This window comes from Loxodonta africana, chromosome 4 (assembly GCF_030014295.1).
Source record: "Loxodonta africana isolate mLoxAfr1 chromosome 4, mLoxAfr1.hap2, whole genome shotgun sequence".
Taxonomy (NCBI): domain Eukaryota; kingdom Metazoa; phylum Chordata; class Mammalia; order Proboscidea; family Elephantidae; genus Loxodonta; species Loxodonta africana.
In genome coordinates, this window is record NC_087345.1 from 140,564,691 (window position 1) to 140,708,869 (window position 144,179).

The following is a 144,179-nucleotide window of genomic DNA, read 5'->3' on the forward strand; positions in this document are numbered from 1 at the left end:
TTATTAATAACCTGCAATATGCAGATGACACAACCTTGCTTGCTGAAAGTGAAGAGGATTTGAAGCACTTACGGATGAAGATCAAAGACTTCAGCCTTCAGTGTGGATTAGACCTCAACATAAAGAAAACAAAAATCCTCACAACTGGACCAATAAGCCACATCATGCTAAAAGGAGAAAAGATTGAAGTTATCAAGGGTTTCTTTTTACTTGGATCCACAGTGAACACCCATGGAAGCAGCAGTCAAGAAATCAAAAGACACATTGCATTGGGAAAATCTGCTGCTAAAGACCTCTTTAAAGTGTTGAAAAGCAAAGATGTCACCTTGAAGACTAAGGGGTACCTGACCTAAGCCATTGTGTTTTTAATTGCCTCATATGCTTGGAAAGCTGAAAGATGAATAAGGAAGACCAAAGAAAAATTGATGCCTTTGAATTGTGGTGTTGGCAAAGAATATTGACTATACCATGGACTGCTAAAAGGACAAATCTGTCCTGGAAGAAGTACAACCAGAATACTCCTTAGAATCAAGGATGCCAAGACTAGGTCTCACATACTTTGGACATGTTATCAGGAGGGATCAGTCAGTGGAGAAGGACAAGATGCTTGGTAGAGGGCCATCGAAAAAGAGGAAGACCCTCAACAAGATGGATTTACACAGTGGCTGCAACAATGGGCTCAAGCATAACAAAGATTGTGAGGATGGCACATGACTGACTTGGTAGTGTTTCATTCTGTTGTACATAGGATTGCTATGAGTTGGAACTGATTCAACAACAAATAACAACAACAACATCACTACATGACAAACCACCTTGAAACTTAGTGGCTTAAAACAACAACAATCATTTCTTTAGTTCCTGAATTCGCTATTTGGGCAGAGTCCAGCAGAGAAAGTCATCTCCATTCCATGCAGTGACAGCTGGGGCAGCTTAATGGGAGCTGGAGGATCCATTTCAAAGACGGATTACTCACATGGCTGGCACGTTAGAGTTGGCTGTTGGCCAGGAGCTCAGCTGGGACTAAGGGTTAGGGGACTCAGTATTTGAGTCTTGTGCTGCTTGGTCTTCCTCACAGACTGGTGACTAGGCTCCAAAATTTAGCATCCCAAGAGGACAAGTTGGGAGTTGTATTGCCTTTTATAATCTAGATTTGTAAATTACATAGCATCACTTTAGCTATATTCTATTGCTTAGCCAGTCTTCAAGTTTGACCCAGGTTCAAAGGGAGGAAACAAGTATTTGCAGACTTGTTTTGAAACTGCTATAGTGATGGTAGTAGATTGGGGATAGGTGAGGAGAGAAAGGAGCAGTAAGGGAGATTAAAAAAAGATTAAGTAGGGGAAATATTAGATCATATCTAGATTATGAAAGGGTTGTATTAATTCTTTCTAAAGTCTAATTTAAATCTTACCTGTTGCAGCTTCAGGTTGATTGGAAAGCAATGATTTATGAGAGTGGCAGAACACAGAGATGGGGGGTGGGAAGGAAGAGAAAAAGAACAGAAACAAATATCTGAACTAAGTTTAACATCTGAATTACGCTCCTTTGTGCACGGACCATGAACTCACATTTTTGCCCATTGCTCAGTGAGTACTGGTCAATGGTAATGACCCCAAGTGTGTATATTTTTGTCTGCTCTCCTGCTTTTTCCTGTTTCCCCTCCTGCTCTTTCTCCTTTTTCTGGTGCCCTCAGCCTGCCCTTTCCTCTTTCCCTGCTCTCTTCTTCTACCCTTTCCCCTTCACTTGGTTCCTTTCCTGCCCTACACACACCCCTTGATTTATATTGCTTGACAACTGTCCACATGCACTTGGTTCACTACCCAGTGAGCTCCCCAGGGGCTAGACAGGATCTTACTCATCTCTGGGCTCTCCCTACCTGAGTGACAGAAAGACAGATAAATGGGAAAAAATCAGGGATCCAGGGCTGGTTCTGCATCAGAGTTGAACAAGTCAGTATTTTTCACTGTCGCATGTCAATTGCTCCTTCATTTATTCCACAAGCTTTCATAAACTCAGCTATATTCAGGGCACTATGCCCAGCTGCAATTTCCCTGATCATGGGGATGGTGCAGGACCAGGCAGCATTTCATTCCATTGTGCAGGGGGCTGCCATGAGTAAGGGGCCGACTGGATGACCGCTAACAACAAACTGCTTCTTTCCCTTGACTTGGAGTATGGTAACAGTTCAGCTACTGCTAAGCCCTGAGTTACTGCATTATCCCTGTGTTTCCCCTACATCCATGCCTTGTAAATAAGCTTTCCTAGAATTATTCTGTTATACGTGTTCCACCTATTTCCTGCTGGGCCCCTGACTGATAGCAGTTCGCCCTGCCTCCACCCCACTTCCTTCAATCTATTCTTATCACAGCAACCAGAGGAGTCCTGTTAAAATGTTTAAGTCAGACAATGTCACCACTCTGCTCAGATGTTCCAGTGGCTGCCCATCGCTTTCAGAGTAATCCTTGTAAAGGCCCACAAGGCTTTACCCAGCTGGACCTGCCAGCTTACATTCCCCTCTGCAGCTCTGCCGGCTGTGTTTCCTTTGCATGGCTGGCTCCCTCTTTTCCGTCAGTCTCTGCCAGGCAGAGTCCCTGGCAGGAAAAGATGGCACACTTGAATTGGACAGCTTGAGAAGAGTTTTTTTGTAGAGGTGTGGACAGGGCATGGATAAACCACAAGGGATAGTACAGTATGCTGGGGCTGGAAGCTGTTGGGACTCAACCCCAAGGTCTGAAGGGATAATGGGAATGGAACATCACTGGAACCTGAGGAAAGAATGAGCCGTGTGGAGTGGACCCTCTGACGGGAGCTATGGCCCTAGACCAAGGGTACGACCAGCCCACAGAGACCTCACAGGGAGGACACTGGAGAAATAAATACCCCCACTTTTTCTCCTCCTCCCTTCTGATCACCTGTGGGTGCTCCCCATTAGTTAAACCCAACTGGAAGACTGAGGGCAAGGAGCCCATGGGTGGAGCCCACCCAGCGAGAACTCCAGGGCAGACAGCTGGATGGAGAAGGGCCCAGGACGCATGGAGAGAACAAAATGGAAGTGATCCAGCAGGAGGTCTTTACCCCCAAAGTCATCCCGTATGACAAAATGTTCTGGAATTAGATAGTAGAGTTGATGTACAAGCTTGTGAATATACGAAAAACCACTGAATAGTACACTTTAACATGGTGGATTTAATGGTGTGTAAATTACATCTTAATTAAAAACAAATGTTTGCAATTTATATTATTGCTTATTTATAAATAGTATCTGAAGAAATCTAAAACACTTTCTTGTTCCATAGTATTAAATAAATGAATTATTCTAAAAGCATTGCACTTTTTAGTTTATATAGGCACTGATATATTTTAGCAACTCAGTATGCTAAACAGAGGACCATAATTCAGTCATTAGAAAAAAATTTAGATTGTGGTAAATTATTGGATTTTATAAAACTTACTGGATTATTGTTGCATATCAAGCCTAGCATGTTTCCTTTTTATTTTTGAGGTTTTTTTTAAATGTACTTATATGAAGGTTTACAGGTTTAAGGTTTAAGTCACCTTAAAAAAGTCATCTTTTTAATGCATGAAGCCTTCCCTGACCACATGATCTAAAATTTCCCCCATCCCCAACATTTCATATCCCTCTTCCTAGTGTCTTTTTCATCCTTAGCAGTGGTCACCACCAAACATGCCGCATACAGCATTTTATTGACTTACTGAGTTCATTTCCCATCTTCTCCACTAGAGTGTAACCTCTGTGAGGGCAGGGGATCGTGGTCTGTTTTGTTTCCTGCTGTATTCCCAGCACCTGTTAGAACAGTGTCAGCACAAGTAGATAAATACTTGTAGAATGAGTGAGCAGCTGAAAGTGGAGTTACTCTAGTTGGAGTTACTCTGGTAGGGGGCTTAGGCCAAATTCTGCCTGTTCATCCTACCACCCTCCACAGGGCCTTTGAACAGGTCCTTCGGAGCCACCAGGGCTTCACGCTCAGTGTGGAAACCACTGAAATAGACATGCAAAGGCATTTGTTTTCCCTTCATTGCACAAACAAAGCCTCAGGTGTCTTGGGTGACTCATTTCATCTTCAAATGACACAGGAAATCACAAAGGGCATCCAAAGCTGGCCTGGGTAGAACCAGGACTTTGGACTCCCTACTCTGTCTCCCAGAGGTTGCTTCCCATTTTTTAAAACATCCAGTGCTACAAAATACTAGTTCTGGCTGGATTCTAGAGCTTTGAAAGGGAGGGTAAATTTTCAGATTCCGAAGGCCTTCAATCATGGCTCAGCCTATTTTTACTTTTAACAAGAGAGAAAGAAGGGAGAAAAAAGGCCCTTGAACAAATAACGCGGTCTCAACCTTGATGTGTGCCTTCTTCAACTCCAAACACACACTGTTTCCACCTCACAAAGAGCCGTCTTGTGGATTCAGGTGATAAACAGGAGCATCAGCCCAGATTTGGTGACGCTTCCACCTTGGGGCATCAGGCCTCCGAATTGTCCCTTCTGCCTGGAGGGTCTGAGGAACATGAAAGACCCTGGAGGAAGGACACCAATTTGGTTAGAGGCTGCAGGTTGCACATAGAGGCTGTCTGCCAAGGAGAGGCTCCCTCGGGGCCTGCTGCATCTATAAATACCTTAAAGGTAATTTGTTGGAGGAAATGTGTGTGTGTGTGTGTTTGAGTGGGGAGCTGGGACACAACAGGGAGGGGGAAGGAAGCTGAGAAAGTCTGAGGCAGGAAGAAGCTCAAAGAGGAGGGCTCTGAGGGGATTTTAGGAGCTAGGGGAGAGGACTTGGTGGTAAAAAGGAGTTCTGGTGAATTCCGCAGCTCTCTGTGTTTCCCTCAGTTCGCAGCCCAGGAAGAATGGGGAGAAGCCTCAGGGGAGGCTCAGAGGACACTCTTTGAGAGGGAAGACCACAGTGAGCACTGAGAGACAGCAGCCGATAAACCAGGAATCCCCTCATTTCACCAATACGTGAGGGTTTGCCAGGTGCCAGGATCATGTGCTGGAAGCTCTGACATGTCCCTGAGTGGCCCAGGACCCCACTTACAGACAGAGAAACAGAGGCAGTGCGGCACTGTGACGTTACTCCGTGCCAGAGCCCAACCACCATCCAAATAGATAGCACCTTCGCTGTGGACATATAGACAAGGACTACCGAGACTCCGTCATCAAACCCACATCCAAGTCCTGATACTAATCACCTGTGCAACCTTTTACTTCTTAGTTTCGATATCTCCATAAAGAGTTGGGTGAGAAAATCATATAAGATGACGGATGTGGGACTGTGATTTTCTACAGATATAGAGACATGTGAATCCATTTTGGACGAAGCAAGATGCCAATCTCAGGAGTGTAGCAGGCTTAGCAGTTATGGGGGAGAGGCAGTAAACACACACACACACACACACACATACACGCACAGGTATACACATACAGAGAAACAAACACAGTAGCAATTCAACCACATGTATGCAGCTCCCACAGGTGAATTCAAATTCCATACACATAACAATACAGTTAAACTGTCTATCAGGATGAGCCCTGGACTAGAAATAAACCCACACATCTGTGGTCAACTGATTTTTGACAGTGGTGCTAAGTCCATTCAATGGGGAAAGAAGAGTCTATTCAACAAATGTTGGGAAAATTGGATTTGCAAGTACAGAAAAATGAAACAGGATCTATGCCTCACACCACACACAAAAACAAATTCAAAATGGATTAAGAACCTAAATGTGCAAACTAAAACCGTAAAATTCTTAGAAGAACAAGTAGGGGTGGTATTGTCAGGCCTTGCTTTCAACAATGGATTATCTGATATAATAACAAAAGTACAAACAACAAAAGACAAAATAAATAAATGGGACCTTATAAAAATTAAAAAATTTTGTTTATCAAAAAACTTTACCAAAAAAATGAAAAGACAAGGCACTGACTGGGAGAATATCTTCAGAAACCATATGTCCAACAAGAATTTAATAAATAAAATATGTATAAACCTTCAACAACTTAACAACAAAAAGACAAACAACCCAGTCATAAAATGGACAAAGGACTGGAGTAGACATTTCATTGAATAGATGTCCCATTGCCACCAAAGAAGGCATTCATATGGTCACCAAACACATGAAAATATGCTCAGCATCATTAGCCATCAGAGAGAAGCAAATCAAAACCACAAGATACCATTTCACTCCCATTGGGATGGTTAAGATTAAGACAAAAAAAAAAAAAAAAGGAAATAACAAATGTGGAGAGGATGCGGGGAAATCAGAGCCCTTATCCATTGCTCGTGGGAATGCAAAATGGTACACCCATTGTGGAAAAGAGTGTGGCGATTCCTCAGAAAAGTAAAAACAGAATTTTCATATGGTCCATAAATTCCAAGCCTAGGAGTATATCCAAAAGACTTGAAAGCAGAGACTCAAAAGGAGGCTTGTACACCAATTTTTATTGCAGCACTATTCATAAAAGCAAAAGGTGGAAATAACCTAAAAGCCCATCAACAGATGAATGGATAAACAAAATGTGGCACAGACATACAATGGAATACTACTCAGCCAGTAGGAGAAATGAAGTCTTGATACATGCTACAGTACGGATGAAGCTTGAAGTCATTAACCCATTGCCATCAAGTCAATTCCGACTCATAGCGACCCTATAGGACAGAGTAGAACTGCCCCATAGAGTTTACAAGGACAGCCTGATGGATTCCAACTGCAGACCTGTTGGTTAGCATTCATAGTTCTTAATCACTACACGAGCACGGTTTCCTTGAAGACATTATGCTACGTAATGTAAGCTAATTACAAAAGGACAAATATTGTACGAGTTCACTTATATAAAAAGACAAGAAAAGGCAAAAGTACAGAGCCCAAAGCTTATTAGTGGTTACCAGGGTCAGGAGGGAGGGTGAATATAGGGGTTAACAGTGATGGAAAAATCACATTGGTTAAGCGTAGGATTGCACAGTCAATTATTGTAATTGCTGTCAGTAAGTTGTACATCTGTAAAAAGTAGAATTGACAAAAGTTGTGTGACAGATATATTTACTACAATGACAAACAAACAAAAGAGTAGCTGCTGAGGCTGCTTATGTACATAAAACCAAACACCTCGTGGGATTTGGTTCCCTGGTTTAGAGGTTTAGGGTCATGGTTTCAAGAGACATCTCAGTTAATTGACCTAATAATGTGTTTGGTGCTTCCGTTCTGCTTCCTAGTTCATTGTGTAGTGCCTGGGGTTTTAAAGCTTACAAGTGACCATCTAAGGCACAATTGGTGTCTATTCACTTGTGGTAAAAGGAAAGTCAGGAATAGGAGGAGGATGTGGACTGTGTGGCTAATTGCCTCCATGAACAACCGCCTCCTTTGCCATGAGAGCAGAAGAAGTAGATGGTGCCTGGCTACCATTACTGAATATTTTGATCAAAGATTCCATAGAAGAATCTTGATCAAACGGGGGGAAATGCAGCACAGAATTTCAAATTCTCATAGATTCTTGACTTTCTGGAGCCATGGAGGATGGATGAACCTCTGAAACTATTGCCCTGAGATAACCTTCAAACCTTAAACCAAAAATATCCCCTGAAGTCATTTTAAAATAGAACAATACTTTAAAAGCTTAACTAGTAAAAAATGTCTGCCTTGAGCATTACGCTCTTTTAAGAACTACCTATATATATATATATTTTTATATGGGATCAAAGTGACAACAACTCGAAAGATTAGATGGGAACCTTAGGGGGCAGTGAGTTTATGTTAATAGGGGAGGAACAACTCAGAAAAGGAGGGTGAAAATGGTTACTTAACTCGAAGAATGTAATCAATGTCACTAAATGTTACATGTAGAAATTGTTGAATTGGTGTATGTTTTGCTGTGTATATTTCCAACAACAATAAAATTTAGAAAGAAAAAAGATGGGCCCTGGGGATGCATAGTGTAAAAGGCTTATCGAAGGAGATAAGGGATGAAGGATAAGGGTTGGGAGCTGAGGTCAATTGGTTGACAGCGAAATGGTCTCACGGATTCCCATCACAGCAGGCTAAGAGGCAGAATTCCCAGGGATCCCTCTCCATATAGAAAAGTGTAAACTGTGTCGGTTTCCCTTGAATAATACCTCATTGTCCTGTGAAGGTGACTCCCTCCAGTAGGACCATGTCTCTAGAAAGATTGGCCTCCATGTCACTTCCATTTATAGTATTTCCAGCCCTTTTGGGCCAAGACGAGGGGCTGTAACTGGGCAGCAAGGCTGGGCTGAGGAGGAAAAGGGAGAGAGCAAAAGGAGAGGCCTCTGGGTGCCCCCAGCAGGGCAGGATGGAGGGGAAAGGAATCCTGGGAGAGTCCCTTGGAAATCAGAATTCCCAATGGCCTTCCTTTTGATTCCTACTTATACCGTAAGCCTGTACCACAGTGGTCAGGAAAGTTCAGCTACAAGCCCTGAAGCCGTCAGGTGTCCAATCCCCATCATGAGTGTTAGAATGAGTACCTGGCCAGGCAGCCAAGATTGGAATGGAAATAAACCCCGCAGGCCACACCACTGCCTGTGTCGGAAAATTACATGAGTTTAAATTTAGAATGGTTCAGCTATAACCTGGCAGTGTGGTTCTCAAAACATACTCGGCCCTGTCGTTAAAAATACCTGGGCCCATGCCAGCTAGAGCAAGGTGTTGGAAACAGGTGCTGAAACATAGCAATGTAATGCTACTGGCCCCCAGTAATAAGCCTCGGAGCCTGCAGCAGGCTGGAGGAGTGGAACCAAGAGCAATTAGGACTTGGAGAGGGGCTGCCCTGGCAGGAAATGGAATGTTTCCTTGGAAAACCAGGCCAGGTTCTGTGAAGTCTACCTAGTCCAGGCTGGCAGTTTGTTCAGAAATTGCTGCTCTGAGCTTCCCAAAGACAACATTCCAGATAGGCCAGAAAGGGCCTGTGGAATGCCTATGGGTGGATAACATCCAGGGTCAACATTATCCAGGGCAAAACAAACTGAGGAGCCCAGCTAGGAACCCAGGTGGGCTTTGCAGGGCTTCATTGAAGCAACCTGCAAGAAAACATTACCTTACAAAGTGCACTGATGCTGTGACTCAAATGAATCCCATGGAACTTAAGAAGATCTCATTTACCACATCCTGAGGACAAAAATACATGAGTAGTGCAAAAGCTCATCAATGCACTTTAGTAATGAAATTGAGTTAGATATCAACATTTTGTGAATAGTATCTTTGTGGCCCTGCCCTCATTAATGAACACTCACCCCATTGGCTGGTCAGCTCTCAGTGGGCCAGTTCCACGTCTTGCCTTGTTTGAGCTAATGTTGCAATTCACAAAGTCCTTGGGTACACCTTGAAGCATTGGGAGGGTGTACGTGGGGTGGGCGGGACTGGAGCGGGATCTTATCTCTATCTTGGGGAAACAAAGACACAGAATGTCAAGTGGCAAATGGGACTTAGATTCACCCAATGATAGAGTTTGAAGATGCTTCTGGAAACATCTGAATCCAACCCCTCATGTTTTCAGATAATAGAACTGAGGGCTGGAAGGAAGTGACTTCCTCGGTGTCACACCTCCATTAATGAAAGAGCCAAGACCAGGCCCCATTCTTTCTGTGCTCACGTGAGTAATACTTAGTGGGGTGATATGTTTCAATTCCTCAAACATTTGTGGACCCCTCTCTGTGTCAGGCACTGTGGGGGAGACAGAGGCGGGGATTGGGGTCCTTACCCTCAAAGGTAAGATGGGGATAAAATCAACATGCAAACAATAATAGTCAGGGAAGAATGAGAGAAGGACTCACAGACAATTTCAGAATACAATGGAAATCAGAAAAGAATACTTCTAGTTTCATAAGGATACTTTTAGCTTCATAAGGGATTAGAAGAAAGGGCTCAGGAAGGATTTTTAAAGAAGTTGCACTAAGGGGATGGCATCTGAGTTTGCAAGATGAGGAATTAGTGGTGATTAAACTTCCAACAAGGACCCCTGGTGCAGCAATGGTTAAACTAATCGAAAGGTTGGAAAGGTTGACAGTTCAAACCCACCCAGAAGCTCCACAGGAGAAAAGACCTAGTGATCTGCTCCCATGAAGATTACAGCAGTTCTATTTTGTCGAATAGGGTTGCCATGAGTCAGAATCGACTGGACAACACACAACAAACTTCCAACACAGACATTGGTGATTCAGTGGTAGAATTCTGGCCTACCATGTGCGAGACGCAGGTTTCATTCTTGCCCAAGGCACCTCATGCACAGCCACTACCTGTCAGTCAGCAGAGGTTTATGCGTTGCTGTGATGCCGAACAAGTTTCAGCAGAGCTTCCAGATGAAGGCAGACTAGGAAGAAAGGCCTGGCAATATACATCCAGGGTCACAGCAGTCCAATCCATGACTGATCATGAGGATGGCACAGGATCAGGCAGTGTTTCATTCTGTTGTACATGCGGGCGTCATGGGTCAGGGACTCCCTTAACAGCAACTAGCAATAACAACAAGCTGCCAACACAGTGCCAACAAGGAGATGCAGGGGCCAAGTGAAAGAATCTTGAGGTTAGGTCCTGCCATTTATAAAGGGTATGATCTTGGGCAAATTACCAAACTCTCAATTTCACTTCAATAGAGTGAAGAGCAATAATACCAACCCTGCAGGCATTGGGAGGCTGTGTGATGATGTGTGCTATATTCTTGTCACACTGCCTGGAATATGGTGAGCACTCAGTAAATGCTATGGCCATCGCGGTTGTCACTATCCTGGTCGTCATACTTATCCCCGTGGCCACAGTCCATGGATCAGTCGGCCATGATACAGGAAGCCGGATCTCTCTGGAGGAGGCTGTCTACAGCAGCATCCCTAGAGGTGGGGGTGGGTGACATCTGTGCAGTCTTTTAAACTCTTCTTGCATCAGCAACTATTCTGGAGGAGCAAAACAAGTGGTGTAGGTAAGGAAACAAAAAGTCATGCATTGGTTCTGATGAATCCCCAAAGGATTTTTGGAAACTGCAGCTAGAACTAAACTCAGCTAGAGGTTCATGCCTCCAAGCCTAAGTCATGTCCTCGTTTCTCTTCCTTACAAGGAGAAAGAGAGAGAAGGAAAAAGAGACGTGGCAGAGAGGAGGAAGGGAACCAGGAGAATAGAAGGCATACTGATAATTATCTGTTTGCTCAAAGGCTCACTTGTCCATGATCACTGGCCTCTGGGTCCCTTGGGGCCTTCATTCTTTCTGTTTCACAGCCTTGGTTTATCCCTTTAGTAGGGTCTCCATTGTCCGTATAGAGGTGACACACTCCACGTGCCTCTGTAAACTGTCTTCTGGAACACCCACTCCTCAGTTTTTCCCACTTCCCTAATCCTGTTCACTTCTCAGATCCTCTCCTCTTCTATCATTTCCTTCTTTGTCTCCCCACTTTTGCCTCTCCTCTTTTCTTATTTCTCAATTTCTTTTCAGCCACCACTCAACAAACCTTTGTTGAGCACGTACTGTGCCCCTGGCACTGTGCAGGGCCCTGAGAATTAACAGCTGCATAGGATGATGGGTTTTCTCTTGCCCTGGGAGAGCTCACAGTTCACTAAGGAGGCAGACACAAAATAAAATTCCAGCCCAAGAGGTATGGGGGGCCCACAGAGGGAGAAGCCAATTCTTTCTAGGTCTTTAAAATTCTTTCTAGGTTTTTGCTCCACATAAATTGTTTTACGCCCTTGTGAAGCCAGATTAAGTCTGACAGTAAGCCAGGCACATCCTGAACATCCAGTGGTCCTAGGAGTAGAGAAGAGAATCTGCCTAGCTCCTATCTCAGGAGTCATCAGAAGCCGTTCTAAATATGCCAAGGGTAATGGGGGTAGGGAAACCCTGATGGAGTAGTGGTTGAGAGCTATGGCTGCTAACCAGAAAGTCAGCAGTTCGAATCCACCAGGCACTCCTTGAAAACTCTGTAGGGCAGTTCTACCCTGTCCTATAAGGTCGCCATGAGTCGGAATCAACTTGATGGCAGTGGGTTTGGCTTTTTTTAATGGGGCTAGACTGGATATCAGTTAATGCTTTTGGCTGAAATGAACAGAAATCGACTACTCAACTAACTTAAGCAATAAGAACAATTCAATATCTCATATAAGAATCCCAGAGGCAGATGGTTCCAGGGTTGGTTAATGTAGCTCCTCAAGGATGTCATCAATGATCCAGGTTCCTTTAATCTTTCTGGGCTGCCATCCTCAGCATTTTAGATTGTTCTTAAGCTAGCTTCCCTCAGTATCACAATATGGCTGCCATTGTTCCAGATATTACACCCAAATGCAATAATATCTCCAGAGAGAAGAGGGACTGATTCTACCTATGCATCTCTTATTGCGTTAGTGAGAAAAATCTACTGCAGAAACCACCCAGTAGACTTCCTCTCACTTTTCCACAGCCAGTCTGTATGCCATGCCCATGAATAAATCAGTCATCAGCAAGGGCATAACCTTAGTGAGACTTTTCCCGTGACCATATAAAAAAATCACATAATCCCCTTTGGCACCTACTTTTTCTCATCCCTGCTTAATTTCATCTCCCTAACTTCTACACGAAACCCTGGTGGTGTAGTGGTTAAGCACTATGGCTTCTAACCAAAAGGCCAGCAGTTCAAGTCCACCAGGCGCTCCTTGGAATCTCTATGGGGCAGTTCTACTCTCCCCTGTAGGTCGCTATGAGTCAGAGTCAACTGCATGGCAATGAGTTTAACTTCTACATATTTTACTTGTCTACCATGCTTATTATCCATCTTCCTCTCCTTGAGGGTAGTCTTTTTTTTTTTTTTTTACTACTATTCCCAGAGCCTAGATCAGTACCCAGCACACATTAAGTGCTCACTAAATATTTATTAGGTAAATGAAACCTGGTTGCATACCAGAATCACCTGGGCAGTTTGTGGGATAGGTATAGTCCTAGGCCTCATCGCCCCCATGCGTCTGTCAGTTTGTCATACTGTGGGGGCTTGCGTGTTGCTGTGATGCTGGAAGCTATGCTACCAGTTTTCAAATACCAGCCGGGTCACCCATGGTGGACAGGTTTCAGCTGAGCTTCCAGACTAAGACAGACTAGGAAGAAGGACCCAGTGGTCTACTTCCAAAAAGAATTAGCCAGTGAAAACCTTATGAGTAGCAGCGGAGCATTGTCTGATATAGTGCCAGAAGACAAGCCCCCCAGGTAGGAAGGCACTCAAAGTATGACTGGGGAAGAGCTGCCTCCTCAAAGTAGAGCTGACCTTAAGGATGTGGATGGAGTCAAGTTTTCGGGACCTTCATTTGCTGTCGTGGCACATCTCAAAATGAGAAGAAACAGCTGCAAACAGCCATTTATAATCAGAATGTGGAATGTATGAAGTATGAATCTAGGAAAATTGGAAATCACCAAATACGAAATGGATTGGCATAAACATTGATATCCTAGGCATTAGTGAACAGAAACAGACTGGTATTGGCCATTTTGAATCAGACAGTCATATGATCTACTATGCCGGGAATGAAAACTTGAAGAGGAATGATGTTGCATTCATCGCCAAAAAGAACGTTTCAAGATCTATGCTGTAGTACAATGCTGTCAGTGATAGGATAATATCCATACGCCTACAAGGAAGACCAGTTAATAAGACTATTATTCAAATTTACGCACCAACCACTAAGGCAAAAGATGAAGAAACTGAAGATATTTACAAACTTCTGCAGTCTGAAATTGATCAAACATGTAATCAGGATGCATTGATAATTACTAGCGATTAGTTGGAAATAAAGAAGGATCAGTAGTTGGAAAATATGGCCTTGGTGTTAGAAACGATGCCAGAGATGGCATGATAGAATTTTGCAAGACCAATGACTTTTCATTGCAAATACCCTTTTTCACCAACATAAACACCGACTATATTCATGGACCTCACCAGATGGAATGCATAGGAATCAAATTGACTACATCTGTGGAAAGAAACAATGGAAAAGTTCAATATCATCAGTCAGAACAAGCCTGGGGCGGACTGCAGAACAGGCTACCAACTGCTCATATATGCAAGTTCAAGTTGAAACGGAAGAAAATTAGAATAAGTCCAAGAGAGCCAAAGTATGACCTTGAGTATATTCCACCTGAATTTAGAGACCATGTCAAGAATAGATTTGACCCATTGAACACTAATGACCCAAGACAAGATGAGTTGTGGAATGACATCAAGGACATCGTACATGAAGAAAGAGGTGATTATAAAGACAGAAAAGAAAGAAAAGTCCAAAATGGATGTCAGAAGAGACTCTAAAACTTGTTCTTGAATGTTGAGTAGCTAAAGCAAAAGGGAGAAATGAAGTAAAAGAGCTGAACAGAAGATTCCAAAGGGGGCTCGAGAAGACAAAGTGAAGTATTGTAATGACATGTGCAAGGATCTGGAGATAGAAAACCAAAGAGGAAGAACATATTTGACATTTCTCAAGCTGAAAGAACTGAAGAAAAAATTCAAGCCTCAAGTTTCAATATTGAAGGATTCTATGAGAAAAATATTAAATGACACAGGAAGCATCCAAAGAAGATGGAAGGAATACACACAGTCACTATATCAAAAAGAATTGGTGGACCTTCAACCATTTCAGGACATAGCATATGATCAGGAACTAACAATATTGAAGGAAGAAGTCCAAGCTGCACTGAAGACATTGGCGAAAAACAAAGCTCCAGGAATTGACAGAATGCCAATTGAGATGTTTCAACAAATGGATGCGGCACTGGAAGTGCCCACTTGTCTATGCCAAGAAATTTGGAAGACAGCTTCCTGGCCAACTGACTTGAAGAGATCCATATTTACGCCTGTTCTGAAGAAAGGTGATTTCACCAAATGCAGAAATTACCAAACAATATCATTAATATCACATGCTAGTAAAACATTGCTGAAGATCATTCAAAAATGGGTGCAGCAGTATATCAACAGGGAACTGCCAGAAGTTCAAGCCAGATTCAAACGAGGACATGGGACCAGGGATATCATTGCTAAAGTCAGATGTATCCTGGCTGAAAGCAGAGAATACCAGAAAGATGTTTACCTGTGTTTTATTGACTATGAGAACGCATTCAACTGTGTGGATCATAAAAAATTATGGATAACATTGCGAAGAATGAAAATTCTAGAACATTTAATTGTGCTCATGAGGAACCTGTACATGGATCAAGAGGCTGTCATTTGAACAGAACAAGGGGATACTGGGTGGTATGGAGTCAGGAATGGCATGCATCAGGGTTGTATCATTTCACCATACCTGTTCAATCTGTGTGCTAAGCAAATAATTCAACATGCTGGACTATATGAAGAAGAACGGAGCATCAGGATTGGAAGAAGACTCATTAACAACCTTCATTATACAGACAACACAACCTTGGAAAGTGAAGAGGACTTGAAGTACTTGCTGATGAAGATCAAAGACCACAGCCTTCAGTATGGATTATACCTCAACATAAAGAAAACAAAAATCTTCAGAACTGGACCAGTGAGCAACATCATGATAAAGAGAGAAAAGTTTGACATTATCAAGGATTTCATTTTACTTGGATCCACAATCAACAGCCATGGAAGCAGCAGTCAAGAAATCAAAAGATGCCTTGGATTAGGCAAATCTGCTGTAAAGGACTTCTGTAAAGTGTTGAAAAGCAAAGCTGTCACCTTGAAGACTAAGATGCGCCTGACCCAAGCCATGGTATTTTCAATTGCATCATATGCATGTGAAAGCTGGACAATGAATAAGGAAGATCGAAGAAGAATTGATGCCTTTGAATTGTGGTGTTGGCGAAGAATATTGAAAATACCATGGACTGCCAAAAGAACGAACTAATCTGTCTTGGAAAAAGGACAACCAGAATGCTCCTTAGAAGCAAGGATGGCAAGGCTATGCCTCATGTACTTTGGACATGTTATCAGGAGGAGTCAGTCCCTGGAAAAGGACATCATGCTTGTTAAAGCAGATGGTTAGCGAAAAAGAGGAAGACCCTCAACAAAATGGATGGACACAGTGGCTGCAACAATGGGCTCAAGCATAACACCAATTGTGAAGATGGCACAGGACCGGGCAGTGTTTTCTTTTGTTTTGTCAGAACAAACTTGAAGGCATCTAACAACAACTACAGGCCTCATCGCAGACCTACTGAATCCAGACCTCTGAGATATGGGGCTCCAAGTCTCCTCAGGTGAGCCCAGTGCACGGAGCACCGTTTGGGAGCCATTCCTCTTGGTTTTCCTGTGTAGATACAAGAACGTTTAGTCGTTTAGTCTCAAGGTGGAGATAATTCAGAGAAACACAAGGAAGGGTTGAAGAGTAACACATCCTGGAGTTAGTGAGGTGTGAGGAGACTGGGCTTCTGTACAAACCATTGGATGTTATCAAGTTTAAGGATAAAAGGCTTTTTTTAAAAAAAAGTTGTTGGTTTTCTGGATTGAGGAGAGCCTTCCCATGTCCAGCAATGCAATACAAGGTTAACAAAGGGTTAGTGAAAATGTAATACAAGATAACACGGTAATGCAATACAAGGTAATACAGTACTTCCTGAAAAAAGAAATAGAATAGATTTGTAACACAATACCCCTGATGTAAATTAAAAATACATGCCCAGGGCTAGACAAAGATTACTTAAAATACCAAAAGCACTAACCGTAAGAGAAGCAATTTATAATAGGGGCTTCATTAAAATTAAGAACATTTGTGATCCAAAGACACCAACCAGTAAGAGATTGAAAAGGCCAGTCACAGACTGAAAGAAAGTATTGCTCTCTATATCCAGTAAATAACTCATATGAGAATATATAAAGAACTCACACAAATCAATATGGAAACGCAGATAACTCATTAAAAAAATGGGCAAAAACTTGAACAGGCATTTCACACAAGAGCATATACAAATAGCCAATATAAACATACAGTGTCATGGATTGAACTATGTCCCCCACAAAAACGTGTGTGTGTAGCAGCTTGGTTAGGCCATGATTCCCAGTATTCTGTTGTTGTCCTCCATTTTGTGATTATAATTTTATGTTAAAGAGGATTAGGATGGGATTGTAACACCCTTATCAGGTCACATCACTGATCCAATGTAAAGGGAGTGGGGTGTGGCCTGCACCATCTTTTATCTCTAAAGAGGTAAATGGAAAGGAAAGCAAGCAGAGAGTTGGGGACCTCATACCACCAAGAAAGCAGTACTGGGAGCAGAGCGCATCCTTTGGACCTCAGGTTCCTAAGCTGAGATGCTCCCAGACTAAGAGAAAAGTGGTGACAAGGACCTTCCTCCAGAGTTGACATAGAGAAGAAAGCCCTCCCCTGGAGCTGACTCCCTAATGGACTGGTAGCCTACTGAACTGTGAGAGAATAAAATTCTCTTTGTTAAAGCCATCTACTTGTAGTATTTCTATTATAGCACCACTAGATGACCAAGACACACAGCATATGTGTGCAACAACCCTCATTAACAGGAAAATGCACACTAAAACCAGAATGCCTCAAAACAAAAGACTGCCAGTACCTTGCAAGGATGTGGATCAATTGGAACTTGCATACATTGCTGGAGGAAGTGTAAAATGGCACAACATGAAGCATGTTAGAGAGGGAAAAATGTTGCCATTCCATAAGCCATAGCTCTGTTTTGGGGTATTTAAAAAAAAAAAAAAGAAATTTTTTCTTTTTTTTATCTAAAAGAAATAAGCTCATATGCCCACTGACAGACATGTACAGGATGTTCATAGAAGTTTTATTCATAACAGTAAAAAAATTGGAAACAACTCAAGGTCCATCAACAGGTCCAACTATTCAGAGGTTCATATACCTGAATACTATATAGCAATGAAAAAGAATGAACATAATGATGAGCAAAAAAATCCAGACAAAAAGACCATAAAGACTATATAGCTCCACTTATATGAAATTTGAGAAAGTAATTTATGATGATAGGAATCAGAATACTGGCCATCTCTGGGGGTTGGTCTTGACTGGGAAGGGCCATGAAAGGCCTTCTGGAGTGTTGGAATGTTCTATATCTTGATCTGGGGGGAGGGGGGCAGTTTAATACACACTGACATACACATATATAGTTATATATAAAACTCATTGAGTTGTACACTTAAGATTTCATATAGTTTACTGTGTGTATGTTATACATCAATAAAACTTAAAATCATGTACACAAAACAATACACATTTTGTAAGAACACATACAAACAAAAAGGAACACATTGAATGCAATGGAATGGTTGTGGGGGGTTGTTGGGAGGGAAGGCACTGGGAGTGGGGTATGGACCTGAAAAGAAGGAAGTAAATAAAATAACAAAGGGCCTTGTCCAAATCAACCAATGATGAAGATTTGAATAAACTAAGAAGTATGGTTTATTCAAATTTTTTGTGTCTGCTCAAGGGAGAGAAAGAGACAGAGAATGAAAACAAAAGAGCAACGGCAGCATATATCGGAGGCAGAAAGTATAAGGCTTTAGAAACTTGAACTAAATAAACACCGAGAGAATTCGTGGGGTTCCGCAGGAAGCACAGTGCTCTCTTTCTAGGCACATTGCCAAGAGCAGGTCACCCTGGTCTGAACAATGTCAGGAATGGAATCTGAGGCCATGACAAAAGAAAACAGGATTTAGTTCCTACCTTTAGCCACACAGGGTTAGTTTCCTATCCTTAATGAAGAACTACAAGTTAAACTAGACTAAACCCAAGCTGTGCATTTATCACTTGGTACATACACCTTGTGATGGGTAAGGTTGTGTGTCAACTTGACTGAGCAATGATTCTCAGTGGTTTAACAGTTATGTAATGATGTAATCTGGCAGTAATGTAATGGTGCAGTTATCCTCCATTTTGTGATATAATCTAATCACCTCCATGATGTGATCTGATGTGATCAGCTCATCAGTTGTAAGGGGAGTTTCCTCCCTGGTGTGGCCTGCATCCAATATATAGGGACATTTTGGCAAAGCTCGTTGGCTTTTGCTTGCTCTGGAGCCTGCATCCAGCTCATCATCATCTGACCTCAGCTCTTGGGATGCTTTACTGGTTTTGCTTCTCTAGAGAACCCAGCCTAAGACATACATCCAAGTCCTGTTCATCAAAGAAACTCACGCATAGCTAACGTAGAGTGGCATTGGGTTTTCCAGCTAAGAAACTCTAGTCCCTGGCCATTGGATCACAATCTTGGTGTCTGAACAACAGCATTTATTATGTGAGTCACTCAAGCCATCAGTAATACAGTCCTTAGTGGGACAACTGTTAGTCCAGGAGGGATCTGCGATTTGTGGAATTCCAGTAACATAGTCTAACACAGATACTGAAGTACCTTCCTTCATGAAGTACCTTCTTACTAACCCCCCCCATCAACCCAACACACACTAATGGGAGAGAAAACAAAGGGTGGTTTCCCCACAGCTGATTGCCCCTACGGGCAATGACTTCTGCTGAAGTGTACTTTCAGGAGTGGATTTTCAGTGAAGAGAAGGAGTGCAAGAGGAGGGGTTTTGGGTGGGGCTGTGTGAAGTGAGGTGAAGGGCCCTGCCTGCCTCTCTCTGACTGCAGAACATCTACCTGGGCACCTCTGGTTGGAATCAAACTACAAGGACAAGGCTTAGGGATGCTTGGGATGGTGTCTTAGTTACCTAGGGCTGCCATAACAAAATACCTCAAGGTGGATGGCATTGAAGAACATAAATTTATTTTATACAGTTCTGAAGTTAGAAGTCAAATTAGAGGCACCGGCAGAGCTGTGCTCTTTCTCTGTTAGCTCTAGGGGAAGATCCATCCTTGTCTCTAGCCCTGGGCATTTCTTGGCTTTTCTTGGCTTGTAGACAGATCCTCACATGGTGTCTTCCCCTGTGCACGACTCTGTCTCTGTGTCTATTTTCCCTTTTTATGTAACAGAAGGGATTAGGATCAGAACCCACCGCACTCTGGTATGCCCTCATTTAATTTAACTGAAAACAAAACAAAAACCCTATTTCAAAACAAGGTCACATTCACAGGTACAGATGCTAAGACTTCAATTAATCTTTTGGGGAGAAAAATTCAATACATAATAGATGGTATCTTAGTCATCTAGTGCTGCTGAAACAGAAATACCACAAGCGGATGGCTTCAACAAATAGAAGTTTATTCTGTCACAGTCTAGCAGGCTAGAAGTTCAAATTCAGGGCATCGGCTCGGGGGGAAGGCTTTCTCTGTAGGCTCTGGAGGAAGGTCCTTGTCATCAATCTTCCCCTGGACTAGGAGCTTCTCCAGACAGGAACCCCAGGTCCAAAAGACACGCTCTGCTCCCGGTGCTTCTTTCTTGGTGGTATGAGGTTCCTAGCTCTCTGTTCCCTTCTGTTTTCTTTTATCTCTTGTAAGAGAAAAGGTGGTACAGGCCACACCCCAGGGAAATTCCCTTTAGATTGGATCAAGGATGTGACCTTAGTAAGGGTGTTACAACTCCACCCTAATCCTCTAATCTTGCCTCATTAGCCACAGGTAGAGGTTAGGATTTGTAACACATAGGAAAAGTACAATCAAAATGGAGGACAACCAAACAATACGGGGAATCTTGGCCTAACCAAGTTGACACATATTTTTGGGGACACATTTCAATCCATGACAGATGGTGTTAGCAGGGGTTTATTATAAAAGATGCTAGGAGGCAGCTGGACATGGGTTGGGGTGTGTGTGTGTGTGTACTCACACGCATGTGCAGGTGTCTACTTGTGTTCTGAAAAGACCAGGAAGTCCAAGAAAAAAAAAAAAAAAAGACAAAACAGGAGAGGCACACAACAGGGAAACTAGTTCTTTAATGAATCTCCCACCACCCCACCCCCCATACGCTTCCTTCCTTGCCTCCTGGGCTTGCTATGAACCTTCCTTAATTAGTGCCTGTAAAATGCTTTCAGATGCTGGAAGGAGAAGCTGCAGCTTTATAAATAAACACATACTTCTAAAGGTTGACTAATGTCTAAGTCCTTTAGGGGGTAGGAGGGAGCTGTGCTGTGTTGGGGGAAGGGACAACCTGAGTCAAAGAAGGCAGCTACAGACCAAGGTTTTAGTTGTAGTTCCGCCATTAACCAGTTCCATATCCTTGGCAGGTCAAAACTCCTCTCTGGGCCTCTTTCTTCATTTGTAAAAGTGAAAGGGTTAGATCTTTTCCTATGTTCACATTTTATAATTCAGGGACTTGGGCCAAAGCCAGAGAAAACTGTCAAGCTGAGCACAAAAGGTCATTTAAGAGCAGCAGGCAGGGACAAGCTGGCTGCTCCTCACAAGGAGACAACTTTCATGGACTGCGCTGTTGATGGAGCACCAGTGCTGGGTTCTGTAGGGAAGGCTTAGAAAGGTAAGCGACTTGTCCAAAGCCTTTGTTGTTGTTGTTGTTGTTAGCTGCCATGGGGTAGAGCCCCAACTCATGGAGACCCTGCGCAGAACAGAACAAAATGCTGCCGTGTCCTGTGCTGTGCCCACAACTGGGATTGGACTGTTGTGATCCACTGGTTTTCATTGGCTGATTTTCAGAAGTAGATCGCCAGGCCTTTCTTCCTAGTCCATATTAGTCTTGAAGCTCCACTGAGACCTGCTCAACATCATAACCACACGCAAGCCTCCACTGACAGATGGGTGGTGGCTGCACACATGAAGTACATTGCCTGCGGAATCAAACCTGGGTCTTCCACATGGAAGGCAAGAATTCTATAACTGAACCACCACAGCCCTCTGCCCCAAAGTCTTAGATCTAGAAAATGGCAGAGCCAAAATGTGCCTTCAAGCCATTACACCATACTGCATTCCTATCCTGTAAGGGGGCAGAAGGAGCCTGTCTCCAGTGGTAATGGAGACAGAGACAGTTGTGGTCACTTTACACTCAGGACTGGTGGCCACCTTAGGCAGTGATGTCCCCTGAACTTACATCTTAACTCCCTAGGTGGAAGGGAGCTGAATGTTGAGACTGGAAGAAACCACATCTAGTTCAAACCCTTCATTTGACAGGATAAACGGTGGCTCAGAGTATTTACATTACCTGCCTTGAGTCACACACAGCAAATTAATGACAGAGCCGGGCCCAGAACTCCCTCTTCGGACTTTAGAGGAAGCTGCTTGTCTGCAGTCTGATTTCTTTCAGGCTTGGTGTAAGAACAAGGGACTCCCTGGGGCTGGATGCTTGGTGGGATATGTACAGTGATATGTACGGTGACCATTTGTCCTTGTTTGCGTAGGGTAGTCCCAGTTTGTGCATATGTCTGGTGTAATTATTAATAGCTCATGCTCAGAAGGATCTTAATTTAGATGATGAATTATATGGCCACCTATTGATGGGCAAATGGCTGGCACTCAACAAGAGGACTTGAATTTTTGGAACCCTTAATCTTTAGAGCCGAAAGGACCTCTATTCACTGCAAAATCCCCCCAAAACTGTTCTGCAGGCTTCAGCTGAAGTCCTGCTATAGCATGATCATTCCTTACTTTTCCCCCATTAGGGTGAGGTATGGTGGAAGGAGGGAAGATACCCCAGTATCTGAGTTAGAGAAGGTTCCTCGAAATCCCTCAAATCAGGCGCAGCCCCCACTGGACTAACAGTCACCTATGGCCTTTATCCATAAAATGGCCACAGAGATACCTAGTTCTGACACCGCGAAGAGCTCCATAAATATGAGGCTTTTTATTTTTGTAAAAAATTTGTGGCAAATATATATGTAACAAAACATTTGCCATTTCAACATTTTATTACTTGTAAGATTAACCAGGTACATCTTGTTGTCCAGCCATCACCGCTATCCGATTCTAAATTTTCCTATCACCTCCACAGAAGCTCAGTGTCCCCTAAGCAATGAGCAGCCCTTTCCCTCTCCTTCCTGCCCTTGGTAACCACGAATAAACTTAGGCCTCTATACACTTGTCTATGTGAGTCATTGTTTTTATCATCAAGCACAACCACATTATAATAGAGAAACTGACTTCCACGGAGAGAAAGAGGCTTACACAGAAGGTTAATGGCAAAGCATGAGCAAGCCCTGGCCTCCTAGGCCTTGCTGTTTTCCTGCAGGAGGCTGCCTCAATGCACTCTGGCTATTCACATTCAGACAGGGAGGGTGCCTACCGGCAGCCTGGCCAGGTGCAGGGAAAAGTTGAAGCAGTCCCCGGCTCCTAGCTCTCCAGCTCTCCATAGCATTTCAGTCTATTCAAACAAGTGTCTGCAGGTCCCAATGTCAAGTGGCTGCTGTCTCCCCAAGAAGAACCTGAAGGAGTGAGAGCTGGAGTGGGTGGAGTGGCTCCCAGGACTCACTGAGCTGCCTGCCTGGGAAACACTGGAAGAGATACAGCCCTCATCCACTCAAGGAGGTGGTATGCTTTCAGGAGAAGCTTTGCTGCAAGCCACAAACCATGAGGGGCTATGGGGCCCTTCACTGGCACCCAGGGCCACAGCAAGGCCACATGCTCACAGAATGTCAGGGTCAGACCCTGGGATGTTCTCTCTCTGGGTCAGTGGATCCCCCTCATTCTCATGACACTTGGATCAGACAGCTCCAGGGGAGAGACAAGATTTGGGGAAATCCATGCTGTGGGTTCTGGTTTCAAGCACCTCTTTCCCCAAGTCTCTGCTGGCCTGCAAACATGGATGTCTGCCTCCTGTTTCCTGTCCTAGTGCTCAGCTTGGGCCAGTTGGAAAGAACTATCTGTCTCTGAAATGGTGTAATTAAAAAGGAATTAGATTCTTTGAATTTTGGCTTCCTCAGCTATAAAATGGAACGAATAGTATACCTTGCAGGGCTTCAGTGACGGACACATGAAATAATGTATTAAGTGTCTATAACAGTACCTGGCACATGTTGTTGTTGTGTGCAGTCTGGTTGATTCCAACTCATAGCAACCCAATAGGACAGAGTAGGACTGCCCCACAGTGTTTCCTAGGCTGTAAATCTTTTATAGGAGCAGATATGGTGGAATGACTGGTGGGTTCGAGCAGCCAACTTTTCAGTTAGCAGCCAAGCACTTAACCATTGCTATATATGTTGTTGTTATTATTATTATTATCCCTAACCAGCATTTCCTTATTTAATCTCACTATTATTAACCTCCCCCACGTGTCTGTCAGTTTGTCATACCGTGGGGGCTTTCATGTTGCCGTGATGCTGGAAGCTCTGGCAACTGGTATTCACATACCAGCAGAGTCACCCATGGCAGACAGGTTTCAGCTGAGCTTCCAGACTAAGACAGACTAGGAAGAAGGACCCAGCAGTCTACTTCTGAAAAGAATTAGCCAGTGAAAACCTTATGAATAGCAGCGGAACATTGTCTGATATAGTGCCAGAAGATGGGAACCCCCAGGTTCGAAGGCACTCAAAAGATGAATGGGGAAGGGCAGCCTCCTCAAAGTAGAGTTGACCTTAATGGTGTGGATGAAGTAAAGCTTTTGGGACCTTCATTTGCTGATGTGGCACGACTCAAAATGAGAAGAAACACCTGCAAACATTCATTAATAATCGGAACCTGGAATGTATGAGGTATGAATCTAGGAAGTAGAAAATCATCAAAAAAATGAAATGGAATGTATAAACATTGATATTCTAGTTGTGAGCTGAAATGGACTGGTATTGGCCATTTTGAACAGGACAATCATATAGTCTACTATGCCGGGAACGACAACTTGAAGAGGAATGGTGTTGCAGTCATTGTCAAAAAGAACATTTGGAGATCTATCCTGAAGTACAATGCTGTCACTGATAGGATAATATCCATATGTCCACAAGGAAGACCAGTTAATACAACTACTATTCAAATTTACACAGCAACCACTAAGGCAAAAGATGAAGAAGTTGAAGATTTTTATCAGCTTCTGCAGTCTGAAATTGATCAAACATGTAATCAGGATGCACTGATAATTACTGGTGATTGGAATGCAAAAGTTAGAAACAAAATAGAAGGATCGGTAGTTGGAAAATATGGCCTTGGTGATAGAAACAATGCCAGAGATTGAATGACAGAATTTTGCAAGACCAACGACTTCTTCACTGCAAATACCTTTCTTCACCAGCATAAACAGCGACTATACACATGGACCTTGCCAGATGGAATACACAGGAATCAAATCGACTACATGTGTGGAAAGAGATGATGGAAAAGCTCAATATCATCAGTCAGAAAAAGGCCAGAGGCTGACTGGGAACAGACCATCAATTGCTTATATGCAAGTTCAAGTTGAAACAATAAAATCAGAGCAAGTCCATGAGAGTCAAAAATATACGACCTTGAGTATATCCCGCCTGAATTTAGAGACCATCTCAAGAATAGATTTGACGCATTGAACACTAGTGGCCAAAGACCAGGCGAGTTGTGGAATGACATCAAGGACATCATACATGAAGAAAGTAAGAGGTCATTGAAAAGACAGGAAAGAAAGAAAAGACCAAGATGGATGTCAGAGGAGACTCTGAAAATTGCTCTTGAACGTCAAGAAGCTAAAGCAAAAGGAAGAAATGATGAAGTAAAAGAACTGAACAGAAGATTTCAAAGGGCGGCTCCAGAAGACAAAGTAAAGTATAATAATGACATGTGCAAAGACCTGGAAGATAGAAAACCAAAAGGGAAGAACACGCTCGGCATTTCTCAAGCTGAAAGAACTGAAGAAAAAATTCATACCTCGAGTTGCAATAGTGAAGGATTCTATGTGGAAAACATTAAACGACACAGGATGCATCAAAAGAAGGTGGAAGGAATACACAGAGTCATTATACCAAAAAGAATTAGTCGATGTTCCACCATTTCAGGAGGTAGCATATGATCAGGAACCGATGGTACTGAAGGAAGAAGCCCAAGCTGCTCTGAAGGCATTGCCGAAAAACAAGGCTCCAGGAATTGAGGGATATCAGTTGAGATGTTTCAACAAACAAATGCAGCACTGGAGGTGCTCACTCGTCTGTGCCAAGAAATTTGGAAAACAGCTACCTGGCCAACCGACTGGAAGAGATCCATATTTATGCCTATTCCCAACAAAGGTGATGCAGCTGAATGCAGAAATTATGGAACAATATCATTAATATCATATGCAAGCAAAATTTTGCTGAAGATCATTCAAAAGCAGCTGCAGCAGTATATCAACAGGGAACTGCCAGAAATTCAGGCTGGATTCAGAAGAGGATGTGGTACCAGTGATACCATTGGTGATGTCAGATGGATCCTGGCTGAAAGCAGAGAATACCAGAAAGATGTTTACCTGTGTTTTATTGACTATGCAAAGGCATACAACTGTGTGATCATAACAAATTATGGATAACGTTGGGAAGAATGAGAATTCCAGAACACTTAATTGTGCTCATGAGGAACCTGTACATAGATCAAGAGGCAGTTGTTCGGACAGAACAAGCGGATGCTGAGTAGTTTAAAGCCAGGAAAGGTGCGTGTCAGGGTTATATCCTTTCACCATACCTGTTCAATCTGTATGCTGAGCAAATAATCCAAGAAACTGGATTATATGAAGAAGAACGGGCATCAGGATTGGAGGAAGACTCATTAAGAACCTACCTTATGCAGATGACACAACCTTGCTTGCTGAAAGTGAAAAGGACTTGAAGCACTTACTGATGAGGATCAAAGACCGCAGCCTTCAGTGTAGATTACACCTCAGCATAAAGAAAACGAAAACTCTCACAACTGGACCAATAACCCACATCATGATAAACAGAGAAAAGACTGAAGCTGTCAAGGATTTCATTTTACTTGGATCCACAATCAACAGCCATGGAAGCAGCAGTCAAGAAATCAAAAGATGTGTTGCATTGGGCAAATCTGCTACAAAGGACCTCTTTAAAGCGTTGAGAATCAAAGATGCCACCTTGCAGACTAAGGTGTGCCTGACCTAAGCCATGGTATTTTCAACCACATCATATGCATGTAGAAGCTGGACAATGAATAAGGAAGACCAAAGAGTTGATGCGTTTGAATCGTGGTGTTGGCAAAGAATATTGAACATACCATGGACTGCCAAAAGAATGAACAAATCTGTCTTAGAAGTATGACCAGAACGCTCCTTAGAAGCAAGGATGGTGAGACTGCATCTTACATGCTTTGGACATGTTGTGAGGAAGGATTAGTCCCTGGAGAAGGACATCATGCTTGGTAAAGTACAGGGTCAGTGCAAAAGAGGAAGCCCCTCAATGAGATGGACTGACACAGTGGCTGCAAAATGGGCTGAAGCATAACAACGATTGTAATGATGGCGCAGGACCGAGCAGTGTTTCCTTTTGTGGTACATAGGGTTGCTATGAGTTGGAACCGACTCAACGGCACTTAACAATAACAAAAACATCATTAACCTAGTCAACCAAGCTAGAAATCTTGACTTCTCTTTTACTATCCATACATGATCAATAACTAAGTCTTACTGATTTTGCTTCCTACATATTTCTTAAATCTGTCCCTTCTTTTTTTTTTTTCCCCCTCAACTACCATTGCTTTGGAACATGGGCCACTGGGACCACTGCACCAGCTCCCCAGTGGTGTCCCCATTGCCTCTCTCATCTCTCATATTCCCTACTCTACTCAGCTGCCAGAGATAGATTGAAAATGAGGATCTGACCATGTCTCTTCCTGCTTGGATCCATCTATGACTCACCATTGTCTAGAGTCTGGACTGTGATTCCCCCAACTGCATCTCCTGCTACCCACTATCTCTCAATTCAAGTTCCAGCAACATTGATTGACTTAAGTTGCACCTTTCCCACTCTGACTCCCCTCCCCCCCCCCACACACATCCCGTGCTGCTTCTTGCCTTGGTATCTTGGCTTACACTGTCCTTTTTTGCCATGAATACCTGTTTCCTAAGAACCAGCTTACCTTCCTCTTCCTGAAACCCTCCTCTAGGTGTCCTATGAGCTTTAGGTACTCCATAATATACTATGCATATCAGTTATTGCTTTTACCATGTAGTCTTATAATCAGTCTCCCTTCAACCTGGACTGAGGCCCTTGGGGCGGAGACCAGGTCTTATGCATCTTTGCATCTCCAGTGTCATTTGCAGCCCACAGAGGGCTCAATGAATGCTCAAGCAATGCATGAATGAAGTAGCCTCTGACTTGTGGTGTGGTAAAGTTTGAGGAAGAGCAGCTCATTTCCCAATAGATGGGAGAGATGGATACATTCTCTGGATTCCTGAAATAGAATACAGCAGGTTCCTCTGACGCCTCCCAGGGAAAGAAGACTAAGAAGGCAGGAAAAACCCTGAGGAGGGTGAGTGTTTTCCACAGTTAGGAGCAGCTGTCTCTTAGCTGATGTAACTGAGTTTGGACTAGGTAACACAGAGGCGTCTGATGGGGAATGGACATTCCCACGTAGACTGGGCATTTTACCACAGAGCAGAGCCCCATGTCCTCTCAGGGATCGGTTAGTTATGGATTTTCTGTCAAGCCACAGTTTCTCAGCCTCTGGGCACACTGGGGAAACGACTCTTGACACAGGTGGGGAATAAAAGTTAAGTAACTCCTGACCTGGAGAAGTGGTAAGGACTGAAAATACAAATGCATCCAAAAGAATTCTGGACAGATTTATGACAGAACCATAAATGACAACGCTGACAGGAGGGAAGAGCTGCTGTCCAACAGCGAGCACCCTGGCCTCTGATCCAAAGTGACAATTTCCATGCTCCTACAATAAATGCTACAGAAAAATAGTTTTTTCCCTTGATACTCACTTGGTTGGAGACAGAGTCAGGTGGTGGTGGGATTAGAATCCAGATCTTTTTGACTCCAAGTCCAGTGTTCTTGGCGCAGGGATAAGGAGCTCATAGCAGTTGAGATCTTTGGACAGCCATCTTGGTCTTTTGAACCCTTACCATGTTTAGGCACTACTGTGCCGAGAAAAGACACACCCAGAGTTATATACCCATGGGTGGTAGGAAGTGAGAGTGAACCTCTTAGAGGAGGCAGAGCTTCCTTCACTCCCAGTTGCTGTTGAGTTGATTCCAACACATGGCGATCTTATGTGTGTCAGAGTAGAAAGGCTCCACAGGGTTTTCGATGGCTGATTTTTTTGAAGCAGATTGCCAGACCTTTCTTTCGAGGCACCTTTGGGGGGAGTAAACCTCCAGCCTTTCACTTAGCAGCCGAGCACGTTAACCATTTGCACTACCCAGGGATTCCTTCCTTTGGCTAGATTATGTCTTTCATAGAGTTACCTATATACATAGCTGGACGGGACTTGCGGCTTTCATCACGGGGCCACTGATAGTATCTAGTCTTCTAGACAGGTGGCCTTGCTTGTCACTCAGCATCTGTAAGTGGGAACTCCCACCACCTCCCTCCCACCACTGTCTGACCCAGTGTGACGTTCTACCTTGACTATTCCCTAAATAATTAGTGCCCTTTGTCTTTTAGGAAATTCTTATATTTTGGCTTACAACTGTAGGGTCTTTTACCCTTGCTCTTGCCTACTCAGCAACATTCTTTACTTTCCTGCCTCTCGTGGCCTTAGCTCACTTGTTTAAGGTTTCCATTTCTTCTCCCTCCTTCAGAAACTCGGGGCTCCACGGCGTTGGCTGTGCTAGCTGGCTCAGAGCCACAGTGCCTGTCTGCACTGCCCAGGCCCTGGAGGACATTACCAACAGTGCTCCACTTTCAACCTCCCCACCACCCCAATGTTTTCAGACCACAATATGCACACGCAGTTTTTATTTGTGTACTTTTCTCCAGGCTCTAAGCTGTTGGAAGGCATTACTCATAACTCAATTTGGTGAAAATCTATCTCGATACCCAAGGTTGAGTTAAATATATCAAGTATTTATACCCGCCTCTCTCTCCTCTAATCGTATAAAGGAGGGGGGCGCAGAGCATTTGAAACCTGAAAATCAAGCATTCAGCAAAATGTTGGGGAGGCCCACCAATCTAGGCAGCCAAGCAACTTCACATAATGAAGTGTTGCTACAACCTGCTGGCTGCAAACGATAAATTTAACCTTAAAGATGGCTCAACGTTCCAAAGCCTGAGAAGCAAGCTGGTTTCTTTAAAAAGAGAGGAAGTACATGTCTAAATGGAGCAGGCACTGATTAAAAAAAAAAAAAAGAAGAAGAAGGCTTCTTTATAGCTAGGAGTGAGCAGCCAACTTGTCCATATAGTCTGGAGGCCTTACTCCTAAAACTGTAACACCTGTCCTTCCAACCCATCCCCCATGGTCACTTCCAAGATACTCCCCTTCCTTGCACATACACTGACATATAGCTCAACCAAGTGGAGGGGTGTGCACAGTACAGGTCTTTGATGTGATGCCCCGTCCTCAGTATTATACACCTCAGGGAGATAGGCCTTAACACGTGTGAACAGTTGGTTTTCTTTTTAACCCAAGAAGGAAGAGGGGCTCTTACTCTATAGTTGGAATTACTCTAGAAGGAAAGGCAATTTCTTGTCTGATTTTTACCTTTCTCATTTAAACGGAAGAAGGCAAAATCATATCTGACATGGGAACTTCGGAAAAGCAGTTGGACCAATTGTTTGAGGGGAGAATAAACCCACCAGATGCAAGCAATTTGTACCTTCACAGGAGACCGTCCAGCCTGAGAATCTTTTGGCCCCGGCTTTACCTTCCAAAACGGCTAGAAGAAGTCAGTTGTGAGTAAATAGGTATTAGTAGGGCTGGTTACCATATACCAGGCAGTCCTTGGAGATTCCAACAAAGGTGTCTCTCATCCTGCTATTACCACTATGCCTGGTCTTCTAACTAGGAAGATTGAGCAGTATGTGTCTTTGAAGAAGAATGTTCATGGTCTAGGAAAACCAGTTGCCATTGAGTTGATTCCAACTCATGGTCACCTCATGTGCATCAGAGTAGAACTATGCTGCATAGGGTTTTCAATGGCTGGTTTTTTGGAATTAGATAACCAGGCCTTTCTTCTGAGGCACCTCTGGGTGAACTTGAACCTCTAACCTTTCAGTTAACTGCTGGGCACATTAACCATATGCACCACCTAGGGACTCTTCATGGATTATAAATCTTATTAAATAGCACTGCTTTAGCTTTACAGTTAAAATGGTGCTTCACCTGTGAATAGCAGTAACAACAATACTATTTTTGGGATACACTGACATCTTTGTCTCAAGAACTCATGACACTTCCTTTAAAGGAAGGGACAAGTACTAGTGTTGTTATTGTATCGATGAAGAATTGAAGAGGGCTGTAGTGTAGTGACCACAGACAATAAATGCCAGTATCAGACTTGGCGCTCAAGTCAGGAAGGATAGCAAATGAAGTCCCCTTCAGCAGCTGTAGGCCTTGTCTTGATGGCTAGAGTACTGGGACCTAACATACAATGCAGAGGGGGCAGGAAGAAACAGTTTTCTTGAATACATAGTATGGGGCAGCCATCTTACATATGTTGTTCCTTTTTAAGAACGCTGTGAGGTAGTGTCTTAGGCTGAGTTCTCTAGAGAAGGAAAACCAGTGAAGAGAGAGAGAGAGAAATTTATACCAAGGAAATGGCTCATGCATTTGTAGAGACTGGAAAGTCCTAAGTTTGTAGGTCAGGCTGGAGGCTTCTCCTGATTCACGTAGCTGCGGGGGCCACTGAACCCAAGATCAGCAGATCGGACAGTAGGCCCCTGGCTCACAGGCTGCAGAGACTGACAAATCCCAAGATCAGTAGGTAAGCTGCTAGCTCGAGTCCCAAGAACTGTAGGTCAGATGACGAGCCAGATGCAGAATTCAGAGCAAGTAAAAGCCAAAGAAGATTTGCTAGAAAGTCCACATATATTAGATGTAGGCCACGTCCCCTAGGAAACTTCCTTTCAACTGATTGGCTGCTCATAACAGATCTCATCATGGAGGTGATTATATTATATCAAATCTCATTATGGAGGTGATTACATTATTACATAGCTGCCAAACTACATCATAACTGCCAAACCACTGAGAATCATGGCCCAGCCAAGTTGACACACAACCTTACCCATCATAGTGGGTATTACAAATGAGGGACAGTGTCTCAGGGAGGTTCACTCATCCGGGGATTGTAGGAAGATCAATCTGTTTCCAAAGGCTATATGCTCTGCCTTCTATACTAGGCAGCTTTTAATTCTATCACTTCTACAAGGTTGCAATCCATTGCATTGGACAATGTGGTCTTTAGGATCAAATGTCTCAGGGTTCCATTTGAAATTGAATTAGCTTAAACTGTTGCTTGGGAGCCAGTAGTCCCAAGAGCAACAGCCCTGATAATCTCAGGATTTGGGGTGAGAACAGGAAGAAGAAAGTTTTACATACAAAAATTTAACTTTGAGTGCCTCAAATAACCCCTTTAATCTAGTTCTTGAACTCTCTAGAGAACACTCTTGGTGTACAAAGAAGCTCTCATCTAGTTTGCTATATATAAGAAATAAGCATTCCATCACCAACTGCCCTTTAAAAAGGTGACTTAGTCTTTGGTCTAAATGAATTGGGTTTGCCACTTTTAAAGTGATTCATTTCAGCAAAGGCTGGAGAATTTATTATTTTTCAAAACAGATCACTGTGGTGTTGACCTAAAAAGGCCCAGTGAAGCCTGCAGTGTAGGTCTGTCCGCGCTTGGCTTGGATTCCTTCCACCATCATCTAGAGCACATGGACATCTTTTCACATTAGGGGCTACAATGGGTACTTGTTTTTGTTTTATTTATTCAACGCTGAAGTGACAAAAGTATTTCATGAAAATTTGCCATTTGCTACAGCAAATATATTAGAAAACTTAAAAATTGAATGCATCGCTCCCTAGATAGAGAAGCAACATAAACATGTAATTAAGAGCTAAGAGATTAAAAAAAAATACTGGGCTGGGCCAGCAACTGAGCGTATCATTGATACTGGAACAATAGATTTACGTGTGTCTCTCTCCTTGCCCCATTCTCCTTGTAAGAACATTATGAAATGTTGTATATGCAACTGTTAATTTCAAGTATTTTGTTGGAACTTCATATGGGCTTATCGGTGTGTTACATGTTGTAGGAAATATCAAAGAAACAAAAGAAATGGCCTTTTCCTAAACGTAGGAGGGTAACATGATAGACTCCTCAGCCTGGGAACAGCACAGAAAGAGGGTTCAGTAAAAGTCAATTCCCTTTCCGCCCACCTCTTCTCCTTAGAAGAAAAAGTACACTTCTGGGGGAGGGTGTGGGAGATAGTGTCCTGATAAGCAACTTTCTTCATAGTGTGGCCGAAATAAAGGTCTAAAGCTTTAAGTCCATGTCTAGGCACCAGAAACTGTAAGAAAACAGATTATCCTCCATGCCTCCATTTTATCACCTATAAAATGAGAATAAAACCCATCTGCTCTGCAGTCATCTAAAGATGTTTTGATGATCCAAGAATAAAAAGGGCTATGGAAATGCAAAGCTTTATTGATTACTAATACTCAAGAGGGACTTATTCCCATACATACTCTTTAGGCTTTAACAACCTGGCAAGGGTTCTTCCGACTCCTTCCAAGATTAAGTTCCTCATCCCTGTGAACATAAATATCAATCTGCTACACAGCTTGAAGAATGCTCATTATGCCCCTGAAACCATCCACTACCTATTCTTAGAGGCAAGGAAAAGGCTTTACAATCCTCTGTGACCTCTCTCTCAGCATATTTTGCTAAAAATGATAGAATATTCATTTGGAAGCATAGCCAGGCGTATCCAGCTGCTCAGGTCCAAAAGAAATAACATGAGCTGGTATAAATGAAGTGTTGCTGGAAACCTGGGCCATTTGTGGACTCCTGCAACAACCGTCCGATAGGAACTAGCTATAAATACCTTTAGAAATAATTTCCCTTCAAAAAAAAAAAAAAAAAAAGGCCTAGGTAAAACATGCCAAGTGGATTTTTACAAACAAAAGGTTTACTTTGGTGAAAGAAAACCATCATTACTTTCAAGGGCTCATTAAGGGCTCCGTAGGTTAATTTGTGGGACGACACTGCCACCTGGTGGCCTATGCACTGTGACACACAAGGCTCAGCAACAGGGTAATTAATGGCATGGAAACACACTCTCCATGTTCAACGCATAAGCAGAACTGCTAAGAAAAAAAAAAAAAAAGGAACTGAACTCCGGAGGAGAAGCTAATTCTTTTAGAAATGGCCTCATACATGTAAGGAAAAAAAATTTTTCAGCTTGGTATTTACTATGTGACCTGAGCAAAAGACTTAGTACCAAGTGTACTGAAGGATGTGATTAAAAAAAAAAAAAAAAAAAGCTTGACTAGACAAAAAAAGTCTAAAACATTTTATTTCATATTATACATAATTATTTAAAAAAAAATTTAAGGTAACACCACTTGACATTGAAGAACCTTAGGCTGAGTTCCTGAAGGACCTCGAAAATCACTTAAAAGTGTTTTGCTTTCACATAGTCTTTTTCATGGCTGCTTGTGTCATGCTGAAGAGATAAGCTTCATAGATTATGTTTAAGAAGTTGTCATCGTTCTGGAAAACAAAACCAAAAGATGCAAGGAAATGTCAACCGGTTTGCAGAAATAAAAGGCTTCCTTCATCCTGGAGCTGAACTGGCACTTTGATATTAAGACGCTAATCTCTACCTGCTGGCTCTAACAGCTGGTAGTTTTTAATTCCGTATGTGAATGTTAAGCAGAGCTGAAAGCGAGGCTGGGCAGTCAGCTGCTGGTGTTCCATGGTCAGTGTGCAAAGGAGCAAGTGCTCACTACATTCAGCACAGATGGGACCCCAGCCATGTGGCAGTATAAAGCTAGGTTCACTCACGAAAAGCCTGAGTCTGCTGCAGATGGATGGACTGAGAGAAATGACCCAGGGTGGTGGTTCTCATAGTTTGGTTAAGAGATTGTAGGTAGTTCTTAAGGTCCTCCACTTATGCCACGATGTTTATACGTTTTTTGTATAAATCAATAATTTACTTGCAATATGCTTCGTTGGCATCTTACCAAAGCCAGTATGATTCTTCCCACCAGTTATGGAAAGTTTTTTGGCTTTGCCACATGGACAGCTGTTAGACTGGTAGTCTCTGGGCTCTTCTGCCTGGCTAAGGGGGAAGAGAGAACCACTGGCCTAATCAGTGGATGTCATGGTTTGTAATTCTGGAGATTTCTCCCTCCCACCCAAATCCTTGACAGTTTTAGCAATTCACCCACATTTCACAACCCCCCTTCATCTCTCTGGGCACCCCACACACAGAGTTAGCATTATTCTCATGCAATGGAAGAGAATGATGTCATTCTTGTTTTGCTTACAAAGTAGCCACTAAGTCCCTATGCGTGAGATCGTGTCCTAATAACAGGTGAAGGCTTGAAACAGACTGCTAGAGCGCCTTCTAACAGTTAATCAGGAAGATGTTGTGTAGAACACAGGAAAAAGTCAAAGGCATGCAGAGTGGAGGGTACATAGATACAACTTCTAACTAGCAACGTATGGGGACTAAGCTAGACTTTCCGAGTCTTGGCTCCTGCACAGAGATCTTCTTTGGAACAGTGTGATCTGAATGGAATGAGTTACAAAAAAATATGGATCCTTTATGTCCTTTCTCAGCCTTCTTGAACTTATCATGAGCAGCTTTCTTGAAAAGGGGGAAAATTTTTTTATCCTCTTTTTTTTTAATGAATTACTAAGGCTCAATCATTTGCTGTCTATCTTACATCTGATTGCTATTATGTTTTCAAATCAGATGCTGATTTCTAACCCCATCGCTTTCATTCTCTCTAAAATGTTACCTTTAAAAACATTTTTACCAATAGAGAGGACTGTCTTTTTTAAGAAGGATGAGACCACTGCAAAAAGGGCTAGCCGGTTTTCTAAAAGTCATCTGACACATATGCAAAGTACCAAAACAAGCTGATTTTCTTACAGACTATCCAAAAGATACCTAGCTACCTGAACTGAGACATCTGAAGTCTGGCTGCCTGAACCCAGTCTACCTTTGAAGGCCGACCATGAATTTTTTAGGTGTGCTTTGCTTGGTACATTGCTGAATGGTCTCCCAGAGGCACGGCCCCTCAGCCTAGTGCCGTGGGAAGGAGCACTCTGGGGCCAGGCTGGGTTGAATTCCAGCTCTACTCTTTACCAGCTGCGTGACCTCAGACCAGTAACTTAGCCTCAGTTTCCTTGTCTGTAAAATAGGAAAAAATAGCAGCATTGTTGCATAAGGATTAAATGAGCTACTACACAATGCCTGGCACAACGCTTTGTGTGTGTGTGTTTAGCTATTGTTGTTATCGGTGTTTCTTTCATGTTCTGCCATTGAGACAAGGGGCTGAGAAAGAAGTCCTGCAACTCCATCCTGTCAATATTTGCAAGTCTCAAAATTATTTATAAAATAGACCTTTAGTAGTCACAGCCTACCTTCCTTCTCTGCCTGTTTTCTACTTGTTCAACAGGGTGCTTGAACTTTGCACTAACAGGCTGCTGCTTGCCTGAGATTCTCCTCTTGCCTCTATTTCTCAACTGTGAGTTTCCTGTATGGGTACCCTGTGGCACCTAAATTCCTCAGCGACCGCTTAATCATACAGTGTTTATATTGTCTTCTTTTCTGACAGGTGAACAGCTTGAAGGCTTAGTCAATCCTCCACATTATAGGATCCTTAAAGAGCTGAGACACCCAAATCCACAACTGGTATTCTGAATGTCATCTAGTGGACCAAGCGCAGAAGCTGTTGGGGTTTAGGATGACTTGTTACCTAGTCCTCTTACTCACAGGGACACAGTAGGCATGAGTTCAATCAGTCTTTATCTCAGAGTCACAACCAATAGGTTGGCAGTTTTGTTAAGGTAAGAAGAAGAGAGACCATGTGTCCCTTTTACCTGGATGAGGTACAGCAGTGCTTCCTGAAGTTGCAGCTTGGTAAGAGGGTTGCTGGTGATTGCAGAAGGCTCTGGGTTCTTCAGAGGCAGGAAGAGGCTGGTGGAGGCAGCAGCTGGTTCTTGGCTTCCCAAGGGCAAGAGCCCACTGTCCCTCTCCTTTGATGGGGCCAAGGTGGACTGCGTGAACACCATGGGGGACATGAGCAGAGAAGCAGTCACTGTAGCAGGGATGCGCTCAGGTGACATGACCTGCTTATAGCAAACACAGACACAAGGGCAGGAGTAAAAAGCAGCTCATTAAATGATGGGTGCAGGGATAAAGAGGCCCCTCACTCACAGCGGTAGATATAGGTGAGCTTAAGTATTAATTATTCACAGCTCCAGTGGGTGGGGAATGCTTATAAGTTAATCATTCCTGTTTGAGTCTCCATATATTTTCCTTTGTTGTTACTAAGAGCTCTGGCACACAGTCTGCTGTAGTATCTGTCTGTAGATTATCTCCATACCATTTAAAGCTTGGTCTCTAATATTTGATTTTTCAGGTTTACTATCATTACTTGGCCAGGCATTTAGACTGCGGGCCTTTTCCTCAGGGAGAGTAGTTGTCCAACATTCTGATGTAAAGGTCCAGTATGCTGGTGGAGTTGTGCTCAGTAAGGGGCAGGGCACACACATCTCCCACTCCCGATTTCTTCACACAGAGGCACCACTGCCAGGGCAATCCTTATGGCTTCTCTCTGCCTCCTCACTCACTTCTTCCCAGGAAGGAGGACTGATTTATTGGATACACCTCTTCTGGGTCCTTTTCTGTTAGGATCTGCCTGCTGGCAGACGGCCCGCATTTTCTGTTTCTCCATGCTAAAGTTTTAGGGGCAGGGCCCCTGGGAGACTGGTCGTTGCTTAACATCTCAGTGACTTGTCTGTGTTTGGGTGAATCTAATTCAGTGGGGCAAGCAGGGGCGGATTATTCAATAAGAAAGGTAAGCACGGGTTTACTTGCGCTTACTAATCTGTAGTGAACAATTTCACAGGGGTTACACCACACCACATCAAAGTGAAACCCCCATGAAATTATTCACTCTAGATTAGTAAGTAAGCATAAGTAAATCTGTGCTTACCTTTCTTACTGAATAATCCACCCCGTCAGGGACTGTAAAACTGAAAAGAGGCTTTGATTCTGTAGGAAGGTACTGTGGGGCTAGGAGTGAGACAGACACCAGCCATACCTAGAAGCAGAATCTTTGATATGGTGAAAAAATCTGAAATTTTTACTATAGATTAGTAAGTAAGCACAGGTAAGCCCACGCTTACCTTGCTTATAGGATAATCCATACCTGGGGGAAGGTTAGCTAGCTCACTTGGCTAACAGACGTAAAATCAAGTTTTGTAATAGCTCTATCAGTTATGCAAGTGACATTTTGATTCCTATCTGGCTGACTCCTACAGGTATCTCTCATTTGTTTCTAATTCAGTGAGAAAAATAAATGCTTTTATCAGTCCCCTAAAGTTCCAGAAGAACTCATGAAAACGGGAGGATAAAGTCCAGCAATCGAGAAGTTGCTGTAATTTATAATCACTCCCTCAGCATCTTTTGGGGCAGAAACTAGTCTAGAGGAAGGTAGGCTGTTTTTTTTCTTTTAACTTGTCCCTGCTTGGTATTTTCAGGAGGGATGCTGAGAATGGATGCGCCCCAAACAAGGATGCCCAGCTCTGTTTAAGGAGAGCTCAATGCGGGCTGACAGAGAGCGTAAGTTCCTTACTTGGCTCTCCATATATGTGAGGACGGAAAAGAAAAAAGAATTATACCTCTGGAAATGTAGGTCAAACTACTAATCCCAGTCTTCCTAGTGTGCACTGCTAAGGCATCGAAAAGAAAAAGAGCAGGAAAAACAAAGGGAAATGCCACATTGAAATGAGGGTGAGGTGAGTTACAAACATTGTTTCTGTAGCAGCAGATACTCAGATTTGGGGTTTTAATAAACAATAAACGAGAACATGTTGACTCAGGGTCTTACATACACAAGGACTTATATGCCTATGATCTTTTTTTTCAAAAAGTAGAAACATTTTTGATGAACTATTATAAGCTACATGCCAAAACAGGACAAAAGGACTGGTTAATATATATACAGTAAGGAGAATTTTCTCATCTTTAAACCCAATGCATTTGGAATGAATTTGTACCACTCCAAAGGGGAACAATCCAGAGTCAGCTCTCCAGATGCTACTGACAGGCAGTGATCATAACTGGGGGTTCTCTTCTAGAAGCTGTGAAGATCACTTGCACTGTTCAAGTTATTGATGGGTACAGAAAACTGTCTTTCCTGAGGAGAGAATATTCCTAAGAGTTATAATATTTTTCCCTCTCTCGAAATTTGTGTGTGTACGTGGGGAGGGGGAGCATACTTCTCTCTCTCCTGATCTCCATTTTGCTAGACTGATGGCACAGAGAAAAATAAAAATAGGCTGTACCTTTAAGGAGTTAATAGTAATTTTTTTGTCCATGTTTGTTTACTATGATAGCTGACAGGATTGTGGGCTCTGAAGAGGTCTGTTTTCTTCACCATTATGTACCCACAGGAAACCCTGGTGGTGCAGTGGTTAAGTGCTACAGCTGCTAACCAAAAGGCCGGCAGTTCGAATCTACCAGGTGCTCCCTGGGAACTCTGTGGGGCAGTTCTACTCTGTCCTATAGGGTCGCTATGAGCTGGAATTGTCTTGACGGCAAAGGGTTTGGTTTTTTTGGGGGGGGGTATGTACCCACACAGAGCACAGTGTCCAACATGTAATAAGTCCTCAATGAAATATGTACTGAATAAATAATAATTTATTTATTGTGGATTAAAAAAAAAAACGGTCAGATGTTTGGTATCCCAGAATGATTACAAAGCAGACCATATGCTTCACAGCCAAAGATGAGAGATTTTTTCCATGCTTATCCTGGTCTTCAGAACTTATAACATTGTGAAGATTTAGATCTATAAATAAACAATCTCTGAAAGAGAGGAAGCTACCAGATTGCTGAGCAGAAAGACGATTCTCTTTCCAGGCAGAAAGTTAAGGAGGTAAGGAGATGCACAGATGTGGCTTTGGCACCCTATTCCAAACAGAAGTGGAGGTGGTACGTGGTCCCTAGAGTACAGAGCCAATTCTAAATTTCGTTGCTTTACGGTAATAATTTGTTTCTTTTCTGCCTTGGCGGATACTTACCCGGAAAATAGGAGCCTGCCTTTCAGTGCTGGATGTCTTGTCCATCCAGGATTCCGAGGGTTTCGCCGTCCTAGAGCTCTGAGTTACCACAGGAAACTTAGCTGCCAACGCTGGGCGGCTGGCTGCATGCAGCTGCTGCTCCTGCTGCACGATCTGGAGCTTTCTCAGTAACTCTTGAGGGGAGACCACTCCACAACTGCTCGTTTGATTGCAGGACAGGGGAAGTGTTGGTCTTGGGAGTATGGATTGTTCTTTCCCAGGAGCCTGAGGTCCTAGTGTCTCAGGTGGAAGGGAGCCATTGAAGTACGCCAGCGGAGGCTGAGCCAAAGCCTTTCCTGGAGCCGCAGGGGCAGCAGCAGTGAGAGTTCTGCTGAAGTGTGGGGCAGCTGAACTGGTAGGTCCTGGCGTACTGATGATGTACTTCATCCCTGCCACTGGGGCACTCCGAAGTTTCTCTAACAGGCTCTGACTTTTGGAAGCACTTTGTGCACGATGAGAAGTCCCAATGTTACGGAAACATGCTGGCTGGACAAGTCCAGTAAAAACTTCCCCGGCAGAATGGGGACTGCCATTTTCACAGGGCCGGTTTTCGGGCAGCTCTGACAATGGGTGGAGGTCTGCACTCCTGACCATGAGTTTCTGAATGGCCGGACAGAGCTGCTTCTCCAGCAGGGGAGAGTGTCGTTTGGGTTCCTCATAGGACAGGGACCGTACAACCCCCTGCCTAACTGGAAGTTTCTCTTGCTGCTGCTGCTGCTGCTGGTGGTGGAAGATCTGTGGAGGCTCCACAATTTCCCGACATGTAGCTTTGTCCTGCTTCCCAAAGAGAGTCATCAAGGATAAGTGTTGGGGTTCAGAGTCCAAGGTCTGGAACAAATAAAAACATCTGAGAATGGGTCTAGATATAATATGACTATGGGGGGGGCATGAAACATAATTCAGTCTGATGATTTCTTCTATTTACAAAGGATCAATGAGAAAGGATGAAAAACTTCATTATAATAACCTTTTAAATGGTTAAAGGGTAAAAAAATTAACCTTTTTCAATGTCAAAAATTTTCACAGCACTCTCCTCTACCGCCTCTAAGACAGTTGTTATATTTGAGTGTCTGTTGATCGATAAAATCGCAAATGATCCTTGAGGAGTCTGAGAGTCACAGATAGGGAATAACTGTGGTACGAAATATACACACTAAAAGGTAAACAATCTCTTCAATAGGAAATCCATCTAACCCAGAAAAATACACGAAGATACTGAGAATATACAGGAATATAAGGATTTCAGAATTCCTGGTAGCTTTTTCAGAATTGTAGAAACTTAGGGCTGGAAAGAAACATAAGCCATTTAATCCAACTTGATCTCTTTAGCTTTAATTAAATCACCAGATACATAAAATCTATCTTGGGCCTGCCAGTTTTGAAGCCACTTCCTTCCTGCTCTACATCATCTCCACCTCTTTCTGCTGTTTTGTACATTTTGGGGCTAAGAGAACATGAGCTCCATCCTAAAGTCAACATATGCCAGTTTCTCTATTAAAATAAAATAATTTCCATGGAAAGAAAAAAGAAAGCTAAAAAGAAAGAGAAAAGAAAACGCATTTAAAATTCTAATACAAGATTTTCATTAGGCCAGTCTTTCTTTTGGCTGCATGTTTATTTTCAAAATTAATTTAAATCAATTCCTTAAAAAAAACCTTGAATGAAAAATAATCATTAAAAAAAAGAACACACCCACATTGTATTTACAATCAACAAAGGGTCCTACAGATTAGCAAGTTTTGTTAATACTATATTATTCTGAAAAATACATATACTCATATAAAAACTGCTATGATGTTCATATTTTAGGTTGCAAATATAATGACAAATCTTCACCATGCTTAAAGGGAAGTCTTAAGCCACTCCTTTAGGTTTGGAGCTCTTTAAAGAACAGGGATCCCGTTCTACATACACACTGCCTACCATTGTACTTGCTATAAAGGGGGTGCTCAGGAAAGTTAAACCGAATTCTGTTGTCTTAGTTGTCATTCTCTCGGTGGCCTTGGGAAATCACCTGCCTCAGAAGAATTTAGGCCTGATGGGCAATGTTTCTGTCATCTCCAATAATTTTATAAGTTGTTGTTTTAAACATTATTATCTAACAAATTTATACTGGGTCTGAATAGTATAACCCCAAAATTCATGTCCACCTAGAACCTGTGACTATGACCTTATTTGGAAATTGATTTTTGCAGATGTAATCAAGTTAAGATGAGGTCATAGTAGATTAGGGTGGGCCCTAAATCCAGTGACCGGTATCCCTATAAGAAGAAGGACATTTGGACACAGAGACACAGAGGATGCACAGAGGGAGATGGCCATGTGAAGACAGAGGCAGAAATTGGTGTAATGTAGCTATAAGCCAAGGATTGTCAATAACCATCAGAAGCTAGGAGAGAGGAGAGGAACAGATTCTGCCTCGGAGTCTCCAGAAGGAGCTAACCTTGTTGACACCTTAATTTTAGACTTGTGGCCTCCTGAACTGAGAATAAGTTTCTGTTGTTAGCCCACCCAGTTTGTGGTATTTTGTTACGGCATCTCTAGGAAACGGATACAGAGTTCAAGTCCAAACGAGATTAGCACAGAATGTGGTAAATGTTGAAAGTAAAAATTTTAACCCTCTTCTGGGGAAAGTAAATTACAAATAATAAAAACACACCAAAAAAAACCCTCTAATTTTCGACGGCAGTGGTTTTTTTTTTCCTTCCTCAGATTTACCTTAAAGAATTCTTGAAGAGTACCAGGCCCTCCTTGACTATACTCTGGATAAAGATTCTGTAAGAATCTTATAGAAACACTGCATACAAAAAGCAGAGGGTTGTGTACCTGGCTGGGCTGAGGTATGCGTTGTTGCTGGTTTTCTCTGGGTTTCACTGGAATTGGCTTGATCAGATTGGGGTTGTCATAGATGGCAGATGAACTGCTTATCTGTTTTGGCTCAGAACAAGTTTTACACTGAAATGGAAAAAAGATACCCTCATTTTTGATGTTAAAGACACTTTAACCTTTTTTAAAAAACGTATCTTCTTTCTTCTTATGTTTATCTAGTTGACGGATGGCTATTTTTTTTGATAGATTTTCATGTACCAAGAAAAAAAATTAAGAAGTTCCTTTTTTCTCTCTGATATAAGCTATGTTTGAACATAAACTGAATTCAAATTTAATTTTTCTTAGTTGTACAATTCAGTGCCCTAAAATATTACCAACATCAGCCTGCAGGACCTAGGGATACTCAGGTGGATGCTTGAAAAGCTATGTATATGCTTAAGAAGTAGTAGTTTAAAAATACATAGTCTAGTGCTTTTCAGTATGATAAACAATGATAGAAAGTATTCCATAAATAACAAGCCAGGACATTAGCAGGGTTCTCCCCATCCCTCCATTAGCAATTGACTTAAAATTGGAGAGTTGCTCAGTATAATTCATCCAAGCAACTAAACCTTTTTAGTTTACAAACCAAAAAGTTAAGCTGACTCAAACCACTGATTTGTAAATTACTAACATCATCTTTATTTAATAAATGACTTCTTGAATAAACAGAATAATTCAAATCTGAGTGTTCTGAGCCACTCACTACAAATTAGAATTTCATAGAGGAGACAAGCCTCATCATTTCAAATACTGAATCATTATCATACATTAATCTAACCAACCATGCAATTGCTAACACAGTAGGATTCACAACAGAAAGAACACAGCAATGATGTCCGTGTCTACTTCGTAAAAACATCAAATAAAACTGAATATAAAAATGGCACCTTCTGTGTGATAGACTCTCGATAGCATCGTTAGTTTCAATTGTAAAAGCACGGCCTTGGGCCAGAAAATATTTCACACTGTACCTGACATGGCATAAGCTATAAACACAATCTTGTTCCTCAGGAACCCAAGGCTCCCAATGTGTCTTACAGTTATTGGAGTGTATTTTCTAATTCAACGGCGTGGAGATACAGAGTTTATTATTCTTTTGTGCACTTAGGTTTGTAAGGTCAACTGTACAAAAGAAAAATTATTTTCTTCCGAGCATTCTGTAACACTAGTATTAATGGGATGTGAAAGCATTTTACGAATCATAAAATGTTATTTCCAATTCTTCTGAAGTGAATGATGGTGGTCCAACTGGCCTGGCTTTCCCTAGACATGACAACGGAGACAAGAATACAGCTTAAGACAGGTTCACTCATACAATTTTAGCATGAAAAAAATTTTAACTTCTGCTTGCTACTTAAAAGAAAGCAGATGCTTAGCTTACTTTCACTGAACGACCACAGGGCCCTTTCAATCATTCTATCCTCCTGCTATACTTCTGTGTTCTCTATGTTCAGGGATGCTGACTTTCGAGCACAGAAAAACAGGTATTTCTTGCTTTCCCGGTGCACATGTCCACATGGGCTACGAGGTTGCGCACAAAACCCCTGATAGCCTTTTCTAATTAAAATGTATTTCTAGAAGGTTTTTTCTATGTCACTACAACTGTCTATGTATCTATGAAGCCTTGTTTTCATGTAAAAATTGCTTATTAAATTGCTCAGAATTAAACATCATCCACCCCAACAGTTTGCAGTTCATTTTCCAGTTGTTTGGTTTTCTATGCATCTCCAGACCCAAATAACTTAAAATACTTGGGGAAAAAACCAGTTTTTGAAAAAGTGTGTAATGGGTTTTGAAAAAGTATATAATGTATAACCTGGGGCACTTCTCTAAAGCCTCAAAGACCATGTCACGGAATCCCATTTTATCACATACACACACACAAACATATGCATCTTTGCCAAGGGAAAAGTTTAAAATACAACAAAAGTGTTAAAAGTAGGTGTCTTTGAGTTATTATTGGTGAATTTTTTTTTTAGATTTTTAAAATTTTCTCATCAAATAGTGAAAGACATTTAATAATTTCTTTAACTCATAAATAAGTCACAGCTGTATCTACAAGAAATCCATTAATTCCTGTCTTAAATTACAAAACACAAAATACTTTTAAAACACAAAATAGTCCACTTCTGAATATGCAAATTGTAACTGTACAGCCTATAAATAATTTCTGGCCCTGGCTTTTTTTCTTAACAAGCTTTGGTTATTTTATTGTACATTTGCATTTCAACTAGAAGTTGAATAAAGAAGGTAAAAGCAGATGAAGCTGAAATGAGTATTATTGCTTCTAAAGCAGATTCATAGAAAGTTGTCTCTCGGGGAGAAAGCATAAAATATTGGCCAAAGTAAGGTTATCAAATTGTTCTTTATGTAAAAAGTTGTATCTGGTGTCACTAGGCTTCATTTTGCCATTTCATATACCTCCAGCTCAACATTTTCCCTTTCGATTTTTATAAATTTAGGAATTTGAGTTGGAAAGCATCTCAGAAGTCATTTATAGTCTAATACTTTTCCACGAAGTGAAATTATTTTCTAATACAGGCAGTCCCTGGGTTTAAGAATGTCCAATTTACAGACAACTTGTACTTGCCCTTTAGTGTTATGTAAATTTGCCCTCACTTTGAAACGACTGAACTAACCCCTATTCGCAAGTAATTCTTCATCACGATCACCTTCACTTGCTGTACGTACAGCTTTTAAACCACTGAAAAGGCTTCCGTATGCACCTGCTCCGACTTACCTACAAATTCTTAAAGACACATTCAGGAACAAATCTCTTTTGTAACCCGAGGATGGCCTGTAATTCAATCTCTTCTTGAACATTTCCAATAATGGAAAACTCACTTTCCCACAACAAGAATTCTGAAGAAAAATTGTGTTTTCTTTCTCTCTTATCCTCTTCCCATTTCCCCCTTGGTCCAGGACCTCAGAACCATTTACTCATGATCTCCACAAAACTTCTGTTTGTGTGTGGGAGAGGAGATAACACGAATGTAAGGCAAAACATAAAGAAGGGTTTAAACACTGCAATGGAAGCTAATGGGGGAGCATATACATCTGGTTGGGTAGATCAGAAAACACAGAGAAAGAATGTTGATATGGGCCTTGCTCATATTTTGAGATAAAGAAAGGGAGGGGAGGGCGCAGGAAAAGGTATTAAGGTATATCCATGCCATGGCTGATCTTTTTTTTTTTAATTTTTAAAAAATTTTTATTGTACTTTAAGTGAAAATTTACAAATCAAGTCAGTCTCTCATACAAAATTTATATACACCTTGCTATATACTCCTGGAAACCCTGGTGGCGTGGTGGTTAAGTGCTACGGCAGTTCAAATCCACCAGGCGCTCCTGGGGAACTCTATTGGGCAGTTCTACTCTGTCCTATATGGTCGCTATGAGTCAGAATCGACTCGATGGCACTGGGTTTGGTTTTTTTTTTTTTTTTTTATATACTACTAGTTGCTCTCTCCCTAATGAGACAGCACACTCCTTCTCTCCACCCTGTACTCCCGTGTCCATTCAGCCAGCTTCTGATCCCCTCTGCCTTCTCATCTCCTGATCTGTCTGGTTTTAAATTTCTCAACATAAACTTTATAATCAACTTGTCTGGCTCAAAACAAAAAAAGAAACTCAGTATTTGTTCAGGGAGCACTTTAAATTTATAGATTAATTTCAGGAGAAATGACAGCCTTCAGGAAGCAAAATTGTTACTCACTTTGGTAGGAGTTTCAAATATTTGTAGTGGGTGGTGGGAGTAGAAAGTAGTTGGGCTAGAAGAATAATCTGAGGCCATGTTATGGAAGGCTTAAATGACAAGTTGAAGAGTTCAAGACATAAATGCTCAGTAATGGGAAACCAAGGATTTACACCAGGGGAGGAACATGATCACGAAGGTGGTTTTAGAAGGTGATATCACATATAAGGTTATATCACACCATTTGGCTGTTAATGGCAGAAAGAATAATTTCTCCTGTTATTTATCTCAGAGCAATTAACACTATGCATAAAACAACTGGTATTTGATTTTGTAGGAAAAGCAAGTCTATACACTGATTCAACATCTGCATTTCATGTCAACATTATAACCAGACATCTGTGGGGGGAAAAAGATGACAAGAAGATTGTTTTGACCTCAACAAGTTTACAGTGTAGTGGGAGAAGCTGACATAAGTATAAGAAAATATAAGAACAACTTAAGTTCTAACTAGTAATAGACTGAGGAGCTCACTCCAAAGAATAATTAATTTGTCTGAAGAGATTTGGGAAAATGCCATGTAAAAAGTGGCATTATAACTGGTCTTGAAGGATATGTAGATTCTGAAGGGAAAATAAAATGAGGGGGAAATATTCCAAGTTGCAGGTATAATATAAAATTATTGCCTAAATCAAGTCTTCAAAACCATGTATGAGTGTTTCTGGGTGTATGTGTTGAGAGAAGGGAGAGAAAATAAAATAATTTTTAATATTTACATTAAGTAATTAATAAACCAAACCTGTTGCCATCTAGTCGATTCCAATTTATAGTGACCCTATAGGACAGAGTAGAACTGCTCCATAGGGTTTGCAAGGAGCGGCTTATAGATTCAAACTGCTGACCTTTCGGTTAGCTGCTGAACGCTTAACCACTGTGCACTAGGGCTCCCATAAGTATAATATTCATTAATATTTGCATATATATTTATTAACCATGGCTCTGATATCTTTACAGAATGTTAAGGTCCTTGAGGGCAGAAATGTCAACCTTTTAAAGATTAATCTTCAGTGTGTCTAACATACTACCCCGGTGGCACAGTGGTTAAGTGCTCAGCTATTAATTGAAAGGTCAGTGATTTGAACCCACCAGCCACTCCATGAAAGAAAGATATGGCAATCTGCTTCCATAAAGATTACAGCTTTGGAAACCCTATGGGGCAGTTCTACTCTGTCTTATAAGGTCGTTATGAGCTGGAATCAATGGCAATGGATTTGGCTTGGTTTGAGTAACACAGTACAATTAATAACATAATTATTTGACTAGCTGCCAAGTCATTAAACAAACAAACAAAAAAAAACCAAACCCAGTGCTGTCGAGTTGATTCCGACTCATAGCGACCCTATAGGACAGAGTAGAACTGCCCCATAGAGTTTCCAAGGAGCGCCTGGCGGATTCGAACTGCTGACCCTTTGGTTAGCAGCTGTAGCACTTAACCACTATGCCACCAGGGTTTCCTGCCAAGTCATTAGGATACATTTTAATGATTTTTGATAGATTAAACAAAATAAATAGCTACTGCAGAAATAGTTGTTATTGACTGAAGCTAGGACTAAAGCTTCTCTGTCCAAGGCCTATGATGGAAGGATAATGACACTGTGGCTTATTCGTATTCATTCATTCATTTGACAACCATTTATTTAGCACTTACCATGTGCTAAAGATGAATAAGGAATGTCCTTTTCACTCAAGGAGCTCATAGTCTTAATAATCAAGGGTGAGTGAACAATCAAGTCAAAGGCCTGTTGAAAAACTTAGTCAATTGTCCTTTAGCACGTCCTACTTCATTCAGGATTTTTCTGATTGATGCCTTGTGGTGCCATTTAATTTGTGGTATCATTGATTGTTCAACTTGCCCTCCCCCAATTTTCTGTAAGCTGGGAAGTCAGAGCTCAAGATTTAGTCTGAGTCAGGATCAACTCTTTTAGCAAGAGTACTGAGAATATTGAGTATAATGTGGTGTATATTTTACATTACATCACATCAGGAGGCACATAGTGTTTGGTTATCCAATTTTTAATGATGCTGATCAGTGGGTTAAGGTGGTGGCAGCCTGATCCTCCCATGGTCAAGTTCCCATCACTCTTTCTCATACTTTTAACATTACTTATGATCACTGCCTGAATCAATTATTTTAGTAAGGTGTTTTTAAGTTCTATCATTGCATCTACATTAGCTGGGCCAGGGCTATTTGATTACTCTGAACTATAGTCCATAGAGGGTAACCCACCCACTGCCGTTGAGTTGATTCCAACTCATAACGACCCTACCATAGAGGGTAGACAAGATAAATGCTAATTCTTTCCCCTTAATTACTTGCAGAGTAAGGAGTTGATGCCCTAGCATCTCCAAGGATAGTCAATAATTGTTTTTTATGTTATATGTATACATATTATACACACATATACATATATATTTTTTGTTTGTATGTTTGCTTTCTCTCCCTTATCACCACAAATTCACAAATTTTTATATATTCATGTATTTCAATTCACTGCAGTCATTCTTTTTGATGCTTTGGTCAGTGGTCCTTTCAAGCTGATTATTACACCCTTTTCACATGAACTATTTGATTTTCTTGTCCCAGACCTGAAATCAGAAACTTCTTTAAGGTGCCCTGAAATCTTTCAGTAGGGAATAATATTTAGAAACAACCATCTGAGCACTACGGGTGCTTAACTCCTACTGGATTGTCACATTTTCTAGGTGTTTTCAGGGAAGGAGGTAGAAACTACATATTTAAGAAACAAAACACTGAATTAATTGTTATTTTTAAAATTTAGCATCATACAGTTTTAACTTTATTTTAGTTTTTCGCTCTTACACTGAAGGTTTCAGTTCTGACCATATTAACATAATTACTCATTTGTTATACTCCACAACAGTTGCAAAATTACAACGACAATATTAACAATAAAACCTCTGTATAAAGTTTAAAATTTCTTTGCAGCTCTTTTTGTCCTTAAAGTATAATCAACTAAGAGCACTCAGTTCAAATGATAGGTTCTGAAGTCACTCAAACTAATTCTTTTTCTTGACAATCATGTCATAACACGATATTCAATTAAATACATTTGTTTCAGCCAGCTTCCAAATTTTGGAACTTTTTTTTTCTTATTTTTTGCCCATTTTTTAAAAGCATGTTAAACTTTTCTCAAATTTAGAAATTCTTTATAAAATAGGGAAATTAACCCTCTTCCTGTCACACCCACTCCTCAGTGCCTGACATGGTTAGGGTCCAAAGACCAGGTCATTATGTGAAAATCAGCGTTATCAAAAGTGGATAATTTCTTCTCTGTCTTCAGGCCATCCATTTGTCCCATTTTTTTATTTAGAAAATATGATCATAGAAGTAGTAACAGCTGAGATGTACTGATGTGCTCACTGCTGTGAGGAGTCCAGTTATGGATCACTCCTCTGCTCAGAAGGAGGCCTGGAGGACAGAGAGCTGGACAAAGCCAGGCCGTGTGACTGGAGGGCCCAAGGCTTTACCCACTTGGCCTTCCTCCTGTGCTGGGCCAGAGCTTTCCTCAGGGAGCTGCATCCAGGGCTCCACTCCCACCTCTGCAAGCCCTGCATTCACATCCCAGGGGCTGCTCTGTGCTCGGGCCTGACTAGTCACTGAGGCTTCAGGCCCAGTTCAGCTCACTTCGGAATGTCATTAAACTCACAAGCATTTCTTCCAAACACCCTCTCCCATACCTCTTTCTCTCTTCCCTTCCAACCCACAGCAATTTTGAACTGCAGGGCCTCAGGCTGCCTACAAGCTGGGAACCTAGAACAGGCGCCTGTTGTCTTGGCCCTGGGGAGGCTGTGGCCACGAAGGAGGCCACCCCTGTGGCAGGTGGATGTGGTGCCCCCGACTGGTAGGAGGGAGAGGATGCTCCACAGCTGTTGCCCCCATACCCACCACCTCAGTAATGTGCAAAACAGTCAAATAGTAGGGTTTTTTTTTTTATTACTGTCATAAATATGAAACGTAAGATTATCAATAAGTGAGGAGTAGGTGTATTTAAATTGTAAATATTTTTTCTCATTTTTCATATTTTTTCATTTTGCTTGTGTGTGCTTTAAAGCAGGCAAAAGGTTTATTTATTTTTATAGTTACAATTATTACTTTTGGCTTTTGAGATTTAGTTAGGAAGGTTTCCCCTTTCCCAGATTATAACAAAATCCATACGTGTTTTCTTCTGTACTTGAATGATTTTAATTTTACATTTAAATTTCTAATACATTTATAATTTACCTTGGCATATGATGTGAGGTGTGATCTAATTTTGTATTTTCCAAATAGCTACCAGTTGTCCCATCACCATTTATTTAGGAATCTATTGAAATGGCCGATTTGAGATTTTTACTTTATCATAGCCTAAATTTCATATACAGTCATGCGTCGCTTAACAACCACAATGCATTCTATGAAATACGACGTTACGTGATTTGGACGTGTGAACACTGTATTATATATTGAGCAAAGCTATATGGGAAACCTTTTGTTTCACTTTCAAATCAATACTTTCCCTTTGCCCCTTGCTGCTGCTAATACTAGCACTAGTTTTGCTGCATTTGGGAGCCATGATGCACTTCACGGTAATATTTTCAAGAGAAAATTAGACAGAGATAATGCTCCAACGTTCAAGAGATAAGCAATACACGAGATTTGATGTGCTACCTACAAGTTGAAGCATACACTACTATATGGTAAACTTTTCATTTGTCAGTAGGGAAAGTTCACATTAAGATAACAATAGAAAGTACAGTACATACATAAGCCAGTAATACAGGCATTTATTATGACTATCAAGACATAGGTATTACATGTTCTGTACCTTTATATGCCTGGCAGCACAACTGCTTTGTATGTAAGGTACGTGAGATACACTTGTTGCATGCGGGAAGCTGTTGCATTCACCACACCCAGTTATGTCTGCTATGGCCCGTTCTCCAATCGGGGTTGCCGAACCCTATTATAGTCAGACACTCCCCAGACAGACATTATGTAGTACATGACTATATAAAAAAATACTTGGGTCTAATTCTGAACTTTCTCATCTGTCCCATTAGTCTATCTGACTGTTCATGTGTCCACACCATGCTGTTCTAAATATTTAGGCTTTAATGTTTTAATATCAGATAGTTTGCCCATTACATTGTTCTTTTTTTTTGCTAGGGTTTTCCTGGCTATTCCACCTGGTTTTAAATTTCTCTACATGAACCTTATAATCAACTTGTCTGGCTCCAGGAAAAAAAAAAAAAGAGAGAAAAAAGAAACCCACTGGTATTTGTTTAGGGACCACCTTAAAGTTAAAGATTCAGGAGAACTGACAGCTTTAAGTTGAATCTCGTTGTCCAAGGACAGAACTTATATTTCCCATTTGTTTAAGTCTACTTTTTTTTTTTTTACTTTTATGCATTTCAGGAGGGTTTAATTTTTCTCATACTGGTTTTGCCCATTTCTTGTTAATTTTATTCCAAGGAATTTTATATTAATTTGTTGCTAGACTGTAAATGGAGTCTTCTCATAAATCTTCTAACTGGACACTGTATATACAAAGACTACTGATTTTTCAGGCTACATTTTAATTCACTTAAAATCAAATACTAGTCTTCTTTAGCCTACTTAAAACAAATAAAGATTTTATTTTTCATATTAGTTTGGTGAAAGGAATAGCATCCAGTCTTTCTCAACAAGAATATCCCCACTGTGGAATTTAAATATGTATCACAAGAAAGGGCAAAAACTCACCTTTGTGTATTCATCTTTGGCCTTGGTGAGCATTCGTAAGATATCTACTTCCTTTCCCTCTCCTGAATTGAGGATCATTGGGGAGATTCCTGCTCCTGCTCCTGCTCCTGCTCCTGCTCCTTGATGGGCTTTCAACTGTTCATATTGAGTTAGGCTACAAAAGCAGAGGTGAAAATCCATCGAAAGAAACCAATTCAACCAAGTGTTTTTTAAAACCATCCCCAATTCTCATCCAGTTATTCCATCCTGGTTACAACCATATTAGAAAGAAGACTACTTAGGAATTGAAAGAAGAAAAGTGAGATTTGGGGGCCTGTGTACACTGACTACCTATATGAGTCTAGAAGTTTGCAATCTATGACCTGTAGGACAAATCCAGCCCATTACCTGTTTTTGTTAAATAAGTTTTATTGGAGCACAGCCATACTTGTTCATTTGCATACCGTCTATGGCTGTTTTTGCACTACAACTGTTGATTAGCTGAAACTAACTCATGGCCTGCAAAACCTAGAATATTTACTATCTGGCTCTTTTACAGAAAAGGTTTGCCGACCCTTCGTCTAGAGCATTTTGAAAGGACTCATTAATTAATTGCTGAGGAAACCCAATTTAGAGTTCTCAAACAGTGTGGGAGCTGCATACCAAAACAAGATTTTTTTTTTCCCCTCATTCCAGAGTGCTTTGAAGTCAAAGCAAGGGTGAGCTCAGCAACTCAAATCCTGTTGGTCTCTGGCAGTTTAAAAACACAGTGAAGATTCCATACTAATTCTGAGAGGAGGAAGCATTAAAGCACTTAGAGCAATGAGTGTCCTGTATTGTCCTGAAAACCATGCAGAAGGGAGCTCAGACTGTGCCTATCTGCTGCTGGGTGATGCTGAGAAAAATACTTTTTGCCTTTGTGTGCTTTGACTTTCCATTCAAATTCATTTATTATTGCCATTACATTTATGGTAAAAAAAAAAAAAAAAAAGATCTGAGAAGTTAACTGAGATTTTATTCTAACTGGCGAAGGGGTCTGATCCACGCAAATCAGCTTATTGCTGGTGAACAGTGTCCTGCCTCAGCTGTTAAGTAATTACTGCAGAATGGTGATAATTTTAACATGGCCTCTTGGCTGAGCTACAAGGTACTTTTTAATCTATATGAAATCCTGCTATTATAATCCATCGCACAGTTTACGATAACATGAATGTTCAAGAAACTAGTTGTTATGGTGGTAAATATCAGTTTGAACACACTTAATCACCAGCTGCAACTTGAGCTAGTTACTTACAATTAGCTGACACAAGCTAGATTTTCAGGAATCTATGCCCATTTATTAAAAAAAAAAGTGCCCCCCATTTTTCATTGCCTTGGGGTCACTATTTAGTCATTTCATTGCCCTGGGACTTAAGACTGGAAGCTGGTTCTTTTGTAGCTGGAGGTGCTTTGTCACATCAGTGTGGGCAGCAGCTCTGTGCTCAGCTGAGTCCAGTCACAGGCTGAGAAAAAACACATGTAGGAAAATCACTTAATTCTCAGGCTCTTTCTTACCCATCCCCATAAATAGCAGAGCAATGGCTGCTTCCAGTGAGCAGCCCTGGGGGCTCAAGGACTGATCAAATAGCTGACCAATCACAGAGGAAACACCAGGCTGGGTCCTCCTTTCAAAGCCATCAGGGAAGCAAAGAGAGTAGGAAAGTCAGAACAGGGATTCAAGTTTCCCAAAATGCAGAAGGGGACAAATCATAAGGTCTCATGAGATTAAGACAAAAAGAGGATAGTAATAAGAAAGACTGTATTAACTCAGAAATTTCCAAAGAAATTGAAAATAAAGACTATCCTATGTAACCACAGTGTTTGAGGCAAATGAGAAAATTGTGAGCTTCTAAAACACGGATATGCAGCTAAATGGCATGGATAAGCATTTAGAGCAGGAAGGAAATAAAAGATTTGAGACAATCTGAAGCAGCCTTTTAGATATGGCTCTGAATGCTCTCTTTACTGATAAACGTATTGAAAACTTATTTTTAAAAACAAAAAATTGCTAATTTACAAATGTGGGAAATGTTAAGGAAAACTGCCATTTGGAAGAACACACATTACATATATTTCACACTGGCAGAAAAAGTGAATTGAGTCATTCTAGATGATAAATCTTCACTAAGGAAAGTAAAGCAAGTCCCTTATGTCTGTTTTTAACTTATTAAGTAATATTAAGTGTTTTCTGGACCACTGTGAAAAAGAATTTCAGTAAGAGATGTATTCTATTTAAATTATGGTATAGTTGCATACATTTAGAAATACAAACAAAAGCACCAGGTCCTGAAAAATACTTAACCTTTCAGCTCTTACTTTTTCATAAGCTCTGCAATTCTTTGGCATTCTTCCTTATCATAAAACCAAATTCCATAAATGGACACTGCAAAAGAACACATCAAGCAACTTATTAGCATCTTCAAAACTAAAAAGTAGAAACAAATTACCTTTTCCATTCTGAAGAGAAATGAAGGCTGTTGTTGTTAGATGCCGTCAAGCCAGTTCTGACTCATAGGGACCCTATGTACAAGAGAACCAAACACTGCCAGGTCCTGCCCCACCCTCATGATCACTGTTATGCTTGAGCCCATTGTTGCAGCCACTATGTCAATCCATCTTGTTGAGGGTCTTCCTCTTTTTCGCTGACCCTCTACTTTACCAACCATGCTGCCATTCTCCAGGGATTGATCCCTGATAACATGTCCAAAGTAAATGAGATGAAGTCTTGCCATCCTCGCTTCCAAAGAGCATTTTGGCTGTACTTCTTCCAAGACAGATTCATTCGTTCTTCTGACAGTCCATGGTATATTCAGTATTCTTTGTCAATACACAATTTAAAGGTGTCAATTCTTCTTCGGTCTTCCTTATTCATTGCTCAGCTTTTGCATACATATGAGGCGACTGTAAACACCATCGTTTGGGTCAGGCGCACCTTACTCCTTAAAGTGACATCTTTGCTTCTTAATACTTTAAATGTATACTTATTGTATAAATGAAAACAATCACTGGAGTTAAAGCTTGGTAATCTAGCACTGAAATTTTTAAACCCACAAAGAAATCTGTAGCAGTCTTAACACATAGATACACACACACACACACACACACAGATACGTGCATCCAATAAAGTGTGTTTTCCTTAAAAATTTAGCACTTGAACACAACAGGCATTTGGCAAATGCTTCTTAAATGAATGAATACAGACTGAAAATGAAATCAGAATTTCTGAACTTCCTGGCTTTGGAATATCATTTCTATACTCCATGTACACATTTAAGAAATGTTTTATCTTTATTCATAAGGATTCAGGAATCTGATGCACAAATTATGCCTAGAAACCGCTCCTTCGCCCCAGGAATATGTTAACTGGAAATTGGCTTTGTAAGCTGTGAGTTAGAATAGAGTTCTGGCAAAAATAAAATTTAATAATAAGTCTCTGACTTCAACATGTCAGAAAATTTACAACTGTTGAAGGATTAGATACGACTATGATTTAATCATTTTTTAATGAAAGAAAAACATGGTCTAATATAGCTGCTATTGATTCATTTCACAATTTTCAGTTAAGTTATATACTTTATTATGTGCCCATCTACATCAGTTTTATACCAAAGGCTGAAACAATTCCAAAATACATCGATATGTATCTAGTTGAGGATCTGGTGGTATTAATCACGTTAATAATGAATTAGCTATGTATACATTTTCAAACTGTCATTGAAAATAGTTGCAATATTATGATGATCCAATAAAAACTGGCCAAAAAAAAAACTTTTAAAGGGAAAAAAACATTAAACTTTCAAAGCATTTAATTATAGGAATATTATTTGGCCATTTAAAGAACTGTGATATTTTAACCACAGCTTTTTCCCCACTTACCTGATCAATGCCTAGGTGTGGAATTTCTGCTTCTTGTCAGTAATGATTCAGATATCAAAAGATAGAGGAAATGTTTTTATCTAGTGCTATTTTAAGCAGACATCTTAAAAAAAGGAATTCCATGGATCTAAACTTATTAGTAAACGTGCCAAAAGGCGGAAATGGGTTTTTTACTTTGTTTTTGTATTATCAGTGTACCTGGAATCTTTATCTTACCTACCCACGTGAGAAGAGGGGAAAAAAGTGACCCCCCCTCCAGCTCTTTCTTGAACAGGATCATTTTATCCTCTTAGACAGAAATACAGACACATATTTCTCCTTAGTACATTAACAATCTTTTGAAAAAAAGAACATCTGAGTTCTGAAGCTTAATGCTATGAGCCTTGATATCAAAAAGGAATTCTTTCATCTCAAGATCATTCAATGTGTCTCTCAAAACTTTACTTCAAGGTTGTCCCCAGTCCATCAACACTAATTCCCTACTCTGATTCCCACACAGTGTTCCTGCACCCTAACTTACCCAGCCTCGAGGTCTTGTAAGTAAATTTGGATTGGATCATTGACATTCAATCACTTAAAAATGTGAATACGTTTGTATATTTTGGTGGCTTTAATCTTATCACAAAACTAGAAGCCTGGTCTATTTTTTGGCTACCATGAACATCTTCTTTCACTGGAGTCTGAATTTTCCGAAACTGTCAAAGGAGAAGGGTGGTAGCACGGAAGAAAAACCTGGCATAACTTAGGAACCCGAGGCCCAGGAACACAAAGGCAGAGGAAAAGCCAGCCATTGGTGTCTCATCAGTAGAATATATTAATAGAAATATTTTGGGTGTAATTTTTATGGTATTACACATTTGTGGCATCTGACATAAGGAACTAAGTTTTCATAAGGGGAGGATGCCAAGGAAAGTGTTGATACAAATAGCAAAGCAGTCTGACATTGTCATAACCATGAGGAACTGAAATGCAGATTCAGGAAGGGAAATGCTATGGAAACATCTTTCAAATGTCAAAGCAGAATGAAGGAAGGACTGGGTTTCTAGAAACACATTGAGGAGACTTCTTTAGGACAGGACGATTTATCTCTAAAGCATCATGGCTTTAAGATTAAAAGGAGATCCTTTTGAAATAGCTCTTTTCGTCCCAGATAATATTTAGTTTGAACCTAAAATTTAAATACCCAAGGGGCGGGGGGAATAAAAAAAGAGCAAACGAACAGATTTACCAAGACTCCTGGATCTTGAAAGGTGGCACCGAGATAAAACGTAGGACTGGGCCTAATTTTTCTCTCCCTGAAATAGTTTGGCCACTTAAGCTGCATTCCACTGAAAAAGAGGCAGTGAATTACATTGAAGTGCACATTCCAACTGAAGTTTTCTGCCTCTTAGGCCCAAGGTCTCCCAACCCCTGGCCAAACCTATCACTCTTCCACACAAGAGGGCATATCAGAGCACCTCGTGGTGATATATAAAAACCAGAGATCACCATGCCTCAGCGAGGTGATGAGCTGACAGGCTGACAGAAACCATTAACTTCACATTTCAATCCATGTTTTCCCGTAAAGCCAGTGCGGGAGAGGCCTGCGCCTACGTAGGCAGTAAGCACAGCACGGGAAAAAGACAAGGTTGAAAGAACCAAGAAAGAAGGTGTAGTTTTTAGAAAGCTAAAACTGACAAAAATTGCTGTAACCTAAGTTTGCAGCTATGTAACATAGCTGTGTAAACCCCTGTAGCACTGAGATGTTACCTACAGGAATGATTTCTGGGTTTTAAAAAATTACGAGATAAGTGCACGAGCAGGATACTTATTTTAAAAACTCAACGTAGTTATTAGTACACAACTGGAAATTTACAATGTTTCGAGCCTTTATCCAGTCTGCTAAGCCTGCGTACCAGCCGCTTGCCAGTCACCTGTCGGCCGAGACAGAGATGAAGTTTAAGGGCACCTTGGTGCATGAAGCTCAACTCAACTGTTTCTACATCCCTCCTGGAGGTAAGAAATCTCAGAGAATAGGAAGAACATGTTGAAATTTACTACGAAATATTCTAATGACATGTAAAATGTAGGACTCCACCACTCTAAGGACTCATCTCTTTAGCACACCTCTTTTTGCATTTAATACCGGACTTTCAATAGCACAGTTGTGCAGTTTTGCCTAAAATGGCACTGTTGTGGTTTATGTCACGCTTTGGAAATTCTCAACTGAAACAAGCTGTGTTTGAGGGAATAGGCAATGCAATATTGCCTTTGCATATCAATTAAAACATCAATCTTCTTCCTTCCTTTTAATTATGAGAGAAAGATTGAGGACATCAAAACTTATACATTAGATTTCATGTCCGAGTTTTGTAGGTACAAACAGACAAGATAGGGAGCAAGGTGATCATATTCTATAATGGTATTTTCTTCTTTGTATATTTCTTTAGTGGCAAAATCCAAAGCTAATCAAATTTTAAGAGTTAAGAGACCATTACAGGTAAGATCAAATGTCACTTAAATGTACATTTTCATTCGGAATCTTTTAATTTTTATTAGCAGGGTGCACGAATTCATTTTAGAGGTTCTTTGAGAATATACTCCACCTAGTTTATGTTCGGAAACCCTGGTGGTGTAGTGGTTAAGAGTTCGGCTGCCCTATGGGGCAGTTCTACTCTGTCCTATAGTGTCGATATGAGTTGGAAACCACTCGATGGTAATGGGTTTGGTTTTGCTTAGTTTATGTTCATAGTAAATATTTCTATTCAATGTTTTTTTTTTAAACAGTTCTTTTAGGACATTTATCATTTGTTCTATATTTTACCCAAAATACCTTTCAACTCCAAGTTCCTGAATGGCAAGTTGCAATCATTTAGCCAGGAATTTTTGTTGATATTTGTCTGACTTTAAAGAATAAGGCACATTTCCACACAGTTAGTAAATTGATAATACATAATTACATGAGTAAAGTTTAAATAGCCAGGATATCTGATTTGGTAATGCTCTCCTGCTTTCTTTTTTTTTAAAAAAAATAATTTCACTGTTCTTCTCAAAAGGACAGGGAAATATGGTTTTCATAATCAGTATGTAGCAAGGAAGGCATGTAAGTTCTCTTTTTTCACTAGGAAAACCATGGAAACATGGCAGTGTAAATTATACAAATCTCTTCCGGGCATTTAAGGATAAACTAAAAATCTTAAAATGCCTTCAAATCCCATTCTTTTCATGAGGTTTTTCTTAAATGAGTGGAATAGTCATTTGAATTTAAGGACCAAGAACATTTAATCACAGACTTTGTGTAAACACTTGTTTTTGAGGCTGTTCAAATATAGTATTTCTTAATTTATTGTACCATGTATCTAGTTCAAGTTTACATAAGTTCAGCCATATTGATGATGACTTGTTACTAGCATTTGGTAGTAAGCATACACACACAGCTACTGATGTGGATATGCTACTACCAATCCGAAAGATCACAAAGTACTTAAAAAATTAGAAAGCTAGAACCATGAAGTGTTAGCGCTGGAAGCCAGCTAAAAAGTGTGCAGTTCGATAGCCCAACTTCACTAATGAGGAATCTGTCCTCTAACAAGCATAAATGGCTTAGTCAAAGTCATTTTTCTGAGTTCAATCTATTTTCTCTAAAATATACTACTGGATCCCTGGTAGAGCAGTGGTTAAGAGATAGGGCCGCTAACCAAAAGGTCAGCAGTTCTGATCTACCAGCCACTCCTTGGAAACCTAATGGGGCAGTTCTACTCTGTCCTATAACTTCCTATGAGTCGGAATCAACTCAACAGCAACAGCATTTTTTTTTCCCTTTCGAAGACTTTATAAATTAAACAATTAAGTATTCAAAAAAATTTTTTTAACTTGCCAGGTTTGATTATAAGAGGTTGGGAACTAGTCTTTTTTAAACTAAGGTTCATGTGGACTCTCAAAAGGAAAACGAAAGAAGGGAAGGAGAAAAAGGAGGAAAGAAAGAGGAAGGGAAAAAAAAAAACAAAACCCCATTGCCATCGATTCCAACTCATAGTGACAGTATAGGACAGAGTAGAAACTGCCCCATAGGGTTTCCAAGGAGCGGCTGGTGGATTTGAACTGCTGATCTTTCGGTCAGCAGCCTCAGCTCTTAACCACTATGCCACCACAGTTTGAATTCCTAGTATTGGCAGCTTTTTTACAGCAGTAATTGCCAGGGCAGCAACTAGGTTACTTATGTACTGGAATCCCTGGATGGGAAAAAAGGGCATGTTTGGCTGGTTCTATGTGGATTTTGTGCTTCTACCCCATTTAGAACGCTTTTCACAAAAAATGCTTCCTTTGGCCTTGAAAGTAATGTTCTTTCATTCACCTTCTGCCTTAGCTTTACTGACCAAACATGGACACAATCTTGTAAAACAAATCTTCACTGGCCACTGAGAGTCTACATAGCACTGTTATCTGTGGCCCCTGGATCTGGTTCTTTTCATATGACATAGTTTGCCTGCACCTCACAAATTAGTGATCCCATGATCTTGAAATATTGGAAGGTTAGCAGTACATGAGGAGCAGTTTCTGTTTTACGGACGCCTAAAATTCAGGAATATTTTTTGGGTAATTGTAGAAAACCTAAACAGATATGCTGAAGTGAAAACAAACCTTCTTTTTCTAAATAAGTTAACTTCATTAGAAAGTTAGCATCATTAAAAATATTAAAAAAAAATACTTCTCTGTATTAACACTAATTTGGATCATATTAATATGTACCCTCCAACTATAAATGACAGCTCATTACCTTCAAGGTAAAATATGGATTTATCTTTTCAAAAGTTTTCATTTCTAACAAAAAATGTATGTAACATCATTCAGCCTACCTAATCTTCGCAGAGGTGGTCATTATGCTCCCAAATTGGGAATCACGTGGTCTGTTACTATCCTCAGGCTCATGAAAAGTCAGGTGGAGCCTTCTTCATAACATACCGTTATTAATTTCAGGGAAAAATTCCTTTAATCCAAGAGATTTAATAAAATAAATAAACATTAAAAAAATAGGAAGCAGAAGAAGCCATCTTCAATAATTAATATAAACAGGAACAACTTATTCTGCTTTATTGGCCATTTAAATTTATATTTTCATTTTGTTTATAATCTTGCTGCTTAATTTCAAAATCTCCTAGATCATAAATATCAAACAGGGTTCCCCAAAATATCTTCTCCCTGCATCAGGTCCAGTTCTCTAAGCTCCTGTTCATCCTTGAAGACTCAGTCTTTCTCACTGCCCTGAAGATAAACAGTCTCAACTTCTTCTTTGTTCCCATAGTTTTTTGTACATCCTTCTAAAAACAAAACAAACTGTGAGGCAGGGGGAGGGCATGAACAGGTGGAGCACTGAGCATTTTAAGGGCAGTGAAACTATTCTGTATGATACTGTAACGTAGAACACATGATTTATGCATCTGTCAAAACTCATAGGACTGTACAATACAAACAGTGAATCCTGATATAAACTATGGACTTTAGTTAATAATAATGTAACAAAAGGTGATCCAACAGAATGCAGAAATTATTGAGCTATATCATTAGTATCTCACACAAGTAAATTTTTGCTGGAGATAATAATTCAAAAAGGGTTGCAGCAGTGCATCGACACAGAACTGCCAGAAATTCAAGCCGTATTCAGAAGAGGACATGGAACCAGGGATATCACTGCTGATGTCAAATGGATCTTGGCTGAAAAAAATACCAGAAAGATGTTTACCTGTGTTTTATTGACTATGCAAAGGCATTCGACTGTGTGGATCATAACAAATTATGGATAACATTGCGAAGAATGGGAATTCCAGAACACTTAATTGTGCTCATGAGGAACCTGTACTTAGGCCAAGAGGCAGCCATTCCAACAGAATAAGGGGATACCGCGTGGTTTAAAGTCAGGAGCGGTGTGTGTCAGGGTTGTATCCTTTCACCATGCTTATTCAATCTGCATGCTGAGCAAATAATCCAAGAAGCTGGACTATATGAAGAAGAATGTGGCATCAAGATTATTGGAGGAAGACTCATTAACAACCTGCAACATGCAGATGACACAACCTTGCTTGCCGAAAGTGAAGAAGTCTTGAAGCACTTATTGATGAAGATCAAAGACCACAGCCTTCAATATGGATTACACCTCAACACAAAGAAAATAAAAATCCTCACAACTTGACCAATAAGCAACATCATGATAAACGGAGAAAAGACCGAAGCTGTCAAATATTTCATTTTACTTGGATCCACAATCAACACCCATGGAAGTAGCAGTCGAGAAATCAAAAGATGCATTGCATTGGGTAAATCTGCTGTAAAAGACCTCTTTAAAGTGTTTAAAAGCAAAGATGTCCCCTCGAAAACTAAGGTGGCTTGATCTGAGCCATGGTGTTTTCAAAACCATGTGTGCGAAAGCTGGATGATGAATAAGGAAGATCGAAGAAGAACTGATGCCTTTGAATTGTGGTACTGGTGAAGAATACTGAATATACCATGGACTGCCAAAAGAATGAACAAATCTGTCTTGGAGGGAGTACAGCCAGAAAGAATGCTCCTTAGAAGCAAGGATGGCAAGACTTCGCCTCACATACTTTGGACATGTTATCATGAGGGACCAGTGTTGGAAGAAGGACATCACGCTTGGTAAAGTAGAGGGTCAGCAAAAGAGAGGAAGACTCTCAACAAGATGGATTGACATACTGGCTGCAACAATGGGCTCAAACATAGCAACGATTGTGAGGATGGTGCAGGACCAGGCAGTGTTCTGTTCTGGTGTACAAAGAGTCGCTATCAGTTGGAACCAACTCAAAGGCACCAAACAACAATATATCAATATTGGCTCATCAGTTGGAACAAATGTATCAAACTAATGCAAGATGTTAATAATAAACACAAAAAATAATAACTTTGTGTAGGAGGAATGGGGGTACACGGAAAGTTTCTGTATTTCAAGAGCAATTTTTCTGAAAACCTAAAATTGTTCTAAAAAATAAAGAGTAATAAAATACACACACATGTCATAATTATTTATACAACTACATTATGAGCTCCTGGAGAGTAGGACTTTGTTAATACACCCAGCAAAGTGCCTACCACACGTAGACATTCAACAAATATTTTCTGGATTGAACCAAAATCTAAGACTTGAAGATCTTATACCATAAATAATCCTTGTAATTGCTCATATCAATAGTTATCACTATTCTGGCTTAATTAAACACTGTAGACTAGATATGCGAGATCCTCTGCATCAATTGATTACCCCATGGAGATTTTTCCTTACATTGCCCTTTTTATTCTCCTTCTCACTTCACTTAGAGTTTATTCTGCTTCAAACATGATATTCTTAGGTATAACTCATGCTGATGGGGTTTTGTCATTAAGATGTGAGTTCCCTGAGATTATATATTTCTATTGATCCAGCACTGTGTAGGCACTAATGTACTCAGTTTATGTGTACTTATTATTACAGTAATTCTACCATATACCATTCTTGCTGATTGACTACCTGTCAGGCAGTGGCAACTAAAGAGCTGAAAGAATACAATTAATGTATAAAATCACATGCATTTCCCCTCATGGAAAAACACAGGGCGGACTAGAACAGCAGCCCTTTAATCCAGAAAAAAAAAAATAGGGTATTCATATCCCAGTTATTCACGGTAACAGTACTCTGAAGTTTATATACACAAGTATCTAAATTATCCTAAAAATATCAGACTTCTATGCAATGTCAATGATACTGGCAACACTTATGGAATATCCATTATCTTAAGTGAATCCCAACACAGAGAAATAAATCCAGTATTATACATTTGTAGCTTATGAGAAACACATGTTTAAGCTAAACATAAAACACAGAAAGTATCTCTACAGTTTAAAATTTTGTTCCAAAGAAAAAGAGACTTCCTCATATTTAAATCTAGTCAAGTGTTTAACAATTGTAGGAATTGACTTTGCTGAAAATAACCCAACTATAAAACACACAATCACTGAAAAATTTCTAAGATTTTATATAGCAGTGGTCTGGACAAAGGAGCCTAATGCTACTTCCTGACAGGAGGAAGTAAAGTGAGTCAGAGGTTCTACACTTTTCTCATTTTGACCTTAATCTATGAATATAGAGAAGATGCTATTTTTTCAAAAGCCTTTTATGTGATAAACAATTAAATCATTTCTGTATTCTACTATTAAATAAGAGCTTTAAGGTCATATACAGGATAATTTTAACTCCAGTTTTTGGCCAAAATTGCTCTCTTTTTCCAAAACACATAAGAACATGGAAATATTAATATTTTTCCTTCTGTAGGTTAAGAAGTAAATTAACCTTGATTCCAGAACTTGATTATTTGAAACTATTTTCTAGATGATTTTTGGACAAAAATCAGTAATATGAAAGACTCTGAAAGAATACAACTGAACACTCACTGCAGCTATAATGAGCACTTAAAAAAAAAAAAAAAAAAGAACCATTGCGGTTGAGTTGATTCCAACTCATAGAGACCGTTATAGGCCAGGGTAGAACTGCCTCATAGGGTGTTCAACGAGCGGATGGTGGATTAGAACTGCCGACCTTTTGGTTAGCAGCTGACCTCTTAACCACTGCACCACCAGGGCGCCAATGAGCACTTCCTACACGCAAAATTTTGTGTCAGGACAAGGAAACTAAAAGATGCTTCACTCACTAAACATCTCAGAAAATGTTTTGGAAGCCAATTTTTCTCTGCCAAGATTTCAACTTGTATCATTCCAAACTGGGTTCTCAAAAACAAAATATAAAATCCTGTCCATCTCCAAGCCACAAATGCAGTGTATGAGTCCAAATCCATTACTCTGCAGATGTTTCCTTGGTAAAGTTGAGAATCTTCAAAGCTTTTATTTCAGAATAAAATAAAAGTGATTTCAGTTTAATTTTACTCTCACCTAGTAGCTCTGTAGCCCCCATGTGGCTTTACCACATGAGTTCCTCCTCACCTAAGCATGCCAGACTGTTAAGAAAGTTTAGAGGTGCATATGTGTTTTATCCATTAAGTTCATGTGAAGGTCGTAGGTACGAGCCCTCCAATCATAAATGATGAAGCGTAGGGGCTGTGTAAGCTGAGTGGTCAGGGTGAAGAGGGATATTGTTTACCCCTATTCCGTGTGCTTATGTGCATGTGTTTTGAGGAGCTATCAGGTATCACAACTCAAAACATGGAAAAACACAAATATGAAATCCAGAGATAGAGCCAATACCACAAGGCTCAAAAGTGAAATTCTGCTTTACTCAAGGCTTTTTCAGGGCCTTCCTTAATTGAGAGAATGCCAGTTCTTCCGATAAATAGTCTCCTTTAGAGTTTAGATCTCTTCCTTTCAGCGTGAGCTGATTAGTGATAAGGAGAGACAAAAAAGTAATTCTGGGTTTAAGGTCAGACTGACAAGTTTCATTAGTCAAGTCACAGCAAATGTGTAATCCTTAATCATATATTAAAACACATTAGCTCTCTGAGCAATGGTGCAGAATGAATAGATCAATTTTTCAGTTAGAATGGCAAAGAAGGCTTATAGACACGAAGTGAGATTCAGTGACCATATTATAATTTTTTTAATTTCAGTGGCCTTCCTTCTTTCTTACTAAGCAGCACAGATTTAACTGATGCAAAGAGTCCTTGAAAGTTATCTAGTGCAACCAACAACTCCTCTCCCATACAGTAAAGAGAGCCTCAAGATTGTACAGGTTACCTATTCTCATTGGATGAATATGAAATGACAAACTCTTTGTTCCCCATTTCATATTGCCCATGAATTTGAATGAGTCTACTTTAAAGGAATCTTACATTGCTGGGCAGATCCTGGATAGACAGATAGTCTGTTGTTATTCCTGTAGATACTAAGAGTCTATCTAATAACCATATAATTACTTTTAAGGTTAGTGTTTCTTGACCCTATTGGGCTTCAGGATTTCAATGAGATACTAAAATTGTATGCAGGACTGTGTGTGTATATATGCAAATAGACATTTTTGGGGTGGAGTGGGAAAATACAAAGCATAGACTTCCTAGAACAATGCCAGGCACAGAGTAGGCAATCAAAAAATATCTGAAGAGAAAAGAAAGGAAGGAAGGGAGGGAGAGATGGAGGGAGGTAGGGAGGAAAGGAAATTAATCATAATCTCAAAGGGGTTTGTGACTCATAGAAGATTAAGAACTACTATTTGAAGCCATCAATATACTAGTAAATATCCTGGAATGGAAAAATAAACTCTCAATTACTTATCTGTGGGCAGATAATGTGGCTTTCGTTTTCTTAGTAACATATTTACCTAGGGTTCACTTTTAACCTTTCAACTTCTTTTCTAATAAATGTCTGAACTGATTCCAAGGTTAAGAAAAGACAGAAAGTCTCAGGGTCTTAGAATTTGTTATATTGAAAGAACTTTTATTCCTCCCTGTAGTCTGAAACCCAGGAAAAGGCGTAAAGACTGATTAGCATCCCAGCTATGGAAACAATGAACTATACAGTTCAGCTTCGCATTAGCGTGAGAGGTAGTATTTTCAGTTTCTACCATAAAAAAAAAAAAAAAAAATTTTTTTTTTTTTTTTTTTTTTTATCATGAAGTAGGGAACGGGGGAGACTTTTGGCCAGCTGGGCAACTTTGTGGTTCTTTCTTAATCAGCCCTTTGCAGAATGTCTTCAAAACTTTGTCTTAAGAATACTGGGGTCCCAGAATGTTGGATAAAAACATAATATGTACATACATACATATATAAAAATTCTAAAACTAATATAAATGATTTGGGAATTACTTTAAGTTCACTGTACATGTCTATTTCTCATTCAAATCTGTGCTTATTTGGTACTGCAGAATACAAATAAAATATAAGATCTGGCATCTGTCCACAAAAAGAGTCCACAAGGGGCCTATAATTTACTACTCACACCACTGCCTTCTTGTTAGCCTAGATAATAAACAGACAGCCAACTAATTAATAGCGGTATAATGAGAGAGCAAATATTTCACAAAATGTGCTCAAAGTATAATGAGCAATGTTACTTCCAAATTATGACCCGTTTTGTTAACAAATTTGACTTTAACACTGCTATTATTTATTAAAGGCATCTATAGGTTTTTTTTTTTTTTTTTTATATAGGTACAGAGGGGAAACCTGGTGGCATAGTGGTTAAGTGCTACAGCTGCTAACCAAAGAGTCAGCAGTTCGAATCCGCCAGGCACTCCTTGGAAACTCTGTGGGGCAGTTCTACTCTGTCCTATAGGATTGCTATGAGTCGGAATTGACTCGATGGCACTGGGTTTGGTTTGGATAGGTACATAGGTATGGGTACATCTATGTTGGAGGTTTTAAAGAAATTAGATTTACACCCCAAACAAGCTCTATAATAGCTGTCAAGAAAATGTCTACAATTATATTTTAAAACATTATTAATTGTTTACAATACATTGTGTTCTGGGGAAAGAAATATGCTACTTCTAAGATGCAGTGTTTAAAAGGATTGCAGAGAAGCTCTAAGGCTTTAATTGACTCTTAAGAGGGGATTGGAAAGTTAATTTCTTCTACTCAGTAAAAAAATTAAGTTACACAGGTTTTCATATTTTCAGCAAAAAGACAACTTTTTTCTCTGACCATGTCCCAAGCCAGTGTGAAAGCGGCACAGCCTTTTTAACTGATCTAGAAACGAAAAATGCAAACTAAGCTATTTCCTTTACCTCAGATTACTCAAAACTGTCAGTTGAGGTCAAGCTACATAAAAGGCTTTTGATATCATGTCAGTTTAAAGTCCTAGAGATGTGTTTTAGAACAAGAATGGTTGTATTTCCAGGCTGAGGAAGCCAAGATAATACAAAATTGAGAGTTACTGGAATGTTCTAATCAGATTTGAGAATGAAATTACATTGTTGTTGTTATCGTTAGGTGCCATCGAGTCGGTTCCGACTAATAGCGATTCTATGCACAACAGAACGAAACATTGCTCAGTCCTGTGCCATCCTTAAAATCGTTGTTATGCTTGAGCTCATTGTTGAAGCCACTGTGTCAGTCCACCTCATTGAGGGTCTTCCTCTTTTCCGCTGACCCTGTACTCTGCCAAACATGATGTCCTTCTCCAGGGACTGATCCCTCCTGACAACATGTCCAAAGTATGTAAGGCACAGTCTCGCCATCCTTGCTTCTAAGGAGCATTCTGGTTGTAATTCTTCTAAGACAGATTTGTTCGTTCTTTTGGCAGTCCATGGTATATTCAATGTTCTTCACCAACACCACAATTCAAAGGCGTCAGCTCTTCTTCAGTTGTCCTTATTCATTGTCCAGCTTTCACATGCATATGATGCAATTGAAAATACCATGGCTTGGGTCAGGCGTACCTTAGTCTTCAGGATGACATCTTTGCTCTTCAACACTTTGAAGAGGTCCTTTGCAGCAGATTTGCCCAATGCAATGCGTCTTTTGATTTCTTGACTGCTGCTTCCATGGCTGTTGATTGTGGATCCAAGTAAAATGAAATCCTTCACAACTTCAATCTTTTCTCCGTTTATCATGATGTTGCTCGTTGGTCCAGTTGTGAGGATTTTTGTTTTCTTTATGTTGAGGTGTAATCCATACTGAAGGCTGTGGTCTTTGATCTTCATTAATAAGTGCTTCAAGTCCTCTTCACTTTCAGCAAGCAAGGTTGTGTCATCTGCATAATGCGGGTTGTTAATGAGTCTTCCTCCAATCTTGATGCCCCATTCGTCTTTATATAGTCCAGCTTCTCGGATTATTTGTTCAGCATACAGATTAAATAGGTATGGTGAAAGAATACAACCCTGACAACATAGTATACTTGTGTTCTTTTCTTTAAAATCTTCCTCTAAGGTTCAATTATTCTTTTTTTAAGTTGAGAAAAGATTTACTATATGCAATAAAATACATACATTTTAAGTGTTTTGTACGAGAGTTTGACAACAGTACATTCTTGTGTAACCACCACCCAAAATAAGATATAGAACATTTTCATCATCCAGGAAAGTTCCTTCATTTCCCTTTCTAGTCAATAACCACACCCCCACCTCCACCACCCCAACAGAGACAACTATTTTCTGACTTCTATCATCACATATTAGTTTTGTCTGTTCTTAAACTTCATACAAATGGAATCACACAGTCTGTACTCTTTTGTATCTGGCTTCTTTTGCTCAGCATAATGTTTTTGAGATTCATCTATGTTGTCACAGGTATCGGTAGTTCATGCCTTTTTATTGTTGAGTAGCATTCCATTTGCTTACTGATGGACATTTGGGTTGTTTCCAGGGAGAATTTTTTTTTTTTTTTTTTGCTATAATGAATAAAACTGCTATGAACATTTGTGTACAAGTCTCGATGTGGACACATGTTTTCCTTTCTTTTAAATAAAAGAATAACTCTGAGTGGAATTTGCTGTATCTTATGTAAGTATATGCTTATAAGAAACAGCCCAACAGTTCTCCGAAGTGGTTGTACCATGTTATACTCCCATCAGCAACGTATGGGAGCTCCAGATGTTCCACACCCTTGCTAACATTTGGTAATGTTTTTAATTTGGCCACTCTCGGCATGTGGTATTCTCATTCTCATTTAATTTGCATATCCTCCAATGTCCAAAGCGTATGAAAAAGTGCTCAGCACCATTATAAACAGATGTTCAGCATTAATCATCCAGGACTTCCACGTTATTGCGGGTAGTAATAGTTTATTCCCTTCTGTTGCTGTGTAGTATTCCATTGTATCAATATAGAGAAATCTATCAAACCATTCTGTGTATGGATACTTGGGTTATTTCTAGTTTTGAGTTATTATGTGTAAAGTTGCTATGAACATTCTGGTTCATGAGCATTTATAGAGAAAATGTAAATTAAAACCACAATGAGATATCACTTCAGAACTCCCAAAATACGTAAAATTAAAAAGACCAAAAATACCAAGTGTTGACAAGGATATGGAGCAAGTGAAACTCTTATACATTATTGGTAAAAGTATAAATAGCCACAACTTTAGAAAACCATTCAGCATTGACCTCAACTGACAGTTCTAAGTAATTCAGCAGCAAACTCCTACATTATGACCCCATCAATTCCACTCCTAGGTATTAAACCCAAGAGAAATAAGCACATGAACCAGAATGTTCACAGCAACTTTATACATAACTCAAAACTGGAAATAACCCAAATATCCATCAAAAGGAGAATGGATTAATAGATTTCACTATATTGATATAATGGACTACTACACAGCAAAAGAAGGGGATAAATTACTGCTATCCACAATAACATGGAAGTCTTGGATGATTAATGTTGACCATCTTTTCATATGTTCATTGGCTATTTGTATATCTTCTTTTGTAATGTGTCTGTTCAAATATTTTTTCAATTTTTTAATTGGGTTGTTGGTCTTCTTGTTATTGAATTCCAAGAGTTCTTTCTAAATTCTAGATTTAAGTACTATGTCTGATATTTTTGTTGTCAATATTTTGTCCACCTATGGTATGCCTTTTCATTTCCTTAAAGGTATCTTTAGAAGAAGTTTTTAATTTGATGAAATTTTTACTTTTGATGAACTTCAATTTATCATTTTTTCTTCTGTGGTAAATGCTCACATGATTCTATTTAAATCTAGTGCTTGGTAACGGTACCTGTGTTTAATCGTTTTTAATAAAGACTTATACATTTGGCTGCTTCTATAAAAATGGAAGAATTATTATCTCATTCTCAGATCAAATTCTATACAATAAGCTTTATTGTTTACACTACAGGGCCATGGGAAAACAGGCATATGACCTGGTTTCATGTATCATTATTATAATATCAAATATGGAGTAGTGAATAAACTTACTAAATATCAAAACACAATATCTCAATAAAAGGGTAAAACAATTTGAATGAAACTTATCCTTATAAAATGTGTTTTGGAATTTAAAGAAATTTTTACAAAGAACATTTACATCATTATTTATATATATATTAAGTATATGTGCATTATACATCATGTCATTCACACTGATGCAATCAACACTTTCCCACATTGTATCTCTTCCTGTTGTTGTTGGGTGCTGTGGAGTTGCTTCTGACTCATAGTGACCCTGTGTAAAAGAGAACGAAACACTGCCCGGTCCTGTGCCATCCTCACAATGATTGCTATGTTTGAACCCACTGTTGCAGCCACTGTGTCAATCCATTTCGTCAAGGGTCTTCAACTTTTTCACCGACCCTCTACTTTACCAAGCAAGATGTCTTTCTCCAAAGACTGGACTCTCCTGATAAGATGCCCAAAGTACATGAGACGAAGCCTCATCATCCTGTCTTCTAAGGAGGACTCTGGCCATACATACTCCAAGACAGATTTGTTCATTCTTCTGGCAGTCCATGATATGTTCAATATTCTTTGCCAACACCATAATCTCTCTTCCTAGAACTACTAAATTTCTCACGATAAGGATGTTTGACACTCTCACAATTTGAAATTATTTCCGGAAACTTTGGGGTTAATGTTACTACTATCTGTGTGAAAATAATCTTGAGGAGCAGAGTAGTTCTTATGCACCAAAACCAAAAAAACTAAACTTGTTGCCACCGAGTTGATTCCGACTCATAGCGACTCTGTAGGACAGAGTAGAACTGCCCCACAGGGTTTCCAAAGAGCGGTTGGTAGATTTGAACTGCTGACTTCTTTTGGTTAGCAGCCAAATGCTTAACCACTGCACCACCAGGGCTCCAGTTCTTACGGAAACTGTATAATTATTTAGTGCTTTGAGTTTCTACATAGTGTTTGTGGTATTGCTTAATGCCTGTTCACTAATGCCCTAAAAGAAAAAAGACTGAGGAAATGCTTGTGAAAATTTTGGTTAGGCTTTATTATTTGCTTCGAACAAAGAAATTTAATAAAAATAACTCAGTACTCATCACCAATATTTAATTGTGGATACTTATTTTAAGGAATGAAGTGCTATAGAGGAGTAGAAAGATACTTGCCCTCAAAGAGCTTGCACTCTAATAGAGAAATTGGGATAAATACTATATTTAAGGTATAGTAAATGCCCTCTATATATTTCTAGCTCAGCATTTACCTATTATTTAAAAAATATATGTCTATATGTCCATATTTTGTGTCAGGATGGTAAATTCTACAAGGGAAGGGATGTGTCTTATTCATTACTGAACTCCTAGAATCCAGCACAGAATCCGTATCAAGTGTTCAATAAACACTTATAGAAGTTAAAATTAGAATGGTACAATATAAAAAAATTATAAGAGGGGTATATTTTACAGCAAGAGATCACAGCTGGATGGAGGAATCACAAAAATATCAGGGAGAGGCCAAGTTTCAGCTGGGTTTTGAAATATGAGTAGAATATGTCAGGTAGAGATGATCAGCGGGGAATGGGACAGGGAATTCAAAGAGAAAAAAAGGATAGAGTATGTTTAAAAACATGGAAGTTAAGAAACTAAATATTCTGGGAAAGTGTATACTGTATTTTACACAAATGAAGCACACCTTTTACTTCTGTTTGCTGACTGTGCTCTCACTCCTCCGCCAGGTATTTTCATAAGTAACGCTATGCCAATTTTTTTTTTTTTTTACATGTTGCTGTACAAAAAAATCAGCATAGTGCACTGGGGGAGGGTACAGTTGGCAAACAAACATAGAAGGCACATGTTATTTGTGTAAAAATACAGCAGCTGTGTATGGTTGGTGAATTGGATAAGTGTACAAGAGCAGTAGCAGACTTTGCCAAAAAGGTAAATTGGGACCTGACTGTTGTTGTTGTAGTTAGGTGCCTTCAAGACGGTTCCAACTCATAGCGACCCCATGCACAACAGAACAAAATACTGCCTGGTCCTGTGCCATCCTTATAGTCATTGTTATGCTTGAGCCCACTGTTGCAGCCACTGTGTCAATTCATCTTACTGAGGGTCTTCATCTTTTCCGCTGACGCTGTACTTTACCAAGCATGATGTCCTTCTCCAGGGACTGATCTCTCCTGACGACACATCCAAAATACGTAAGATGCGGTCTCGCCATCCTTGCTTCTAAGGAGCTTCCTGGTTGTACTTTTTCAAGACAGATTTGTTCGTTCTTTTGGCAGTCCGTGGTATATTCAATATTCTTCGCCAACACCACAATTCAAAGATGTCAATTCTTCTTTGGTCTTCCTTATTCATTGTCCAGCTTTCACATGCATATGATGCAATTGAAAATACCATGGCTTGGGTCAGGCGCAACTTAGTCTTCAAGGTGACATCTTTGCTTTTCAACACTTTAAAGAGGTCCTTTGCAGCAGATTTGCCCAATGCAATGGGTCTTTTGATTTGTTGACTGCTGCTTCCATGGGCATTGATTGTGGATCCAAGTAAAATGAAATCCTTGACAACTTCAATCTTTTCTTCGTTTATCATGATGTTGCTTATTGGTCCAGCTGTGAGTATTTTTGTTCCCTTTATGTTGAGGTATAATCCATACTGAAGGCTGTGGTCTTTGATTTTCATTAGTAAGTGCTTTAAGTCCTCTTCACTTTCAGCAAGTAAGTTTGTATCATCTGCATAAGGCAGGTTGTTAACGAGTCTTCCTCCAATCCTGATGCCCATTCTTCTCCATATAGTCCAGCTTCTTGGATTATTTGCTCAGCACACAGGTTGAATAGGTATGGTGAAAGGATACAACCCTGATGCACACCTTTCCTGACTTTAAACCACTCAGTATCCCCTTGTTCTGTCTGAACAACTGCCTCTTGATCTATGTACAGGTTCGTCATGAGCACAATTAAGTGTTCTGGAATTCCCATTCTTCACAATGTTATCCATAATTTGTTATGATCCACACCGTGGAATGTCTGTGAAATGTCAGGTGAAAAAGTTTACTTGGTAGGCATTTATGATTTCAATGACTTACTAGATGTGTGCTTTAGGATGAAAAATCTGTCAGTGGTGTTGTATGAAGGGGATAACTCAGATGCAAGTTACAAGACTAAAGATCTACCATCTTTTCATATATTACTGGATTCAATGTGTTAGAATTTTGTTGAGGGTTTTTACATCTATATTTACAAGGGATATTGATCTGTAATTTTCTTTTCTTGTAATGTCTCTACTTGCTTTGGTATTAGGATAATGCTGGCCTCATAAAATGAGTTGGGAAATATTTCCGTCCTTTTCTATTTTCTGGAAGAGATTGTGTAAAACTGAAATTATTTCTTCCTTAACTGTTTGGTAGAATTTATCCAGACTTGGAGTTTTCTTTTTTAGAACATTTTAAACAACTAATTTAATTTCTTTGATAACTACAGGACTACTCAGGTTCTCTTAGTTATCTAGTGCTGCTATAACAGAAATACCACAAGTGGGTGGCTTTAAGAGGCAGAAATTTACTTTCTCACAGTTAGGAGGTTAGAAGTCTGAATTTAGGGCACCAGCTCTAGGGAAAGGCTTTCTCTCTCTGTCTGCTCTGGAGAAGATCTTTGTTCCTTGGTGATCTTCATGTGGCATAGCATCTACCTTCCCCCATCTGTGATTCTTTGCTTCTATGGCTAATCAGGTCTTTTAATATCTCTAAAGTGACTACTTTAAGACACACCCTATACTGATATGCCCTCATTAACATAGCAAAGAAAACCTTATTCTCAAATGGGACTGCATCCACAAATATAGGGGTTAGGATTTACAACACATATTTTTGGAGGATACAATTCAGTCCACAATGCAGGTTTTCTGTTTCTCCTTGAGTGAATTTTGGTGATTTCTGTTTTTCAAGGAATTGGTTCATTTCATTTAAATTCTCTAATTTATGGGCATAGTTGTACTACCTTATTATCTTTTTAATGTCTATAGATACCTACTTTTTCATTCCCAATATTGTTCTTTTGTGTCTTCTTCCTCTTTTTTTTTTTTAATCAGTCCAATCAGGGGGTTATCAATTTTATTGATACTTTTTAAAGAACCAGCTTTTGATTTCACTGACTTTCTCTATTGTTTTCCTGTTTTCTATTTCATTGATTTTTGCTCTTATTTCTATTATTTCCTTCTTTCTTTGGGTTTAAGAAACTTTTTCCAGTTTCTTAAGGTAGAAGCCTGAGTTTTTGATTTGAGACCTGTGTTCTTTTTTAATATAAGTATTTGATGGTACAAATCTCTAAGACCAACTTTAGCTGCATCTGACAAATTCTGTTACGTTCTATTTTCATTCAGTTAAAATATTTTCTAATTTCTCTTCCTCTTAGACACATGGATTATTTAAAAATGTGCAGTTTCATTTCTAAATATTTGGGGATTTTCCAGACACCATTCTGTTATTGATTTCTAGTTTAATTCCTTGTGGTCAAAGAGCATCCTTTGCATGGTTTCAATTCTTTTAAAAATCTTAAGGTTTACTTTATGGTCCACAATAAGGCCTATTTTGGTGAATGTCCCATGTGCACTTTAGATGGATACATATTCTGCTGTTGTTGGATGGAGTGTTCTGTATATGTCTGTTAGGTCTAGGTTGATATTGTTGTTCAGGTCTTCTATATCCTTGTTTTCTATTTACTTGTTCTATTGATTATGGTAAGCAGAATACTGAAGTCTCCAAGTATAACTGTAAATAAATTTCTCTTTTCAGTTCTGTTGGTTTTTGCTTCTTATATTGTGAACCTCTGTTGTTTGTTACATATAATTTATGATTGTTTTATCTTTCTGGTGAATTGACCTTTTTATCATTATGTAATGTCCTTCTTTATCTCTATGACTTTTCTTTGTTCTTCAGTGTACTTTGTCTGATACTAATATAACCATTCTAGCTTTCTTTTGGAAACCCTGGTGGCGTAGTGGTTAAGTGCTATGGCTGCTAATCAAAAGGTCGGCAGTTCGAATCCACCAGGCGCTCCTTGGAAACTCTATGGGGCAGTTCTACTCCGTCCTATAGGGTCGCTATGGAATCGACTTGAGGGCACTGGGTTCTTGGGAGCTTTCTTTTAACTAATGTTTGCATAGTATGACTTTTTCCATCCTTTTATCTTTAATCTATCTGTATCACTACATTTAAAAGGGGTTTCTTATAGACAGCATACAGTTGGGTCTTGCTTTTTTATCCAATTTGACAATCTCTTTTGGCTACTATGTTTAGACCATTTATATTTAATGTAACTATTGATGTGGTTAGTGACAAAATGATTAAGTGCTTGGCTGCTAACCTCAAGGTTGGCAGTTCGAACCCACCAGCTGCTCCACAGGGGAAAGATGTGGCAGTCTGCTTCTGTAAAGATTACAGCCTTGGAAACCCTATGGGACAGTTCTACTCTGTCCTATAGGATCGCTGTGAGTCAGAATCTACTCAATGGCAATGGGTTTGGTTTTTTATTGATGTGATTAGATTTTGTTTTTTGTTTTCTGTTTGTCTACTGTTTTTCATTCTGCTGTTACCCCTTTCTTGCCTTCTTTTGTATTATTTGATTTTTTTTTTTTTTTTTTGCTATTTTAACTATTGGTTTTCTCTCTCTAAGCAGTTGCTCTAGGAACTACAATACACTGGCTATTTGTCAAGTTTTGAATTTCCTCCCCAATATACCTATTATTGTTGATTTTTCAGAGTCCTCAGGTAGTTGCTTTTGGTATTCTGACCTGAACTTTTAGTTGTAATCAGTGGGAGAGATACACTATAATGAAATTACTCTATTTTGGCTGGTGCCTGAAGCTTAGCCTCTTTTTGTTATGAGGGTTATGAAATAGCTCATGTAACAGGTAACAAAAGCCTGAACTAGAATAGATACGAAAATGAAAAGGAGGGGAGAGATGCAAAACCATTACAGAACTGAGATTTAGCAACTGGCTATAAACGTTTCAAAGTTTACTATTACCATATGTTCTAAAACATGAGTTACAGGAATTCTTAGCTTTAAAAATGAATACAAACGGGCACTAGTGCCCTGCTGTAGAAGGTTATACTCTTGGGGTCTACGCAAGTTGTATTCTTGAATGCACTTTCCTACAGAAATAATGCTATAAATGCTAGTGTTGTATTCTTAGGCACATCATTATAATGCTATTCTTTAGGTAGGAACCAAACCTATTGTCACTGAGTCAATGCAAATTCTGACTCACAGAGTATAACAGCTCCATAGGGTTTCCAAGGAGTGGCTGGTGGATTCGAACTGCTAACCTTTTGGTTAGCAGTTGAGCTCTTAACCATTAAACCATCAGAGCTCCTAGGTAGGTACACAATGAGCTAAAAAGCTTTTGTGAGTTGACTTAGAAAACTAACAACCAACAAAAATAATGTTTTTATGAGAGAATGTATTATGATATCCAATTAGATATTTTAATTTTAATCAAAATAATACATGTACATAGTCAAATAACACTGTAAGGATTATAACAACACACAGCAGAACTCTTTTCTAGCCTCCCCATTCTGATTGCTACAACCTTAACCATGAGAGCTATTACTGCTCCCCATTTATTATCCATACAACTTTTCTTCTGGTATTTAAATCTTTTTTTATATATATATTGTGTTTACACTATTTCTTGATTTTTTAATCTACTGAGGAGGGTTTAGTTCTCTTTCAATACTAAAGTCAGTGGGGCAAGGGGCCACAAGTCATAAAGTCAAGTCTGACATCAACACAGCAGAGATACCCAATCCCTCTGCAGTGAGGCAAAAGTAATAATCATGAACAACAATAAAACTACCACAGCATGTCTTCCTCTTTGTTTATTCCATCCTTCCCATGGAATTTATCCTCCACCCTTGTGGGTTTATGTCTTTTTTAATCCTTTCCTGTCATTTCAATAATTTCAGAAGACCTAGAGATGAGTATGATCAATCTACCATGTTTAACCAAAAGTCCAGCAACCAATCACTTTAAAAGAGAACTTTTAGACAATGATCAGTTTGAAAGATGGAGACTGTCTGTAATTATCATTTTCATTCAGTGTATCATTTTCCATTATTTATAGCACTTTCCAGTTCCTACAAATGCCAGTGCAGGATTTTAATTGTATTTCTTTTTTAATACAACCATCTGAGTGAGTTCGAACCGTCCACTTTTGGGTATGCAGTTGAGTGCTTAACTGTTGTACCGCCAGGACTCCTAAAGGGTTACCATAGGGGAATAATAAAAGGAATCATCAAATTCAGCTTTCGTTACATTAGTTTTTATTTAAAATTCTCCTCTCTAGTAACTGAGATACAATAGGTTCTCAACTTTAAAAAGAAACTTGATTTTTAAACTTTGGAGTGTACACTAGAAAGATGAAGCTATTTCTTAAAAGACAAACTTTGCTCAAACACATTATTTTTGTTAGTACTTTCACTGGCTTAGGACTGGGGTTTTGAAGTTAGGCTTTCTCAGTTCAAATGCTGTTTCCATCTCAAAATAGTCACCCCAAACCCCAAACTCACTGCTGTGGAGTCGACTGCAACTCAAAGCAACCCTACAGGACAGAAAAGAACTGCCCCATAGGGTTTCCAAGGAGCAGCTGGTGGATTCGAACTGCTGACCTTTTGGCTAACAGCCTAGCTCTTAGTCACTGTGCCACCAGGGCTCCCAAAATAGTCACAGGCCATGGTAAATTACAAAATCCCTTTAACTGCAGTTTCCTCACTTATAAAACAGGAATAATAGTATTTACAATAAAAAGTTAAAAAAAAAAAAAGTTAGGAGAATTAAATAAGGTAATCCATAAAAAGCCTCAATGTAGTGCTTAGAGGATAGTAAATGATCAGTTAATGCTTGTTGACTAAATTAATTTTTTTGTGCCAGTTGTGATAGCTATCTTAAAAAAAATAGGCGCTTATAAATCTATACAGGTCAAATCCCATTACCACAAAACTTAAAGACTCTAAATCTTTTAATTTATAAACGTTGTGTTTGATCAAAATCCAAAGTTATTTATTTATCAAACATCTTTTTTTCTTCTGATTAAATGAACAGTTTGTAATTTTCACTTCTTTATTTTGTTCTTCTCAATTCATCCGATTCAAGAGAATAGTTACCTCCTTAGATACTAATGAATCTGAAAAAACTCTGTGAGAGAACTCACCACAAATCTGTGTCAACTCTACCTCTGTGTACCTGACATGTCCAAATATGGCCTATGACATGCACAGGCCAAAACAATGCCAAGACCATACAGAGTGATCCTTGACTACTGAGATTTTGAGGGAATGAAGTCTTCTTAAAAAGAAAACCAGTCCTGAGTGAAGCTGGGTTCTTTGCCCAAAGGATGTCGAACTAATTGATAGGTCATTAAGAGTATGTAAACCACATACAATTATTACATAAAATATTTGAATTATATTAAAAATATTGAGAGGAAACTCAGACTCTAAAATCACCTCTGGTAAACCCTCACGTGCACATTTGATGACAGGTGTTGAAAAGATTTGTATAAATAAACTAAAACCAAATGACTGTGGCTGCAAAGGAAGTCAGTCTCAGATATTAAGGAGGACAAAAAAAGGCAAAGTGAACCCAGAAAGGTTAATAGATTCATTCCTTCCATTCTTTGTTGTTCCAATTTCGTTTCTTTCTTATGGAAATTCAATAGAAACATTTTAATATTCATCCCAAAGGCTGTCTTCAGTTTGCATTCTTGCTTAATACTAGAGACAGCAATGGAACTGAAATCAGAATTTGTGGATTTGTATACAGGTTTGACACCTCACTGAGCCTCAGTTTTCTCATCTGCAAAATGGCAGTGATAATATCTATCTACAAAGTTGAGATGATTCAATATAGTAAAATCAATGAAAATGCCTAGAATGGTATTTAACAGAAATATAACATAAACCACACTGTACAGGTGTCATGTATGTAATTTCACATTAAAAAAGTAAAAAGAAGCAGATGAAATTAAGTTTAATAATAAATTTTATTTAACCCAATATAGCCCAAATATTATCATTTCAACATGTAAATCAATATAACGTATAACATTAATGGTATCTTTTGCACCATTAATGTTCCTTTTACACTTGCCACATAGTTCATTTTACACTTAGTTCAGTGCATAGTTCAGTTCTACTCTGTCCGACAGGGTTGCTATGAGTCAGAATTGACTCGATGGCAACGAGTTTGGTTTTTGGTCTTAGTATACAATAGGCAAACAGCTCAAAGAGTAGGCTGAAAAATGTATAAAGGACGCTTCTTAATAGCAAGGTCTTCCTGTGAGCCATTCACAAAGCACAAGTGGATATGCACGCACAAACACATTTAGGTATTTATTAGTACGTTTTGCTTTTAGTGTATGGAGGTGCTCTTGCAGTTCATGTATTTTTTCATCAGTTTTTTCTTTGGGCTGCCCAACAGTCCAACACAAGTGGTCAGATAAGATACAAGAGTAAAATGGAGATAGAATATTGGATAGCAGATTGCTATCCCACTTCGAGTCTGACAAGGACCATTTAGTTACCTAATATAATTTCAATATTATGAAGTGTTATGAAATTCTTATTGACCAAGAACTCTTTGAACTTTGGATCTTCGTTTGTTATGTATTCAAAAGGCAGCTTTTCTAAAGTACAGGCCCTCTCTCTCAAACTCCTTGTCAGGATTCTTGATCAGAATTGATTGATACACGAAGAAAAAGTACCAACAGTTGAACCATTAATTCTGTTTTCTGTGCCCCCTTTGCAGTCTTCTGGTCAAGAGTTCCCTTTACCCGGCCCTGCTTGGGTTAAAATCTCTGATGGGTTCACAATACACAATGGTATAGCTACAGGAGACAGGGTTTAAATACTTATATCTTCACATTCACATTGTTTTCATTGAAACTTTTCCAAGGAAGAAGTTATTCCTTTAATTAGGCATGCATTTCCCAAGCTAACCCCCGGAGTCACTGATACTAAACACAAAAACCAAGATACATACTGTACAATTCTAAATATACAGCCAAACTTCAGAAATAAAACTACCCAATGCATCAAGAAGACTCACATCTGGCATTTCTGTAGAGAAGGAAAGGGTCCTGGAGTTGGAAATCCAGGTCTTTAGTAATGGGTTCTGTCCTATTTTCCATGCTCAGCCTATTCATAATGGTGAATCCATGCTTTGGAGAAGCAGACCTAAAGCACCAGGGATGGAAGGGATATCAAAAGACAAGTGGCTCAGTATACTATACTTATAGAATAACTATATTCTGATGCGTCTGTCAACCTTTTTACATATATGTATATATATATACACACACATATATATATATGGCTTTATGCAAATAGACAGTATACACATAAAGCAACATTTACTATTGGCATTTATCTACTAATTCATATGTAATACAGCATGACTGTCATTACCATTCCTTTGATAAAATCAAGTCCTACTTAATTATTTGTGTCTGTGCACATATGTATACGTATATATGTATAAAACCCAAAAACTAAACCCTTTGCTGTAGAGTCGATTCCAATTCCTAGCAATCCTATAGGACAGAGTATAACTGCCCCATAGAGTTTCCAAGGAGCAGCCAGTGGATTCAAGCTGCCAACCTTTTGGTTAAGAGCCAAATGTTTAACCACTCTGCCACCAGGGCCCCGTATAAATATATATATGTGTATATATGTATATACATACACACACACATATATATACACACACAGATATACATACATACATGGAGCCCTGGTGGCACAGTGGTTAAGAGCTTGGGCTGCTAGCCAAAAGATTGGCAGTTTAAGTTCACCAGCCACTCCTTGGAAACCCTATGGGGTGCTTCTACTCTGTCCTATAGGGTCACTACAAGTCAGAATCAACTCCATGGCAATGGGTTTTGGTATGAAGGTACCTACTTTCTTTTTAAAGTACTGGCAGGTATTTTCAAAGAATCTTGGTCGTTAATACAGAGTGTACATCACAATTACATGAAGAAAATGTTCAGAGAGAATTTTAGTATTAATCTGAAATTGCATGCTGCAAAATCTCTTAATCAAATGACACAACTCTGGTCAATCAACCTGTGAGGAGATACAGTATAATTAAAACTTTATGTAGCTTAATGCGAAGACAAGATATGTCATTCCCTTCAATATAAAGCAAACAGCTTCATGCATAAGCTAGCATAAAAGCTTTTCTCCATGAAAACGTGGCACTTAGTGACTTTTATTTTTCATTTCATTCAACAAACCTTGAACGCCTACTCTCTGCCAGGCAGAAAGAATCCAAATCATACAGAGTGTAAACTCTAACAAGCACATGTGCATTTGTCTACTCGTGAGTGACAGCCATAGGGTAATTCAACTGTGAAACTTCTGGTGACAAGTGAAACATCACATGCTTAAACACTGAAACTGAAACAAGCAGAATTCAGTTATTTACTTCAAACTAGGGTTAACAAACCCACAGGAATACTATCATGAGCAGCAAGAAGAGGTGTTCATATCTTAGTTTTATTCCACCTCTAACAATTCGATGCTGATAAAGAAGATACAGATTCTTGAATTACTACCACACAACCACTTACAAGATTTTCTTTTGAAACCTCCAATTTTAAAATTTATGGAAGGCAATCCTTGCCTAGTTTATTTTACAATGAAGTAAAGTGGTGGTAGATACTAGAAATAATCATGATAATCATTTCAACTTAAATGGGAAGGAAGAATGAAAATTTACTCTCGAAGAGCTCTGATAGACAGGGTCCCCCTGGAAGTGTCAAGCTCAGAAATCACCAGTGGGTGTCTCTATAAACTCTCATACAGGAAGACATGGGAGGAAAAAAAGTACAGAAATAATTTTTTAAATGGAATTGGCTGTTTTAAAACAAGAATCAGAATTTGATTTTCCAAGTATTTCATTATCACGACAGGATCTCGCCTCTTTAATAGTATGAGTACTACACCAGTTGCCATCGAATTGACTGCTACTACTCATGGTGACCCCCATGTGCCAGAGTATGGCTGCACTCCAAAGGGCTTGCAGTGGCTGACTGACAGCCTTCTGAGCTGCCTCTGGGTGGACTTGAACCTCCAGCTTTTCAGTTAGCAACCAAGTGTGTTACATGTTTGCACCACCCAGGGACTATACCATCTCATAATTTATAAGACAGGCACAAGGTATAAATGTGTCAATTGATCTAAAGCAACTTCTATAAGAGTGGTCAAAATAATTACCGGCTAGCTCCATTACCTGTACCAAAAACTTCCTTTAGGTTTTCATGAGCTTTCTACCATTCTCTACTGAGGAAGGATCTCAGTAGAATAGGATCTGGTGTGTTTCGATTTTGTTTTTGGTGAAGGGGGCTCCCACTCTTGACAAGTTAGATCGGGGGAAGAGATTAAGAGATATGGATGGATTTGGTTCTCAATTTAATGGTTTGTTTAATTGACAGCCCCACTAGGGGTTGGAGTATTGGAAAATATAAACCTACATCTGGTTTGGGTACAAAAGAGAAAACTTGCATAATTTCTTATTCTTCCATGCTGAAAAAAACACTAAAAATCCCTAAAATAAATCATTAATGCATATGTATACATCTTTTCTTTCACTTCTTAAAAGAAGAATAATACTTGTTGTTGCGAGAAATGAATAAGAATGTGTATTGTGTGCTTGGTTTTCTTTTCAGACTTCAAAATTCTCAAGAGCAGTCTGTACTGAATAAACTCACTTGGTGGCATGCTCTGGTGCATTTGGAATGTTTTAGAGCATAATGTAGCCTAATATATCCAGTTATTCTTGGGCATTCCCCACCATCTTTCTGAAACTACTGGTTAATAATCTGACCTCCTTGTTACCTATTCTGATGACCTCGATAATCCATTCTTCTTTCCACTCCCACTGCAGCCTCCACTTGAACAGACCTTCATTCTCATTGCTGACTTCCCCCTGCACCTACACACATACACCACCATCCTTCTTGTCTCTTTATATTGTTTTAATTCTGCCTTTATCCTTTTGGCTGGATATTCTCTGTATCCTTTGTTGTCAGATTTCTTAGAGTCGGTTCCAGCTCATAGCAACCCTATGTATGACAGAACAAAACACTACCTGTTCCTGCACCATCCTCACAATTGTTGCTGTTTGAACCCACTGTTGCAGCTACTGTGTCAATTCATCTCATTGAGAGTCTTCCTCTTTTCTGTGGACCCTCTACTTTACCAAGAATGATGTCCTTCTCCAGGCACTGGTCCCTCCTGACGACATGTTCAAATTACACGAGACAAATTGTCATCATCCTCGTCTCTAAGGAGGACTCTGGCTGTACCTCTTCTGAGACACATTTGTTCATTCTTCTAGCAGTCCATGGTATATACAATATTCTTCACCAATACCATAATCCAAGGGTATCGATTCTTCTTCAGTCTTCCTCATTCATGCAGTTTTTGAATGCATATGCAGCAACTGAAAATATCATGGCTTGGGTCAGATGCACCTTAGTCTTCAAGGTGACATGTTTGCTTTTTAGCACTTTGAAGAGGTCTTTTGCAGCAGATTCGCCCAATGCAATACATCATTTGATTTCTTGACTGCTGCTTCCGTGGGCACTGATTGTAGATCCAAGTAAAATGAAATTCTTGATAACTTCAATCTTTTCTCCATTTATCATGATGTTGCTTATTAGTCCAGTTGTGAGGATTTTCCTTTTCTTTATGTTAAGGTGTAATCCATACTGAAGGCTGTAGTCTGACCTTCATCACTAAGTGCTTCAAGTCCTCTTCACTTTCAGTAAACAAGGTTGTGTCATCTGCATATCGAAGGTAGTTAATGAGTCTTCCTTTAATCCCTATGCCTCATTCTTCTTCATATAGTCCAGCTTCTCGGATTATCTGGATCCTTGCTGGCCCCTAAACCCAACCTTTAGCCCTTGACAGTTTCCTCTTTAAACACTCTCCTTCAGAGAACTTTTTCTCTCATGGTTTCAACTATCATATTAATACAGATGACTACTAACTTCTATATCTTCAGCTCTGACTCGATCCTGAGAGGCTGGACATCTCTATTTGAATGCCCTGCTATCATTTCAAAATAAACACTTATCCTCAAACCAGATTCTCAGCCTCCTATCTTTCCATTCTGCTGGTAATTCTGTTATCCCCCCAGTCTTCCTTGTTCAAAATCTTCAATGTTATTTTTTAATTTCACCATTCCCTCTATACATGTAGTCTTTTGATAAATCTGTTCATTTCCACTTCAGCTTCTATCATTCTAGATTCCATCATCTCGTATCTACTCCACTGCAATAATCTTTTCAATCTCCTCCCTAACTCCAATTTATTCTAGAACCAATGCATCCTCATAATGTTAATACTCTGACATGCCCCATACATTCTGTCATAACTCTATTACTCCCCTGCTCATAAACCTTCAATGACTTCCTACTGCTAAGGGAATAAAATTCAGAATCTGTAGTCTGCCATTCCAAGCCCAGCAAAATCTCTTTATATTCATTCACTGCCAACTTCTAACCAATGTAAACCAATATAAACCCTCCATACCAAAGAGTCATAGTCCTTACTTTCCCTTTAACATACTAGGTTCTATGCCTCTGCTTATGCCATTCTTTCTATTGAGACTGCCCTTCCCTCTCCTCTATGCAAGCTAAGTTCTATTTTATTCCCAAGGCCCAACTCAAGACCCATTACTTCTATAAAGACTTCCATAATCATGGCAGCCCACTCTTACTGCTCATAACCTATCAACTGGCATTTATGATGGTCTATCTTGTATAGCGATTTATCTTAAATGTAAATGTATATATAAGAAAAGAAATACATATATAACCCATTGCCACTGAGTTGATTCTAACTTATAGTGACCCTAGAGGACAGAGTAGAACTTCCCCATAGAGTTTGCAAGGCTCTAAATCATTACGGAAGTAGACTGCCACATCTTTCTCCCACACAGCAGCTGGTGGGTTCAAACTGCCAACCTTTTCAGTTAGTAGCCAACCACTTAACCACTGCACCACCAGGGCTCCATATATATATATATATATTTAGACATATTATTTAGATATGCTATATATATCTAAATACATATACTATATTACATATATACACACACACATACACACATACATATATTTATACATGTGTATTTGCTGTCTCCTCAATGAAACTGTTGGCCCCATAAGGGTATGCACTAAAAAAAAAATCAAACCCGTTGCCATGGAGTCAATTCCAATCCATAATGAACCTATAGGACAAAGCAGAACTTCCTCATAGGGTTTCCAAGGCACAGTTGGTAGATTTGAAACTCCGACCTTTTGGCTAGCAGCCAAGCTCTTAACCACTGCACCACTAGGGCTCCAAGGGTATGTACTAGGCCTTTGTATTTCATCTTCACACCTGCACTTAAGGTGATAGACTTTAGCTATGACATTTTATGTGAATATTTATGTGAATAAAGTTTAGCTATTAAGATAATACACATACTATATGTCTCTATGTGCTCATGATGTTAACAATATCTGATAAAAAGAAATTATTAAAAACATGAATTTATTAAATCTATACTGAAACGTATTCTATTAACTGGACCATGGAGGACTCAAAAACATCTTCAATTCTGGATTATGCTTCTTTAAAGAGTCAAAGGGTAACGTAACCAATAAAACCTATTTCTAAATACTGATTAAATAATCTAAAATTCTCAACAGTGTACTTCTAGCTCTTTGTCAATGAATTATATTCAAGACCTTTCTACCGTTCATTTGAATCACCAAAAGATAAATATTTAGTACTATTTTAAACATGATACAGTCATCTATATTGAGGTTTAAATTATATTCTGAAAGTAATATCCACCAGAATATACCAGATGACATTACTCAGTATTCTCTTCCTTATGGCAACTAATAATGTCAAACTAAGATTCAGTTCTTTTACTTCTCTTTGAAATAAAGTCACATTTGTAGAACAGTGACACAACTAAGCTAATATATTATTTCAAAGGTTTTTAGTTGCTTTACAAAAGTAAAATATTCTTACCTTGTATAAACAAATAGGGTTCCTTCCACATCAGTCTTTTCCTAAAAAATAAAAACAAAATATACAGCAAAATATGTACATTCTCTTCATTAATGGTAAAAATTCACAGAAGTTGGAGAATATAAATTTCTTATAGAACAATAGGAATTATTTTCAGTTTCAAACAGGAGCTGCAATGAGCCAAATATATGCAACATGAGGGATTATTCTTAGGAAAAGGAGAAAGCAGGTTCTCTGCCATAACTGTGGCACTGCTGATTAAGCAGCAGGAAGCAGTTATTCTCCTTTTGTCCTTTACAAAATAAACCATCATTATCTCTCTTTACCAAATACAGGGATGGCAACACACCTCTGACTGAAACAATAATAAGTGAACATGCTCCATGGATTTCATTACAAAGAAGAGATTATAATAAGTATGCTGCCTTTTCCTCCCCCCTCTAAATTGGGTATAAGGCAAGCTGCAGAAATCACTTGTGTCTGCATTTCAATATCTTTCTCTTTATTTTCTGGGTTCATTTTTCTCCTGCCATATCCTGTCACCTAGGAGAGCAGATGATCTGCTAATAACTCTGCTTGACTACTAGATGGAAGAGGGCAATGATGCTGTAAAGTTGTCAATCTGATGAATAAATTCCCTACTTGGTGTGGACTATTTAGAGTCAAGTTTTGATCTAAGATCTTTGAATAAAGTTAGACAGAAGTATTACCAAGCTAGGACTTGAGAAATTTGCCTGAGGCAGGTGAGAAAGTTAAAAATGATGGTTCAGTTAGTTCATTTGGCTAGGTTTCTTTTCCATTTCTCCAAAGGCTGGAACCCAGGCCCTGATGAAAATGTTCAATACAATGTATACTAAAAACATATTAAGTACCCACTTGTTTGACTAACTAGTAATTAACCAGTTCCTGTCCAGTCAGTTCTGACCCATGGAGACCCCATGTGTATCAGAGCAGAACTGTGCTCCATAAATTTTTCATTGGCTGATTTTTCGGAAGTAGTTCTTTAGGCCTTTCTTCCATGGTGCCTTTGGGTTAGCAACTGAGTGTGTTAACCACCTGCACCATCCCGGGACTCCAAATAGTAATTAGATTATTATAATTCAGAATTTAAAATTACTTTTCCTAATTACACAGTTTCACTTCAGCATTCTTTTTAAATCCCCAATATTTTATCATTAATTTCATTACCAAGATAATTAAAAATTTAAGTACTTTTTAAATTTGGTAAAAAATACACTAAGTAAAAAGAAGTAATTTTTAAAAGGCATACAAACAACTGAAAGCATACTCTTCACATGCTCAAGTACTTTGAGCAGTTTTCAGTGGTCCTCAAAGTATAGTTCACAGTTCAGCAGCATCAGCAAGCACCACCTGGAAACTTTTTGGAAATACAAATTATCTGGCCCCATCCCAGACCTGGAGTTCCCAGATGGTGCAACCAGTTATAAAGCTCAACTGTTAACCAAAAGGTTGGAGGTTCAAGTTTACCGAAAGGTACCTCAGAAGAAAGGCTTGGCAATCTACTGCCAAAAAATCAATCACCGAAAACCCTATGGAATACAGTTCTACTCTAACACACATGGGGTCACCATAAGTCAGAATCGACTCTGCAGCAACTCGTACTGGTACCCCAGACCTACTGGACTCGGGGGGTAGTACCCAGCTATTTGTGTTTTATTAAACCCTCTAGAGATTCTGATACATGCTGGTTCGAGAACCACCACCTTAGTTCAATAACATATTCTCTGCTCATGATCTATCTTAGAAATTAGGAAAATAAAATCTACTGTGGCCCAAACTATCATCAAACATTGTTTTTTAAGAATAAATGACTTTGGAAAACATCATTACTTACTAACAAGATGTCTACTCTCAAGATGCTAATTAATACAGAATACGCTTTTAGAAAGACAATTCATAATAGTTTAAACAATTTTAGCCAGTATTTGCACTAATATACAAGCACAGGTAAAGTAAGGGTTTCTTTTACAGTTTCTTCATCCTTAAACTGGATTCACTATGACATTTGTGTAAATCACTCCTACGCATTGTGAAAAGTATCCTTATTGCTCATTTGCCACTATGCTTTGAAAAATACTCCAAGTCAAAATGAAAAAAATAGAAAAAGAAGAAACATTATTTATCCTTTTATGCTAAAAAAAAAAAAAGTTAATTTGTACCTGTGGAAAAATCTATATCCTAGGTGTACTTTAAGCGCTGAGAATTGCTTTAAACACAAGCCATCACAGTATTTATTAATCACTGAGAAAATGGCCACCGCAGTCCAACAAATGCTACCCATACAATCTAAGAATTTGTAGGCATTCTTAGTTTTACTGGTACAGATGGCAAGTATTTGTTAGTCTACAATGCCTTTTAGAGCATATTTATAAAAATGAAATATTTGGTATCATCCATATTAATGGAAAACTGAAGCCAAAATACAGGTGAGGAAACTAGAGCTTTGAAGCCCCTAGGTGTGTGGTCAGGATCACCTGTTGCAGCATCTGCCTTTAGGCTGCTTCATCTTAGAGCTGCCCAGGCTCGATGTGTGCATCTACCAGCACACATAAAGCTAACAGTTTGACTTGTTTCTTTTTTTCCTTGATGAATAATACAAAAAAAAAAAAAAAAAGTACTTTAATGCCGTATTTTAGAATTGAAAAATCTAGAATCAGAAAATGTAAAAGATATGTTTCTCCTGGAATTATTCTCTTACTCATAACAAGCAATTCTTAAAATTGAGATGTTTCTGCAGCATTACACACAATAAATATGCGCTTGTTCACAAAAAGAAATTATGCTTCCATGATTACAATATGGGACTTGGAGTGAGATTCTCTCCAGAGCATACTGGGCTAATTAGTTTATTATTCTATGTCTCAGTTTCTACATTGAAAAGAGATAACCAGTCTATACAACTCAGGCCTAACTAAAAACAAACAAACAAAAGACCGTATTTTAGTGTTCTATGACACCTAGATAAGGGGGGGTTTGGAAATGTAAATTTCTGCTCCATTATGGCTGAAACAGCTCAAATTCATGCATTTTCCTAGTCCCACTACAGTTATCCAAGGGCAACCAGATTTTTTTTCTTTCTGTGCAAAGCCCAGGGTTGCAGTATAAGGAATATTTAAAACAAGATTTTATTAGATCCTCCTAATATTAGGGAAACCCTGGTGGCGTAGTAATTAAGAGCTACGGCGGCTAACCAAAATGCTGGCAGTTTGTATCCACCAGACGCTCCTTGGAAACTCTGTGGGGCAGTTCTATTCCGCCCTATAGGGTGACTATGAGTCAGAATCGACTCAATGGCAACAGATTTGATTTTGGTTCATGTTAAAAGTATTTTTTTACAGTCCCAAGGTATATATTTTAGTTTAATTTCTTGAAGTACAATTTCCTACTACACTCCATTATAAAATCTAACAAGTGCCAAAAAAAAATTAGCAGTTCAAAATAATAAAACGAAATATAAAATAGTGCTGTTTTGCAAGTTATTGGGACTGAACACACTATTTGACACTTTTGAGACAACTCAAAGCAATCTGTATTTTACTGATTGTTTTAAACTAAAATAATGAAAACAATGGGTCTTCATTTGTCCTTCTAAATCTGTATCTTTCAGGCGTAGCATATGAGTCACCCACGAAGCTTTTAACAAATACCAAATGTCTGAGCCATCTAGCCAGAGATCTTGATTTGCTGCCTTGCATATTTAAAAACTTCTGGTGGCGTAATGGTTAAGTGATACGGCTGCTAACCAAAGGGTTGGCAGTTCAAGTCCTCCAGGCGCTCCTTGGAAACTCTATGGTGCAGTTCAACTCTGTCTTACAGGGTCACCATGAGTTGGAATCGACTCGATGACACTGGGTGGGAGTGATCTTAAAACACAGGTAAGTTTGAAAGCCACTAGCCAGAAACAGGGTGCTAGTCGCTTTAAGGTAGTCATTCTAAGGTAGAGGCTCTAAAGCTCAGTACTACTGACATCTTAAGCCAGGTAAATCTTTGTTGCGGGGCCTGTCTTGTGCACTGAAGGATGCTTGGTACCATCCCTGGCTTCTATCCTCTCGATGCCAGTAACATCCATCCCCCCAATCGTGACAACCACAAATGTCTCTGGACATTGCCATATGTCCCCTCAAGGGCAACTCCAGTTGAAAACCACTGCTTTAAAGACTGAGAGGTAAAATAATTAAATCTGTTACCGTGGAGTTGATTTTCACTCATAGCAACTCTACAGGACAGAGTAGAACTGCCCTACAGGGTTTCCCAGGCTGTAATCTTTGCAGGAACAGATCACCAATCCTTTCCTGCATGGTGGCTGGTAGGTTTGAGCAGCAAACCTTTTGGTTAGCTGCAGAGCACTTAACCACTACACCACCAGGGGCTCTCGTGAAAATAATACAAGTGTCATATTTTTTTACTGACACACCAAACCAAAAACCAAACACATTGCCGTCGAGTTGATTCCGACTCATAGTGACCCTATAGTATAGAATAGAATTGCCCCATAATTTCCAAGGAGTGCCTGGTGGATTCAAACTGCCAGCCTTTTGGTTAGCAGCATAGCTCTTAACCACTATGCCTTTTTTTTTTTTTTAGAGTCTTTCCTGGCAATAAGGAGCAGGCCTAGCTCTAAAATTCCTATTCTACTCATGACATAACCTTTCTTAATCCTTCTGCAAAGCAGCTCATTCGGTCTACCCTTCATTCCTAATTCCTCCTCCTCTAAAGGCCTGAAGTCAGTCTTCATCTATTTTCAGTGTAATATGAATTACTCTTTTTACATTTACCTACCTTCCTACAAATACTCTCTTCTTCATTCTCAAGAAATGTTCTTTATACTTTTATTAGTCTTATGTTCAAAAGGCTCCATCCAGAGACCTCAAGTGATGGCATATGGAGACAGCGGTGACAATTTTTGTTTGCTCCCAGCACCTATTCTGCAGCAGAACTAGGTATCTTTTTTTCTGGCTATCACAGCCTTGAAGATTAATACTTTGTTGAAAGAATGACCTTTTGCTGAATGAATTATGCCCTGTCTGAAGGCAACAAGTCAGGAAGAAGGAAAACATAACTCCTGTAAATAATGCTTTGTGACACTTCTGCCTTTTGATGAGGCTTTAGTAGATGGGCTTCACTGGGTGTCTAATAAGCCTCTGTAACTATTTTAACAGGTAACTATTGCATGGATCCTGTCACAAGCTTATAGGAAAGAACTGTAATTCAAGAGGAATTCTCTTCTTTATTGTGTACCAGTTTCTCAGCATTCTCCACTCTATTCTAGCATCAAATTGGCTTACAGAACTATGATCCTTAACTACAGAAATTCCTTTACAGAATTATGACATTATACCTTTGGCATTTTCAATAGAGCAGGATAATAGCCATATGCAGAATATCTTTGTATTTTTTAATTGCCATTGAGGAGATTGTCCACTGTTACTCAATGTCTTTTATATAAAGATCCAGGAGACAAATCCCTCTGAAAGCCAGGGAGAAATAACCTCTCACCTGATCAAGTGATATACTACCTATCATAGAACAATGAATATTAAAGAACTCTCCATGGTTTCCCTTTTGGTTTAGCTACTAATAAAGCAGAGCTAAACTCTTTAACCAATTTCAGTACATTTCTTTAATTAAGAACTTTGGGCAAATATATTTTCTTCTCCCAGTTTAGGACTTGTCTTTTTATTTTTGTGTTAATTCTTTTAAATTAAAAAAAAATAAGTTTTATTACAGGCACCTAAAGATCTATATTGAGAGAAGTAGGCTATATAAACCAATGTTTGTGGGTGTTAAAAAATACAGATTTGTTCAATATGGATATTTCCATCCTTAAATTTTGGTGTTAATGACTTGGAGAATACTGATATAAAAAATATTCATCTGAGATCCATTCATCCAGGCTCAGTTCTCTATACTGTTTTGTAATTTATTGAAAGTAATTGGTGGGTAGTTATATAATGGATGGGTGGCTATTATTTGGGACAAAAACCACTGTGAGGAAGAGAGAAAAAAAATACATCTCTCTACATTCAAGTGGGTGGGTTATAAAAATAAATGCAGCAATTCTTCAGCAAGACACCTTGAGCGTCTTAAGCTCCCATCCCATACCAATTGTGAGGAAATTAAATTTCGTTCCATTATTATTTATTGGGGCTCTGCTTTCAGAAGAACATAAAAATAATTCGGCTCCCAAATGGACTCAAATAGCACACTCATCTTGGTTCGGTGGACTGTGGTTTAATAATCTTTCCAAGCACATTAGCTTCTTTTTTAGTGTTAGACCCAACCCCCCTGTCTTTTATTTCCCGACGTTCGCTCTTTTTTTAGTGTTTTTTTTTTTTTTTTACCTGAGTTTACGACTTCAGATTTCTCCCCTCTATCAAGGTTTGATTTCACTTCGGCCCATCTAAGACTGATGTTCCAGAACAGAACTTTCCTCTTTATTCGTCCCCTGTCCCTGCCTTCTCTAGCCACTTTTACTTCACATAATTCTGCTTTATTTTTCTCGGAGTTCATCAGTCTTCTGGTCTCAAGGCACCAGGTCCTTTCTTTCCTTCAGCTCTCAGGGTCCCGTACCCGATCGGTCCGGTCTCCTAACATGGGGTATCTTAGATATTTCCGCCTTTTCCCCAACTTCAGGTGGTTTCACATATCGGCCAGCCCTTCCCCCAAGCCCCCGGGCCCACGGCTCCAGAATTCCACAGCTTGCCCTCAGGTCCCCGATCCGCCGCCACCCACGGGCGCAGCGCCTCCTCCCCGTCACTGGGTTCTCAAGCCCCGAGTCTGACAACCCCCGGTTCCCCCCCAGCCCGGGTCTGCACGGCCCCGTCGCGTCAGCACGCACCCACTCGTTGGCCCGATGGCCGAAAGTGTACAGAGCCACCTGGCTGGCCACGTCCACGATGCGGTTGATATAGGGGTCGTGGCGCTGCAGAGCCGCTAAGCTGATATCGAGCCCCTTCCCCACCAGGCCGCCCGCCGCCACCGCCGCCATCTTTCCTCCCTCCCCGACATCAACACCGGGCTCTCGGAAGCCACTCTCAATAGATCACAGAACGAGCGAGCTGCCTCGCAACCCGAAAAATCCCGACTGCAGCTTGGGGAGGCCTTCCTTCTTCAGCCATTCCTCCCGCCCGCGGAGGGAAGACATTACTAATCGATGACAGCGTTCCTTTCCCCCTGAAGATCGTTCCACTGGAAACGTCAAGGCAAAGCCTGCCCTCTGAATCCCTATTTTTCCTCTCCTTAAAGCGATTTTCTTCTAACTTGAACTTTTGAGCCGTAGACGCGGTAGAATTCACCTCTTGAATGTGTTCGACGCCTTGGCATTTCCTTCCCTTGGCGCTTCAGTAATAAAACCTATAATCATATATAATCCTCAAGCATGAATAACTCAGAAGGGAAAGAGAACTGTGATTTCTGCGTACGCCAACTTCCAGTGCTTCTCAGATTGTGGTCTATGGAACTCTTAGGAGGGTTCCTGAGAGTGACTCTTTCAGGGGTTCTGCAAGGTGAAAACAACGCTAAGACGTTATTTGACTTTTTCACTGTGTTGACATTTACAAAGGCAACCGTGGGTTAAAGTGTTGGTGCCTTAACATAAAAATCAAGACAAGAACACCAGACTGTACTAGTAATCAACGTTTTCTTCACTGCCATACATTTGCAGAAAAGATGAAGGAAAAAGCTAATGCGACTTTAAATTGTTCTTGAGAGTAAAAAAAAATAATTTTATTAAAGCGCAACCCTTGAGTATGCTTCTTCTTAATATTCTGAGTAAAAAAAAATGGGAAGTATGCATAAAGAACTTCTGCATACCAAAGTATACAGTAAAACCTGACAAAGCCAGAACCTGTGTAAGGTGGAAACCTCTCAAGGAAGAAAAACTAAAATATTTTCCACTAATAGCGATAGAAAAGTGTTAAGACTGCACCCTGTCAAAGGAGGAAAAGTTGTAAGACCCAGAAAAACAAGATAATCTCTTGGACTTCCAGCTCTCACAGGTTTCACTGTAATTGTCTCCAGGAAAAGCACTTCTGTGCTTCTTTGAGTTGCAAGCTAAACTAGCCATTTTTTTTCCCATTAACACTATTTTTACTTAAAAGACAGACAAACTATGGCTATTTTTAATATAACAAAATGTGTGACCATTTGAAAGATATGCTTAACTCTGTGAACAAATATTTTACAAATGACCAATGTATCAATGTATGATGTTATGTCATCATGCATAGGTAAAATATCCATTAAAGGACAAGGTAGACTAATGGATTTTAACATAGCAGAGTATGAAAAGTTAATGGACAGGTTTCAGGTAACACATTATAACTATCTTTTGAGAAACCACTGGTTGGTCAAGTTTTGATGCATTATCAAAGAATATCCACAGTTAACTGAAAAGACTATTAAAATACCCATCTCTTTTCCAACTACATATCTGGGTGAGACCAGAGTTTCTTCATCTACCATAGTTTTGAAAACAATGCACCCATACGTATAACATGTATAGCACGCCTAGGGAAATAATGCACATGGGGATTGCACGATTGGCAAAAACGTGTAAGATGTGTGTTATTTGCATAAGATATGATACTTCAACCAAAACAACATGTAGCAAAATAATACAAGCAGAAGCAGATATAAGAACCCAGTTGTCTTCTATTAAGCCAGCCATTAAAGAGATTTGCAAACTGTAAAATAACGCCACATTCTCATTTTTTCTTTAAAAAAATAATTATTTTCAAAAAAATGGGTTTTTTATATTTACGTTTAATAGCTTTATTATTGTTATTTTAAAATGAATGAAAGGATATTTTTAAAGTTCTTATCTTTATTTTCTAATATGGTAATATAGATAAATATAACCTACGTAAACAAACCAAAAAAAGAATTGCTGTCTTTGAATTAAGGTGTTGGTGAAAGAGATTGAGTACACATACTGTGAACTGCCAGAAGAATGGACAAATCTGTATTAGAAAAAGTGCAGGTAAAATGCTCCTTAGAAGCAAGGATGGCAAGACTTTGTCTCACGTACTTTGGACATGTTATCAGGAGGGACCAGTCCCTGGAGAAAGACATCATGCTTGGTAAAGTAGAGGGTCAGGGAAAGACAGGAAAACCCTCAAAGAAATGGATTGTCACAGTGGCTACAAGGATGGGCTCAAGCATAGCAATAATTGTGAGGCTGCTCAAGGCCAGGCAGTGTTTCACTCTGTTGTACCTAGGGCCGCTGTGAGTCAGAATTGACTCCACGGCACCTAACAACAACATAAACCAAAGCTCTTTGGGAAGGTGTCCTCAATAATCTTTAAGACTGTAAAGTGGTCTTGAGACTAAAAAATTGAGAACCACTGATCTAAACCATTTATTCAGCACTGAATGTTAGATCAGAACAACTGCGCAGAGATCCTTATTCACACTTATTAACTCTTACTATATTTGATACAGAAATATCATAGAATATGGAACATGTGGCTTCTCAAAACAGTTGCCTAAATAAATTGCAATATAATCATCACATTCAGAATTTTAAGTTTATTAAATTTTTGGTTAAGCTCCATTTTGAATTCTGAGTCCTACTGATGCCGGAGGCTTGGGGAAAGATCTGACTGATATGTGAAACCACCTGAAGTTGGGGAAAAGACATAAATATCCATTAGTAATCAGAAGGTAGAATGTATGAATCTAGGAAAATTGAAAATGGTCAAAAATGAAATGGAACATGTAAACATCGATATCCTAGGCATTAGTGAGCTGAAATGGACTGGTATTGGCCATATTGAATTGGCCAATCATATAGTCTACTGTGATGGAAATGACTACTTGAAGAGGAATGGTGTTGCATTCATCATCAAAAAGGACATTTCAAGATCTGTCCTAAAGTACAACAATGCTGTCAGTGATGGGATAAAATCCACACATCTACAATGAAGACCAGTTAATACGACTATTATTCAAATTTACCCACCAACCACTGAGGCAAAAGGTAAAGAAATTGAAGATTTTTACCAACGTCTGCAGTCTGAAATTGATCGAACATGCAATCAGAATGCATTGATAATTGCTGGTGATTGGAATGCAAAAGTCAGAAACTAAGAAGAAGGATCAGTAGTTGAAAAATATGGCCTTGGTAATAGAAATGATGCCGGAGATCACATAATAGAATTTTGCAAGACCAATGACTTCTTCATTGCAAATACCTTTTTTCAACAACGTAAACAGTGACTATACACATGGACCTCTCTTGATGGAATACACAGGAATCAAATCAACTACATCTGTGGAAAGAGATCATCAGTCAGAACAAGACCGGGGTCTGACTGTGCAATACACCATCAACTGCTCATATGCAAGTTCAAGTTGAAGCTGAAAAAAATTAGAACAAGTCCATGAGAGCCAAAGTACGACCTTGAGTATATGCCACCTGAATTTAGAGACTATCTTAAGAATAGATTTGACATATTGAACACTAATGACCGAAGACCAGACAAGTTGTGGAATGAAATCAAGGACATCATATGTGAAGACAAAAGAGGTCATTAAAAAGACAGGAAAGGAAGAAAAGACCAAAATGGATATCAGAAGAGACTCTGAAACTTGCTCTTGAATGTTGAGTAGCTCAAGGGAAATGAAGACATGTTGAAGTAAAAGAGCTGAACAGAGGATTTCTAAGGGTGGCTCGAGAAGACAAAGTATTATAATGACATGTGCAAAGACCTGAAGTTAGAAAACCAAAAGAGAAGAACACGCTCAGCGTTTCTCAAGCTGACAGAACTGAAGAAAAATTCAAGCCTCAAGTTTCAATATTGAAGGATTCTACAGGGAAAATATTAAATGACACAGGAAGCATCAAAACAAGATGGAAGGAATACATAGAGTCATTATACCAAAAAGAATTGGTCTATATTTAATCATTTCAGGAAGTAGCATATGACCAGGAACCTATGGTACTGAAGGAAGAGGTCCAAACTGCACTGAAGGCACTGGTGAAAAACAAGGCACCAGGAATTGAAGGAATACCAATTGAGATGTTTCAACGAATGGATTCAGTAATGGAAGTGCTTATTCATCTATGTCAAGAACTTTGGAAGACAGCTACCTGGCCAACTGAAGGGGTGAGATCCATGTTTATGTTTATTCCAAATAAAGGTGACCCAACTGAATGCAAAAATTATTGAACAAGCTGATGAGGAGTGAGCCTCTTGGATCAGGTGGACACTTGAGACTATGTTGGCATCTCCTGCCTGGAGGGGAGATAAGAGGGTAGAGGGGGTTAGAAGCTGGTGAAATGGACATGAAAAGAGAGAGTGGAGGGAGAGAGCAGACTGTATCATTAAGGGGAGAGTAATTGGGAGTATGTAGCAAGGTGTATGTAAGTTTTTGTGTGAGAGGCTGACTTGATTTGTAAACTTTCACTTAAAGCACAATAAAAACTATTTTAAAAATTATCGAACAATATTGATATCATATGCAAGTAAAAATTTGCAGAAGATCATTCAAATGCAGCTGCAGCAGTATATTGACAGGGAATTGCCAGAAATTCAAACCAAATTCAGAAGATGACATGGAACAAGGGATATCATTGGTGATGTCAAATGGATCTTGGCTGAAAAAATACCAGAAAGATGCTTACCTGTGTTTTGTTGACTATGCAAAGGCATTCCACTGTGTGGATTACAACAGATTATGGATAACATTACGAAGAATGGGAATTCCAGAACACTTAATTGTGCTCATGAGGAACCTGTACTTAGACCAAGAGGCAATAGTTTGAAGAGAACAAGGGGATACTATGTGGTTTAAAGTCAGGAAAGGTGTACATCAGGGTTCTATCCTTTCACCGTACCTATTCAATCTGTATGCTGAGCAAATAATTTGAGAAGCTGGACTATATGAAGAAGAATGAGGCATCAGGTTTGGAGGAAGACTCATTAACAACCTGCAATATGCAGATGACACAACCTTGCTTGCTGAAAGTGAAGAGGACTCGAAGCACTTGCTGATTAAAGATCAAAGACCACAGCCTTCAGCATGGATTACACCTCAACACAAAGAAAACAAAAATCCTCACAACTGGACCAATAAGCAACATCGTGGTAAACGGAGAAAAGATTGAAGTTGTCAAGGATTTCATTTTACTTAGATCCACAATCAACACCCATGGAAGCAGCAGTCAAGAAATCAAAAGACGCATTGCATTGGGCAAATCTACTGCAAAAGACCTCTTCGAAGTGTTGAAAAGCAAAAATGTAACCTTAAAGACTATGGTATGCTAGACCTAAGCCATGGTGTTTTCAGTTGCCTCATATGCATGCAAAACCTGGATAATGAATAAGGAAGACCAAAGAAGAATTGACGCCTTTGAATTATGGTGTTAGTGAAGAATATTGAATGGACCGCAGACTGCCAAAAAAATGAACAAATCTGCCTTGAAGGAAGTACAGCCAGAACGGTGCAGGAGCGGGCAGCATTTTGTTCTGTTGTACGTAGGGTCGCTGTGAGTCAGAACCAAATCGATGGCACCTAACAACAACAAAAAGGATAAAAAAATTAAGAGTCACTGCAATTAAAAGAGAAGAGAATTGTTATAGGAAACCTAGGCTAAGAGCAGTTATTGCAATTGAACAGCAAATTTAGCTTTGTGCTTTTTGACAGACAAGTAAGTTTCATAATTGTAGTGATTTTTTTTATGTACTGGTTTATTGCCCAAAGAGTCTCACTAGCACTTGGTCCAATGCTACGTGCATAATAGAGATTCAATGAATACTTATTATATTAAACTAAACCATGAGTTAGTTAGTTGAATTTACTCATTAAACATCAGCAATTTTTTTAAGGAGCTCATGAAATCCAAATTGGGAAAAAGAGCATGTAATAGTAAGTCTTGATTATACAGAGTTCACATTATAAGGAAGATAAGAAAAAATGAAAAGCATTTTTTAAATTTTCCATATTATAGGTAGATAGAAGTTACATTCAGGAAAAGGAAAAAAAAAGAATGTTGCAATGACTTTAGTATTGCCGTATTGTTCATCTCCTGGCTCAAAGAGTTTCATTTTTTTTTTTTAAATACTTAAAGGATGACCTTCTAGGATGACTCCAGACTTCTACTTATTACCTGAATGATCTGTATTTGCAAAACCAGGTTATCATCACTTACACAAATATACTAAATTGCAGGCTCTGTATTAGTAAGAGACCATTTCAAACAGACAAGTTCTTTTTTCGTCCATGTAACTTCAACTTCCACTGGCTTCTACAGTGCTGGCACACTTCCATTTTGTTTCCAGAAACCTTATCACAATACCTTGTACAAATATCGGTGACTTTGAGGTTTCATGATTGTTTTATAATTGTCATCATGCAATGAAATATATACCAACACTTGGTATTGTAAAGCTGGGTACTGCAATTTAAAACAAGTTTGTAGTATGATAAAAAAATAGTGCCTGGGTCTGGGATTTTTAAAACATTACAATGACTAAGTAAGATAAAATTCACCACCTAGTCAATCAGGGTAATCGTAAAAACACAGATTTAAATTGAAAATAGGGGTATAATTGAAAAGTGTTTGGTTTTATAGCCATATATTAATGTTTGTATACAAATATAGACTGACTTTTTCTGGCATAATTTTTTTTTAATTGTGCTTTCAGTGAAAGCTTACAGAGCAAATTAGTTTCTCATTAAACAGTTAATACACAAATTGTTTTGTGACATTGGTTGCCAACCCGTGATGTGTCGACACTCCCCTTTCTCTACCCAGAGTTCCCTGTTCCCATTTGTCCAGTTTTCTTGTCTCTTCCTGCCTTCTCATCTTTGCTTTTGGACTGATATGCCCATTAGTTCCGTATGCATGCTTGAACTATGAAGTACATTCCTCGTGTGCTGTTGTTGGACCTATAGACGAGTCTAATCTTTGCCTGAAGGGTGAACCTCAGGAGTGAATTTAGTATTGAGTTAAAAGAGTGTCCGGGGGCCATACTCTCAGGGTTTCTCCAGTCTCTGTCAGACCAGTAAGTCTGACCTTTTTTTTTGTGAATTTGAGTTTTGTTCTACATTATTCTGCAGCTCTGTCCAGGTCCCTCTGTTGTGATCCTTCCCAGAGCAGTTCTGGCTTAATAATTTAAGAATATAAACACACAGTCTACTGTATTAATCCTCTTACCTTCACTGGATAAATGACCTCTAAATTTTGCGTTTGTCCTGTAGTACAATGTGTTAGAATGGAGGGGAAGAGAGAAACTTCCAGAATGCCCCTAGGAGTCTGTGATTCTAAAACGACTGTAACAGCCTCTGATGCTCTGCTCGTACCATCTGTATGAACTGCTTTTTTTGCTAAGAATTTAATTCCAAAGGATGACGGAAGTGAAGAATTAGCTCCCTTTTTCTCCCAGTGGAGGGAAACTATTTGAAACCATGTATATTCAGCTGTTTTCAATGCATGGTTCATTTCTTTTCTTTCTTAAGCAGCAAAGCACAGTAGGAAAGGACATCCCTTGGATCAGGAAACTGGTTTAACCTCTTTATGTCCTTGTAACCTTCAGCAAGTGTCCTCACCTATAACTTGGAGATGATACTATCTGCCTTATCAATTTAATGGGGTAAATGAGAGCAAATGAGACAATGTACCTGAAAAAGCTTTGCAATCTGTAAAACATTCTACAAATGAAAAAGACCCCTATCATTATCATTATCATCATTGTTATTTTCACCATCATCATTATTATTATTTCTAGTAGAAGCCCATAAGGGACCATTTTAATGCAATTACCCAGCCAAGACTCGAATCATCTCAACAAAGTCCTGCAGAAGTAATATGGGATATATTAATTCTTAGGGCAGTTCATTCCAAATATTTTTATAATATAAGGGATTTGAGTTAAAACATACTTATTTGTCAGAAACTTCACAGAGGGAGAAATGATATAGGAGGTATAGTCCTGTGGTTCCAGGGATTAAGGGATTAAAGCTTGAAGCAATCATCTGGGAGATTTGGAGCAGAACGAGAAGGGGCAGACGTGAGTGAAGATTAGTGAATGTGGGGAAGGAAGGGCCCTTCTGGTCAGACCTAAGCTAGGATAGAAGGTAACCAGTTGTTGCTTTTGAGCCAATTCAGACTCATGGTGACCCTATGTATGCCACAGTAGAACTGTGCTCTGTGAGGTTTTCAATGACTGATTTTTCAGAAGTAGATAGCCAGGCCTTTCTTCTGAGGTGCCTATGGGTAGACAAGAACCTCCAACCTTTCAATCAGCAGCCAAGCATTTGCACCATCCAGGGGCTCCCTCATATTAACCAGGTGTGGGTTATCTGATTCGTAATAATAGCACTAAGATCATACAGAAATGACCTATACGATTATTTGAATTGAGCAACTATGTGATCCACAGTTCTGAGCAAGTCACTTCACTTCTCTGCAGAATGAAGGGACTGTATTAGAAAAGGTACTTCCCAGCCCCAAATTCTGTGGTTCTTTACTGAACCACCTCTGTTCATATCAAGCACAGCTCTCTTTACGAACATGTAGACAAGCTAAAAAACAGTAATGAATAATCTGTTTCAGGAAACATATCACAATGAAATTAGATCAGAGTAGCAGCACGTTAAGAACTTACTATATCAAAATTGAGGGCTAAAGACTTTTATCAAGAAAGAGAACGGCATTTTTTTCTTTCATTAATTGTGTTTTATCATTCTGAGAGGAAGTGCCTTACTATTAGGAAGAAGAAGTATTTAACCTCACCGCCCTTTAGGGTGAGCATGTCCCTTTCTCTTGATCCCTGCTCCCTGCCAGGGGTGATCAGCTCTCTCAGCAGGTTTTTAATCTAGGTGAAACTCATATTTCAAATTATCTATGATGATTGACATGGCAGTCAGTAAAAAACAGTCTGGAAACAGTGTCATGGACTCCTGGATGGAATGTGTTTGAAAAATCTTCTAGTTACTTATTATTGTTAGAACCTGCCACGTCAGCTTTTCACTTTGTGATTGATTTTTCTCTTTTTTAACTGAAGCACCCAGCTGCAAAGGAAATTGAACTGCAAAATATTGTGCAGAATTAAACTCAATTTCAAGGTGAGATGTTTTGGAAAATTAACCCACCCACTGCCAACATGCTGGTTCCAACTCATAGTGACCCTGTAGAACAGAGCAGAACTGCCCCATAGTGTTTCGAAGGCTGTAAATTTTTACAGAAGCAGACTGCCGTATCTTTCTCCCATGGAGTGGCTTGTGGGTTCCAATGGCCTACCCTTTGGTTAGCAGGTGGGCACTTAACCACTGTGGCACCAGGGCTCCTTTGGAAAATTACTTGACTCTAACCAATACTAAAGGCTCTGGTGGTGCAGTGGTTACGCTTTTCGTTGCTAATCAAAAGATTGGCAGTTTGAATCCACCAGCTGCTCCTTAGAAACCCTATGGGGCAGTGCTACTCTGTCCTATAGGGTCACTATGAGTCTGAATCAACTCGAGGGCAATGGGTTTGGTTTTTAACCAATACTAGGGGCTCTAACAGTGGATGGAGAGAGGCAGTGCTTGGAGTGGAAGGAGACACAGAATTTGCCTCTTATAATGCTGAGATCTGAGACCATTTCTCTGCCTAGTCCCTCAAGCCTATCATGAATAGTCTGTATTGGGCCACAAACTGTATCCTGCAAATATGCCTGTTTTTGCAAATAAAGTTTTATTGGAACATAGCCATGTTCATTCATTTATATACCATCTGTGACTACTTTCACTGGACATCAGCAGACTTGAGTATTTGCAACAGAGACCACATGGCCTGCAAAACCTACAATATTTACTCCCTGACCCCTTAGAGAAAAAGTTTGCTGTCTGTATTGTTTAAACAAATCAATCAATAAGCTGTATTAAGGACTTACTACAGGTTCAGAAGGCACCTAGTTTGTGCACACAATAGATTTGAAGGGGTGACAAAGAATGAAGCTTAGTTTCTATTCTCAAGGAATTTAAATCTAGTTGAGGAGACAAAGTCTAGCACATGTAAAACAATGGTGAACAATACAAGATAATATATCATCAAGGATTAAACTGTAATGTGCAGACAAGTGCTGGAATTTAGAGACAGGGAAGAAGGATCAGTGAGGTCTCTAGGTTTGGGGGAAGGCAATATTTAATATAACAAAGTTCCAGAACACAATAAGAACTTGGGCGCTACCTTGAGATCTGCTGTAATTGGATTTGACCTGTATTTCCACTCCAGTGTCATTTAAGTCACTGATATTTTTGGCCTTGTGCTTAGGGGAACCTTAATGATCAGAAATATTTCTGAGTAACTTCAGCTGACTGATTTTTCTGGGACTTGGGATTCCTTCAATTTCCCCAAACAACAGAGAATTTAATCCAGTCATAGCAACATAACATCTTTATTTTTTGTATCTACACCTGGATACATATATTATGATGATTAAGAGTATGGGCTTTGGAGTCAAAGGGACCTGGATCTAAATTTTGGTCCCATTTCCTCCTAGCCATGTAAGCTGGAGGTGAGGGGAGGTTATAAACCCCTGGGCCTCAGTTCCTTCTTCCATTAAATAGAAACAACAATAATGACTACCTCATAAGGTTTTTGTGAGAACTAAATAATATAATGTATGTAAAGTGCTTAGAATGTAAAGAACACATTGGACCATCGGTGCCCCGTTAGGACAGAGTAGAACTGCCTCATAGGGTTCCAAGGTTGTAATCTTTGCAGAAGAAGACTGCTACATCTTTCACCGACAGAGCTGCTGGTGGGTTTGAACTAGCAGTTTGACCTTGTGGTTAACAGTGGAATGCTTAACCACTGCACCACAAGGTCTCCTTCAGAATGTAAAGAGCCTGGTACAAAGATGAAGTTTCTGGGTGGCTCAACTGGTTAAGTACTCGGCTGCTAACTGAAAGGTTGGAGGTTTGAGCCCATCCAGAGGCACACAGAAGAAAGGCCTAGTGATCTACTGCCGGAGAATCAGCCCTTGAAAACCCTGTGGAGCACAGTTCTACACTGACACACATGAGGTCTCCATAAGTCAGACTCCATGGCTACTGGTTTACTAGTAGGAGGAAAGAGCTCAGTGAATGCTTGGTCACTGACCATTGCTCCCGATAAAGGTGAGATTTATACCCTGGACAAGAGTGCCATACTTCCTTCCAGAACACAAATCCAGTACTAAATTGTTTCTAAAGGCACTTTGTATATAGCAATAAACTATACTAATATACAGTGCAGAATTACCACTCCCCATTTTTTCTTTTCTTTTTTTTTTTTTTAGTTTTATTGTGCTTCAGGTGAAAGTTTATAGCTCAAGTTAATTTCTCACTCAAAAATTTATACACATATTGTTTTGTGACATTGGTTGCAATCCCCACACTGTGATACCACGCTCCTCATTTCCACCTTGGTTTCCCTGTATCCATTCGTCCAGTTTCTGTCTGCCTTCTTGTCCTGCTTTTGGGCAGGAGTTGCCCATTTGGTCGCGTATATTTGATTGAACTAAGAAGCACGTTCCTCACATGTGTTATTCATTGTTTTATAGGCCTGTCTAATCTTTATCTGAAAAGTGGGCTTCGGGAGTGGTTTCAGTTCTAAGTTTGCAGCCACTCCCCATTTTTCTGTTCACTAACCCTTGATTTTTTTTTTTTTTGTAATCCTTAATTTTTAACATTATCTCCATTGCCCTGCCCCTAAGTGATTTTTGTGATGTTCTTGGGACAGCGAACACCATATATATATGTGTATGTATATATGTATTTTATATATGCAAACACACATCCACATTCTATGTTAATGCAGATGTTTTGGATGTTTTCAGGATGTATACTGACTGTCCTTAGATGTACGCAGGTTGGCAGAGGGACTAGCCTTGTGGGTCGGGAGGCTGCATCCCTAGAGTCTCACTCATTTCTGTGTTTATGAAAGAAATGTAGAAGCCAGGCCAGCTCTCCGTATCTGTAATTAGGAGGATAATAACATTTATTTTTGTGACTGTTGTGAGTATTGCTGAAAGAGTTCTTTGAAGCACTTTAAGTGTTTTGATGTAATCATAAAATAAGAGGCTTTAAATCAGGGTCAGTGAGTCCAAAGAAGGCTCTGCTTTCTGTGTGGATAATGTCTGATGAGAGCATAGTTTTCTGCTTTCCTCTGGGTAATTTGAAGATTAAAGGGGAGAGTACTTCCCACATTTCCTGTTGGTAATAAGCAGCCCTTCCCCAGTGTCTTGACCTTCACTGCAGTTATGGAGACTCCTAGGAGAAGTGACCATGACTCCAGCCAATCCGGCTCGTGCTGTTGTTACAGGGTTGCCAGTTCTGAGGGCCTTTAGTATTAATATATTTTTTAAGAACCCAAAACACTGAAGACATTATTTGGTTTTGTCCTTCCTTATTAGGAATCATATGGGTTTTACATGAAAATAAAAAACTGTCAGAAAAGCAGAGATCTTTTTTTAACCCAAATAAGCCAAGTTTCATCTAAACTAGGAATGCTCTTATAATAAATATAGCAAGTTGTGTCTCTCCATTTCCCCATGAAGTAGGTAGAAGTATTGCTATATTTGCTTGTCCTATAACCTTCATGCTTAATCATACACTCAATCGATGAATATTTATAAAGCTCTTACAGCATGACAGGCACTGGGCTAGGAGCTGGGAATATTGCAGTGAACAGAACAAGCATGCTCCCTGCCCTCCTGGAGCTTAGAGTCTAACTGGGAAAATGCACACATAAACAGGGTGTTGCCATAAAGTGGGTTGTGGAAGCACGTGGCAGAGGCACAAGAGAGAATTCAGTTTCTTTAAATGATTTGCCAGTATCACAAAATGAAGACACTGTATATACTGTCTTCATGCCCAGGCCTGGGTAGAATGGACCCGAGAATTAGAGGCTGGGCCCTGGTTATTCTTGGATCGTAAGATTTTTCTTGGGTGGTTTGAGCTTTAGGCCTTACAGGGAAGATAGAGACCTGTCTGAGTAGCACCATAGATGTTTTTGGTTCCTGCTGGCCTGGGAGAACATCAGACTAAATAAGAGCTTCCTGAATGCACTGGGTACTACAGCACTCCCTTCTTCCTTGGGGACTGCCAAGAGTTGGCCAGCCCCTACGTGAAGCACATGCAACTGAATCACCAGTAGCTGTCACCAGCTCAGCACAGTCTTAGTCTGCTCCTTGGATTTTTCCTTCCCAAGAGACGGACTGGATTTACTACTTCACACACGTCATTCTGAGGCAGGAGCAGGGGAGACCAAGCCAGTCTTATGGAAAGTGCTAGTTTACTAGTCAATGGACTCTTGCCCTGTACTCTCTATTATTTAACCCAGTGTTAAAAGATCTTCCTCAGGTATGGCTAACAAGTTACACTCATTGGGCTACATTTATTCTTCCTACATTTATATCTTTCTTGTTCTTCCTAAGGAGCTACACAGCCTTTTATTTTCCTTCATTGTATCTCACAAAGTTAGCTATAGTGTTAGCTCATCACAGCACCAATTTTCCTTTTGTGGGGGTAAAAAAAAAATCCAGGGGAAGTCTCACTGGGGGTCCACATGTGGAAATTCCAGGAGGCCTCTTTTTTTTTTTTTAAGATTGGAGGGTGGGGGGACAGGGATAATTCCTAAGAGTACAAGTTAGCACTATTGCCAAGATAACTGGTTTCAGCCACCCCTTTGTATAGAAGAACCTGAAGCTCTGAAAGATGAAGTAGCCTTTGTAAGGCCACATAACCTTAAAAAGAACCTGGAATAGTAGTTCTTAACCCTGGCTACATATTAGAATTGCCAGAAGTTGTTTTAAAAGAATCTCAGATTTTGTTTAACTAGCCTCACCCAGACTAGTTAAACAAAATCTGCGATTGGCCTCCGCTCAAAGTGATTCTAACGGCAACCTGATCAAGAACCACTGAGCAGCTTGGTTGGCAGCCTAGGTGCCAAGGACAAACTTTCTGGGTTCAAATCTAGCTCGGTTATCAGCTAGTGTGGGAACTTGGGCAATTTACTTATCCTATGTAAACCTCAGTTTCCTTCTTTTCAAAATGAAGTTTTTAATAATACCCATTCCTTGTAGGATTGTTGTTGTGGATTAAATAAGAAAATAGGTAAAGCACCTGGAACATATCAAGCACTTAACAAATAGATATTACCAATATCGTTATGTGGAGCTCTTGTGGTGCAGTGGTTAAGAGCTCAGCTGCTAACCAAACGGTCAGCAGTTAGAATCCACCAGCCGCTCCTTGGAAAATCTGTGCGGTAGTTCTACTCTGTCCTATAGTGTCGCTATGAGCCAGAATTGACTCGACGGCAACGGGTTTTTGTTGTTGTTGTTATTTGGTAATAGCCAGAAAAAAAAAAGAATAGAATTCAGATCTCCTGACTTCCAGGCCACGCTCTTTCCCCAACGATTGTTTATCTAGACCTATATGGTGATCAATCCAGTGGAAGCAGGGTGCACCATCCTTTAAAATGGTTCCCTTAAAAAAGCACGTGCCTAGCCTTGTTTCTTAAATAAGAAAGCAGTTTTTTTTAAGCCCATTAAACTTCAATAACATTTTTCTAGTTCATTGTCTCCTGCCTGATATAATTCATTCATCCCTTTCTTCTTTCATTTGACATTTGTAGAGTACCTATTGTTGTTGTTGTTAGTTGCTGTCAGGTTGACTCTGACCCATTATGACCCCGTGTACAATAGGGCAAAACATTGCCTGCACCATCTTCATGATCGTTAGTGTGCTCGAGTCCATTGTTGCAGCCACTGTGTGTTTTGAGTGTCTTACAGCCTAGGGTGTTCATCTTTCAGCATTATAATGACAATATTCTCTCTCTCTCTTTTTGTATCTAAATTTTATTTTTATTTATTTTATTGTGCTTTAGATTAAGGTTTACAGAACAAATTAATTTCTCATTAAACAATTAATACACATTTTTTTGTGATACTGGTTGCCAAACCTGTGACCTGTCAATACTCTTCCTTCTCAACCTTGGGTTCTCCATTTCCATTCATCTAGCTTGTGTCTTCCTGCCCTCTCGTCCTTGTGCCTGGGCTGCTGTGCCCATTTAGCCTCTTATACATGGTTGAGCTACGTGCATTATTCTTTGTTTTATAGGCCTGTCTATTCTTTGCCTGAAGGGTGAACCTCAGGAGGGACTTCAATACCGAGTTAAAAGGGTGTCCAGAGGCCATACTCTCGGGGTTTCTTCAGTCTCTGTCAGACCAGTAAGTCTGGTCTTTTTTTTATGAGTTTGAATTTTGTTCTACATTTTTTGTCACCTCTGTCTGGGACTGTCTATCATGATCCCCTTTAGAGCAGTCGCTGGTGGTAACTGGGCAGCATCTAGTTGTGCTGGATTCGGTCTGGTGCAGACTGTGGTAGTAGTGGTCCATTAGTCCTTGGACTAATCTTTGGTTTTCTTCATTCTCCCTTGCTCCAGATAGGGTGGGACCAGTGGAGTATTTTAGATGGCCACTCACGAGCTTTTAAGACCCCAGATGATACTCACCAAAGTAAGATGTAGAACATTTTCTTTATAAACTATGTTATCGCCAGTTGAGCTAAGTGTTCCCCCCAGCCCTCAGCCCAGTAATTTGTTCTATATTGACAAAATCCTGTTGTTATCCATAGAATTTTCAGTGGTTAATTTTCAGAAGATCACCAGCCTTTCTTCCTAGTCTTTTTGTCTAGTGTGCCTATTGCAGACCTGGCCTTAAAGGTGATTATAAATTAGTGGAGAAGATACACCAAAACTAATTACTGTGCAATGCATTTAACATGACAATAAACCAAAACCAAACTGCTCCATAGGGTTTCCAAGGAGTGGCTGGTGGATTTAAACTGCCAACCTTTTGGTTAACAGATGTATCACTTAACCACTGTGCCACCAGGGCTCTAATACGACAATGGCCAAGCCCAACCCCATTTCTGGAGTCAATTCTGACTCTTAGGAATCCTAGACGACTGGGTAGAACTGCCCCATAGAGTTTCCAAGGAGTGCCTGGTAGATTCAAACTGCTGACCTTTTGCTTAGCAGCCATACCACTTAACCACTATGCCACCAGGGTTTCCAATATGACAATAGGTTTGTTAAAAGAAAGTTCTAAGACAGAATGTCTGGTCCTCCAGACAAACTGGGTGACCAAAATACTGTTGCAGTTTTGGCCTTTCCTAAGGTGCCAGATGCCTGATTTCAACCAGACATTCTGATTTAATTGATATGGGGTATAACCAGCACCATATTTGAGAACCACTCATTTAGGGGCTTTTTTTTTTTTTTTTGGTCATTAAGAATATAACTCTGGAGGTGGGGCCAAGATGCTGAAATAGCCAGACACTTCAGGTGATCCCTCTTACAACAAAGACCAGAAAAATAAGTAAAACAATTATATTTATGACAAGCTAGGAGCCCTGAACATCAAAGGCAAGGTTAGAAAACCAACTGAGCTGCAGGGGGGAGGGAGGCGGTTCAGAATCGGAGAGGAGTTACCGACCTAAATTGCTGGGATCCCTCAGGCACCATTCACGGGAGTGGCTACAGTGGGCTGGTAGTAGCATTTGGCTGTAGTTTCCTTGGGGAGAAGCAGCCAACCGTACAGCCTACTTACACCTCTGGAACCAGAGAATAATGGCGCTCTTGGCAAAAGCTAAGTACTTGTGTATATTGTACCGTGCCCCCCACCCCCAAGCTGGCTTCAGAAGCTGTTGGTTTCCCTGGGCCTGAGATAGGTCCTGTTGAGCACCAGGAGCCATTCTCCCAGCCTTGGAGAAGAAATAAATTCACTATTGGGGGAAAAGAAAATTTGCCAGCTCTGCTAAGCTGGGGAGCTCCAGACAGAAGTGGCTCCTACCCAGGCATAAACAGTCTGTGGACTTTGAATATCTTTCCCCCCTGCATGGACCTGTGTGGGCCTATTTCAGGAGAATAAGCCCTTGTTCGCAGACTGCAACTGTTTCAGCTGTGCAGTGAAGAGGTGGGTGTTTGATATTTGATGCCACTTTGCCTGTTAAATAGAGTCCTCACCTACCCACATCAGGGGCCTAAGGACTGGTGACTCCACTCAGGTGACTGATACATTTGATAACAGCTCAAGCCATCTGGTGATAGGACGTCAGAGCTTCAAAGGCAAAAATAATCAAGCTAGCTCACTCAAGAAACTCATTTGGGTATATCAAAACAAAACAAAACAAAGCAAGAAGCTAGGATACAGTAAGCACACATAAGATAAACTAATACAGTAACTTATAGATTGCTCAATATTAAATCACAGAAAAAAACAGACCATGATAACTTCAACAAGCTCTCAAAACAAAGAATCAAGGGATTTCTTAGATTAAAGTGCCTTACTGGAATTACTGAACGCAGAATATAAAACATTAATATATAGAACCCTTCAAGACATTGGGAAGGAGATCAGGCAACATGCAGAACAAGCTAAGGAACACGCAGATAAAGCAGTTGAAGAAATTAAAAAGGTTCTTCAAGAACATAATGAAAAATTTAGTAAGCTGCAAGAATCCATAGACAGACAGCAATCAGAAATTCAGAAGATTAACAATAAAATCACAGAATTAGACAACTCAGTAGAAAAGCAGAGGAACAGAAATGAGCAAGTGGAGGGCAAAATTGGTGAGCTTGAAGATAAAGCACTTGGCACCAATATATTTGAAGAAAAATCAGATAAAAGAATTTTAAAACCTGAAGAAACTTTAAGAATCATGTGGGACTCTATCAAGAGAAATAACCTACCGGTGATTGGAGTACCTGGACAGGGAGAGATAACAGAAAATACAGAGAGGGCTTTTGAAGATTTGTTGGCAGAAAACTTCCCTGATATCATGAAAGATGAGAAGATATCTGTCCAAGATATCCAGAAAGATTTTAAAAGAAAGTCATGAAGACATGTTATAATCAAACTTGCAAAACCAAAGGTAAAGAGAGAATTTTAAGAGCAGCTGGGGATAAACGAAAAGTCACAAAGGCAAATCAATAAGAATAAGCTCAGACTACTCAGCAGGAACCATGCAGGCAAGAAGGCAATGGGATGACTTATATAAAGCATTGAAGGAAAAAAATTGCCAGCCAAAAATCATATATCCAGCAAAACTGTCTCTCAAATATGAAGATGAAATTAGGACATTTCTGGATAAACAGAAGCTAGGGAATTCGTAAAAACCAAACCAAAACTACAAGAAATACTAAAGGGAGTTCTTTGGTTAGAAAATAAATAATATCATGTATCAACCCAAGACTAGAACACTGGACAGGGCGATCAGGTGTCAACCCAGACAGGGAAATCACAAAAATAAATCAAGATTAAAAAAAAAAAAACAAAAAACCCTCAAAACAGGAAAACAACAATGTTATTAGGTAAAACAAGACAACATTAAAACAATAAAGAGGGACTAAGAAATATAGTCATAGATCTTTCATATGGAGAGGATGACAAGGCGATATAAAGAAATAAAAGTTAGGTTTAAACTTAGAAAAATAAAGGTAAGTATTAAGGTAACCGCAAAGGAGACTAGCTATCCTGCACATCAAAATAAAATACAAGAAAAAAATAGAGACAGCAGAAACAAAATCAACAACAACAAATAAGAGGAAAAGCCAATATATAAAGTACTCAGCACAAAAAAGAAAGTGGGAAAAAGAAACTGTGAACAACACGGAAAAAAAGACACCAAAATGACATCACTAAATTCACACCTATCCATAATTACACTGGATGTAAATGGACTAAATGCAGAGATAAAGAGTCAGAGAGTGGCAGAATAGATTTAAAAAAAACGTGATCCGTCTATATGTTGCCTACAAAAGAAACACATTAGACTTAGAGATACAAACTGAAACTCAAAGGATAGAAAAAATATATCAAGCAAACAACAATCAAAAAAGAGCAGGAGTGGCAATATTAATTTCTGATAAAATAGACTTTAAAGTTAAATCCATCAGAAAGGATAAGGGAGTACACTATATAAAGATTAAAAGGACAATACACCAAGAAGATATAACCATATTAAATATTTATGCACCCAACGACAGGGCTGCAAGATACATAAAACAAACTCAAACAGCGTTGAAAAGTGAGGTAGACAGCTCCACAATTATAGTAGGAGACTTCAACACGCCACTTTTGGTGAAGGACAGTACATCCAGAAAGAAGCTCAATAAAGACACGGAAGATCTAAATGCCACAATAAACAAACTTGACCTTATAGACATATACAGAAGACTCCACCTAACAGCAGCCAAGTATACTTTCTTTTTTAGTGCACATGGAACATTCGCTAGAATAGACCAAATGTTAGGTCATAAAGCAAGCCTTAGCAGAATCCAAAACATTAAAATATTACACAGCACCTTGTCTGACCATAAGGCCATAAAAGTAGAAATCAGTAACAGAAAAAGCAGGGAAAAGAAATCACACACATGGAAACTGAACAATACCCTGCTCAAAAAAGACTGAGTTATAAAAGACATTAAGGATGGAATAAAGAAATTCATAGAATCCAATGAGAATGAAAACACTTCCTATGAGAACCTTTGGGACACAACAAAAGCTGTGCTCAGAGGTCAATTTATATCAATAAATGTACACATACAAAAAGAAGAAAGGGCCAAAATCGAAGAATTGTCCCCACAACTTGAACAAATAGGAAGAGAGCAACAAAAGAAACGCTCAGGCACCAGAAGAAAGCAAATAATAAAAATTACAGCACAATTAAATGATTTAGAGAACAGAAAAACAATTGAAAGAGTTAACAAGACCAGCAATGCAGAAGAGAAACTAGATAATTGGGGGCTCCTAAAAATTAAACATCTATGCTCATCCAAAGGCTTCACCAAAAGAGTAAAAAGATTACCTACAGACTGGGAAAAAGTTTTTAGCTGTGACATTTCCTATCAGCACCTGATCTACGTGATACTGCAAAAACTCAACTACAAAAAGACAACCCAATTAAAAAATGGGCAGAAGCTATGAACAGGCACTTCACTAAAGAAGACATTCAGGTAGCTAACAGATACATGAAGAAATGCTCACGATCATTAGCCATTAGAGAAATGCAAATCAAAACTACAATGAGATTCCATCTCACTCCAACAAAAAAAGCCAAGGCTGGCATTAATTCAAAAATCAAAAAATAATAAATGTTGGAGAGGATATGGAGAGTCTGGAACACTTATACACTGCTGGTGGGAATGTAAAATGGTACAATCACTTTGGAAATCGATTTGGCACTTCCTAGTAGAACTACCATGCAATCTAGCAATCTTACTCCTTGGATATATCCTAGAGAAATAAGAATCTTTACAGGAACAGATATATGCACACCCATGTTCACTGCAGCACTGTTTACAATAGCAAAAAGCTGGAAGCATCCAAGATGCCATCAATGGATGAATGGATAAATAAATTATGGTATATTCATGCAATGGAACACTACATATTGATAAAGAACAATGATGAAACCGTGAATCATTTCATAACATGGAGGAATACGGAAGGTATTATGCTGAGTGAGATTAGCTGCAAAAGGACAAATATTGTATAAGACCACTATTATAAGAACTCGAGAAATAGTTTAAACAGAGAAGAAAATATTATTTGATGGTTACAAGAGAGGTGAGCAAGGGAGGGAGGTAGAGGGGCTTTCACTAATTAGATAGTAGATAACTATTTTAGGTGAAGGGAAAGACAACACACAATACAGGAGAGGTCAGCCCAACTGGACTAAACCAAAAGCAAACAAGTTTTCTGAATAGATTGAACACTTCAAAGGCCAGAGTAAGCAGGGGCAGGGGTTTGGGGACCATGGTTTCAGGGGATACGTAAGTCAATTGGCATAATAAAATCTGTTAAGAAAACATTCTGCATCCCACTTTGGAGAGTGGCGTCTGGGGTCTTAATAGCCAGCAAGCGGCCACCTACGATACATCAATTCGTCTCAACCCACCTGGAGCAAAAGAGAATGAAGAACACCAAAGACACAAGGTAATTACGAGCCTGAAAGAGAAAGGGCCACATAAACCAGAGGCTACATCAGCCTGAGACCAGAAGAACTAGATGGTGCCTGGCTACAACAGATGACTGCCCTGACAGGGAACACAACAGAGAACCCCTGAGGGAGGAGGAGAGCAGTGGAATATAGACCCCAAATTCTCGTAAAAAGACCAGACTTAATGGTCTGACTGAGACTAGGAGGACCCCGGAGGTCATGGTACCCAGACCTTCTGTTAGCCCAAGACAGGAACCATTCCCAAAGCCAACTCTTCAGACAGGGATTGGACTGGACAATGGGATAGAAAATGATACTGGTGAAGAATGAGCTTCTGGGATCAAGTAGACACATGAGACTATGTTGGCATTTCCTGTCCGGAGGGGAGATGAGAGACCAGATGGGGACAGAAGCTGGTCGAATGGACAGGAAAATAGAGAGTGGAGAGAAGGAGCATGCTGTCTCATTAGGGGAAGAGCAGTTAGGAGTACACAGCAAGGTGTATATAAATTTTTTGTACGAGGGACTGACTTGATTTGTAAACTTTCGCTTGAAGCACAATAAAAATTTTTTAAAAAGAATATAACTCTGGAAAGATAGAGAGGAGCTAGATGGTTAGGAGGCTTCTGGGACCCAGGTTAGACTTTGGGAATTTGTAATTTATTCTCTAGGCAATGGGGTCAATTGAAGGTTTTTCAGGAGGGAAGTAAGTGACATCTAAGTTTAGAAAGGTAATTCTGGCTGCAGTGTGAAAATAGGTGAGGCTGGAGACTGAGTAATCCATTAGGAGGAAGAGATGTTACTGAGGACCTAAAATAGACTGAGATGGTGGGACTCTGATGCCGGGTGTCGGCAGAAACCCTGGCACACGAGGGAAATGAAAAAGAATAAGAACTAAAATGTTTTGCTTCTGTTGGTTTTCAGCTTTGGGATTTAAATTCTGCCTTCTTGGCAAACACCTAAAGAATTCCGTTGACACTGATTAGGTTGGTCTTTAATTGAGGGGAACCCCTTTAAGAACTCTCAAGCATTTACGGATTGAGATAATTATGATAATTCACAGAGATGAATTATCACCTTTAAAAAATAAAAGGGCACAGATTTTGTCATTACTCAGTTTATATTGGCAACGTAGATCATTAAACTCCCAAAGAGATTTTTTTCCTTGGGAGGAGAGGGGTGATCTGGCTACTTACATTGATCCAATTACCTGGATAATTGCCAAATATCCACTTAATACTGTGATGTGAAGATGGCTTTAGTCAAAGCATATTTTCTCTTTTAGCCTCATCTAATGTTCTACTAATGAAACTAATTTTTACTATTATCGGTTCTGTGAAGCTAATACAGTGAAGCCTGCAAAAGCCGGACCTGTGCAAGGCAGAAAACTGTCAGAGCTAGAAAACTCAAATATTTCCCAGTAAAACAAGTGACAAAAAAGCAGTAGGACTGCTCCCTGTCAAAGGTGAAAAACTTGCGAGACTGGGAAAAACAAGGTGGTCCCGTTGAGTTCCAACTCTCACAGCTTTCTCTTTATAACTCTGGTGGTGAGAGGATTGGATTCCGTTTTGCCTTATGCTCCAGCAGAATCAGTCGTCAGTGGAGCTCTCCTGCCAGACTCATCGCTATTAGCAAGGAGGTAGAGGAAAGCAAGAAGAGCCCAGCTGGAGGCTCACATTTTAGTTTGAAGGCATAGCAGGACAAACTAGAAAGATCGCCATTTGCCCTGTAAACCGACTCGACACATTATTATTGTCTCTACCAAAGTGAGGTTCTGAATATTTTTTACAACCCTTTAAAAATATAAAAACCATTCTTAACTCAAGGGCAGTACAAAATAGGCCACTGGCCAGAGTTTGCTGATACCTGGTCTAAACAATCAACAAAGCACTAAATCAAGCCCTGATCTGTTGCATTTGCTGGTGTCCCTGGTGTAAACACTCTCCCTATGACTTGATCTCAGGTTCCCACCATGACCATCGCTGCACGTGGAGTTGGGGAGAGATCTTCAGTCCCACACCATTGTGTAGTATTTCTGCCATGCAGGCACAATAGACATAACCTCATTTACAAAGACGACAGTAAAACTTAGTGAAATTACTAGAGGTGATAAGTTTTTGAGTATTAATTGTCTTTATTTTTAATTGAATTTACTTAATTGTAGGTTTAGATCATTTAATTTTAATACTGGTCATGTTCAATGGTTGGCTCACAAAATTTCTGAACATTTAACAATCTGCTCTCACAAACTAGTACAAGCTGGCTCTGGCACACCAGTGCCATGAGAAGAGAAGTTAGAATGCTGAGAGGTAGTTGGGGTAAAAGCAAAAGAGTGAGGAAAGGTGAAGTTCATGGTTATGGACAAACATTTGATCCATCGGTTGAGATGTGGTCAAGCATAAGTATCGCATAAGACAGTAGCTGATGTTATAGGGCTAATTTGGGCCATCTAGGTTAATAAGGTTAATAAGCACGACTCAACTAATCTGGGAAATAAACTCTGTGCAGTTTGGAAGACCGGTACCTGGCAGGGACAAAGAACGTGACTTAATAGTATATGGTAAATCTGATTTGAAGAATATAGTAATTAAAATTTATATGTGAGTGGAACTGTCGTGGTAAAATAAAAGATAATGCTTTTCTCTCGCCATGATGTTGGGTTTTCGTTCCTAACCTAGTTCCCTTACAAACAAGCAAATAAACCAGCTAAAAGCAGTGGTCAAAGTCTTTAATTTTTTTTTTTTTTTTAAATTTAGCATTGCCTAATGAGGGAACAAAATCTATCACTCCTTACTTGACAGATGGGATTCCTGTGGATGCTATCAAAAGGAAAAAGTAGAAGCCAAACTGGGTGACTCTCTGAGTCATTACTTTGGCGCTAAGCTCTGTGAGTCTCTAAGTATCCCTGGATTGGTTGGAATGGAATATTTTGGTAGCAAGGCAAGGGGGAAGGGAAGAAGCAGAGGTTGAGGTGATGGAGAATTGGAAGTGAATTTCAGATGGCTTATAGTGGTGGTGGTGGGATAATGTATCTGCTGTTTTTGTGAGGGGACACTGGTAACTATAGAGTTCATTTGATTTGCTCACAGATTTATTTAGTTTTTAGTGTTAATAATATGTTAAATGATGTTTTATATGAAATATGTACCTACACATATGTCTTAGTTATCTAGAGCTGCTATAACAAATACCACAAGTGGATGACTTTAACAAAGAAAAATTTATTCTCTCACAGTCTAGGAGGCTAGAAGCCCAAATTCAGGGTGCCAGCTCCAGGAGAAGGCTTTCTCTTTCTGTTGGCTCTGGGGGAAGGTCTTTGTCATCAATCTTCCCCTGGTCTAGGAAGGGATCGTCTCCAGCACAGGGACCTTAGGTCCGAAGGACGCTTTCTCTCCTGGCTCTTGTTTTTTGGTGGTGTGACTTTCCCATGTTTCTCTGCTCACTTCTCTCCTTTATATCTCAAAAGAAATTGACTCAAGATACAACCTAATCTTACAGATTGAGTTCTGCCTCATTAACATAACCACCTGCCTCATTAACATCATAGAGGTAGGATTTACAACACATAGGAAAATTGCACCAGATGACAAAATGGTGGACAATCACACAATACTATCATGGCCTAGCCAAATTGACATACATTTCTGGGTGACACAATTTAATCCATAACAACATATTTAATATTTACTACTTAATAGTATCCTTAAGATACTGCTGGTACAATGGTTTGGTGTTTCTATTTCTTATGTTTTTTAACTTTCTGTAGGGAGGCACCTTTTATAAATTTTCTTTTTACATTTCTTACTATGCAGCATTGTGCCATGAACATGATGGACAATCTTTAAAGCGGTGTTAAAGACAAACACATAAAGGCAAATGACTCAGAGAGCTTATATTTTTCTCTTTGTGTGTCCCTTTCTCTTGCACACACACACGCGTGCACGTGCACACGCGCGTGCACACACTTCTCTTGGAAACTGAAGGAAAAGAAGAAATAGGATTCCACCAGCAAATGCTCTTTGATGGACATCAATAATAATAATTGCTAACATTCACTGAGGACAGCCTATGCTCCAGAGGCCATGCTAAGGACTTTATACACATCACATGATTTAAATCTCAGAACGCTTTTATGGAGTAGGTACTAATATTGTCCAGATTTTTCAGATAAGGCTCCCAGAAACTGAATAAGTTGTCCAGGGTTCCACATAGTAGTTATGGGTGGCTGGCGCTCTGCACCATTATGCTGTACTACCTCCCTTCTCAAATCACTTAATTAGGATAGGTTTCCTGAAGAAGGTCTACATGGAGATAACTTAAGGATGGAGGAATAAAAAATAGCACCGGGGAATGGAAGAAGGTGGGCTACTTACGGCAACCAAGCTTACAGTAAAGAAGGAGAAGGGAAACTCTAGATGCTTTAAAGTTTCCTGAGTCTATAAGTACACTTGGCTAGAATGAAATGGTTGAGCAGAAAAGAAGGGAAGACAGAAGGGCTGATTTGGTGGAGGGCCATGGAGAAAATAAAATTAGATATAGTAGCTACAGAATAGAAGCACTGAAACTACACTGAATCTACAGAATCTCAGGGATGGAAGAGAACTTGAATGCCACCTAGTCCAACCATCTGCCTAATACATAAATTTGCTCTGCATCTTAACAAGGTGGTGGTTCAGCCTCCTTGAATGTCCTTCGAGATGGAGAACTCAATAGATTTCTTTCTGTAGGCAGTGTATTAAAATGTTCTTCCCTATATGGAACCCATATTTGCCCACCAGTAACTTCTATTCTGTGGCCAAGAACTGACCTCTTGGGACCATACACAAAAAGCTTTTAACAGCGAATTTCCCGGAGTATGTTAAATTGCCCGTATTTCCCAAGGTAAATATGGAAATACCCATACATTGGACTTTTTTCCTGAGTAGTAAAATTATTCCTTGATACTAAGTTCACGAGTGCTCCCTAATGACTGATTATCATTCAATGCATTTTTTAATCAACTGGCTTCCTCCTAAACCCGCTGCTGTCGAGTCGGTTCCGACTCATAGCGACCCTACAGGGCAGGGTAGAACTACCCCATAGAGTTTCCAAGGAGCATCTGGTGGATTTGAACTGCCAACCTTTTGGTCAGCAGCTGTAGCACTTAACCACTATGCCACCAGGGTTTACTGGCTTCCTTCTAGGTAATAATAAATGCTGATAACAGTCAATTGAGCATTTGTTCTGAGCCAGGAGCTTTGCATGCATCATTTTCTATGCTGTCGTTTTTATCTTATGGTTGAGGAAGCTGAGGCTCTGAGAGGTTAAATATCTTGCTCAGAGTCACCCAGGTTGTAGGTGGAGGAGTTGGAATTTGCATACAAGGAGGTGGGATTTGCATACATGCAACTTAGATCCAAGGTTCCTAGGAGGTGTAGAGTAAAGGTTGATGATTCGAACTCATCCAGTGGTACCATGGAAGAAAGTCTTGATGATCTGCTTCCATAAAGACTAAAGCCAAGAAAACCCTATGGCTCAGTTCTACTCAATAACACATGGAGTTGCCATAAATCAGAATCATCTCGACGGCAATGGGTTGGTTTTTATTGAGCTTGGATCCAAAGCTAGAGTATCTGACAAATAAACCACACTAACCAGTTGCCATCAGGTCATCTCCAGCTAAAGGTGACCCTATGTGTGTCAGAATAGAACCATGTTCCATAGGATTTTTAATGACTGATTTTTCCAGAAGTAGATCGCTAGGCCTTTCTTCCAAGGTACTTCTGGATGCACTTAAACCTTCAACCTTTTGGTTAGTAGCTGAGTGCATTAACTGTTTGTACCACCCAAGGACCCCTGGTATAAAAAGGCTAGGTTATGGAAGGTAGGGTCTACCCACGGTCAGCATCATGGGCATACAATCTGTGCACTCACACAGGAACCCCTACTTAGAAGGTCCCAAGCTTGGTTTAATATTCTTCTGTCACCGTCTTAAAATTCTTAATGAATTTTGCACAGGGAGCCCTGCATTTCCATTTTGCACTGAGCCCTGCAAATTATTAGCTGGTCCTGGGTCTACTGGTAAAAAAGAAAGAAAGAAAACAAACAATCAAACTGATAATGAAACTACCTTTTTTGATGGCTTGGTGCATCTAGCTGTTCCGTACTCCTGTAGGTTAATATGTTTTGGACAATCCTTTAGAAACCTCTCCCCATTCTGTGGCTCCTGATCTTACTACCCAGGGAAGTCCCAGTGGGCAACTGCAGGGGCCAGGGTTGTAGAGTGTGGGGACGTGGGTTCCCTCCCTTGTATCTTCAATACCATGCATGGAGGACAGGCTGAGTTCAGGCAGGAATGCTTTCACATTTTCAGTTTTTGTCACTTTCTACTCATTTGACACCATGTCTTCTGTCAAATGAAATTTATGGGGACATCATGGTAGTTGACAGGAACACTGAGCCTCCAGGATTTCCCCAGGAGAAACTTTCACCTGCTGAGTAAGAGCTTCAACCTCTTGGCTAATGTGGAAGCTCTCAGCTACCCTTATTACTTCCTCACTCTGTTGTAAATGCCAGGAGTGCAGGCTTCCCAGAGCAGGTATAGGTGCGATGTGGAACTGCAGCAGGATCTCTCAGTAACTGTTTCAGGAAGAGTCAGCTGGGAGAGGTCATGACCGTGCTCCTTGGGTGTCTGCTTTCAGTTGTCTTAGTAAATCTAATTTAACAAAAATTTGCCATTCTAAATAAATGTGGCTTAGTCTGTGACTGCCAATTAAGAAGTGGGACAAAATTGATATAATACATATCTAGCCAACACCTTCTTTATAACATCAGTTGTCTGATATCGTGTTTTACTGTCTAATAGTCTTCATTTAGATTATGGATTCTTTCAAAGTGGCACTAAGGAACGTTGGAATGAATACCAGAGTGAGAGTTATGAAACCTGGGTTTCTGTCTAGCTTAGTCTTTCTAGATTAAGTAAGAGAATTGAGCTAAGGAATCTTCAAATCCTATGCTTAGTATCCAGTTCAGTTTTGTGAAGCTTTGTGTTTTGGCAGCGAACAGGTGTTGAACTTGAATTACTTTCTCTTGGCTCAAAGTGAATAGGTTTTCAATACCGTTTATAGTAACCCCTAATAAAATAAAATACTTACAAATAAATCTAACCAGGGATATAAAAGACCTATACAAAGAAACCTACAAAACTACTGCAAGAAACTGCAAGAGATCTTCATAAATGGGAAAACATACCATGCTCATGAATAGGTAGACTTAACATCGTGAAAATGTCAATTCTACCCAGAACAATCTACTAATACAATTCCATACTGATCCAAATATCAACAGCATTCTTTAACAAGATGGAAAAACTAATCATTAATTCTATATAGAAAGGGAAGAGTCCTCAGATAAGTAAAGCACTATTGAAGAAGAAGAATAAAGTAGGAGGACTTGCACTATCAGACCTCAGAACCAACTATACCGCTACAGTAGTCAAAACAGCCTGCTACTGGTACAACGACAGACACTGTGATCGATGGAACAGAATTGAGGACTCAGATGTAAATTCATCCACATATGGTCACCTGATCTTCGACAAAGGCCCAGTGTCCATTAAATGGGGAAAAGGCAGTTTTTTTTTTTAAATAATTTTTATTGTGCTTTAAGTGAAAGTTTACAAATCAAGTCAGTCTGTCACATATAAGCTTATATACACCTTACTCCATACTCCCACTTATTCTCCCCCTAATAAGTCAGCCCGCTCCCTCCTTCCAGTTTCCTTTTGTGACAATTTTGCCGGTTTCTAACCCTCTCTACCCTCCCATCTCTCCTCCAGACAGGCGATGCCAACACAGTCTCAAGTGTCCACCTGATACAAGTAGCTCATCTTCGTCAGCATCTCTCTCCAACCCATTGTCCAGTCCCTTCCTTGTCTGATGAGTAGTCTTCGGGGATGGTTCCTGTCCTGTGCCAACAGAAGGTTTGGGGACCATGAGCACCGGGATTCCTCTCGTCTCAGTCAGGCCATTAAGTCTGGTCTTTTTATGAGAATTTGGGGTCTGCATCCCACTGATCTCCTGCTCTCTCAGGGGTTCTCTGTTGTGCTCCCTGTCAGGGCAGTCATCGGTTGTGGCCGGGCACCATCTAGTTCTTCTGGTCTCAGGATGGTGTAAGTCTCTGGTTCATGTTGCCCTTTCTGTCTCTTGGGCCCATAGTTAACGTGTGACCTTGGTGTTCTTCATTCTCCTTTGATCCAGGTGGGTTGAGACCAATTGATGCATCTTAGGTGGCCGCTTGTTGGCATTTAAGACCCCAGACGCCACATTTAGAAGTGGGATGCAGAATGTTTTCATAATAGAATTATTTTGCAAATTGACTTAGAAGTCCTCTTAAGCCATAGTCCCCAAACCTCTGCCCTTGCTCCGCTGACCTTTTGAAGCATTCATTTTATCCCGGAAACGTCTTTGCTTTTGGTCCAGTCCAGTTGAGCTGACCTTCCGTGTATTGAGTATCGTCCTTCCCTTCACCTAAAGTAGTTCTTATCTACTATCTAATCAGTAAATAACCCTCTCCCACCCTCCCTCCCCCCTCATAACCACAAAAGAGTGTGTTCTTCTCAGTTTATACCATTTCTCAAGATCTTATAATAGTGGTCTTATACAATATTTGTCCTTTTGCCTCTGACTAATTTCACTCAGCATAATGCCTTTCAGGTTCCTCCATGTTATGAAATGTTTCACAGATTCGTCACTGTTCTTTATAGAAGCGTAGAATTCCATTGTGTGAATATACCATAATTTATTTAACCATTCATCCGTTGATGCACACCTCGGTTGCTTCCAGCTTTTTGCTATTGTAAACAGAGCTGCAATAAACATGGTTGTGCATATATCTATTTGTGTGAAGGCTTTTATTTCTCTAGGGTATATTCCGAGGAGTGGGATTTCTGGGTTGTATGGTAGTTCTATTTCTAACTGTTTAAGATAACGCCAGATAGATTTCCAAAGTGGTTGTACCATTTTACATTCCCACCAGCAGTGTATAAGAGTTCCAATCTCTCTGCAGCTCCTCCAACATTTATTATTTTGTGTTTTTTGGATTAATGCCAGCCTTGTTGGTGTGAGATGGAATCTCATCGTAGTTTTAATTTGCATTTCCCTAATGGCTAATGATCAAGAACATTTTCTCATGTGTCTGTTAGCTGCCTGAATATCTTCTTTAGTGAAGTGCGTGTTCATATCCTTTGCCCACTTTTTGATTGGGTTGTTTGTCTTTTTGTGGTTGAGTTTTAACAGAATCATATAGATTTTAGAGATTAGGCGCTGGTCGGAGATGTCATAGCTGAAAATTCTTTCCCAATCTGTAGGTGATCTTTTAACTCTTTTGGTGAAGTCTTTAGATGAGCATAGGTGTTTGATTTTTAGGAGCTCCCAGTTATCTGGTTTCTCTTTGTCATTTTTGGTAATGTTTTGTATTCTGTTTATGCCTTGTATTAGGGCTTCTAAGGTCATCCCTATTTTTTCTTCCATCATCTTTATCGTTTTAGTCTTTATGTTTAGGTCTTTGATCCACTTGGAGTTGGTTTCTGGGCATGGTGTGAGGTATGGGTCCTGTTTCATTTTTTTGCAAATGGATATCCAGTTATGCCAGCACCATTTGTTAAAAAGACTTTCTTTTCCCAAATTAACTGACACTGGGCCTTTGTCAAATATCAGCTGCTCCTATGTGAATGGATTTATATCTGGGTTCTCAATTCTGTTCCATTGGTCTATGTGCCTGTTGTTGTACCAGTACCAGGCTCTTTTGACTACTGTGGCTGTATAATATGTTCTAAAATCAGGTAGAGTGAGGCAAAAGGAAGTCTTTTTAACAAATGATGCTGGCAATACTGGATGTCCATCTGTAAAAAAAAAAAAAAAAAAAGAAAGAAACAGGACTTATACCTCACACCATACACAAAAACTAATTCAAATGGATCAAAGACTTAAGTACAAAGCCCAAAATCATAAAGATCATAGAAGAAAAAATAGAGTCAACACTAGAGGCCCTAATACTCAGCATAAATAGGATACAAACCATACCTAACAATACACAAACACCAGAAGATAAGCTAGATAACTGGGATCTTCTAAAAATTAAACACTTATGCTCATCAAAAGACTTCACCAAAACAGTAAAAAGAGAACCTACAGACAGGGAAAAATTTTTTGGCTATGACAAATCTGGCAAAGGTCTAATCTCTAAAATCTATAGGAAAATCCAACACCTCTACAACAAAAAGACAAATAATCCAATTAAAAAATGAGCAAAGGATACTGGGAAAGCCAGCACAACTTGTATAAGGTAAGGTCACGGAAAATCCATAGACACATCCAAACTTCCTGAGGGACCGAACTGATGGGCTTAGGGTTGTGGGGACCATGGTCTCGGGGAACATCTAGCTTAATTGGCATAACATAGTTTATAAAGAAAATGTTCTATGTTCTACTTTGGTGAGTAGCATCTGGGGTCCTAAAAGCCTGTGAGCAACCATCTAAGGCACACCACTGGCCTCACCCCTTCGGGAGCAAGGAAGAATGAAGAAAACTAAAGATACAAGGGAAAAATTCGTCCAAAGGACTAATAGACTGCATCTACCACGACCTCTACCAGACCAAGTCCGGTACAACTAGATGGTGCCAGGCTACCACAGACTGCTTTAACAGGGATCACAATAGAGGGTCCTGGGCAGAGCTGAAGAAAAATGTAGACAAAATTCTAACTCAAAAAAAAAAAAAAAAAAAGCCCAAACTTACTGGCCTGACACAGACTGGAGAAATCCTGAGATTCTGGTCCCTAGACACCCTTTTAGCTCACTAAAGAAGTCACTCCTGGGGTTTACCCTTCAGCCAAAGATTAGACAGGCCCATAAAACAAAACAAGATTAGAGAGCCACAACAGCCCAGGGGCAAGGGCTAGAAGTCAGGAGGGGACAGGAAAGCTGGTAATAGAGAACCCAAGGTCAAGAAAGGAGAGTGTTGACATGTCACAGGGTTGTTAACCAATGTCATAAAACAATATGTATACTAACTGCTTAATGAGAAGCTAGTTTGTTCTGCAAAACTTCATTTAAAGTACAATAAAAATAAATAAATATACAAACAAAAGAAAAAAAATGGGCAAAGGATATGAACAGACACTTCAGCAAAGAAGACATTCAGTTAGCTAACAAACACATGAGGAAATGCTCACGATCACTAGCCTCAGAGAAATGTGAATCAGAACTACAATGAGATACCATCTCACCTTGACATTACTGGCATGAATCAAAAAAAAAACAAAAAAACAAAAAATAGAAGATAACAAATGTTGGAGAGGCTGTGGGGAGATTGGAACTCTTATGCACTGATGGTGGGAATGCAAAATGGTACAATCATTTTGGAAAACGATGGCACTTCCTTAAAAAGCTAGAAATGGAAATACCATATGATCCAGCAATCTCACTCCTAGGAGTATATCCTAGAGAAATAGGATATATGCACACCCATGTTCATTGTGGCATTATTCATAATAGCAAGAAGATGGAAACAACCTAAGTGCCCATGAGCAGGTGAATGGATAAACAAACTATAGGACATACACACAATGGAATACTACACAACGATAAAGAACAATGATGAATTTGCAGAGCATCTTACAACATGGATGAATCTGTAGGGCATTATGTTGAGCAAGATAAGTCAACCACAGAAGGACAAATACTATATGAGACCACTATTACAGAAATTCAAGAAAAGGTTTACACACAGAAAGAAAAAATCTTTGATGGTTACGAGGGAGGGGAGGGGCAGGAAGTGAAAAACACTAACTAGACAATAGATAAGTGGTAACTTTGGTGAAGAGTGAGACAGGACACAATACAGGGGAGGGAAATCAGCACAACTTGACCAAGACAAAGTCATAGAAGCTTCATAGACACATCCAAACTCCCTGAAGGACTGAATTACTGAGCTGAGGGCTGGGGACTATGGTCTCAGGGGACACCTAGCTCAACTGGTATAACAGTTTATAAAGAAAATGTTCTATAGCCTACTTTGGTGAGTGTGGTTGTTGTTGTTGCTAGGTGCCGTTGAGTCAGTTCCGACTCATAGCGACCCTATTGGACAGAGTAGAACTGCCCATAGGGTTCCCAAGGAGTGCCTGGTGGATTTGAACTGCTGAACTTTTGGTTAGCATTTGGTGAGTAGGAGGTCTTAAAAGCTTGTGAGCAGCCATCTAAGATACTCCACTGGTCCCACCCTGTCCAGAGCAAGTGAGAATGAAGAAAACCAAAGGCACAATGGAAAGATTAGTCTGAAGGACTAATAGACCACAGTGCCACAGCCTTCACCACACTAAGTCCAGCACAACTAGATGGTGCCCAGCTACCACAGTGACTGTCTGGCAGCGACCACAATAGAAGGTCCCAGACACAGCTGGAGAAAAAACGTAGAACAAAATTCAAACTCATAAAAAAAGACCAGACTTACTGGTCTGACAAAGACTGAAGGAACCCAGAGTGTGTAGTCCCCAGGATCTCTTTTAACTCAGCCCTGAAGTTATTCCTGAGGTTCACCCTTCAGCCAAAGATTAGACAGGCCCATAAAACAAACAGTAATACATGTAGCTCAACCATGTATATGAGACGAAATGGGCACACCAGCTCAGGGGCAAGCAGGAGAAGGCAGGAGGGGACAGGAAAGTTGGATGAATGGAAATGGGGAATCCAAGGCTGAGAAGGGGAGACTGTTGACACATTGATGGGTTGGCAACCAATATCACAAAACAATATGTGTAGTAATTGTTTAATGAGAAACAATTTGCTCTGTAAACCTTCATCTAAAGCACAATTAAAAAAAAAAAGTGGAAACAAACCAAATGTTCATTAACTGATAAAAAGATAAAAAATGTGGTATATTCATATGATGGAATATTATCTGGCAATAAAAAGGCTACACAGATGAACCTTGGAAACTTTATGCTAAGTGAAATGAGCCAGTCACAAAAGACCACATATTGTATGATTCCATGTATAAGAAATGTCCCAAATAGGTAAATCCATAGAGACTGAAGCAGGTTAGTGGTTGCCAGGGACTTGGGGGAATGGGGCTTGACTGCTAATGGATAAGGGGTTTCTTTTAGGGGGATGTAAATGTTCTAAAATTTAGATTGTGTTGAAGGTTTCACAACTCTGTGAATTATACTAAAAATCGTTGAATTGTATACTTTAAGTGGGAGAATTGTACGATATGTGAATTATATTCAAGGTTGTTGTTTGGTGCCTTCAAGTTGGTTCAGACTCATAGCGACCCCATGTACAACAGAACAAAATACTGCCAGGTCCTGCACCATCCTCACTATCGCTATGTTTGAGCCCATTGTTGCAGCCACTGTGTCAATCCATCTCGTTGAGGATCTTCCTCTTTTTTGCTGACCCTCTACTTTACCAAGCATGATATCCTTCTCCAGGGACTGATCCCTCTTGACTACACGTCCAAAGTATATAAGAGGCAGTCTCCCCATCCTTGCTTCCAAGGAGCTTTCTGGTTGTACTTCTTCCCAGACAGATTTGTTTGTTCTTTTGGCAGTCCATGGTATACTCAATATTCTTTGCCAAAACCACAATTCAAAGATGTCAATTCTTCTTCAGTCTTCCTTATTCATTGTCCAGCTTTCACATGCTTATGAGGCGATTGAAAACACTATGGCTTAGGTCAGGCACACCTTAGTCTTCAGGGTGACATCTTCGCTTTTTAACACTTTAAAGAGATCTCTTGCAGCAGATTTGCCCAATAAAATACGTCTTTTGATTTCTTGACTGCTGCTTCCATGGAAGTTGACTGTGGATCCAAGTAAAAGGAAATCCTTGACAACCTCAGTCTTTTCTCTGTTTATCATGACGTTGCTTATTGGTCCAGTTGTGAGAATTTTCCTTTTCTTTATGTTGAGTTGTAATCCCTACTGAAGGCTATGGTCTTTGATCTTCATTAGCAAGTGTTTCAAGTCCTCTTCAGTTTCAGCAAGAAAAGTTGTGTCATCTGCATAATGCAGGTTGTTAATGAGTCTTCCCCCAATCCTGATGCCCTTTTCTTCTCCATATAGTCCAGGAATTGACAGAATACCAATCAAGATGTTTCAGCAAATGGATGCAGCACTGGAAGTGCTCACTCGTCTATGGCAAGAAATTTGGAAGACAGCTTCCTGGCCAACTGACTGGAAGAGATCCGTATTTATTCTTATTCCCAAGAAAGGTGATCCAACCAAATGTGGAAATTATCAAGCAATGTCATTAATATCACATGCAAGCAAATATTTGCTGAAGATCATTCAAAAGTGGGTGCAGCAGTATATCAACAGGGAACTGCCAGAAATTCAAGCCGAATTTAGAAGAGGACATGGAGCCAGGCATATCATTGCTGATGTCAGATGGATCCTGGCTGAAAGCAGAGAATGCTAGAAAGATGTTTACCTGCGTTATATTGACTGTGCTAAGGCATTCGACTGTGTGGATCATAACAAATTACGGCTAACGTTGCAGAGAATGGGAATCCCGGAACACTTAATTGTGCTCTTGAGGAATCTGTACGTGGATCAAGAGGCAGTTCTTTGAATGGAACAAGGGGATACTGCGTGCTTTAAAGTCAGGAAAGGTGTGAGTCAGGGTTGTATCCTTTCACCATACTTATTTAATCTGTATTATATATTCAATATAGCCGTTTTAAAAAAAAAGTGAATAGGTTTTCTATGAATCAAGAGACATTTACTGAGACCTTATCCATCCAGCACTGTGTCAGAGTGACATGTACTCTGCCTGGGCAAACATGAAGCTCATTATGAGAAAATTCCAGAAAGGAGCTGCTTTCCTGACTTTCCACTCTAGGCCATGGACTCTTGGCTCTGTTGGGTAGGATCAACCTGGGCCAGGTATTGGCCAGGTACTTAGACTGCATCTGTTTTAGTTAAGACACAAATTTAGCTGCTGTAAGAGAAATTCAAAATAACAGTGGATTTAATTAAATTAAACCCTCTCAATCCAGGATTTTCCAGTGTCAGACACTCAGGCTGCCTCTATCCTTTTGCTCCACTACTTCTAAAGCATTGCCCTCATCTATGTGGTAGCTATGAGACAGAATCGACTCCTCAGCAACAGGTTTTTGGTGTTTTTTTTTTTTTTTTTTTTAATGTGGTCCGAGGTGACTTCCTACCACGGTCCAGGGAGCAGGAGGAAAGAAGGAGAGCTGAAGGCAAGTCGTACCCTTCACTTTTCCAAGTCGTAACTAAGGTATGGCAGGCAGGGTGTGAGCCCTGGGCAAGGCTTGAGGAGGGGCGCTAATGAGTGGTTTCTATTGGCCATCGAAGTTTCTATCACCAGCTGTGAGAGATCATTCAGTGATTTAAAATTGTCATAGGTGTCATTTTCCGTAGATAGGCCCCTGCTTTCCCTCCCAGCCCAAGAGCCAGTGCTTAGCCTGTAGGAAGATGGGGTCATCTTTATTCTGGGCAGCCGTGTGGGAGAGTGGATATTGGTGGGTAAGTAGTGGTCTCTGACACGTGTTCTTTAGCTTGGAGTTTGATTAAGAAGAAAAAAAAGGTTTGTTGAGAACACTGCACTTTCCACTTGTCAGGAGATCTCTATGCACCTGAGCGTATGAAATTATATGCAATGAATTGTGAAGACTAAAAACAGCTTATTGCACAAATCATTCTTTCCTCCCTCTGAGGAGCTGGTGCAACCCTTAGCCAGTGTGGCCATGGATATGGTCTTTGTGCTGGGCCAGTCTGGGTCTCCTTTGACTATCTTTCAGAGTTCTTGTTTGGACTGCTCTGGAAGGTCAACTTCTTAGTAGACCTTAGATTTCATTTATGCGTTTGTCAAAGTGTAGTCTCTCAGCCTTGATTTCAAGGGAAGGTAGACTTAGCATCCCTCTAATATACTTTATGTTACACTATAATATACTGCAGCTCTCAGTTGCTCTAACCTGAGTTCTCTGCATCTCTCTGTGGGATTTGTGCTCTGTGGGTGTAGTGAAGAGAAAGTGGCCCCTTTCACTGGGAACAGTTACTTCCTTCTTAGAGTCATAGCTGGAAAGCGACTTCCAGTGGTATGGAAACACATTCCGTGGCCCTGTGCTCATGCAACACCTGTAAGAGCTGACTCCAGGTAGTGGTGTCTCAGCAAAGCTGGGGCAGTGCTGTCTGATCACCCCCACCTCCACTCCATGGCTGACATTCGGTAGGCAAGTGACACCAGGCATTCTGGGGTGTGTTAGGGACTGTAGATGTGAATGTGGCAGTACATGTTTTCTCTTCAGGCTCTGCACTTTCTGCAAAGTGGAGGTGCAGGCATTGTCTTATTTAGCACTAGTTTACTGGAATCCTCCAAAAATGGCTCTAGGACTGGTTTACTTTTAGCCTTCAAACATGGAGTGAACTTTCCTGATTCCCTTTTTTTTCTAACATTCCCACTTCTCGGGATGCCATTACATCTTCCGTCTTCTGATTCAAATCCTCTTCCTCCTTCAAAGGCTCAAATACCTCCTCTTGGAAGCCATCCCCCAAAATACCAGCCTTTGAATAATTATGACACTTGTTGATTCTCCTTTATTTTTCTTTTATGGATTAAGTTCTTGCTCCCTGGAACCTCCCTAGGATAAAAGAGGAGGGAAGGCAGACATGGAAACAATAACAGAACAGATGATTACTCAACTAGTACAACTATGTACAAAGTACTTTGAAAGACTACAAGGAAACCAACTGTCTAGGGTTGTTGGAAAGTTTCATAAAGAAGCTAACATTTTTGATGGTGCAATGGTTAAGTGCTCAGCTGCTAACCAAAAGGTTGGTGGTTCAAACCCACCTAGTAGCTCCGTGGAAGAAAGACCTGGCAATCTACTTCCATAAGGATTGTAGCCAGCTCTATGGGGCAGCTCTACTTCAGCACATGAGATCACTATGAGTCAGAATCGACTTGACATCATCCAACAACACAAGATGATAAGTCTCTGGGTGTAGTAAACAGTTACCAATTAACTTGAAAACAATTTAAGTTGATTTGTTACTTTTGACTGCTTACTGGAAGATTGGAGGTTCGGGTTCACCCAGAGACACCTCAGAAGAAAGGCCTAATGATCTACTTCTGAAAAATCAGCTGTTGAAAACCCTGTGGAGCACAGTTCTTCTCTGACATGTATGAGGTCGCCATGAGTCAGAATTGACTCAACTGGTTTGGTTACAAGACAGCAAGGAAGGGTGAGAGAAGTTCTGGTTGAGGGAGGCATGAATATAAAGGCATGTGTTCAGTGGATTGAGGGGGATGAGAGTTGGTATCTATGCATGGGGGGAATGTAGAAAAGGAAGACAGGCAGGAAAGATTGAAAAGGTGAATCAGGCAAGATGATGAAGTACTCGTTAAAAAAACCCATTGCCATCCAGTCCATTCTGATTCATAGCAACCCTATAGTACAGAGTAGAACTGCCCCATAGAGTTTCCAAGGAGTGGCTGGTGAATTCAAACTGCCAATGTTTTGTCTATCAGGCATAGTACTTAACCATTACGCCACCAGGATTTCCAAAATACTCATAGGCTCTGCTAAAGCTTCTGGATTATTTTGTAGGTGACAGGGAGCCTTGAAAGTTCTTAAGGAGGGAGTGGCATGATCACATTTGTGCTTCAGAATAACAGTGTTGGATTCAGGGTAAAAAATTGATTGATTGGGGTTGGGGAGTGAGGCTTAAAGTGAGAGGACCAGTTAGATACACATTCCTATTAGATAATGGCACTAGCAGAGATGAGAGATGACGACAGGGCCTGAATTACAACAGTGGCAAGAATAGGAAGGGTTGAAGAGAACACATTTAGAGACACTAATGGTGACTAAGGAGCCCTGGTGGTATAGTGGTTGAAGCACTAGGCTGCTAAACAAAAGGTGGTGGTTTGAACCCACCAGCTGCTCTGTGGGAGAAAGATGAGATCATCTGCTTCCTTAGGATTTACAGCCTTGGAAACCCTGTGGAGGCGGTTCTACTCTGTCCTGTAGGGTTACTATGAGTCGGATTTGACTCGATGGCAATTTGACTCGATGGCAATGGGTTTGGTTTGGTATTGAGGGTGACTAATTGGATGTAAGGATATTGCAGATACCTGAAGCCTTTGCTCCTCCCCATAGGGCCATGCCTTACCTCATGTCTGGTAAATATCAGCTGACCTTTAAACATTGTGTACAAATGATATATACTTCTGTAAATATTGGATTTTTGACACCAACTTCTAAGATTTAAACAATGTGGAGATCCTCTTTTTATTAAGCAGATTATAAACTTTTCACGTGAGAGTTTACCGTGTAGGTATAAAACTTTGCAATGCTGATTATCCACCTACTGGATGGTAAGATTCTTTTCCTGTTAAGTACTGATCGTGACAATTCGGAGAGTACACAGCATACGTTCTGGGAGTACACAGCTAAAATGTATGCCCTGCTATGTTTTAAAAGAAAAGTTAAGACTGCAAAGTGATTGTTTTCCTTTATGGTTTTTAAGTCGGTGGAAGAATAGCTTTCTAATTCTTTCCTCCTATTCCCCAAAGATAGGTACTGGGATGGTTTACTAAATTCAGATTGTGTTTACTGCTCTCAGACCAGCAATCCAAACAATGATTGAGGGGAGAAAAAAAGAAAGAAAAGAAAAATGTTTCCTGGTACAATCTCTCCTCTAGTATTAAAGAAGTATTTTGCCCATTGGGTGATACATGCCACCAAAATGGCAGAGCAAGTTGGTTTGGGAGAATGTCTTTTCCTTTTGTCTGGTGTTGTGCATAACCACATAATTGTTTTTAAGTTAATTGGTTCAGATGGTACATTGTTTTCAAAGGAGATCAATCTTTCCATCACTCTCCTTCTGCTTTTTTTTTTTTCTATTCGTTAATTCTTTTTGCTTTGATGCTTTGGCAGCCTATCTACTGATCCCCTCAGCTCCCAGATACTGATAATAAATTATCTTTATGTTATGGCTGCTATCAATATATTCCTGTTTGTCTTGGTCTCTGAGTTATGAGTAGCCATCTGCCTTGAACATTGCATCGTAACAGTTGTATAACCTCTTCCAAGTACTGCAGCAAACTTAGATTTATAAACGCCTGTGGAGTGAGATGAGAGTCTGGGATGGAATTGAGAGTGAATGTTTAAAACAGAAGTTCCCTTCTCTGGAGGTCTCTGTCAGTTCATCTTTCCAGAATGAGTACGAGAGATTCATATTCTCCCTGACATTCCCTGTCTAATTATTCATTGACCAAGTTTAAGTATGGGGGCCGGACAAGATATGAGTATTAAGTTTTATGAAGAATTGAGGGGTGCTACCTTGATTGATGTGATACTGTAATATATAATCCAGTTTGATAATTTTAGAACTATTTAGAGAAAATGCACACATTCAGAATTGAACAGCTTGTTTCTCCAGAGGGGTCCATGGGGCTGGTAACATTTAGCAGTTAGTTAAGAGGGATGCTGAACTCCTTGGAGGGTTTAGTTTTTTGATCAGCCTTATATTGGTCCTTGGTTTTGTCCTTGGAGAAATCCCATTTGTACTTCTTACCCGAAACTCTTAACCCCTCTGTACAAGGTCAGCGATCCAAACATTTATAAGCAAAGTGAATAGATAACGTTCTAAGTTTTCCCACAGTGTTAATGAATGCTTAAGGATGCAATATTTGGATGTAAGGTTTTTAGGTTTTATCTTTAAAAGATGTTATCTGTAGAGAACCTTGGGAGTATCTAGTCAAGTGGCTTTCAAATTGTGTTCTACAGAGTCAAAGGACTTCCAATAACCTATGTCAGGAATTGTTTGGTAAGTGGAGGTTCTGCATTCTCCCTCACCCACTTTAAACCAGAACAGCTCCACACTTCTATCTGTTTTCTGTATTGGGCTTCTAACTAAGGTTTAATCATAAAAATGAATTTGCTGCTTTAATAATTGGAAAGCTACTAATCTAGTCCAACTTTTCCTTTTACAGAAGAGGATACTGAGGGCCAGAGAGACTTCGTAATCTACCCAAGGTGACAGTATCATTGATCAAAATGGATCTAGAACACTGATCTCCTCTTTCCCAATACAGTGCTATAAATGACCCCATTAACTATGGGTTTGCTCAGTCTAGCCAGAATCAACATAGGTCAATCAACACCAACCTTGAAACTAAGATAAACCCCCAGAAATCAAACCCGTTGCTGTCGAGTCAATTCTGACTCATAATGACCCTATAGGACAGGGTAGAACTGCCCCATATGGTTTCCAAGGAGTGTCTGGTGAATTCAAACTGTCGATCTTTTGGTTAGCAGCCATAGCTCTTAACCACTATGCCACCCCAAATAAAATGGATCCTGTCTATGGAAAAGCTGTAGATCATAGAGGTTAAGCCTGCAGGCTCTGGACTTGGACTGTCTGGGCTCAAATCTCTATTCCACTATTTATATGTTATCCATATGACCTTGGATAAGTTACTTAACCTTCCTGTAGTTCCATTTCCTCATCTGTAAAATGACAATAGTGATAGTACCTCTCTTATTGGGCTGTTACGATGATAAAATAAATCAATGCTTACTCTCAGTGAGCTAGTGGTAAGTAGTAAGTGATTAGTAAATACTAGTTTTACTCATAAGTTTGCACCACCAGGCTTTTTTTTTTTTGCTTGCTTTATCTTTTTTTTTCTTTTACTTTAGAGGAAAGTTTACAGAACAAACGTTTCCCATTAAACAGTACACATATTGTTTTGTGACATTGGTTAACAACTCCATGACATGTCAACACTCTCCCTTCTCAACCTTGGGTTCCCTATTATCAGCTTTCCTGTCCCCTCCTGCCTTCTAGTCCTTGCACCAGGGCTGGTGTGACTCTTCAGTCTCATTTTGTTTTATGGGTCTCTGCACGCTTTGGCTGAAGGGTAAACCTCAGAAGTGACTTCATTACTGAGCTGATAGGGTGTCTGGGGGCCATACTCTCAGGGTTTCTCCATCACCAGGCTTTTTGAATCCTGGACTTTCTTTAACTTTTCCTTGGATACATGGTAGCCTATAGTTCCTATACATTCTGTCTTTGGTACTGAAGATGACCAAGTTCTTGGGTGTGTGTTCCTTCATGTCTATTAAAGCCATTACCATGGGGCTGGGAGAGGTAATGGGATCCTAGGCTATTTAAACAGGAAGGTCATGTTAGAGATATGGGAAATGAGGCCCCATGATTGGGAATGATTTGCCCAATCTTGTAGGGTTTTCCAAATGGAGATCAGGGAAGAAGAGATATCTAACACAATTCTGAGGAGTCTACAGTCTATCATAAAAATACCTCTCACTTGTTAGACTTACATGTATAGATTGCATTTTATTATTTACTTATTTTTATTGAGGCAAAATTCACAGAACATAAAATCAACCATTTTATATCACTGCTGTCTAGTTCCAATGCATTTTCACCACCCCCAAAGGAAACTCTGAACCCATTAAGCAGTCACTTCCCATTCTTCCCTTCCCCCCAGCCCCTGGTAACCATTAATCTGCTTTCTGTCTCTATGGGTTTACCTTGTCTGGATATTTCATATAAATGGATTATTATATTTTTACACAAATAACATGCACCTTCTACATTTGTTTGCCAACTGTGGCCTCCACCCAATTTTTTTTTTTTTTTACATATTGTTGTGAAAACAATTAGCATAGCCTGCTTACGAAAATTGCTCAAGGTGGGGAGGGCGAGGTTGGCAAAAAAACATAGAAAAAAACATAGAAAGCACGTGTTATTTGCATAAAAATAAGGTAATGCGGTATATGGCCTTTTGTGCTTAGCTTCTTTCATTTAGCATAATGTTTCAGAGGTTCACCCACATTATAGTATTCCTTTTATGGCTTTTGTGTCGTATTTTTATTAAGGAATTTCTGTCTCCCCATTGTCTCCCACCACCCCTGAAGTGAGGCTAACTGACTATAATGCAGTTTTTCTCTGGGAGTAAATGCTCTCCTTTGTCTCTCCCCTCCCACCTCAAACTCTGGTCATAGATAAGGGTGCTATAATGTGGTTCTGTTTCTTACTGTGAACCTGCCTCTAGTTTCAGGGAAGGAGACTAAAGACTGAGAAAGTTTGGGTGCCTGCCATTTTTGTGGGGCCCACCACGTTAGGCTTCCTGCCTGTCATGTAGTTCTGTGCCCACGCCCATGCATTTGTGAACTCAGAGTAGTGGCCTGACAGCTGCAACATGAACAAGGATCTACAGGGGCTGGGTGTTTCGGTCCCTGAAGGACACCTGGGTTTTGTACAGAATCCACAAAGTAGTGGAGAAGCTATCTCCTCATCAATGCTGGAGTTCGATGCCAGTTTGTTGTCACACTTCCCCAGCCTGAACAGGGAGCCACACTGACATGTGGGCCCACAGGGTCTTGGCAACAATGTCATAATGCAGATTACCAGAGCACTATGTCACAGCATCATTTGGTGATCTTGAGGTGTTCCATTTTCAATGGGGTGAATCCCTCGTCTGTAATGATGAGCATCTGAAGGGTAGGGGAGAATTAAAAAAAAAATCACCCTACTAATCAAGCCCAATAATTCCTCTTTTTGGCTTGGATCTAATGCTGAGGAATCTCTGGCATCTTTCCTTGGAATCAATTACAGTCAATCTCTTCACATTTTATATCAGTTAAAGGAACAGTGTCAAGATGAAATCTTGCTCAACATAGAATTTTTTGTTTCAATTTCCTTGCTCTCGTAAACCAAGAACTCCATAGATTAGTTTGCCAAAAAAAAAAAAAAAAAAGTATTCTTAGAGCCAAATGTATGGGTTCAGTCTTTACATGGGCTGTGGTGAAGAAAGCAGCATCTCCCTTTCCTTGCGCCCTTTTTGGTTAGTTTTACTGCTCTGGTCCCTCTCTGAGACACTCAGGTTGCCCTTGGGTCTACGTTTTGCCCTGTGTCCTGATTTCTAGGCACTTATGACCTTGTACCTGTCTTGCGGATGGCATTATTTGTATTTGTCTGTTCAGGGTACAGGCTAGGTCACAGCAGAGCAGAGGTGCCTGGAATGAGTCAGGGCAGGGACCCAGAGTGAGTGCTCTGATGGGCAGCAGCACTCAGGCAGGCACAAGACCATGCTCAATGAGCCTGAAGGATCAAGTGGGAGCTGTAGGTCCAGGTGCCATGAGCTTGAACTCAGGGAAGTTAGCTGAGGCAGAAAAGATCAAGCAGGTACCAGAGGCAAGGAAGGTGGAAGCTGGACACCCAATAAGAGGAGGACCAGCAGGCTGGGGACACTGCCCTAGATGTAGGTCCTAAGGCAGGGGCTTTGTCCTTCCTCACTGATATCCTCTTTTGTTCCCTATGTCTAGCAAGAACACACAGGAGTGGGCAGCTCCTGTCTGGAGGCAAAATGAGAAGGCAGAGGGGGACAGGAGCTGGTTGAATGGACAAGGGGAATACAGGGTGAAGAGGAGGAATGTGCTGTCTCATTAGGAGGAGAGCAGCTAGGAGTACACAGCAAGCTGTGTATAAGTTTTTGTATGAGAGACTGACTTGATTTGTAAACTTTCCCTTAAGGCACAATAAATAAATAAAGGGGGGGGGGTGCGGTGTGTTTACTGCTGGAAGGCAAGCCAGATCTCTGCAGGTGCAACTTATCCCTAATTCAGGTTGGAGAGTGGCCTGGACCTTTTCAGAGTTTACCCAATGTGAGTTGTTAACAAGAGATTTTGTTCTTTTGTAACAAAGGGATCCAGAGAGCTGCTGGCTCAGTTGCCTGTGCCATCCTTGGGATTCCCCCACCAGGCTGTCCCTCTTCCCATCATCAAAACTGGACTATCCAAAGGGTCAGACACCTCCTCACTCTCTTGGGGGTCCAGCCTGGGTTTTGTCTTTCTTATCATCATATCATACTCTTGGTATATGAAAACCACAATTCATGCCACTCAAGAGCCTGTCTGTTCAACCCTTCTCTGAGCCCTCTAGTGCCCACGTGACTTTGGCCCAGGATCCTTGAAACACAGGTGGGCAGCATGGGGGTTGAGTTGAGTTCTCCTGGCTAAGCTATATAGAAACAAAGCTGCTTTCTTGCTTCCTCTTCGTCCTTCCATGTCCCGTGCCTTTTGTGTGGGCAAGAGAGGATTAAAGAATGAGTTTCTTCTTTATTTCCATCTTTATTTTCCGTGGACATAATCTTTAAAAATTAGTCTGCTTGAGTCTCTGTCTCTTTACCTTTCCTGCTACGCCTTACCTTGGAGAAGAGGATCTCAATACTGACAGCAAAATAGAATCACTGGGGAGATTTAAAAATCCTGATGCCCAGGCTGCACCCAAACCAATTGAGTCAGTATCTCTGGAGCAGGTCCCAGGAATCAGTTTTTTAAGCTTCTCAGTTCATTCCAACCTGCAGCCAAGGATGGGAACCATCTCGAACCTTCCTGAGAGCAACTTACAACAATGAAATAACCAGGGCATCCCTTGCTTCCTTTTCTGGATGAAATCAGGCTTCACTGCTGGTTCAGGACTGTATCTGAGGCAGCACAGCTGTTAAGAGCTTGGCTTCTAGCCCAGGCTGCCTGGGTTGAAATCCTGACTGTACCACTTGCTATGTGCAGTTTCCTTATCTACGTACTGGGGCTAATATTTGTACATGCTTCATAGGGTTGTTGTGAGGATGACTTAAATTATTGTATGTAAAAGTTTTAAAGTAGCAACTAGCTCACCCAAAAAAAAAAAAAAAAATGACTGTCGAGCCAATTCCGACTCACAGCGACCCTATAGGGCAGAGTAGAACTGCCCCATAGAGTTTCCAAGGAGCACCTGGAGGATTCATACTGTCAACCTTTTGGTTAGCAGCTGTAGCTCTTAACCACTACGCCACCAGGATTTCCAACTGGCCCACAGTAGGTGCCAAAGAAGTGTTATTATCTGCTGTGGAATGATTTAATAAAACTTTATTGTTGGACATAAACTTTAGCTCTTGGTGGTTTCTGTTTTGTCTTAGTGTCAATGTCCTGACCAAAGACAAAGTGCCTCTGCTGGCCTTTCATCCTCTCCTACGTCTTTGATGGTTCTAAAGTATGTGGAAATCAATTCTACCTCTGGGTTAATCACAAGCTTGAGGATCTCCTTGGATTTTATTATACAGTAAAAGAGTTTTGGTACAATTTGGAATTTAGATGGCTCAGTGACTTTCTTCAGTGTCTTTAAAAAAATTTTTTTTTTTTTTTTAGTTTCCTTCAAGTGTACTAGTGAGTTCTGGTAGCACAGTGGTTAAGTGCTTACCAGCTAACCAAAAAGTCTGCAGTTTGAACCCACCAGCCACTCCGTGGGAGAAAGATGTCACAATCGGCTTCTGTAAAGGTTATAGCCTTGGAAAGCCTATCGAGCAGTTCTACTCTGTCGTATAGGGTCACAATGAGTCAGAATTGACTCGACGGCAACAGGTTTTTTTTTTTTTTTTTAAATGTTTTCCAAGTCTTGCGCAACCCTTCCTGAAATGCCCTGGGAATATGGACCTCCTGAATAATGGCAGGCTTTCAAGAAAAAAAAGAGGAGGCAGGCTTGGACAGCCTCTGTTTAGTCTCATTATGAATATATAGTACCCGTATTTGTTTGCTATTTCTTCATCCTGGAGACAAATGTGTTGCTCTTTCTGTGTGTGTGTGTTTTCTTTTTTCTAGAGGGTTTAAGAGGGGTGGAACCACAAGCTTCCAACTGGAGCCCCTCCATGGTATAAGGTCCATTGAGGGTTGAGACAGACGTGAGTGGGGGACAGTGCCTGCTGGAGTACTCATAATTGGAAACAGAGGGTGTGTTTTGGGCCACAACTTGGGGAAATTCCTTTGGTCCCAAACACCCATCCACCTCTGCTTGAGTTCTTTTCCAGTTTTAGGTTTCATCTGAGTGTTTGTATCATCATGACCCACGTCAGTCTCGGTATCACAGTCAGTCTCTTGCATGAACAATCTGTTACCTGCTACACTTTGGATCTACCCCAGGGACAGTTAGCATAGCCAGCTAGAAGGCCTAAGTCCTTGCTTATGGATGACACATACAAGAATGTATTGCTCTTGAAACCCGTTAACCTGTTGCCATCGAGCCGATTCCGACTCACAGTGACCTTATAGGATAGAGGAGAACTGCCCCCATAGAGTTTCCAAGGCGGGCCTGGTGGATTCGACCTGCAGGCATTTTGGTTAGCAGCTGTAGCACTTTAACCACTATGCCACCAGAATTTCCACTGCTCCGAAAAGGATTTTTAGAAGAATGGATTTAGCATCTTGCTTTTTCTTCCGTTACTAACTTCGCCTACCAAATGCATCTTTACTTTAACTGAAGTCAAAGTTAGGACAGTTGCTGTTTCAGAATAATTGACAAGCCTAAAAACCCGCTGTAAACAGCAATGTTATTAGTCAGCTGCGTCTGTGGGTGTTCAGATGTGAATGAAACCAATCCTTTACACTTGTTTGGCGTTCATTGGGGCTGCAATATTTTTATGCAGAACCTGTGAAAGGAGACACAGCTCAGTGGTGTTTATTAGTGACCTTGTCTCATCCTCTGAATTATGCACAGGCGGCACAGAACAGCAGGAGGTGTGGCTGACAATTGTGTAGAGTTTTCTGCATGTTCCATATCCATGAGATGCCGCTGGCATCTCGGACTTGGGGTTTGAAAGTCAAGAAAGTGAACCTGGCTTTTCAAATTGGAAATATTTATAGAACCATGTTCTGATTTAACAATAGCTGAAGCCCTTATGTTGGAAATAATCACACAAACCGGGAAAGAAAGAGGATCCCTTTCCCCATAAACAAACCCTCCCTCCTAGTGCTTGCTTTTTGGTAACTTTCTTGGTAAAAGATTGAGGATTTGCCAATCTGCTCAAGACAGTTTAAACTGAAGACAGGCGATGGTGGAGGAAAATTGCAAGCTGAGACTGTGGCACTGACAGGGAGCACCAGGTTTGGTGTAGTTATGTAGCTAAGCTGTCCCTGGGGGTGTTCTAGCTAGCCCAGTCCACCTGCAGAGAGGAGGTGCTTGAGCTCCCCAGTGCTTGACTTATAAGGAACCCTGAAGACTGTGTGGGTGGCATCTCCTATGACAGCATCTCCTACAACAATCTCTGTGTGCAGCTGGGTGCTCCTCCCGGCTCCTGACGCAAGTGCTGGTCCAATGCCCACTCTTAGCAGCTCTTGGCCTGCTCACCTGCACAGCCACTGTCTGGGCTGCAAGCCTGTTCTGGAATCCTGAGTAGGAGGCTTGGGCGCCTGCCGCCCCTGGAGCCCCAGAATGTGGAGCCCCTTTCCTTCCCAATCCAGGCTACTTTTATAACTTCAAAACACAAAAGTCTGACTATATACCCTGTTTCTTGGAAGAATGATTTTCACCCCATTCTTCCATGCTGTTTTGAATCTACTTGTCCCCCCAAAATGTGTATCATAAATCCTAACCCCTATACTTGTGGAGGTAATCTTATTTGGAAATAGGGTTTTCTCTGATATGTTAATGAGGTCATATCAGTGTAGGGTATATCTTAAACCAATCACTTTCCAGATATAAAACGAGCCAGTTAGGCACAGAAAGAAGCAAGCAAACACAGAGGGAAAGACAGATGTCACGTGGAGATCTCCAAGGAACATTGAGAAGAATACTACAGAAGCTAAGACAAGGATTTTCCCCCAGAGCAGACAGAGAGAGCCCTCTCCTACAGCTGGCACCCCGAATTCAGACTTCTGGCCTCTTACACTGTGAGACAATAAATTTCGGTTGTTAAAGCCACCCACTGTAGTATTTCTGTTATAGCAGCACTAAGAAAATAAGATATATGCTAAATGTTTTCAGGGGTCACACTGTCCTCTTTGGTGAGGGCATTATCTTCAGGGTCTTGAATATGACTCATGCTATAATCCTAAGCAAATGAGAAAAACAAATGAAACCCTAGTTCCCTCACCCTCCACCCGAACCACTCCTCAAGTCAAATCTCTGGCCATCATCCCACTACAGAGATGGGGATAACAAAGATGGGAATGCCCAATGGGAATGCAACTGCCAATAAGGCTAAGGTAATCTTAGGACCGTAATAGTAGTGCCCAAAAATGAAGGAGGTGATAGATAGCAATACCCTGGTCATACCATGTCTGGAGGACTGAGCTCAAGTCTGGTAGTATGTTTTGAAAGAGACACTTGCTGAGAAAGAGAGATAAGGTGGGCAGGGGATGTGTATGAGAGCGTGCTTGTTCTCTGTATGATGCCAGAAAGCTGAATTAGAGTTACACAGGGAAGACATCAAAGGAACAGAGATCCAACTCAATGAAGAACTTTCTCATAGAATAAAAAGAGAACCTAGAGTCTGGGAAAAGATCTTTGGTAACGACACATCTGATAAGGGTTTAATCTCTAAAATATATAGAAAACTTCAACAACTCAACAACAAAATGACAAACAACCCAGTCAAAAAATGGGTAAAGGACATGAACAGATACTTCACCAAAGAGGACATTGAGGAGGCCAACAAATGCATGAAAAGATGCTCTCAATCATTAGCCATTAGAGAGATGCAAATCAAAACTACAGTGAGAAACCATCTCACCCCTGCAAAAATGGCAATGATCAAAACACAAAGCCAGAAAACAATAAATGCTGGCGAGGTTGTGGGAGGATTGGAACTCTTATACGTTGCTGATAGGATTGTAAAATGGACAACCACGTGGAAAACAACATGGTGCTTCCTCAAAAAGCAAGGAACAGAAATACCTTATGATCCAGCAATTCCACACCTAGGTATATATTCTAGAGATATAAGAGCAGTGACACTCGTAGACACCTATGTTCATTGCTGCATTATTCACAATACAAAAAAGGTGGAAACCTAGGCGCCCAACAACGGACGAACGGATTAACAAACTGTGGTACATACATACAATGGAGTACTAAGCAACTCTAAAGAATACCGAGGAGTCTGATAAACATCTTCTAACATGGATGAATCTGGAGGATATTGGGCTAAGTGAAATAAGTCAATTACATAAAGAAAAAAATATGTATACCCA

The 144,179-nt window shown here is 40.0% G+C and overlaps 1 protein-coding gene across 6 annotated transcripts; it reads right to left on the bottom strand.

Annotated features, from left to right (window-relative positions):
- Positions 1–34,183: 34,183 nt before the first annotated feature.
- Positions 34,184–94,168, bottom strand: DCP1B (decapping mRNA 1B). 6 transcript variants are annotated; one of them, XM_064284781.1, is made up of 9 exons: positions 94,004–94,168; positions 87,145–87,185; positions 81,161–81,288; positions 54,698–54,764; positions 52,364–52,517; positions 42,822–42,950; positions 39,957–40,823; positions 36,747–36,998; positions 34,185–34,403 (listed from the first exon to the last, which is right to left on the bottom strand). In XM_064284781.1, exons 1-9 carry the CDS (start codon positions 94,151–94,153, stop codon positions 34,323–34,325), a joined length of 1,869 nt encoding a protein of 622 aa, XP_064140851.1. In that variant the 5' UTR covers positions 94,154–94,168; the 3' UTR covers positions 34,185–34,322. The 6 variants fall into 6 exon arrangements, with proteins under 6 accessions (XP_064140854.1, XP_064140851.1, XP_023404753.2 ...); XM_023548985.2 differs by lacking the exon at positions 94,004–94,168 and adding an exon at positions 93,507–93,916; XM_064284782.1 differs by having other exon boundaries at positions 34,188–34,403; positions 36,747–36,995.
- Positions 94,169–144,179: the final 50,011 nt, after the last annotated feature.

Excerpts from the sequence above, each read along its gene's own strand:
- DCP1B (XM_064284781.1), bottom strand. The coding sequence starts at position 94,153 with ATGGCGGCGGTGGCGGCGGGCGGCCTGGTGGGGAAGGGGCTCGATATC. Across the intron at positions 42,951-52,363 it reads CCAAAGATGAATACACAAAG|TGTAAAACTTGTTCTGAGCC; the intron begins GTGAGTTTTTGC and ends TTTCCATTTCAG. Across the intron at positions 34,404-36,746 it reads CACTGCTGTACCTCATCCAG|AACGATGACAACTTCTTAAA; the intron begins GTAAAAGGGACA and ends TTTGTTTTCCAG.